The following is a 144,179-nucleotide window of genomic DNA, read 5'->3' on the forward strand; positions in this document are numbered from 1 at the left end:
TTGAAATCTCAGTTTTTAATCATTTTTATTTTATTACAATTTAAAAAAAAAAAAACGCATTTTTATGATGCTTTTTTATTTTGCAAAAGAGAAAAATGATAAAAATTCAATAACTTTTTGACTGTATGAGTTACATGTAAAACCAAATGCACTATGATACAGTTTATAATGGCTACTAACTACAGCAAATATACGTAATCCAGCGTTTAAAAATTCACTGAAGTGATCTAAACCAATTTGCCTATGTGCGGCGCAGTTTCCGGGTCTCTCTTAAAATACATAACGAAAGTGCACTTCACCAAGCCGCCAGTGTGGAAATTAGGACAGGGTCAGGGACACACACGGGTGCACAGGGCGAGTTCCCCTCTGAGGCAGCGGTGCGGCGGGTGAGTGAATCTTACTTACACAGCTTTGACTGGAGTGACACACACACGCCTTCAGCCTTCATCTCTGACTATAATTAAAATTCACATCCTTGTTTAAAATCTGTTACACGTTATCGCAAATGTCAACAACAACAACAATAACAACAACAAGAAAGTGCACGTCTGACAGCCACTTGAGAAAACAGGAGAGTTGTGGCTACATGTGTTTGCGTCTTGTTTCATTTAGTCATCTTCACTGAGACGTGAGAACCTGCTGATAGAGGTAGAAGTTTCATTTAAACCTGCAATTCTGGTTTGTTTTACTATCACAATATTTAATGATAATATTTCTAGTTGGTTTGCTTAAGTTTTGAATGATTTACCCTGAGAATCCGCAGGAGTATAGGTTATTCTGTAACTCAAGTTAGTGCTTTTAACTGAACTTGGCAGTGCAGTTCCAGCCATTAGCAAGAGGAACCCAAGATATGCAAATGTTTCCTGCTAGTGTTATCAGAGGAGACAGAGCATTCAGCCTGTCCTGTGTTGCTCTTGTTTTCTCCTGATGGCTTGCTCAATTGGTGCATGAAGCACTTCAGTGTAAATATGCTGTAGATCAGGGGCTCTCAAACCTTTTGCAGCCATTTTAAACGTAAACTACATTTTTACTCAGTACAGATTCAGGAACGTAATCCATTCATTGATTTGTTAGTGACTGCTTTATTCTGGTCAGCCTCCTGGTAATACTAGACATGAAGTGGGAATATATCCTGAATACTGTAAACTGGCAGTCCATTTCAGGGCACCATGCACACACACACACACACACACACACACACACACACACACACACATTCACACCTAAGGGCAGCTGTGCGTAGCCAATCCACGTACCTGCATGTGTTTGGGAGGTAGAAGGAGGTCTCGGAAAGGAGGAAACCCATGCAGACATGGGGACAAATCTTCACACGGTCGCTCCGGGACCCTGGTGCTGTGGGGCAGCAATGCTACCCTATACTGCACCAGCGCACCAGAGGATTGTCCTAACATAATCCAACCATTCAGATATTTGTCAGTCTGTACAGGATTTTGTGGATTTTGTTTTTGTGATTGCTGTGGCCTTAAATACTTGATTTTGCTGCAGGTTTTTTTGTTTGTTTTTTCTCCCAAAATTTGCTATGTAACTTGCAGAGTTTTTGTGCTTTTTTTGTTGCTGAAAACTACTTGAATTGGCGAAATTGCACTTGCACTAAATAGTTTTGCATGGTCTTTCGCAGCGATGTTTGTTAGTACATGAGACCTTTTAGCTGTTCTCATATTCGACGCACGTGAATCGAAGACGGTATTTTGGCTATGTACTGAAGCCACAGAGGTGTTTTATTTATTTTCTATTCCTGAATTTTCCACTCACTATTAAAATTGGCATTAGATTCAAGTGGATGCTATTTACAGGCTTGTTTGATTGTTGAGGTTTTAATTAAACTCAGTAAATTCCCAGTGACCAGTCCAACAGGCTAAAACATTCAAGAAGTCAGAAATAATGCTAATAACTTGTGGATTGTGATTTCTACCAGTGTAGCTAAATTTGAAAGAAAAATAAAATCCCAGGAGAGCTAAACTTCACGGATGCGCTCTTTAAGAACCACTGTCGTAGATGATGCATATTGCACACTAGTAATATCTAGCCAATAAACGTGATTGTTATGTAATGTATTGTTTGTACAGGGCAAAAATAGAGACATACACATGCTTATCATTTGGGCCCCATCTACCTTGCTTTAATCAGTCCCTCTATGATTTCGCGTTTTTCTGCAATATTCGGAGGAGCTTGCAATTTTTCCAAATTACTGTAGATTTTCCACAGATGTGGGCCAAGTTGCGTCATTTGATGTCATCGCAACGTGCATTCAGCCAAAGCCTTCTTCAATACACGTGTGTCAAACATGAGTACAGATAAAAGGTTTCATTTACCAACAAACATCACTGTGAAGGACTCTATTGTGCAACTGCAATTTCACCAATTCAAGTAGTTTTCTGCAACAAAAAACCCCCCACAAAAATACTCCACAAACTGTATTGCAAAGTTTATTTTAAAATGCCACAGCAAAATCAAGCATTTGTGGCTGCAATAATCACAAAAAAACCCTCCACAAAATCCTGTACAGACTGTTGAATGCTATTTATGTGCTCTCTGTTATATATTAGTTTCCAGTTTTAAAGTTTCACATGGGTGGCACTTTAAATTTGGAATGTATTTGTACATCTGAGTTTCTGATATGTGAATAATCTTTACCCATTTATGGGGGAAGAACAGGTGGTTTCAATGCTTGATGACATGTGATACCTTATTCTTCTTAATAACTTGCATTTGGCTGTCACTGATTAGCCGGATGTGTATTTTTACAATACAGGAAGATATTGGAATAGGTCAGGACAACTAATTTTAATGCAAAGATTGGAAAACAAGACTATCCCAAGAGCATGTGAATGCAGCATGTGGCTACTGCTATTTTGCTTTTATTATGCCCGTATCAGATTTGTATAGACAGTATTGACCTTGTACCAGACACTTACCTACATGTGCTCTACCCTGTCTCTCTCTCTCTCTCTCTCTCTCTCTCTCTCTCTCACACTCACACACACACACACACACACACACACACACACACACACACACACACACAGCCAGCTTACAGATGCAGGATCTCACAAGAAGGTGCTTGCTTGTAGCAACAAGAGACCCAAGTGTGCTCTCTGATAGCACAAAATAGCTTCAATTTTGTTATGATTCTTTAAAGGAACATCTCAAGTGTAAGCTTTGTAGGGGGTTGTTTCTTTATTCACAGAGAGCTTTACATATTCTCCATCAAGAATGTGCATCTATATAGCACATTTACTGCACTTGTGCAATCTCTTTCTAATTGTAGAAGCATGCACTTTGACATCAGCAGTTGCAAGACTTACTAGCAGATCCTGTAATTAAATTTTGGGGTTTTTGGAGACTTCTTTTTGCCTCAGACGGTCTGCTATTGGGCTGAATTTGCTGGGACGGCCAGTCCTGGACAAATTGGCAGTCGTTTGAAATCTGTGCCATTTGTAGATGATTTTCCTTACAGTGGAATGATGTATTTCAAATAATTTGGAGATCATTTTAATCTCTTGCCAGACTAATGGGAAAATTGTTAACTTAAATTGTAAAAAATTACTATAAAATGTCAATTTGATAATGTATCACCTACATTAATAGGCAGTGTTTCAAAGAGGATCAAATGTTTGCTTGTCCATATATATATATATATATATATATATATATATATATATATATATATATATATATATATATATATATATATATATATATATACACACACACACACACACACACACACACACACACACAGCAAACAGTTTATAGTAACCTGTCTTGATCCATATTATGGTTTGCGATTTTTTTCTTTTCTGTAATAGGACATTGCATCGCTTTGATCAGGAGTGCAAGAACGATCAAAGGACAGTGTATTCCATTACCGTCTTCCCCAAATCTCTTAATCCACTAGCTAGCCAATCAGATCATCTTTTTTGTGGAGCACTGAGGCCATGAGCCTCATGAGTGGAGATGTATGGCTGTGCACTACATGTTTCAGCTCTGTCTTGCTATGTGGAGTTCAGGAATGGCACTTAACACTAATAACTGAACAAGTCCCTCCCTTAGATGTTAAAGGCAAGTCTAATGCTAATATATTCCGCAAGACAGGCTTAGTAACAGCAGTTTGCTCTTTAGGGATTTTGCTAATTTACAAAGCTGTGCTATTAGCAGGTTCTTTAGACTGGTTACTAATCTGCCCTAACATTTACATCACTCTGTAACTGGGATGTAGAGCAGTACATGTACAATTCTTTTAACAGCTAGTGTCAGTGCTAAATGAATGAAATGAACTGATCACAGCCCAAAATGTTCAGTTTGAGCTGGGTTTCAGTGAAAGTGGGTTTTGTAGGAAAGAAATGTACTATACTCCGGCGTCACTGCAGTCTCACACATCTTGCAACTTGCAGCGACAAAATAAAAAAACTTCACAACATTTAAATTTCCACACATTATTACTAGTCATCACCAAGTGATTGTGCCAGTTCATGTTCTGATTCTGTTTGATTATTTGGACAAATACTGTCCCTAGGTCACATACACAGTGCCCTCCACTAATATTGGCACCCTTGGTAAATATGAGCAAAGAAGGCTGTGAAAAATTGTCTTTATTGTTTAACCTTTCAATCTTTTGTTAAAACATTCACCTCAAACAATTGCAAACAAATCACAGGTTTATAAAAAAAATCTTTGTTAAATATAGGTGTGCCACAATTATTGGCACCCCTGTGAATTCATATGATGCAGCAGCACGTCTCGTCTTCAGCCAGCCCAAGAGAACCCATGTCACACCCCCTTCATCTCCCTCCACTGGCTTCCTGTAGCCGCCCGCATCAAATTCACGGCCTTGATGTTGACCTACAAGACCTTGTCTGGAACAGCACCTCCTACCTCAACTCTCTCTTACGTTCCCTCACGCAATCTGCGATTAATCAACGACCAACACTTAGCAGTACCTACTCAGCATGGCAAAAGGTCCCTTTCAAGAACCTTCAATCTAACTGTTCCTCAGTGGTGGAGTGAATTTCAACCTCAATCCGGACCGCAGAATCTCTCACCATCTTCAGAAAATAGCTAAAGACCCACCTCTTCCGCGAACACCTAATCAAACCTTATATATATATATATATATATATATATATATATATATATATATATATATATATATATATATATATATATATATTACTCTGGCACTTTCAACTCTACTCTGCGCACTTTGCTTCTTCCGGAACTCAATTAATGGATCTTGTATAGTAGCACTACTTGAATTGTTCTCTGCTTGATATATCGCTTTGCTTGTATTTTCCCATTAGTCGCTTTGGGTAAAAACGTCTGCTAAATGAATAAATGTAAATATAATGTAATATGAAAAAAAATATATTTGAAGTATATTCCCATTGATATTTAAATAATTTTACTACACCTGGGTGACTAGGAAAAAGAAATTGTTCAACAGTGACTTCCTGTTTCTCAGGGGTATACATATGGGGTAACACACAGGCCAAATTCCCATAGTCATTCATAACAATGGGTAAGACCAAGGAATACAGTGCTTCCCACAGGTCTGAAATATACTTGCAGTGGTAGCTGGTGGAAAAAGGCTGCCATTACTCATCAATGGTCTACTACATGTGACGAACAACAAATAATGTCTGACTTAACACAACATTTTGATTTCTTGAATATTTATATTGATTTCACATAAAATATTTCTCAGATCCACCCACCCCAAACCCTAATCTCGTTCTACCCACATGGGAAGAGTAAGACAAAGTTAAAAAAAAAAAACAACAACAAAAAAAAAAACAACTTTTTAGCATGTACAAAGCTGGCACTGTTTGTCAGAGCACTTAATCTTTCTGGGTTTTTCAAAGAAGAGCCTCAATGCCTCTGCATATGGGAACGCCTCTGGTGCTGGTCCATTTATTGATATTCACAGACATGCAGCCAGGTGCTCCCTTTTCAAACTGTTTCTCAAGTCGCTTTTGACCTGAAAAACAGGCACTTGGGTTTAAATGAACTATACAGAAATTAAATGCAAAGTACAGTATCTCACAAAAGTGAGTACACCCCTCACATTTTTGTAAATATTTGATTATAACTTTTCATGTGACAACACTGAAAAAATGACACTTTGCTACAATGTAAAGTAGTGAGTGTACAGCTTGTATAACAGTGTAAATTTGCTGTCCCCTCAAAATAACTCAACACACAGCCATTAATGTCTAAACCGCTGGCAACAAAAGTGAGTACACCCGTAAGTGAAAATACCCAAATTGGGCACAATTAGCCATTTTCCCTCCCCGGTGTCGTGTGACTTGTTAGTGTTACAAGATCTCAGGTGTGAATGTGGAGCAGGTGTGTTAAATTTGGTGTCATCGCTCTCACACTCCCTCATACTGGTCACTGGAAGTTTAACATGGCACCTCATGGCAAAGAACTCTCTGAGGATCTGAAAAAAAGAATTGTTGCTCTATCTAAAGATGGCCTAGGCTATAAGAAGATTGCCAAGACCCTGACACTGAGCTGCAGCACGGTGACCAAGACCATACAGCGGTTTAACAGGACAGGTTCCACTCAGAACACCCCTCACCATGGTCGACCAAAGAAGTTGAGTGCACGTGTTCAGCGTCATATCCAGAGGTTGTCTTTGGGAAATAGATGTATGAGTGCTGCCAGCATTGCTGCAGAGGTTGAAGGGGTGGGGGTCAGCCTGTCACTGCTCAGACCATATGCCGCACACTGCATCAAATTGGTCTGCATGGCTGTTGTCGCAGAAGGAAGCCTCTTCTAAAGATGATGTACAAGAAAGCCCGCAAACAGTTTTATGAAGACAAGCAGACTAAGGACATGGATTACTGGAACCATGTCCTGTGGTCTGATGAGACCAAGATAAACTTATTTGGTTCAGATGGTGTCAAGCGTGTGTGGCGGCAACCAGGTGAGGAGTACAAAGACAAGTGTGTCTTGACTACACTCAAGCATGGTGGTGGGAGTGTCATGGTCTAGGGCTGCATGAGTGCTGCCGGCACTGGGGAGTTACAGTTCATTGAGGGAACCATGAATGCCAAAATGTACTGTGACATACTGAAGCAGAGCATGATCCCCTCCCTTCTGCGACTGGGCCACAGGGCAGTATTCCAGCATGATAACGACCCCAAACACACCTCCAAGTTGACCACTGCCTTGCTAAAGAAGCTGAGGGTGAAGGTGATGGACTAAACCCTATTGAGCATCTGTGGGGCATCCTCAAACGGAAGGTGGAGGAGCACAAGGTCTCTAATATCCACCAGCTCCGTGATGTTCCTCCAGGAGCTTCCACCCCTCCATGGAGGAGTGGAAGAGGACTCCAGTGGCAACCTGTGAAGCTCTGGTGAACTCCATGCCCAAGAGGGTTAAGGCAGTGCTGGAAAATTATGGTGGCCACACAAAATATTGACACTTTGGGCCCAATTTGGACATTTTCACTTAGGGGTGTACTCACTATTGTTGCCAGCTGTTTAGACATTAATGGCTGTGTTGAATTATTTTGAGGGAACAGCAAATTTACACTGTTACACAAGCTGTACACTCACTACTTTACATTGTAACAAAGTGTCATTTCTTCAGTGTTGTCACATGAAAAGATATAATCAAATATTTACAAAAATGTGAGGGGTGTACTCACTTTTGTGAGATACTGTACATTTAGTGCTGAAAGAAAGCTCAAATTTACTTACCCTGTTCATTGTTAAAAAATCTCTCTAACAGTTAACATTGGAGATGGTGTTGACTAGCCCTGCCGACACTAAAAGGCAGAGGTTTGAGTATATTTCTGTCCATTCATTGCTTTCACTGGCTAGCAGCTGCATCACCTGAGCTTGTGTCTTGTCCTTCAGAGAGGGCAAAAGAGCATGAAGTGTAATCGACACATTTACAGATGTCAAAACTAAAAAGTCTAAACACCAAATATACTGTATATATCGTGGCCACGAATTAAGAATTAGTTCCCTCGTTTTTTAATTACTTTGTTCCCTCGTTTAAGTTAATTGTGGCCACGTTGTACTAATTTGTTCCCTTGTTTTACTTAAATCATGGCCATGAATTAAGAATTCATCCCTTGTTTTTGTTTAAGTAAAACGAGGGAACGAATTAATACAACATGGCCACAATCTACTAAAATGAGGGAACAAAATCTTAATTCATTGCCACGATATTTATATCTTTTCCTGCATTTCATGTACAGGTCTCCGTACTACCAACTTTGGTTGAATTTGCTGGGATGGCCAGTACTGGACAAATTGGCGTCGTTTGAAATCTGTGCCATTTGGAGATTATTTTCCTTACAGTGGAATCATGTATTTCAAATAATTTGGAGATCTTACATTTACAAATGAGAGAAAACAAGCAAAGCGATCTATCAAGCAGAGAACAATACAAGTAGTGCTACTATACAAGATCTATTAATTGAGTTCTAGAAGAGAACTCAATTAATCTTCTTAAATCCCTTGCCAGACATATAAGCATCCACAACCTTTTTTTTCTGAAGTCCTTACAAAACTCTTTAGGTCTTGGCCTGATTCTAATTTTATGGAAGGTGTGATAAATGTAAGGGTGTACTTACTTTTTCCATGTGACAAATTTCCATTTTTTTTTGTTTATTTCAATTGTGAAAATTACTACAAGATGTCAGTTTTGTGTCATTTAATACACTCCATCAGCTTCATTAATAGGCACTGTTTCAAAGATGATCAAAAGTTTGCTTGCCCAAATATGTCAAGAAAGCCAACAATTTCTATAGGGTGTACTTATTTTTTCACATGACTGTAGCTGCTGTAACGTAAAGTTTGGTCTTATTCTTTATTAAATAAAAATTGTTCATATTTGCAAATTGCTGTAGTATAAGAGGAATTAAATGCTTCATGGTTATTTCTCTACTTATCTGACTGCCCGTGTCAAATTTGATTAACTGTGCTAAACATATTCACACCCACACACCTCCAAAGTTCAAAACTGTTAAGTCAAAGTCCAACTCCTTCTCCATCTTGGGCTAGTATTCCCTTTGCTGAAAACAAAACTTCCAGATAATACATCTGTATAATTTTTTTGTTCTTGCAGATAAACACAAAATGGATGAGTGTTATTCTGACCTTTTTTCACTGCACTGAGTAATACATGTGTCTTCTTGTTCTCTTTTCAACACAATGCTGAGCCTGGTCAGCAAATTCTTCACATGAGACTGTCACTTCAGGCATCTTATATTCTCCCAAGAGACATTCACTTTGATTAGAACAAAAAAAACATACCCAGTGTCCACAAGATGGATTTGCTGCATTTAAAGTCAATGCTTTGGGACAAGTGAGTTGAGCATTTGATGCTCGGTTACAGTCCAGACCTTAGGAGTTAGAACTAGATGTATGAGTATACCTGCAAACTGTTTTGTCCTCTATCTTTGGGTAATACTGATTTTTATCAGTACTGACTGCACAAGATTGAGTTACTGTTTGATTTAGGATCCAGGCCTCTCTATTCTGAGGAAATATCTGCAGTTTTTAGTTCTACTTGAGAGCTCCGGTCAGGGAACGGTACTAAACCTGTGTCCATTACGAATCTAGTCTCCAGCAGAAAGGACAGGGAGAAAGTCGAAGAAACAAGGTTAATGAAGTAATCTTCAGTCTGTACTCCTTTCCCCTGGAGCTTATCAAAAGTGAGCCGCAGCTGCTACTTCAGCATGCCTTATTTAGAGCTTAATTCAGTACCTATGAGGACTTGTATGCTGCTCACTCATGTGTGTGTACATGTTCCATAACGATCAGCTTGACTCTCCGCTGCTACAGGCTTTGATGATTTTGACAGACTGAAGTATTTGTAATGAATCCAACTTGGCCCATTCTGTTTAATACGTTTCTTAGAAGCCGCTAGCTGAGCACAACACAGCCAATTTCAATGAGCACACTGGAGCTGTTTTTCACCGAGCACCACGATTGTTGGTTTTATAAACACCAACACTTTATTTTCTGGCCAGTAAAAGTTGCAAGCAAAAAACAGTTTAGCTCATTTAGGGTCATGAGAGAGCTCCTCAAATTATGTTAAATGATGTAACTGGAAAACTGGTCATTTTGGAGTGTTATTGTTTTTAGAGTCCATACACTTTTTAATGTGATGCTTTCTGCTTAAATCTCGTTCCTCCCTCATAAAGAGAGCGTGTACGTTTGTTAGTTTTTTGTGTATGGTCTGTACTAGGTCTGCATGGTAATGACTAAATTACTAAATATTTTCATTATTTTCCTCAATACAAAATATTTAGATTATTTTCCTCAAGGTCAAAATCACGATCACTGTTCAGTCAGTTTATTGGATGATTTATTATTGGCTTATATTGGATTATGTCTTCAATTGTATAGCCTAAATATTTGAATCAATGTAAGACTACTCAGTCACATCGAAAGATAAAAATGAACATATATATATATATATAATATAATGTATGTATATGTATGTATGTATGTATGTATGTATATATGTATATAAAATGTATGTATATATGTATATGTGTAGGAATATCTAGCAAGTACTGGTCACACTCTGCCTGTGGCAACAATCGTATTCTTCACATTCCTGGTGCTATGGGGTAGGCTGGCTAGATGAAAACCCTTCATCATGAAAAAAACATCTAAGCCAATCTAATTCACCCCACACCATGTGTTATGGTCTGATGAGACCAAGGTAGAATGTTTTGGGCATAATTCTTAAAGATATGTTTGGTGACAAAAAATAAGACTGCTTATCAGCCAAAGAATACCATACCCATGGTGAAACATGATGGTGGCAGCATCTTTCTATGAGGCTGCTTCTCTTGAGCTGGGGCTTTAGTCAAGATAGAGGGAATCATAAATAGCTCCACATACCAATTTTGGCACAAAACCTGCAGGCTTCTGTTAAGACAGCTGAAGACGGCCCAGTCAGAGTCCAGATAAATCCTATCGAAAACCTGTGGCATGGCTTGAAGAGGGCTGTGCACTGGAGATTCCGTCGCAATTTGCCTGATCTGTCAAATGTTTGCAAGAAAGAGTGGAATAAATGAGCCAAAATAAAGATGTCCTATTGGTAGACTTTTACCCCAAAAAAGACTGAGTGCTGTAGCAAAGTGACATTTAAGGGGTGTACATACTTGCACGACCAGTTATTGTAAAGTTTAAAATTTTTCCCCCCTAAAACTTTTCTATTTGTTTTCACTTGAATTTTATTGGTTGCTATATCGCATCAAGTGGAAAAAGATTGAACATGATTTTTCCCCCCCAAAACCTGCAATGTTAACAGGGGTGTGTAGAATCTTTATATTCAATGTATATGTGTGTGTGTGTGTGTGTGTGTGTGTGTGTGTGTGTGTGTGTGTGTGGCCTCACAGCAATACTAATTATCACAGATTTGCCTTGTCTATAACTGCGTCAAGATACTTAATTATTTTGACACAAGTGGTCTTTCTGAGAGCACCACATGATTGTGTCTGACACACATAATACTGTTTACGTTGAGTAACAGCACACTTTAAAATCTGTTAAATGTGCATTGCTACTAAATCTGCTTTTAAAATGTAAATATAGTGACTGTTCTTTGGATAGTCTAAGATTATTGTTGGTTTGTAGGGTTTCCTTAAACGGAACAAAACATGTGTGTGTACTGTATATAACCCGTGCATATATATTTTGGGGTATGAAGATCTTTGTTTTTTCCAGTGGTGATGGATGACGAAAGGATTTTATGGGTGTGTAGCCTCATATTTATACATCCAGGAAAATTATATGGTTAAAGGTAACAGCAGAGTTTCTGGGAGAGCAGATGAAAAATAATAGAAACTGGTTTGAAAATAGTTTTGGGGGAAAAAAGTTTTTTCAAGTACTTTTGAGGGGAAAAAAACTATTATATAAAAATATTTTGAATTATGTTTATTTTATTAATTATTATTAATAATAAACCCATTGTTTATTATTATTATTATTATTATTATTATTATTATTATTATTATTATTATCAGTTTATTATAGCACCTCCCATTCCCTGTATATTTGGATGCTTGCCCTGGTTTATATCTTCTCATGATGCATCCTGCAGGATGTTGTTCGTTCCTTTCTCTGTCTCTTTTATTGTCTTCGCTTCCTCTGTCTAGGACAAATGGCCAAAGCATATGAATTTAACTGGAAGAGGCCGGTGCCTCACTTCATGCAAGAAGGGGAATATTTTGATAGATTTGATGAGGTAAGGAAATTATTTGCTTTCCTTTTTGGATCATGCTGATTTGTTTTGACAATGTTTAAGTTTAATTTACACAGGTTTTTACTGCATGCTGCTTATTTTCTAAAATCACATGTCCACAATGTCTCTGCAAGAATGCTCCTAAATGTCAGTTTTAATGATTTAACAGCATTGCTAAAGTAGAATGTAGATGTTTTTTTTGGTGTTGGTTAATTCTCCACAGACATTAATGTTCAGTGTGATTATGCTATAACAGCAGTTTTTGTTTTTTACACATTGACTCACTCACACATTGACTCTGAGAATCCATGCATTGAGAAATTAAGGCATATATCATGGCCCTTAGTCTGAAGCAGTCATTCATGGATTCTACATCTTCAAAGTCATCTTTTGCTGAGGACATCTGCATTCTCAAAAGTCCTTTGAGAATTCCTGGCCAGTTCATGCTAGTTTATCTTGGACTGAATATTTTTGGAAGGCTGTTATTCTCACGTACAGCGTGTGAGTGACCGGACTAAAGCTGTCAAAGCCAAGCATGGATTTCCCATGAGGTCCATAAAGTACTTTGGGAGTTCTTTCTCAACTGATTATAAAAAATGCAATTGAGCGGTATTTGTTTAGTTAGTAAATATCCTCAAAACATCTTCCAAACTGCATTGGTGCAATAGAAGGAACTCTAGGGATAGCTTTTAATCTACTAATTTATATTGTCTTATTTTGTTGTGTTTATTTTCCCTAGACTTGAGAAACTGCCCATTTAAGAGTTTCCCACAGTACCTCAGAAACAAGGTCAAACAAATGTCACTGGAACCAGTACAAATTCCCAATAAGATGCAATTTGGCATGTGTCAGTGATACATTTTTATGGATCCATATCAAAGTTTCATATCTCACTTTAGTATTAAACAAGGAACAATTATTAAACATTTTATAAATGTTCTCCTCTGACTGTCCTATTGGAAAACAAATTAAACAAACTTGGCAGGCATCGGGACAGCATTCAGGATTATCCTACATCATAACTTCTAGCACACTGTTTGTGTTTTTTACTCTTAACCACTCACTAGCTTCTCAGGTCAGGGATTTTTTTAACAGCAGTAGCTTTTATATCAAATAATGAGCTAAATCACTTACAAATTGCATACACTGTCTCTCATGTAGCATTATATTAGTTAATTAAAACACCAGAATGATTACTGATAAAACAGAAACACAAAACATGACTGTTAATTGATGTTAATGAAGATATGGAAGAAAATGTTATCTATGACAAAGGCCGGTACACTTGTAAGCATGGTTCCTCCTCCTTGGAGGGGTTGGAAACATTTTTGTTCAGGTTTTAAGATTTGCAGGGAGCTCTTGTCTCGTGAGTAGAATATTAAGGTTGCAGTGAAGGATACATGCACAGAGAATTTTATCTTAGAAATGGTGCCATCTTTATTTTTAGACTGATTTTTTTCAGCAGCCGAGAGGTTTAGAATGCAGCAATTAAACTGCTGAAGGTTGTCATTTAAAGCTGAAGGAGGACATTTTGACAAATATGGTCAAACATAAGCAGAAACAAATTAAGAAGTTATTTTTAAGTTATCAGTTTATTTGATTTAAAGACCTTACTGTTTGCTGTTTGTTCACTATATAATTGTTCATATTTACCTTTTTACTGATATACTGTTGTTTTCAGTGTTTAGGTTTGTAGTATTTGTTTGGTTTAGAACACCATATATAGATTAATCACATGTATTAGTTGCCCTTTAGTGTCTGAATAGTGTTTCTGTTCCATATTTGTTTTTCCCCCTCTAGGATCCATTTGTCTTTGAGCCTCACTGCTTTTTTAGAGTGGATGCCTTTGCATTCTTCATCACATGGAAAAGTGAAGGAAAGGTATTAGCACTCCTGTTAGACTAACACAGTACTTCATAGTAACTTCTCTGGACTGCAGAACCACCTAATGTGTGAACTTAATGCTGTTGTGTACTGCTTCTTGCTTTCCCATTATATATTGATGGTTTATTATTTCACCTATAGGAAGGTCAGGTTCTGGAGTGCTCCTTAATCAACAGTATACGGAACACAAATGTACCTAAGGTAAAGTCATTAATGTGTCTGACTATGCACTCAAAAATATAGATTAAATAAAAGTTTCAGCACATTTCTTTTGGTTTGTATTCTGGTATGGCACAGAGTATCTATATTCGTGGTGTCAAACCCATTTTCAGTAACGGGCCACATTACACATAGTCCAATGTTTAATTGACTGGACAAAAAAAGTTTAGTGTCCATTATACAACATTTAGTTGTGGTCCATTTGCAGTTGTGTCCATAAGTATTTGGACAGCAACACAATTTTTGTACTTTTACCTCTGTACACCACCACAGTGGATTTGAAATGAAGCAATCAAGGTGTGATATTGAAGTCCTTACATTTTCATAGGCACAAAAGTAATTGGACAATGGATTAATAAGCAGTTTCATGGCCAGATTTCATGGCTAATTAAGGAGATAAATGTCTGGAGTTGATTCCAAGTGTTGATTTTGCATTTGGTAGCTGTTCATGGGAACTTCCAATATGCAGTCCAAAGAGGTGTCGATGGAAGTGAAGGAGGCTATCATTAGGCTGAAAAACCAAAACAGACCTATCAGAGAGATCGCAGAAACTTTAGGAATGGCCAAATTAACAATTTGGCACATTCTTAAAAAGATGGAATGCACTGGTGAGCTCAGCAACGCTAACGACTATGGAAGATGACTAAAGTGGATGATCACAGAATTCTTTCCTTGATGAAGAAAAACCCCTTCACAACATCTAGCCAAGTCAAGAACACTTGAGCAGGTAGGCGTATCATTGTCAAAGTCTATAATCAAGAGACGCCTTCATAAATGTAAATACAGATGGTTTACCTCAAGATGTAAACCACTGGTATCACTCAATAACAGAAAGGCCAGATTAGACTTTGCTTGAAAACAAGCAAAGTTTTTTGCTTTAAAAAAGCCTGCCCAGTTCTGAAACAAGATTCTTTGGACAGATAAAACCAAGATTAAGTTGTACCAGAATGATGGGAAGAGAAGAGTATGGAGAAGGAAGGAAGGGCTCATGATCCAAAGCATATCATCTGTTGAGCCTGCTGAAGGCAGTATTATGGCATGGGCATATATCACTGCCAATGGAACTGGGTCATTGGTGTTTATTGATATGACTGCTGATAGAAGTAGTATAGTGTATAGAGCTATACTTTCTGCTCAGATTCCGTCAAATACTACAAAACTGAAAGGACATTGCTTCACAGTACAGATGGACAATGACCAAAAACATATCCGAAAAGCAACCCCAGAGCTACTTAAGGCAAAGAAATGGAATGTTCTTAAATAGCCGAGTCAATGACCCGACCTCAACCCAACTGAGCATGCTTTTCACTTGCTGAAGACAAAACTGAAGGCAGAAAGACAAACAAACAAGCAGCAACTGAAGGCAGCTGCAGTAAATGTCTGGCAAAGCATCTCAAGTGAGGAAACTCTGCATTTAATGTCCATGGGTTCCAGACTTCAGGCAGTGACTGACTGCAAAAGATTTGCCTCCAAGTATTAAAAGTTTGTCCGATTACTTTTGAGCCTGTGAAAATGGAGGGCTCTGCAAAAAAATGGCTGTAATTCATAAATATTTAATGCAATATTTTATTAAACATCTGGAATTAAAGCAAAAAGTCTACACTTCAATAACATGTTGATTGTGTCATTTGAAATCCACTGTAGTAGTGTACAGAGGCAAAATTACAGAAATTGTGGCACTGTCCAAATACTTATGGAACCGACTGTTGTATAGCAGCTCTGGTACATTTCACTGTTTGTATCACTCCGCTTGCCTGTGTTCAATTCTAGCAATAGTTCCTTGAATTGAAACTACATTGTTACTAAACTTACTATGGGCTGTCAGTCAGTCTGTGTGTTGCATGGCAACATGCAATGTTCTATCCAGCTGTGGTTTATTTGGGAACTTTTTTTTTTGCTGGTGGAGCGAACAAAATATTTGAAAATACTGTACCTGAAATGTCAGCTACTCCATATTAATTTCTTGTTTGTAGAACTGTTATATAAAAGCAATATCACACTTACAATTATGTTCTACTGAATATCAGCATGGCTGTAATTATTGCCTGTGGCCTTGTGCTTACAGCTGAATCACATACATGCTGATCTTCATGACTATTACACATCTTGCTCTTGGAGTGATCTTTGTTGGTTGATCACTCCTGGGGAGGGTAACAATGGTCTTAAATTTACTCCATTTGTACACAGTCTGTCTGACTGTGGATTGTTGGAGTCCAAATGCTTTAGAGATAGTTTTATAACCTTTTCTAGCCTGATGAGCATCAACAACTCTTTTACTGGTCCTTAGGTCCTCAGTAATCGCCTTTGTTCTTGCTATGATACACTTCCACAAACATGTGTTGTGAAGATCAGACTTTGTGTGTGTGTGTGTGTATGTTTATATATATATATATATATATATATATATATATATATATATATATATATATATATATATATATATATAATCGTGTGTGTGTGTGCTGGCTCTATTTTGCTCCCTTGTGCGTAGTGGAATAGAGACTAATGGAATAGAGAACAGAGACTCTTTTTGCAATACTTTCGCTTCAGTTAAAGTGCTTTGGGTGCAGAAAAGACATCGGGACAATAGGAAGGCATTGTGTACAAATAATAAATCGACAGAGTTTGACATTCTTCACATATATACAAATCCTACATATTCACAAAAACACAGTCCAAAGACAACCTCACGGAGATATCCAAAGCAAGTAAGAGGTGAGATATGAAATACAATGTATATGAATATGAAGGAATTCTGTCCTGTTATTCATTCATTTGAAGAGGCAAGGCCCTTTGGGAAGTGGCATTGTGGAGTCTGATGGCAGCTGGCACAGATTATAAATGATTAGAACCTTTTTTGAGACTGTAATGGCCTGCAGGATATATGCTTGACATCCCTGATCTAAATCATTATTTTTTTTATTTCATATATTTACTGCATTGTAATTATAAATTTTTCCTTAGCACAGCATGATGTGTGTTCTGCCTTTGTAGGATCCAAAAATTCTGTCAGCAATCGAGACCACAGGGAAGTCTGAGAGTGACTTGGAGGGCAGGATCATCTGCATATGCAGTGGCACCGACTTGGTTAACCTTAGCTTCATGTACATAGTGGCACCTACCATTATCATTGCAAAGGTAACCTAACCACTCACAGAAAGTCATAAAATCCATCCTGAGGTAATCTGTTTACCCCGGTACACTTGAGAATCATTTTCTAGGAAGGAAGAGTACTTGACTGGAGTACCAGTACATTTAAAGACCTCACACTTAAGCACTATAAGAGGCATCATCTCTCTTCTGGTATTTTGAGTAAAAATAGCTTCCTCATGAAACTGTTATTCAGAATGATGAGATGGAGGAAATGGGGGAAGAATGCAAGAAAAAATATCTCGGTCTAGAAATGTTTGTGGCATCATTTATTATATATATCAAAGCAGCCTATCAAGCCTTGAAATATAAATACAATTTTTATAGTTCTCATAAAACTCAAAAAGGAGATCTGAAATGGAAACCTCATCTGCCTGGAATATATATTATTTTTAACTTTCTAATAAACGATATTGAAAATGTAAATCAATAAATAAATAATAAGTGTTCTGTATATTTAAACATCTAGGATATTCTGTGAATTATGTGGCAATTTTGACCCAATATTTCTTTGTGTTTATTTGTCTGCGTGTCTGGTTGGTTGGTTATTTATTTGCGTATTTTCTTGTCTGCCATTTTCACTGCACTATTGCACTTGCTGGAGAAGTTTTCTCTTGCCATACGCTAATTTTAGCTATATATTTCCACTCTGCCTCTGTTCACAGCAATGGACTGACAGCTTACGGTTACTGATCCACAACACCCGTGCAAACAATGTGTGCCCGATGACCTGTCTCAAGAAACAGTGAGTACCAGACTGCCACTGGCAAACATAGCAAACAAAGTAATTAAGTCACCAAAACAATTTTTGAGATTGAAATGTATTGTATGATGTAATTATAATTTTATAAATCTGCAACGCATTTAAAGTTATGATTTCACACTCAGCTCTGTATCAAACATTATCACATGTGATTCTGACACTTCTAATTATTTGCTCACATGGTTTTTGGATTGTTATTTAATGACTTTGTTCTCACGGTAGCTGGATGAAGCTGTCATCTTTGACCAATGTGAGCGGTAAAATCCCAGTGAGAAGGTACACACGCACAACTATTTGATTATGTGATTTCTGCTTCAAATAAATGAGTCATGCGTAGCGAGCGTCCTGCTGCTTGTGAAGTGGTCATACTGAGAAGCGTCAGTGTGATTTGTCCAGAGTTGTGCTTATTTGAACGTCCAGCAAAGTTATTTTCAGATGTAATAGCACTTTTTTTTCCCCCTCTACAGCATAACAAGAACTTTTGCTTCTGGCAAAACTGAGAAGGTTATATTCCAGGCGCTAAAAGACCTTGGTCTGCCTAGTGGAAAGGTGAAGTGGAAAAATGTTCACTAAAATGCTATTTGCTGGGTTTTTAATCATGATCTACTCAGACTGATTTTCAGACAGCATTAATTAACATGAAACCTGTTATCACTAGATCAGTATAACCTATTTTACGAGTCCAGACCAAACTAGACATGTGTGTGTGTGTGTGTGTGTGTATATATATATATATATATATATATATATATATATATATATATATATATATATATATATATATAAGCTTCTACCTTTTTTTTTCTTGATGTTTTCTTACAGAATGATGAAATTGAGCCTGATATTTTCACCTTTGACAAGTTTTACTCCCTCACTCAGAAGATTTGCCCCAGAACTGACATTGAAGCACTGTTTAAGAAACTGTGAGTAGGCCAAAATTTAAAGTCCACTCAAATGAGCTGTACTGTAGTCCGAACATATTTGCAATTCATGTTACTTAAAGAACAGGCTTCAGTTTCCATATGTTTTTAATTAATCAAAGGGGCAATGTAGATAACCAAATGCCTTTTATTGTTACAAAAATCTTCAATAACTCACATCACATTCTCTGTCTCAAGAGTTTTAAATATTAACTTGTAACAATTAAACAAAACGTTGGGGGGGGGGGGGGGGGAAGTGTGTTAAGGCAAGGGTTTTGAGGTGTTTTTTTTTTTCTTTTCATATTCATAAGCAGGAATGATGTTAGTGTTTTATTGTGTAATATATTGTCTCTGATATCTTTTCAGCTGTGGAGATATGAGCGATTATTTAAACATAGACCAGTTAGTCAGCTTTTTGAATGAAGTAAGAGGCTTTCACACATTAACTTACTCCCACCTTGGCTTCCTTTTTCATAAGTTGTTAAATCACACTCTTCCACTTTGCTTCCTTCTTTAAAATAAATAAATAAATGCTGCTATTCTGACACAAATGTACCCTTTTCACACTGTTGACTGATTTCTGAACATTTTCTCTGACACATTCTTACAATTTTTAAAGCACATTCTGTACATATAAAGCATACCTTTTTATTTTATCTTTCATGTGGTGTGATTGATGTGGTTCCATTTTAAAATGGCATTATTATAGATATTCACAGCCAGCCTGAATCTCTGTAGCCACTCCAGTAAAAACAAAAACCCTTATTTCCACACAGAACCAACGGGACCCTCGACTTAATGAGATACTTTTTCCATTTTATGACCCCGAACGTGCAAGGCAAATCATAGAAACTTACGAGACTGACAAGAAGCTTAGAATGAAAGGTAAAGGATGATATAAATCATGTACAGTAAGTACATGCGAGGCTTTTTTCTAGCTTAATAATTAATCTTTGGTATTATTGAGTGTAACTTGATAACTGAGTTCCAGATAGTGGTTGAGCAAACATTTTTATCTCTTCCCTTGTGAAGTTCATTAGCACTCATTAAACAGTAGACCACTGTTGAGTAGATCTCCCTTGATATTTCTTTATCTCATTATCCTAGTAACGTTTTTGGTACACACAAACTAAACTGTCTGGTCTTTAGGAGTGATGTCTTGTGATGGGTTTTGTCGGTACCTGATGTCTGATGAGAACGCACCAGTGTTTCTTGACCGACTGGAGCTCTATCAGGAGATGGACCACCCACTTTCACACTACTTCATCAGCTCCTCCCACAACACGTACCTGACTGGCAGGCAGTTTGGAGGGAAATCTTCTGTGGAGATGTACCGGCAGGTCCTGCTCTCCGGCTGCAGGTGCACGATCACATATGAAATTCACTGTCTGCCTCCGAAACTAGGGCTGGGCGATGTGCCAAAAATATCATATAACATATCATATAAGATATTTTTTTGATACACAATTATGTATCTCAATACATAGATTTTCTAACAGCCAGTAAAACAGTAGTGTTGCATTAAAAAATATTTATAACTGTATTTTTCTTTTGTAATTTTAATGTTTTAAAAATGAGTCTAAAATTTTACCATCAATATCAACTGCTTCAAATCAGTTTATGTAATGTTTGCTAAAATATCATCACAATACAGTACATGCAAGATCATAGAGAAGTGTAATGTATTGCAATTTGTCACAATATTGACATTATTATTATTAGTAGTAGTATTATTATTTAATAATATCTATATTATATTGTCATATTGCTCAGCCCTTTTACAAACATTGAAATTCAGTTTCTGTGCCCTAATATTATATCATTGCACAATTGAGATCAGCAGGGTAATGTTAATGTTTCAATTTATTTTAAATAAACTTTTGTGTCAGATACCTACAGTACATTATCAACTAAAATATTCGAAATAGCCTATGATTCATTTCACGGACAAATTTAAACGGAATAATTGGATTTTAAATAATCCACAAAATTTGTTTTGATTTATTTGAACTTTTCCAAGAGTAGCATGAACAAGTACTGGCTTGTGTAATTCTTCATTCTGAAAGGCTTGTTTTACAGAGAACATTAGGCCTTCAATCTAACGGAAATAAACTGATTTATTTAAAGAAGCTAACCTATTACTTGTAATCACTTGTAAACAACTTCCCTCTGAGTGTTTTTAACCTGTAATAATTCTGGGGTCAGAATGTTTTAGATTTGCCACAGCCAAGTTTGCTTTTTATATCTGAAATAAAATCAACCATTAAATGAAACAGTATAATGGAATGAAAAATGTGCAATGCATGGTCTGTATTGGTCCACCAATGATACAGACCTTTTATAAGACAGCGTTTAGATATTTAATCATTTATTAATTTGGTTGCAGTCATTAAACAGATGTCAGCATTTGGGAGGTACTGCAACTCAAAGGGTGCCAGTGCACATATTGAACTGCTTCTCTTTTCACTGCAGGTGTGTGGAGCTGGACTGCTGGGATGGAAAGGGAGAGGACCAAGAACCCATTATTACTCATGGCAAGGCCATGTGCACAGATGTGCTTTTCAAGGTGAGTAGCTACGTATTCAAGTGATTATTTACGATATTGCCTTTTTTTTTTAATAGTACAGAAAATCGCATAAGCGCTTGTCATAGATTCTTTGAAAGACTATGATTGTCAATTTTGGAACTACGTTCTAATTCAAAACATATGAAATGCTTTTTCCAGGAGGTCATTCAGGCCATCAAAGAAACTGCATTTGTGTCTTCCGAATACTCTGTGATTCTCTCCTTTGAGAACCACTGCTCGTACGTATATGTTTTATGTCTAAAAATAAAGAGATCAGAAAAGCATCTCCGCGGTTCTGCGGACAGAAATGGCCGGTTGATGAGCAAAGTCCAGTTGAGGTGATATTGTAGTCTGAAGCCTCAGAAATAGAACCCAGTTTGGTCTTCTGTTGTGGTAACCCATCTGTCTCAAGGTTCAACCTGTACCTGGATGCTGATCAAGGCAGTTGTAAAGAGTAGTTATATGAGTTACTGTAGCGTTCCTTCAGCTCTGACCTTTCTCATCATTAAGGTGTTTTTGCCCTCAGAATTGCCTCTCACTGGATGTTTTTTTTTTTTTGCACCAGTCTTTGTAAACTCTAGAGACTGTTGTGTGTGAAAATCCCAGAAGATCAGCAATTTCTGAAATACTCAAACCAGCCTGTCTGCCAATGAACATGAGGTCAAAGTCACGGAGATCAAATTTTTCTGCATTTCTACATGATGTTTGAGCATTAACTGAATCTCTTGACCTGCATAATGCATTATATTTTTTTGTTTTGTGTTGCACTACTGCTACATGATTGGCTGATTAGATGATTGCAAGAATAAGCAGTAGTGCAGGAGTGTATATCTCAATGTATTTACATTTAGATAAAGATATTTGTGTATATATTTGTATGTCCACATTCATACCTGAAACTCACTTTTGAAATTTATTTACTATGTTTGATTTATAAAACATTTTTTCATTCATGTTTTATAGGAGGCATCAACAGTATAAGTTGGCCCGATACTGTGAGGACATTTTTGGAGATTTGCTCCTCAAGCAACCTTTAGAAGATTTCCCAGTATGTGTTTTAATGAAGCGTGATGATTTGTAATTATGTTTAATGGCCTTCTTTAGAAGAGGTTTTTTTTTTTTTTTAACCATTTAGATGGTGCCTGGACAGTCTTTGCCTTCACCGAATGTTCTTAAAGGAAAAATCCTCATTAAGAACAGAAGATTAAAACCTGAAGTTGAAAAGAGTATGTGCATATTTTTTGTTGGAAAAATGCACTATATAATGTAATAAATAATAATCAATTATTTATTAACGCACATTCATATTGTAGCTATCCAAAACATTTTTGCATTTTTTTAGCTGATGTTTTGCAATGATCTTTCTAGTGACATAAGTATGATTTGCTGTTTGGTAGAGCAACTGGATCACTTCAGGAAGCATATGGAAGCTGGAGAGACAAACACTATTATGTCAGAGGATGAGAATGAGGAAGATCCTGGCTCTGGTGGGAAAGTGCTGGTTCTCCAGCTGTTTAAATGCATAGCACACACTCTCATTATAAAGTACACTTGGCCATTCCTAGATGCTGTAAGACCATTTGCTTAAATGTAATTTGCTGAAATATAATGGTATGTTAAAATGTTAAGCCTCCCTGTTGGTTTCCTTTGAGAACAAAGAAGCCTCCTGTGTAGTGCTAATGAATAAACGTATTTGATGGCTTCATTTAATGGAGAAAATATTTCTGTTATCTTTTTATGTGTGTAGCAGAGCTTGCGGATGAGGCTCACCCAGAACGGATATGTGGAAGCCTCGTCATTAGCCAGACGAATAATAGTGAAGGAAATATGCTTGGGGCAAGAAAGGTTGTCCTGCATTTCTTTTGTATATGGGTTTTGTTTTGTTTTTTTCAATTTGTGCCAACTTCAATTTTTCATTTGAGTCAACTTATTTTTATTTATTTATTTATTATTATTTTTTTTTTACAAATAATGCCCAAAGTTATTCTATACAGTAAACAGTACTCAAAATAATAAAAAATTTCCACTTGAACATTGAAATTGTCTACTATAATACTTTTGAACTGTCAGTTCAACATCTTTTATCAATGCTAACAAACTGGAAACACTCAGATAAGATCTTGACTCTCTATACTCACTCTGCTTTCAAGCCTGTCTGTTGAAATATCAACATTAATAGGGTTTAATGTGCACTGAAGGCCAAATGCACTTTGTTTGTGTTTCTTGTTTCATTTTCCTTGTTGTGTCAAAGATTAGCATGCTTTTGTTTCATTTTTGACATTTAATTCATTTATGCCTCTTGCTACTGAATCTGAATTCCATTCTCTCCATGCAGGCTGGTGAAACAAATGTGGCTGATGAGCAAGCTTTGATCCAGTCTTACACATATGTTGCAGCAACCACTAATATTCACCCCTATCTGTCCAGCATTATAAACTATGCTCAGGCTGTGAAATTCCTAGGATTTGACGAAGCTGAAGGCAAGTTTTTGCATTATTATATATTATATAGTAGGAATTTATGCCATGTTGTTTTTTCTCTCTCTCTCTCTCTCTCTCTCTCTCTCTCTCTCTCTCTGCATGTGTGTGTGTAATTAGTATTAAATTAGTATTAAATACAATATAGTATTCACATTGTGTCGTGTTGAAACCTGAAATTAAAATTATAACTTAATGTGTCTAACATTTAAAGGTGCAAAACATTATTACCTCCTTTGTGGTCAGCTTTGCATATTTGGATCCTGATATTCCTGCCCATTCATTTAGATTAATTTAGGCAAGTTTGCTGAACACATTCAGATTCTTGGTTCTGAATCATTCTAGAGTAGTTTTGATAGTTTGGTTTGTGTTATTGTCCTGTTAGAAGGTAAACATACGACCCAGTCTCAAGTCTCTTGCTGGACTGGAACAGGTTTTCTTCTAGGACTGCCCTGTATTTGGCTGTATCCATTTGCCCATCAACCCTGACCAGTTTCCTAGTTCCTGTGGATAAAAAGTACTCTTGGAATATTATGCTACTACCACTATGCTTCACAGCGGATGGTGTTCTCAGGGTGATAAGTAGTGTTTCTGCCAACTGTAGCACTTGGTGCCAAGGACAAAAAGTTCAGTTTTCATCTTTTGAGACCAGAGAACCTTTTCCACATATTTTCTAGGTCTCCAGCATGCCTTTTGGCATAGCAGCTAATTTCTTTATATAATTATATAAAGCCCAGCTTCAGAGTTACTCTTGGTTACTTCTCTGACGAATTACAGCTTTACCTATTCACTGATGTTTGAGGAATGGCACAATTATACATTTTTAAAATAATTTTGCTCCTTTTTTTATAGCCAAACCCTGATTGATACTTTTACAGAACATTGCAAAGGACTTGTTTTGATAGCTCTGAGGCTTATCTAGGACAATCTCTGGCATCTGTGTCATGAGCAGGTGTATTTATATTGAGATCACGCAACAATTTAATTGCACACAGTTTTATTTCATTAAACAAATCATATAACTTCTGATGGAAATTAGTATATGTTAATAATATATAATCAATGTTCTAAACATTCAAGATAAATGTAAGTAGTGAAGTTAATATGCAGTAAAGTTAAATATACACATTTATTACAGGTACGTGTATCATTTATCACAAGTATTACAGAAAACAAATAGTTTTTCTTATAATTAAATAGTTTTCCCAAACAAGGAGATTTCATTTAGAACTTAGGAGAACAGCCAAGTGCTCATTTTCAATTTGAAGGGAAGCCTCCTGGTTGAAGCTCCCTCATGAAGCTGGTCTAGAAGATGCCAAAATGTGTGCAAAGCTTCATTAGGAATATTGTTAAGAATAAATTGTTTTTATTTGTTTAACACAGTTATTAGTATTAATATTGTACCCTGAAGCTATACTTGTTCATATCTGTTTCTGCAGAAAAGAACATCCACCACAACATGTCTTCCTTCAACGAGTCAGTAGGATTGGGATACTTACGGACCAACGCTATTGAATTTGTCAAGTATCCTTGCCATTTTTTTCCCCCCAACAACTTGTCCTCAAATGATCGTCATGGAGTAGCAATTTGTGGAAATTGTGGTTTCAAGGGTATAATGAAAACCGTTTTTAATTAAACCTCTTAAGCCAAAATAGACAGTCCCCCACACCACAAGAGTTGGACAACCACTGGTCAGCTGGATGTATTTATTTCAGAACTCACTTTTCTGTTCTGTTTAGCAAGAGACAGCTTTGAGAATATTTCCTAAACATCCTTAATCACACTCTAAAATTTCCCCTGTAAAAAACAGTAAACAACTGGCAGCAGAAGTGTCAAGTGTTTTACTGTTGCCAAAGTCTACAGTACAGACTTGAGGGGGAGATTCCTTTTATTGTAATGATGGCCAATAAGTGCCCTGCTGTGAACTGTGGTATATCTCACATAGACCACTATGGTACTAGATTGATGGCCACAGACATGACAAGAAAACATAATTGAAAATCAATCTTGACTATAATTGGCTCAACAAAAAGTCAGTGAGTCAGTTGTCAGTAGGCTAGTACTTAGAATGATCAGCAGCATGATGAGCTTTTCAGCAACTGATTAATTGAATAATTAAATACAACTGCTACTCACCAAATAAACAGTCAAATTGAGACGGATAACGAAAAAAGGATCCCTCTCACTTGTTCAATTTTGGTCAGGTGTGTTTTTTTCTTCCTTAATGCAGTACATACTGCAAAATACTGTTATTTAAGATATTTGGGTGTTTAATTAGCGTAAATTGTTGCGTTTGAGAAAAACATGATAGTTCTGTTAGACAACCATAATTTGTATGTAATTTAACAGATTTTCTGTTTTATTAACAGTAAAGTTTTGTATTTAAAAACAATGGGTTAATACTGTTGAACTGCTACTGTAAATTTACAGCAAAGATTTACAAAGCACGTTCCATCACATGGATTTGAAATACAGTGGTGTTTGAAAGTTTGTGACCCCTTTTAGAATTTTCTATATATCTGCATAAATATGACCTAAAACATCATCACATCACAAGTCCAATTAAATAAATTAAACAAATTAAACAAATGAGATACAAATATTATACTTGGTCATTTATTTATGGAGGAAAATGATCCGATATTACATATCAGTGAGTGGCAAAAGTTTGTGAACCTTTGCTTTCAGTATCTGGTTTGGCCCCCTTGTGCAGCAATAACTGCAACTAAACATTTTTGGCAGCTGTTGATCAGTCCTGCACATCGTCTTAGAGGAATTTTAGCCCATTCCTCAGTACAGAACAGCTTCAGCTCTGGGATGTTGGTGGATTTCCTCACATGAACTGCTTGATTCACGTCCTTCCACAACATTTCTGTTGGATCAAGGTCAGGACTTTGACTTGGCCATTCCAAAACATTAACTTTATTCTTCATTAACCATTCTTTGGTACTACAACTTGTGTGCTTAGAGTTGTTCTCTTGATGCGTGATTCTTGAAATTCAGTTCATGGACAGATGTCCTGACATTTTCTTTTAGAATTTGCTGGTATAATTCAGAATTCATTGTTCCATCAATGATGGCAAGCTGTCCTGGTTCAGATGCAGCAAAGCATACCCAAACCATAATGAGTCTTTATTGATCACATTTACATATGCACAGTGATACTACCATCACCATGTGTCACAGATAGGATAAGCATCTTGTACTGGAATTCAGTGTTTTCTCCAAATATAACCCTTCTCATTTAAACCAACAAATTTTATTTTGGTCTCATCAATCCACAAAATATTGTTCCAGTAGCCTTCTGGCTTACCCACATGATGTTTATAAAACTGCAGATGGGCAGCAATGATATTTTTGGAGAGCAGTGGCTTTCTCCTTGCAACCCTGCTATGCACACCATAGTTGTTCGGTGTTCTCTTTATGGTAGATCCATGTTGTCTATTTCTTAAAAGACAGTTGTGTATGAATGACTCATGAGTTGGTTTTATGTGAAACTTAAGTTCCCTTTGGAGATGATGAAAACTCAAGGGAGTTCTCTTGTCCTAATATAACTTGGTAGTTTAAATAAAAAATAATCAAAATATTCAGTAAATGATCTTGAATATGGCTGTCTGCATAGGGTTTAGTGTACTGTGAAGAAAATATTCCTTTGGGTTTCCTTTGATTTAAGTCTACACATCTGACTGTTTACGAATTTTGCTTGTGCCTTGAAATATATTATCATATTGCCAAGAGGCAACAGTGCTCAGTGAATAGTAAGTGCTCACTTGTTATATAAATGAGACAACTCATTTACTTCAAGGGTTGTTTGTCTGTCTAAAGCTTTTTAAATTATTGAAGAGGAAATGAAAGACACAATGATTTTTTTTGGTCATTGGAATAGAGAAATATTATAACCGAATAAATGCCCGTCATCCTCTAAAGCGTGTAAGAAAAGCATACAAGAGAATGAAGGACCATTTCTAAACAAGTTCTACTCTAGTTCAAAAATATGGATTTAAAGCGAGGATGCTTGTGGTCTATAAAAACAAGCCTTTAGTGAATGTGCCCTGTGGCATTTACTTTCTTTTTCAAAGTGTTTTGATCTACAAACAATCCACAGATTCTACTTAAATTTTGCAAAACCTTCATGTTTTACCCTGACTGAGATCCACAGTTACAACAAGCGCCAGATGAGTCGGATCTACCCCAAAGGAGGCAGAGTGGACTCTAGTAATTATATGCCTCAGATATTCTGGAATGCCGGCTGCCAGATGGTAGCTCTGAACTTCCAGACCCCAGGTAATGTAAATGGCACCGCTGTAACTTGCTGTAACAACCCCCTCTGTACACATACAGTCAGAGATGTAAAACCACTTCCATTATTTTCCACAGCATGCCAGAATGGGACTGACTGCTGCAATGTTTTGGGCTTACTGCGATTGTACAACATTGTTAAATATGTAGAGTATATAGTGGCAAAGGGATAACAGTCTGGTTAATTTCCAAAAATTTAATTTGGAAAATACATAATTCATTTTTGCATTTCTCTATTTAATCAGCCAAAACCTCTATAGCATCACTTAAATATTGCAGTTATTGTTTTGGTCAAATCTGTGATCCTAGAGTGTTGTTTTCATATACAGTTTATTGTGAACGTGTAATTGCTCTGCCACACATTACTAGTCAGTGACACAGTGGTTTGTGGAGAAGCCATCCTTTTGAATATTCACAAGCGCTCACTCTAGAAACCTTTATGTCATTCCAAGACATCTGGAGCAGTCACATTTGTGAGTTTCTTCAGAAGCCCAGTGCGTAGCTGAAGCCCAGATGAATGTGCTCAGCAATCAGAAACCTGTTTGTACTACTGCAGTGTTCTGAGACCTAATATGTCAGACTGTGTTTGAGAGTCAGGAAGTAATCGGTTTTGGGAAATCACTGGAAATGTCACAAAGTCTGAGTTAAATCAAAATGTGAAACTCTTGAGTTAAAGGAAGCCAATGTCCTATGTCCAAATACATCATGTCACATTACTGTTTTAAAAACATTGTATCAGATTTAAAGAGTTTTATTTGTTTGTATTTGGTACAACATCCTAACAAGCTGGGATATGCAAAGAAAAGAATTTCACTGTACTGTAATGTATATGTGACATTGTACCAAACAAAGGCTTTTCTTCTTCTTACCATCTGCCTTTTTATTTTTTTAGATTTGGCAATGCAGTTGAACCAAGGAAAGTTTGAGTACAATGGGTCATGTGGGTATGTGAACATCGCATTACTGTTAATATTACAACATTTGTTGAATGTAAAGAGAATTATTTTGGAGTTTGAGTAACTCCTGTTTTGCTCTGTTTATATTCAGTGGCCTAAAATATATTTTTACTTTTACTTTGTAATTTCATTAAGTCATGTATACAACAGATTTATTAAATTAAACCCTGTAGATAGAAATGTATGGTTTCTTATCTATTATGAGGTCAGTACTGTACTGTAATTGTAATTGAAATGCAGTCATCAAAAACATACATTGTATTGCCAAAAATATGTAGACACATTATACAGGATGTCCCAAACGTCTCCATATATAGTGGAGTAGGTTTTCCAGCACCACATCGGTCAGTGGATGTTTGTGGACGTCCACTTCTCGGTTGGTCCGCAACACTTCCAGACTTTTTGAATTTGTTAATAAGTTTGGTAACAGTGTTGTGTATAATGTGCTTGCCATGTTTCGTGTTAAAGTCCATCGCACCCTTATGACAGCTTCCCAATCCAGCCATGAGAACGATTTCAACATGGTTTTTCTTTTGTCAAAGGTATTCTTAAAGGCTGTCTATAAAAATAACGTCTAAATTAAGTATGACAAATTTTGGAAGACGTTTAGCTAAAAAGTGTTAATTTTCCCCTATGTATGGAGACTTTTGGGACACCCTGTAGATTTAGTTCCCTGTTGCTTTTATAATAACCTCCAACCGTCAACAGGTTTGGGCCCCTTAGTTCCAGTAAAGGGGAAATATTGGTGGTGAATCTTGATTAATATTTAGGGGTTAGGTTTCAACCAGACAAGTTATGATTAACATGAATGTGTTATTAATGTTCTTGACATGGAATAGTATACATAATACATAAAGCTAGAGGTTTGTATTGAATTTCACATTGTCCTCATTAGGTGAGGGTGATGTACATATTTCTAATATAGAGAGTATACACTGGATAGTAGACAAGCTCCTTAAAAGCACATAATCAATTAGGGTTATTTGCTACGAATTAAATACAAAATAGGATTGCATAAGGTTCACTCTCCTGGTAGTGTAAAATTCTGAACATATTAACACATTTATCAAGGCAACGTAGTATAATATCTGTAAGTGTTTCACATCTGTAAGTGTTATACAATATATTGGATATGAGACTAGGGTGGATTAATTAAAGCGGTCATTGCTTAAAGGGGACTAGAAGTATTGGCTCAATTGGACTATAAAGGAAATAAACTAGCTTTTGACAGCTTGCATAATGTTTTGTCCTTGCAGTTATTTGCTGAAGCCAGATTTCATGCGTCGGCCAGACCGCACGTTTGACCCTTTCTCAGAGACCCCTGTGGATGGAGTGATTGCAGCAACTTGCAGTGTCCAGGTTCATCACTTTTTTATATATGTATTTTGATTTTAAATCTTTGCTTATTCGGGGCAGATTAATAAAATTTCAAAAAAAAGTTTTGACTAGGCAAAACAAGGATGTCTTGTTGGGCTGAATTGCATAGGTTCATGATGACCGAGTTTAGAGAAAAGACATGAAAGTGTCAGATTTTAGAGGAAAGACATGAAAGAGTCAGATTTTAGAGGAAAGGCATGAAAGAGTCAGATTTTAGAGGAAAGAAATGAAAGAGTCAGATTTTCCAGCAAAGACATGAAAGTACCTGCAATCCTCTGCATCCAAGTGTCATATTCTTTTAGCTTCAGTTATAACCGCTGAATTTTTAGCTTCTAGTGTGAAGCCTTAACCAGCTCAATCTTCATCAAATGGCTGAAAATAATTCATTCCTTTTTATCATTTATTTAATGATGTAGGTAATTTCAGGCCAGTTTTTGTCTGACAAGAAGATTGGCACATATGTGGAGGTGGATATGTATGGCCTGCCCACAGACACCATTCGCAAGGAGTTTCGCACAAGGATGGTGATGAACAATGGTCTAAACCCTGTATACAATGAGGAACCGTTTGTTTTTAGAAAGGTAATCTCTGTTGTAGATTTATTGCATAGTAATGCTGTGGGGTTTTTTGGCCATCTCTTATTCACATACTGTAGTCTCAGGCTGGTACTTCTTTATTTTAAATCTTTATGTTATCATTAAACTTAATCTCAGAATGCTTCAAAACTACAGGCAGAAAAGCACCCGTGTGTGTTGGCATGCCACTCTGACTCGCTGTCCTCATATCTTTGCTCCACTGCACGTTGAATTTCTGCTTATCACTGAAATTCCTCATGCGTGCGTGCGTGCGCACACACACACACACACACACACAGTGTGAATAATATACCTTCCACCTACCCAAAGGTAATCCTTCCGGACCTTGCAGTGCTTAGAATAGCGGTGTATGATGACAACAATAAGCTGATTGGTCAGAGGATTCTCCCCTTGGACGGTCTGCAGGCTGGCTACAGACATATCTCCCTACGAAATGAGGGCAACAATCCCCTTTCCTTACCCACCATCTTCTGCAACATCATCCTCAAAACATATGTGCCTGATGGATTTGGAGGTAATTTCAGCTTCACAAATAGTCTTAGAGTGACCATTGCTAACTTTTAAGGAGTTGATTTAAAAATTCAGGAAACAGATTCACCCCGGAACACTTCTTATTGCTAATGTTTAATTAACACTAATCACAGAAACCATGTGTTATTAATTAGCTCTAATAATATATTTTTTATATTTATTTATTTATTTATATTTATATTTATTTATATTTATATTTAAAAAAGTGTCAGGTGTGCAATTTTACAGAGGTTTCTTTTTTTTTTTGTAGCCATTGTGGATGCTCTTTCTGACCCGAAAAAGTTCTTATCCATTTGTGAAAAGAGAACAGACCAAATGAGAGCCATGGGCATTGAGACGGTGAGCATCTCCATGAATACTGCTTCCAGACTTCAGCCATGCTTATTAATTATTACTCTCTATATATGGTGCACTTTTTGATGCTTAACAAAATAAGACCAGTGTCAGTTTTATTTTATTTTTTTTGTACTATAGAGGCAATCAGTGTCAGAATTAATGAAATATCCAAGTGTATTTTTCAAGAATAGAGCGCAGTATTATGTTTTTGCACATATCCACCCTAATCAAGAAGAAATTATTTATTTCTCAGACAGTACACATTGTGCAGTCTCTATATAATTGAGCAATTACAGCATTCTCAATTATAAAATGATACGTTATTTGTTATATTGCCTCAATACTCTAGCACATTGGATTTTAAACGAAACAGTAAGTAGCTGTGATTATATTTAATTCTATATTGGGTGATACTTGTAGGAATTACAGCACTTGTTACCTTTATTTGGAAAATGTACTGTGGACACGACACTCAATGACCTGTCATGTGACCAGCCTGTAAACTGGCTCTAAACATTAAGGCAGCAGTTTGTTGTTGTTAATCTATACACATTCTCTAGATTATCATCCATCCTTTATCTTTTTTTTTGTTTTTTAGGAGTTGCTGAAATTTATTCGATAAAATCTATACACTATCAACTCATCTCTGTACCTTTTGCAATAATAAATTTAGTTCATGTGAACTCTTGATCTATCTTATTCCTTGATTGTAAGCTAGGTATCATTTGATGCCGTTGACAAACGACGGTTCATGACATTATATAGATGGTATGTCAGTCAGTAAAGGATTTCGCTGAGGGTTTTTTTTTTGTGTGATTGTTGTGGTCAAAAATGTTTGATTTTTCTGCAACTTTTTTTGTTGCAGAAAAATAGTTGAATTGGCTAATTCGCAGTCATGTTTGTTGGTAAATGAGACCTTTTAGCTCTACTTATGTCGACGTACGTGAATCAAATAGGGCTCTGGCTGAATCTGCATTGTGATAATGTCACATGACGCATCTTGGCCCAAATCTGCTGTAATTTTAAAAAATTGCAAGCTCCTCTGAATATTGTGGAGTTGCTTGGTTTTGCGTTAATTACTGCAATCGCAAAATCGTGAAATCCTGGAGGGACTGGTTTGTAGAGTGTCTAACATGGACTTGTTACCTCCCATTTTAATCACGGTCCCCCATTTCAGGCACTGTGATACCGCAGATAGAGTTGTGTTCTTCGATCCAGTTGGATTGTGAGAGGATTTATTTGTTTATTTATTTTTTAAAACGTATTCTCCCTGTGTCCATGGGTTCTCTGGGTTCTCTGGTTTACTTCCACCTCCTAAAAAAACATGCCAGTGGGTGGATTGGCTATGCTAAATTGCCTTTAGTTATGAATGAGTGTATAGTTTTGCAATATACTAATGTCCTATCCAAGGTGTTTCCTGCCTTGCATTTATTGTTCCTGAGATAGGCTCCAGGGCCACCGTGACCCTGTCTAGGCTAAAGTTTTCACCAAAGTTTCTTAATATATAAGTAATATGTTTATTCTGTGTGTGGTATTTACCTGTGAATTTGCTGTTGTGACCACAAGAAGAGGTGTTGATGCCTCTAAAGCAGGTCATTATGATGCTGAATCAGACTTCGCTAAATCAATAGCAATTATTATGCAGTTGCATCATTAAGTTAATTACTTCAATAGGTGTATGATTCTCTGAATGTGTAATACTGTAAATAAAACTGTGGATCCGGTATTATTCTCAATGCATATGTAAATAGTCTACAACGCAAAATAAAGCTGATATTTTGCATTTCAACCTCAGTCATTATGCTTCATGTGCAGCGTTTGGCATACAAATACTAAAGACTGTCATTGAGTTCCATTAAAACATACTCTTGAATGAAGTCAGTTTATGATGACGTGATCAGGATTTAAAACTGTCTTTGCTACAAGTGTAATCATTCATGAGACTGTTTCCTGTGTTTGTGTGTGCAGTGGGAGATAGCTGAGGTGCCAAATGACAGCCCAAAGACAACTAAGAGAGGAAAGACAAATCATCCCAAAGCTGTGTCACCTCAGAAAATGTCTGAGCGACACGCTGCATCAGTACAGAATCCGAGCGTTTCCTCAAGAAGTGGTACAATTTCTACATTTCTACTACTGTTTCTACTTTCAGAATTGCATCAGCAGGCATTTACTTGTGTTTCATTGTATGGTGCACAGGGTCTCTGTTCTGTAGGTCCTTAAAGTCTTAATCAAGCCAAAAATACATTTTAACCATTATATGCCTTAATATACAATCACAGGCCACTTTATTGGGAACACCTGTACACATGCTCATTCATGCATTTATGTAGTCAGCCAGTCATCTATCAGCAGTGCAGTGCAACACATAAAATCATTCAGGTACAGGTCAAGAGCTTCAGTAAATGCTCAGTAAATCAAAAATTAGAATAGGCAAAAATGTGATCTCAGTGACTTATATTGGTTTGCATTGTTGTTGGTGCCAGATGGCTGGTTTCAGTATTTCAGAAACTACTGATGTCATGGGACTTTCATGAACAACAGACTCCAGAGTTTACACAGAATGGTATAAAACAAACAAACAAAATAAATAAATAAAACAAAGGTCAGTGAGCCACAGTTCTGCAGGCAGAAATGAGAGAGGTCAGAGGAAAATTACTAGACTGCTCCGAGCTGACAGGAAGGCTATGGTAATGCAAATAAGCACTCTTTACAACTGTGCTGAGCAGAAAACCATCTCAGAATGTACAACACATTGAACTTTGAGGAGGATGAGCAAAAACAGATGAAGACCTCAAGTTCCACTCCTGATAGTCAAGAACACCTAGGTTCATCTAATCTGGACAGTTGTAAATAAGAAAAACTTTGCCTGGTCTTTTTGCAGTCTTCAACTATTTAGTTGTATATGCCTTTTATGAATTGTGCCATTGCAATGTGATTGGATAATTGCGTGAATAAACAGGTATGCACGTGTTCCTATTAAAGTGGCTGGAGTGTGTACATTAAATTGTCATCAATTTAAAGCTTTTAGGTGTTTTGTCTTTTTTTTCTTGTGTTGTTAAATTTGTTTTGAAAACTTTCTGTTTCTTTCTTTTTTCTCTCTCTGTCTTTATCTGCCTCTATCCACTTATTCTCCCTGCTTTTCTAAAACACATACACTTTCTCTTTCTACCTCTAACCTTACTTCAATCTGTATTTTTTGCTTTTGTTCCCTTTGACTTTTTTTTATTTACTTTTTTCTTAATATAATCCATGACCTTACTATTATAGGGGTCTATCCAAGTTAAGGTTGAATGGCAGATTCAACTAATTTAATGTTTTGAAGAAGTTTGACATGACAGCAGATATCCACTGAATAATCCAGGTCACTAACTCAAGGTCAGGGATCCATGTTAAACTGCGGCCAACATTTCAGCTTGCATACACAGAGATGTATTCCTGTGGGAAAATTCAGGCTGAAGAAAAGAGTAAAATGATCTTACTGGTTGAAAGCTGTCTACCTATGATACGGAAGCTTACTGAATATGGAATCTCATTCTCTACTATTTATACACTTTAATGGTGTGTGAATTATGGGCTACATTTCAGGAGGCCTTGAATAATTAATAAATGTATACTAAGTTTATCTGTAGACACCTTAAGTATAGTTTTACATGCACTTAAGTTTTAATTTTTTATTTATGTGTTAACAGTGTCTCCTAAACCATTAAACATGCCTCAAGTTACCATTGATGACCTGAAACAGATGAAGGTACACAAAAATAAATTTTTCTCTAGTGGGACTGACTGCTTGCTTCTAAACCCTTTACTGCATGGTGTTGCCATATGACAACAATTCATTTATCTCCAATTTTTTGATAGGCAATAATACAAAACTATTTTCCTATGTAACTGGAAAAGGGGGGCTTTACAAACATTGGCATAACAAAAAATGCCATTGTCAGATGACCAGGAAGTTGCACTTCCTTTTCTGCAATCACATGGCATGGTGAAGATCATTCTTGGAGGGTGCTCAAAATTTGATCTTTTTTTTTTAAATGATATTTAGGCAAAACTGCTTAAAGGAAAAAAATTTAAACACCATCTGGGAAGTTCACATTTATTTATTGTCATTTAAACAAGTTTAAATATTTTTAGTACTTTGTTAAATGGTAAAATTTAATTGTTGCCATATGGCAACAACATGTGATAATGGAACACTGTTGCACACTGTTGGCATATGGTGACTACCCCTAAATTTTTTATTGTTTTTTATTATTATTATTACTTGAGCTATTTTTTTATTTTAAATGTAATAATTCATGCAGTAGTGGGTTCATTTTGTTTTATTTTATATAAATGCACTGCATTGTTGTTTTTTTCTTTCCTTTTAAATTTCAGGCATATATAAAACTAGTAAAAAAGCAGCTGAAGGATCTTAATGCATTGAAGAAAAAGCATTCAGAGGTGACTAAAGACCTTGAATTCCGCCCCCAACACCTGCCCTCCCCCACACACACACACTTGTGGTAATTGTATTATGGGTGGATTTTGGACACGTTGTGCTTGCTTTGTAATAGAAGCTCACAAGATGTTGTATCAGGAGCATGAGCCAGAGTACAAAAAGTAAATGTTTTAAATATGAAGTTTCTTCTTTTTGCAGGCATACACTGCATTGCAGAGAACTCATTGTACTCAGGTGGACAAGATGGCGACACAGCATGAAAAAGAAAAGCGGGCACTAGAAAAACAATTCGAAAGAAGTAGCAAGAAAGTCAGGTAGATCGATACAAGCAGCATCATCCAGCATAGGACGCACTATCTTAGATGTGTAATGCCTGGGAGACATGATAATACCAAACCAATCTGATTATTAAAACATGCCCTGAAGAGCTTAAAAAATAAAATCATGAATAATGGGACAGTGCTAAATGTATTTTTAATATTGGTTTGTTCGCAAACCAAAATTGAGGTCTTTTTCATTTTTCATGCCTGCTCAGTGAATGTAACTGGGAAACCAGAGGGGAAATGGAGAGGAGGATAAAGACCGTTACCACAGACCACAAAACAAAGGTGCTGAATTCTTTTTGTTCCTTTCTCTACAAAGCAGGTTGCTTTTTGCTTTACATAGCACTTGTTTGCTCAGTGAGCTACTGTTCTGTCCTATCGTGACAGGTGAAGAATATGGTTGCTGCTCAAACAGAGGAATTGGCTGAGATGACAAAGACCCACAATGCTGAGAACCAGGACCTCAGTGACCAGCACGTGCTACAGCAGTGTGAACTGCTCAGAAAGTTGATGCTGATGACACAGGAACAGCAGACACAGCAGCTCACAGACGTTCATGAGCGGTGAGCCGTTAATGTGAATAAGTTTACCTGGATAGTGCGTCCTTCTGCATCCACTCTAAGGGCATTATGGTAACTTTTAACATTTGAGAAAGGTATTAGAAGTTATCTTTTTCTCTCACCGGCATGACTGCTAATGTTTCACGTTCAGATGTGCTGTACGGAAATAAATGTGTAGGATTAGTGAAGTTTCTTGTACAAGCTGAATATCAATGCAGTGAAGAATATGTAACATTCCTCAGTCAATACTAAGTGGTAGGATACTGCAGCATTGCGCATGTACCTCGTGTATGATGTATCCCTGGGTTACTTCATTTATTCACAAACTTGGCAATGGCATCATGCCTCCCTCCAGTTCCAAATAATAGCCTCAGGTCAGCCCCTCTACTTTGGGTTTCTTGTCTCTCTTGCTGTCTGTGTTTTTTTGTTTGTTTGTTTGTTTTTTTCTCCTTTTCTTTTCTTTTTCTTTTTTTTCTCTCTTTTTTTTTTTTTTTACACAAATCAACGCTGTCTTTTGTAAGGCGACTCTGAACCTCAGGATTTTGCTATTCTCACTCCAGGGTTGTAGTTCATTAAAATATCAAAATGCTAAACACTGAAATAGATGGCAGCTCTGATTTGTCATGCTGTATGAATCTTCTTAAGTTGTCTTGCCAATTTTATATATTATGCTTTTATGATCCGTACACCACTTCCCCCCTCACTGCAGACTCGTTTATTATGGGACAGGATAGAAAACATTATCCATAAAACGCAGCATGGAATGTTAATGGAAACTGGATGTCCTACGGCAAGTTGGTATTATATTCTCTTCAGATATTGCTCCTGATCTAACAAATGACTCCATTTGTTGCTTGTTTGTGTTTTCTTTCAGACAGAGTAAGGAGATGAGAGCTAACCAGGCAAAGTCATCAATGGAGAACAGTAAAGCCATCAGTCAGGACAAAAGCATCAAAAACAAGGCTGAGAGAGAACGGTAATGATCCTGTTAATGAGAACGTCCGAGCAGCCACATATAGCCACAAAAAGTTTATTTGTGCCAAGCTCATGATTTAGTGCAATTCAGTGTCCATAAACGGTTAGCAAGCATACTGTCTGCTGCATAAATGTACACTCCTGGGGAAAAAAATGGGCCTAGCCTAAAATAGCAAATTATTAAGCTTTTAATGGTCTTAACGTTTGCAAATCCAGACATGTTGGTTTAAATTTACATAAAACATTTTAATCATGATCATGATTTTACCTTTGCGTACAAGAAGGCTATACAGTGCCATCCACTAATATTGGCACCCTTGGTAAATATGAACAAAGAAGGCTGTGAAAAATTGTCTTTATTGTTTAACCTTTGGATATTTTGTTTTTAAAAAAAAAAATCACAAAAACACTCTGCTCTCATGGATATCAAACAATTGCAAACAGAACATAGGCTTATAAAAAAAATATTTGTTAAATATATGTATACCTTGGCACCCTTATGAAGTCATGTGAGAAAAATATATTTGAAGTATATTCCCATTGATATTTTAAATTGTTTAGTACACCTGGGTGACTAGGAACAGGAAATTGTTCAACCATGACTTCCTGTTTCACAGGTTTATAAATGAGGTAACACATAGGCCAAATTCACTTACTCATTCATAACAATGGGTAAGACCAAGGAATATAGCTGTGATGTGCGACAAAAGGTTATTGAGCTTCACAAAATGGGAAGTGGGTATAAGAAAATAGTACAAGCATCGAAAATGCCCATTTCCACCATCAGGGCAATAATTAAGAAGTTCCAGTCAACTGGAAATGTTGTGAATCAACCTGGATTTGGATGTGTGTATATTTTTGTCAGTAAACACCAGAGGTGGTTTTGGCGCACACAGCGAGGTAGCCATATGGAAAAGTACCTCATGCCCATGGTTAAATATGGTGGTGGCTCTTTAATGTTTTGGGGCTGTTTTTCTGCCAGAGGACCTGAACATTTTGTTAGGATACATGGCATCATGGACTCAATTATCAATGTCAGCAGATATTAAATAAAAACCTGACTGCCTCTGCCAGAAAACTTAAAATGGGCCGTGGTTGGATCTTCCAGCATCCAAAACATGCATCAAAATCAACACAAAAATGGTTTACTGACCACAAAATCAAGGTCTTACCATGGCCATCCCAGTCCCCTGACTGGAAACCCATAGAAAACCTGTGGGGTGAACTGAAGAGGAGAGTCCACCAGCGTGGACCTTGAAATTTGAAGGATCTGGAGAGATTCTGTATGGATGAATGGTCTCAGATCTCTTGCCATGTATTCTCCAACCTCATCAGGCATTATAGGAGAAGACTCAGAGCTGTTATCTTGGCAAAGGGAGGTAGCACAAAGTATTGACTAAAAGGGTGCCAATAATTGTTGCACACCTATATTTAACAAAGATATTTGTTAGGTAAACCTGTGTTGTGTTTGCAATTGTTTGATATCCATGAGACCAGAGTATTTTTTATGATTTTTTTTAACAAAAGATCAAAAGGTTAAACAATAAAGATAATTTTTCACAGCCTTCTTTGCTCATATTTACCAAGGGTGCCAGTATTAGTGGAGGGGACTGTATATGGGAATTTCCCTGTTTCTAGCTATTCCCCAAACAGTTCACTGCAGCAAAAGTAAACGAGCAAAGAGTGGCACAGGAGGTCTCAGGAGTGCATTTGTTTAATTTTTTATAATTTTCTGACCAACGATTGTTTGTTAAGACCAATAAAAGCTTAATGTTTTTGCCATTTTGGGCTTGGACCTTTTTTCTTTTTTTTTTTTGCCCAAGAGTGTATTATATAGTGACAGATTTGATTATTTTCTTATAATAACGTCATTTTATTTTGTGGAACACCTGCATTCCATATTAGTTCCTGTTGTCACTTACATTATAGCAGTTATAAACAGTCATTCCCTCATCATACTGTTTTTTTCCCCCTTTCTTGAATTTCTTTTTCCCGTGGCAGAAAACGTACCTTTACAAAGTGCTGACACTGGAGTCTCTTTTACAGGGTGTCCCAAAAAGTCTTGATACATGAGGGAAATTAACACCTTTTTTTTTTTAAACAAAATGTCTTCCAAAATGTTTCGTACTTAGTTTATATTATATATATTATTTCAGCCTTTATTAATTCCTTTAACAAAAGAAGAACACGTTGAAATCATTCTCATGGCTGGATCGGGAAACTGTCGCAAGGTTGCGATGGACTTTAACAGGAAACATGGCAAGCACATCACACACAACACTGTTACCAAACTTATTAACAATTTCAAAAAGATGAAGTGTTGCGGACTAATCGAGAAGTGGACGTCCACAAACATCCACTGACGAAGCCACAACCAATGTGGTGCTGGCAAACATAATCTCCTATGTATGGAGACTTTTGGGACATCCTGTATAAATGTTAAACAAACATCTTGAAACAGAAAACTTTACAAGATCAACAATGAGACATTTTCTTTGATAAATAAAAACATGTCGTTTATTCTGTTTATTATTAGCAGCCTTAGATTATGTGGATCATCCACCATACAAGCCCTTGTGAATGAGCTGTTACTATAGCAACGATAATGTAATAGAAGGAGCACATTAATATAAATACGTGTTGTGAATTGCATCTGGCACTACAGTCAGAGCTGCTGTTACAGAAAATTAAGCTTCAGTGTGCTTTTGAACTTTCTGATTTTGTTTTGGGGCATTATGTGTCTGCAGGAGAATTCGAGAACTGAACAGCAACAACACAAGAAAATTTCTCATAGAAAGAAAAAAGGTATATATTATGAAAGAAATGGACAAATCTCTTTTAATGCTTTGTTTCAGTTGTTTTAAATAACATTTTATAATGTGTTTCGAAAGCTTGCCTTGGACCAGTCGAAAGAGCTTGATCAGCTCCAGAAAGTCCAGCTTGAACAACTGGAGCAGCTGGATAAATATAACGCTGAGGTAGTGTAGTTCCTATTTTTATCACTCAGAATTATCTGACTATTCTCAACTAATTTGCACTATTATCTATTCACTAAGTCTTTCATTGGTTTTATTACTTCGTTTTCTTTTTCATTCTAGCGCTTGAAGTCACAACTTTCAGCACCTCCGTGCCATGGTAGGAGCTTGCATTCACAAATCAATTTTACAATACCTCTCCTTGCTCATAATTCTTTTATTTCTCTCTATAAAAGTGCAATACATAATGTCTATGAAGTTTTTACTGCATCCCTCACACTCCCTCAGACTGCTGAACCAATCGAGCTGATCAGAGGGAGAAAACTGTTCGCCTGTAAATGTCGTGATTATTGAAGGTGTCAGAAATCATATAATCCATCAGTAAAAGCTGTCAGTGAATATATTGTTTAATGTGCATACCATAAAGGAGTTCAGTAAGGAGGAGAGAATTATGCTGGTTTTGGATATACACAGCATCATACAGTATATATAACATGCTCATTCTAAACCTAAAGTTGCTGCCATTTATGAGTTTCACTTGCATCTTTTAAAGCAAAGACTTATAGGGTTATGTGCACATTTGTTTTTTTTTTTTTGTTTTTTTTGGTGTTAATTCTGCATAATGTTCCCTTTTAGGCTCAAATGACACAGCACACGCATATGGAGAACACAGAAGTGAAATAGTCCCAGTGGTGCCCTAAACTCCGTAACCACATGAGACAACAGCAGATCTGTGAACAAATACGCACACAAACAGCTGCAGATGTGAAAAAAAATCCTTTTCTGCATTCTGGTTGTACGCTCATATGCATGTTTGTTTTTTAATAGTTCAGTCCAAAGGTGGGGCTTTTTCCCTGTAAAACATTTTGTATATATTTTTTCATAACAGTAATTTTATATAAATATGTTTTATAAATTGATATTATCTAAATGTATTTATATATTTGTTGTGTGCCACTATATTACTACATACCCCTTGTCCTTGAAAGGTTGTTTTTGTGATCTGTTATGATCTCAGGGTTAATTTTTGAGGCAAGGGCTGAGATTTTGTGTGTGTGTGTGTATGTTTTTTTGTTTGTTTGTTTGTTTTATTTGAACCTCTCATTTTACTGTTGTTTATAGTACAATTAAAATGTGTCTGCACTGTAATATATTGCTGTAAATTGTACACTAATTTACTGGCAGCTTGGGTTGTAATTGTATGCATTATAATATCTTCATGTATAAAATAATACATAACCCTGTACATTTGTGTGACACAGGATACAAGTAAGCTGAAGGGTCTTGCCCAATCATGATAGCTTGGTGGTGCAGGGACTTGAACACACAGCCTTCTGATCTGTGACTCAAAGCCTTAACCACTGAGCCAAGCTAGTTGTCCTAGTTGTGGTGGCTCAATGGTTAATGTTTCGAGTCAGAGATAAGAAGGTTATGTGTTCAAATCCCTGCACCTCCACATTGCCTTGACTGTGCAAGACTCTTCAGATCTGCTGTATCCTGTATCAAGCAAATGTACTGTTATACACAGTACAGTGATCTACTCCAACATACTCCAAATTATAATTGTACAGACATATTTTAAGAAAATGTATTTTGCATGTATTTAATTAATAATAACCTAAATTTTCAACCTACCCTCTAATATATGAACTTCAGTTTTTCTTTAATAATAGAGACTTTAGAATCCTATTTCCCCAATCTTGCATCTGTCGGGTTTCCATTGTTAGACATGTCATTGTCAATGTCTCATCCTTTAAATACAATGATTCAGTGCGCACATCTGAAAATAAGTGTTTCAAAATGTGTGAATGGGAGGGGGCAGAGCAGAGATTATGAATATTTATGAGACCACTTCAAGTCTTTAAGAGCCCTTGAGAAAAATGTCTTCATGAATACCAAGACTTATAGAAAGAGATTTTGGAGGTACGTTACAGAGATTTTGTGCCTTCTGATGGTTATCGGATTGTTGTGGTCATTTTAAATAGAAGTTTATTGCTGACAAACATCAATTGCTGAAAGATCGACACTGGAGTGTACCTTTGTCAGTAAGGTTTCTTTCAGGCCAGAGCGGTTTGTGCTCATAGATTTTATTGGGGCAGATTGACAATAATAACTACATAGCGGTCAAAATTTTGTTTGAAGCTAAGTGCAATAATAACTCTGTGGGGCAGCGAGTATGCTGCCCTGTGATTATGTAGTATCTAGAAAGGTGAACAAATCAATAGAACACTGGTTTGTATTTACCAAATAGCAAAGAAAAAAATATATTCAGTACATTTACATGAACAACAATAATCCAATATTAACCCGAATTAAGACAATACTCTGATTAAGAAACTACCATGTAAACAGCGATTACTGATTACCGTAATCCGATTAAAGTCGAAGTAAACACAAATCGAATTAAGACATGTGGAGTACTCCTGTTTTAGTCGCATTATCGATGTGCATTACAGACATCTAAACACCTTAATCACACTATTAACATCATGTGGGAGTTTTCACCGCATTTTGCGACAGCACACACACACACACGGCAGTGCTCAACCGTTTGATGGCAAACAAGAGAGCACGACTGCGTCCAAAACCGCGTTCTTACCTACCTACTACATAGTAGGTGAAATACACGTATTTCGGCTACTATATAGTAGGTAAGTACAGGTTTTGGACTTCAAGCAGTCGTCTATTTGCACGTACAGCACGACAAATAATTAACTGCACTTGAAGCTTTCGTAAAATTAAAAATAAAAACACCAAAAACTGTATATGGTACAATAACGAAGACGAACTGTATGTTAATATGTGAAATTCTGGAGGGAACGTCGGATGGCGTGGCACAAGGACGTTAATCGATCTATGATCTATAACGTAAGACGGGAACATGAAAGGAATATTCTAAAAGCAATTCATGTAAACACCTTAATCACAACATAGTCTTATTCAGAATAAGGTCAATAATTAGATTGCTGTCCATGTAAATGTAGTCACTGTCAATATTAATTATCAATATTGGATTTTTCTGCCTATAACATGCTTTGATATCTACACTAAATATATTTCATGAAAATGATTGACATTTTATTTACTGTATAACCATGCCTATGCTTTCAGCCTAACTTGCTAGCCAAGCTTACTTTTGATCATATTCCATAGTGAAATTGGTCAATTTAAGTAGGGCTGGGCGATAAAACGGTCCTTTATCGACCTTTATTGCTAGAAAAAATGTTCGGTATAATGCTGGATAAAATGTAAACAGACATGAAGTTTGTTTGCATGAACAACCCTCAAGCGTGCTCCGTCCCTGGATCATAAACAGTCTATCATATGCCTTGATAAAGGAATGTGCTACGAGTGACAAGCAAACAGCCAATAACAAGTTACGTATCTGTGGGGTTCGGCTGCGTCATCGCCATGTGACATCAGAACATACGAACACATGCCGAAATGAGTTCGGAGCCTGCTGAGGATGTTTGTGAATCAAAAAGGACATGTCAGCTCACCAGTGTGGCAGTTTTTGTGTTTTTTTTTTGGTTTCTTTTTGTCTGACCAACATCAGAACACCGTTGTGTGTAAGCTTTGCAAAAAACCAAAACAAAAAAAAAACATCCCGGCCAAATATAGATACACAACCTGCGAGAGACTTATAGTGCGCATGCGGAGTGCTCCGCACATGTACAGTGCGTGTGACTCTGAACAGCGGGCCGGGAAGAAAGGTGACATTTAGCCGCGTTTGTGTTTCCTGTTTAAAATGTCGGCTCTGGGGAGGACAGTGAGTGTCCTCAGAGCAGGAGCTTGACTCATCAGACACGGACTTCAGCACAGTGTTAAAGTGGAAGTTTTATACGAGGCTAGGCTAACTATGCTAAACGGCTGAGTACAACCCAGAGCACCAGGAGTCCCATTCTGCGCTATAATGTCATGTTGATCTCCCTTAAAGTTTGCCTTTTACATTGCACACATTTTGTAACATTTTACTTATTAAGCTAAAGAGTTTCTTTGACACTTATTTAATCTTCATATAACATATAAGAGAAGATATTTGTTTAAATTATATTTTGTTTTTGACTGTTAAAACTAAAATTATTTGTTGTTTGCCTTAATAAAGTGGGTAAATTAAAAATACAGTGGTTAAATTCAAACCTTTTTTCATCTGGTCTCTGTTAAAAAAAAAAAAAAAATTATCAATAATTATGAACACCGAATGATATGAAATTATTATATTGTGATCATTTTTTTTAGCTGTATTGCCCAGCCCTAGATTTAAGTTTGTAAATGATATTAATGCAAGCGATGAAATTATCCACTTTCATATGTGCAGCTAATGCCAACCAAAAATAGTCTGTGATTAATCAGTTATTACTATTATTTCAGCAGTAAAGTAAGGGCCTGTTCACACCGGGACAATTTTCTCAGCGGTTTTTTTTTTTTTTTTTGGGTGTTCACACCCAGGCGTTAAACGCGGGCGAGACGCTGAATGAAAGTGAGAATTCACTCCCTGACATTGCGAAATGTAAGGTATTTGGTGATTTGGCCACTGCAACAAATACTTATTTGAAGCTAAATCTTTAAAGTTCTAATTTTAAACAATATACTGTTTTTAAATAAGTAGGCCTGATGGTTTGAATTATATTAAAGTCACAGCAATAGCATTCACATACTTATGGGAAGACCCAGATTATGTTTGTTTTTTTTTTAATGTAATTTTGTTTTTGGGAGGGGGTGGGTATAAAGCAACTATTGTTGTAAACCAAAAATGTTAATGTTCCTGCAAACTGATGAAATATTGAATATGAATAGACTTTTTTTGCGGTCAATATGATGATACAATGACACAATAATGAGACACTTAGCTATTTTAATAAGAGTTCAAGGAATACTTGTATACATGCCAGGTTCAAAATAAATACAATGGACTATCAGCGGATTATCATTTGCAGGGAAGAGGCAAAGAAACAAATGATGCTATTTATTGTAGAAAGCAACAGTGAAAGAATTAAATGGATCATTAAAATATATGCTTGCATTTCAGTGTCGTCAAAATAGGCACAACATAATAAATACACTTTAATATATTATTTAGTGTGTAATTTTGAATCTGGTGCTTTCAAATGACGCCTTGTTTATGTGTGTAGGCAGAAGGATTTATTAGCAATGAGCATTTTATTTCGGGTATGTCACTTAAGCATTCACACAAAAATGGTGGGTTCTTGCATCTTCTTCGTCTTCTTTTTTGCCTCGTCTTCCTCGCTAAGACAGTTTTGCGACTTGATGACTTAGCGTCATCAAGTCATACTTTTATGTAACTTTAGTGGCTCCGGACACATTAACAAAAGCGCAAATCTCGTTGATCGGCCAGTTTTTGACGCAACATGTCAAAAAAATAAATAAATAACCCCTCGACGTTAAAAACATTTGCCGTTTTGAAGTCACGCGTTTTATGTCTGGGTGTGAATAGGGCTTAAGAGTAAACCGTGAACAGTCAAATAATAAGACTCAATAGACTGATGTGGATCGTGCTTATGATCAAGACACTAAATCATGTCTGTCAGTGGAACACAGTTTTCTCCCTTTTCACTTTTGAGATGCGTACAAAATATGCATTTCAGTTGAAGAAAATTTGTAATGTAGTTTTCAGAATTGCATATAGTAGAAAATGTCATAATTTCACCATGTAAAGGGTTTTCCCAAGCCACCACTCTTATTACAATGAACATAAGTAATTTTGGTATATTACATAATGATAGCTATACACTTATTCAACTTCAGGTATGTTTAAAATATACCTAATATTTTTAATAAGTTTCTATATAAAAGTATAAGTAATGTACACTGTAATTAGGTGAAACATGGCAACAGTGAATCTGATTATGTAGTGTTGGTACCATCCATACTTTAAAAACCAAAAAATAAAAACGATGCATGTTTCTTCTTGAAAGCTGAGAATAATGAAAATACCAGTGGCAGAGTCTTCTTTTCAGAAGGCTGAAGGGTTTTTATATCTCTCCATGTTAGTCTAGAGTTTAGTACTTCACATGTAATATTTCTATTGAATAAGTAATTAACATGAATTTAAAACCATATTACATTACAGGAAATTAAAAGCATCAAGATGTTGTGAAGAGTGGGGTTTTTTTTTGGACTCAACTTTCTAAAGCTGGTCTAATTAGCCTTCAATCCTCAGGCCATTTTCTTTATTCTAATCAGCTGATTACCTTGAGTTGCATCATTCTTATATATCTGAATATATGCGTTTCTCCTCTTCATGACTCTTTTTTGACATGCCGCTGCTCATTTGTGGAGGCGAATACCCCTTGATCCTTCTGTTGTGTTCCAGTCAAATTTGACTGACTTGCTGTTTTCATCTGATAACGATGGTTTTTCACATCTGACTTATGTATGGCTTAGGCATCTGAACACATACATTTAACGATAACCGGTTTTCCACATCTGTGGTGTTCCAGGGCTGAGACTATAAGATGAAATATAAGAATGGTCTCTCTGTCTCTCTCACACATTTTTTCAATCACCATGTTCCCCCTCCCCCTCAGAATGTTCTCTCTCACTGTATTCTCCCTCAATATATTCTCCCTTACTGTATTCTCCCTTACTGTACTATGTTCTCTCTCACTGTATTTTCCCTCAATATATTCTCCCTTACTGTACCATGTTCTCCCTCACTGTATTCTCCCTAAATATGTTCTTCCTCACTGCATTCTACTTACTGTATTCTCCCTCATCGTATTCCCCTCAATATATTCTCCGTTACTGTATTCTCCCTCACTATAGTTTCACTCACTGTGTTCTCCCTCGCCATGTTCTCCCTCGCCCTTTTTCTCTCTGATTGTGTTCTCCATCACTGTGTTCTCCCTCACCATGTTTTCCTTTATTGCATTCTACCACACATTCTCTCTCACTCTGATCTACTTCACATGTTCTCTCTCACTGTGATCTCCCTCACATGTTCTTTCTCCCTCCGTTTTCTCTCTCAGTGGGTTCTTCCTCAAATGTCTTCTCTTACTATGTTCTACCTCACTGCTTTCCTGGTTATATTTTGCAGCAACATGTAAAATGCAGCAGATAAATTTGCAAATCACATGTCCTTCAGACTGTACATTGTTACTCATGCATGAACATGCATATACACATAAAAAGGACTGACTGAATTGGTTTGGATTATAAATAAGATATTTTACCCTATAATATGAATCTTTGCAGGAGAAGGCCAGTGAAGGTTGGCTTGGCAAAACTAGACCTGTCAGTCTAGCTTATTCATACTCACTCAACAAGACTGTCCTCTGGTCTTGGGTACACAGTGCTCCAAATTAAACATTGTGCTTATTTTACTCAAAAATGAGTGGTGTAGTGTTAAGTTTAAAAAAAAAAAAAAAAAAAAAGCTTATACCCAATAACCCTGCTTTTACCAGCAGTCTGTGAATTCCGGGTATCTTTATGATTAAATAACAAGTCAGGATCTCAATTGTTTACATTTCTCTTAAGAACTTGTGTATGTATGCTCCTTTAACTCCTTTGAACTACATGTTCCACTCATACAGAGAAAACCAAAAAGAGCAGGGATGTAATTCTACTTTACAGGATATCTATAATGCCGAGCTAAACATACTCTGTATAATTGTTAGGCTGTGTGTATAGCTAGGCTTTTAGGAATTACTGGGCTTCTTGCCAGAAATGGTTTCTTCAATATTGAGCAGCGAAGGTTATAGAAGTTTGCTTAGCAGCTATATTGTTATGTGTAGCTTTTGAACGATTGTCTATGCAAAATGCCTGATCTTTCCAGAAAAAAATAATCGGGCAAATGTTTTGATCCTGTACTGTAAAAAATCCTTTTATGTCTATCAAAGTGTGCCACTCCTCAAAAGGAAATCATGCAAGTCTCCCACAGCAATCAATGTTTGTAGTGAATTTCAGGAAGCACAGAATGTTTGTATTTCTTGATCCCATGTGCATTTCACAGACAGGCTGTGATCGGTTGCACCTCCCTCATGGTTTGTCATGAAGATCAAGCATTCCTTAGCCATGGATCATACAGCATTACAAATAAAATTCCAATGATTTTGTCTTCTGGTTGCAGCACAACAAAGTGAGGGTTTTTTTGTTGTTGTTGTTGTTTTGTTTTTTGTTTTTTGTTTTTTTTTGCATAAGAATCAAATAAAATTTGATCTAAAAGACAGTACTGCCCAGAGCTGTTGATCACTTTACAAATCTCCCTGAACTCAAGCTTCATTACTTTCATTAGACCTACAATGCACATGCTAGAGTAAATGTGGGACACCACATTTTATGAGATAATGTTTAATAGGAATGTGACAGGATAATGTGGCATAGAGACAAAGTAAACTTGCTAAATGGCACTAAGGACCTGCAGGAAGGTTTAGCTGACACTGGGGAAGTGTTACACCATTCTACTGGGCAGTAGATTGCTTACAAAACATTATCTGCGTGGAAGAGTCATTAGAAGGAAACCTTGGCTGGAACCTTATCACAAAAGTACATTTTTGATCTGTTCAAAACAATCTCTAGATAAACCATTTTAGAAACAAGGGCTGTGGAGAGATGCAGTAAAAATGTAACTGTTTGGCCACAATCACCAAAGGTGTTTGGAGAAAAAAGGTATTTGATGAAAAGGACATTTGATGAAAGGTATTGATGGAAAGGACACCTTGCCAGCTGTAAAGAAGGGGGGTGGATCTGTTATGGTTTGGGGTCACGTGGTAGCCAATGGCCCAGGAAACGCTGCATGGGTAGATTGAAGAATGGATTCCAGTTAATATCAGCAAATTCTGGAAGTGAATATGATTCAGTCAGGCAAGAAACTGAAGCTGAAAAGAGACTGGCTTCTACAACAAGACAATGATCCAAAACATAACTCAAAATGTGTCATGAACTACAAGAAATGCAAGCTGAAGCACAGCCCCCTGACTTGCAAGATGGCCCAATAATAACAACTCTGAACTAGAATTGTTCTGCAAGGAGGAGTGTTTGCAAGCTGTGATATCTGCCAAAAGAGGGTGTTACTAAATACTGACGTATTAGGTTGTCCAATCTTTTGCACGTGCCCCAACTATTTATTACTTATAAACTTATTTATTTATTTATGTGTTCGTTTGTTTACATTAATCCAATTTCAAGTAACTGTGCATTAATATTTACAGAAAAGTTTTGTTGTTAAAAATGTTTGCTGCAGTGATCATTTGTTTCTGTTTACTTCACAAAAATCAACAAAATGTCTAATCTGTACATTTACATTTGTATTTACTTACTTTCAGTCAGATGTTCCACAAATAGTCCACTCTGTGTATGTGCAAAGGAACAACAGTGGTAGACAAGAGATAATCTCCCCAAACAAAACATTATTTGCATGTGTCCTTTCTTTTTTTAATAGACCTTCCAATGCTAGGGCTAATCCTCTCAGGTAAGAATTCCCAGAGTGTCTTTTTAGGTTTACTCCACTACAGCTGTTGTGTAGTTTATCTAAAGTTTGGGTATGACTCATTCAGTCTTTCACCTTATGTTCCATATAATCCCACAAGTTTTATGAGATTGAGGTCTGGTGATTTTACAGGCCAGCCAATGTGTCCTCGTGTTTCATCATGCTGACTGAATAAGTAACCCACAGCTTTGGCCCTGTGCACCTTACATTTGGGAGTGTCAGGATTCTGCATGGACATGAAATATAAAAGATAACCTCACAATCTGGCCAGCAACCGAGCATCCGCTTTAAAGAGAGCTTATAAAACTGGTAGATATTTGAGTCACCATGTAAACAACAGTCATTGCAGTAATGACTGTAAACTATTGCTTTCATTGTTGAGAAATGCAGAACATTCCTCTACTGCAAACTGAAAGAACTGACAGTTTCTTCTTCCAGCTGTAATATCTGTGAAAACAAAATGTCCTCAATGCAGTATTTTTTCTTTAATTGCTTTAGAGGAAATTGGTTCCTGGCCAGGTGGCACTGTGGCACAGTGGGCAGCATTGCTGCCTCACAGACCAAGGGTCCATGGCCCACTACTGAGCTTGGGTTACTGTCTGTGTAAAGTTTCACATGTTCTCCCCATGTCTTTGTGGTTTTCCTCCCAAAAACATGCCAGTACTGTATGTAGACTGGCTATGCAAAACTGCTTCTGAATATGTGTGTACATTGTGCTGATGTCCCATTGAGGGTGTAGTACCATCTCATGCCCAGTGTTCCTGAGATAGGAACTAGATCCACTATGACTCTGACCAGGACAAAGAGGTTACAGAAGATTAATAAATAAATAGTTGCAGGCCGAGAAGTTGCCATGTTGAAGGTAAATTAATAGCTTTTAACTGACCTCACTGTTAATGAAAATGGTATGCTTGTATGCTATCTAAGTCTGAATTGAAGTAAAGAAAAATATATTATTTTTTTGAAAATTATGGTTTAAACATTGCTTCTCACAACAGTAGAGTAATGAAGGTTTCCTTTTTTATAAATTAGGCAAATAATTACAATATGCACCCTTTTCAGGTTTCACATTTACTTGAAAGGTATTTCCATTTCTCTGTTTTCCTGTTTAATGTACTAGACTAGCTCATTTCTTATTATAATTATTATTTACAATAATGTAACTTCATATTCATGCTGAGGTTTTAAAACTAAAATTCAAACAAATGTAACCATCAGTGGTCCCTCTAAGATTTCTAAATTGACGGTAAAGTAGAGCTACCTCTTTATCCTGATGCTGGAGGACATTCTCCCCTTCACACAGACTGAGGTTCTGAGCAAATTGTTCTATTGATAACTGCCAGAAGGTGAGATGAAATTTGCCAAATTGTACACAAAAAATTTAAACCTTTAGTCCACCCTTAACATGATTTTTTACTCATACAAGTTCACTTGATTATGACAATTGAATATAATACACCAGTATTCTATTCAGCAGTACCTAAGGTCAAGTATGTCACCATGACATACTCTAAGTGCTGCCAATATTTCATAAGCCAGTAATATCATCACTGTAAATAATAAAACGGATGAGGAACAGGAATTCTGTGTGAAGTGTCACTGAGAAGAGAGAGCCTGAGCTCTGAACCATTCGCTTCTTCACTTACTGCTGTTTGAACTGGGATTATGTAGGCAATCAGCAGGGTGAATGGTGGTGGCCTGCTGTCATCCCTTACTCCTCTCTTTCTCTCCCTGTCTCTTATTCTCACGTTGTCCCTCAGATGTATGTGCTGGGAAAAAAGTGAAATAATTTGTCTGGGCAGGATGGTGGGAGAGACAGAACCGAAGAACTAAGGTGCTCTAAAATTACAGCATGTGCACCCCTCACAAGAAGAAGAAACTCGAATTAGGTTCAAAGCACTTCATCATTATTCCTTTTGCCCGGTGATTAAAGTTTGACATTTTAACTCATGCAAACCAGAAGATATATATTCTGCCCGTTCCCTTTGGGGTAGGCGGCAGGCTAATGTGCAATTATCACTTCAGCTATGGCACATTTAAGCGTTAAACCTTTTCTTTTTTTGGTGTGAGATAAATTTGACTTATCTGTAAGTAGAATAAAAAAATTATGTGCTTAAAAATGAAACACTGTTCGTGATGAAAGGAATAAGAAAAGATCACTGCATGATTGTGAATTGCAAAATGTCATAAAGTGCTCTGGTGGGCATTAGGGTGCTTTTGAAGGAATGAGAGTGCTTGTTATAATCATTATTTCAAGAAGATTCTCTAGCGGTGCACCTGTGGCACACTTCTCTAGTGCAGCTTTAAATTGTACTAGAACTTTTAGGTCAAATGACATGATTATCCAGGTTGTATAATTGCCTCAAGCCCAGGGTTCTTGGCATAGACTCCTTATTCACCATGACCATGAACAAGAATAAGCGCTTACAGAAGCTGAATGAGTGACAGAACAAATGATTAAAAGCCTTTAAAAAACTTTCAAAGAACTTTCAAAACAGTGATCTAAACAACCTGCGACATGACACCTTACTTTACATGCACATGTTGCACTAAGTTTATTATACACAGAAATCACATTAAAAATACATATTGTAAAATTGATTCATTCTGTTGTGAATGTCATTCATCAAGTCCAGTAGGGCTGTAGTGCATGTGGAGGTCACGATACATAAACTGATAACTTCTGAATTCTGTTTTCACATAAATAACAACATTCTGATTTTGATGAATGTTGATGATCCATGGTAACAAAGAATCTCCAGTATTATATGAAGAACAGTTCTCTTGTGGTTAATTTTCTACATACTTCTGACCTTAATACAGACCTTGTTTTAAAGATAGTCAGTCAGTTATGATCATGATTGTATACTTGACAAGTTCAGTTTGAGGTTTGAATGTTGAATTATTTCTATGAAGACTGAAGATAATTTGCATTAAAGGTACAATAGTCTTTTTTTCTTACTAGTAGAGATAACAGAAAATATGTAGATGATGATGATGATGATGATGATAAAATAATTGTTTACGCAGTGCCCGGAACACAATTGTATTATGTGTCTGAGAAAAACATTTTGAAAACTATAGTATTATGGGCCGGATTGCTTGTTTGTGTTTATATGGGTTATCGCAGCCAGCTAATTCTCCTGTGAGCAAAAAACAATGCTGTCCTTTGATAAATCTTAACGACAAGAAACACAATAAAACCAGGATAAACACTGGCAGTGATTTTTTCATGATGGAGTAATTTATTATTAAACACTATATGGCCAACTGTATGTGGACACCTAACCTATGATTGTTGAGCATCAAAAGGCAGGGGGCACTGATGTCAGGGAAGGAGGCCTGGTTTGCATTCCGTGTTCATCTCAAGGTGTTCAGTAGGGTTGAGGTCAGGGCTCTGTGCAGGCAACTTGAGTGTTTCCATACCAACCTTGGCAAACCATGTCTCTATGAACCTAGCATTCATACTTGAACATGATTGGGTCCCATACTGTAGTTCCAGTGAAGGGAAATCTTAATGCTACAGCATACTAGACATTCTAGACAATCATGTGCCTCCAACTTTATGGCAAAAGTTTGGGGAACTCCCACATTTGTGGGTTATGCTCAGTTGTCTACATACTTTTTGGTATATAGTATATATGATATTATATTTCTTAAATCAGTATGAATTTCACAAGTTTAAAGTACTATAACTTGACTTTCAAGCAGTTGAAAGTAATGTAATGCTAACTCTAGTTAAACAACCATAGGTTCTGGGGGTGGACTTAATTAGTAAAAAAGAAAAATCATTCAACTCCACCAATTGAACACCTAATTGAGACCTAATTGTGCACATGCAGTTCACCTGCAGTACACCTCAGGGCTTATTGAATGACATTCTCAGTATGTATATTTCAGTATGTCTGTAATATACCTAGACTAACATTTGTAAAGTAAGTTGTTATATGCTGCAGGTTGTTTAGATCATTGCTTTAGAAATATATCCATTGATTCATCTTAATTAGCTGCTTATTTTGGTCAGGGTCATAGAGGATCCAGCAGGATTAGATGCTAGTCTATTACCGGGGGCCATTCAAGCACCCATTCACATGCTAATTTACACCTAGGGGCTACTGTATATACATAGAGTACCTAATTCACCTGCTGACATGGATACAGGGACAACATGCAAAATTCACTCCCCTACAAAGCTACCTTGGGAAAATTTCCTAAAGTTAAATTCCCATTGTTTAATATGTGATTCTAGAACTTCTCTAATATACAGACGCCAGGATGTATATAAACTACATGGATTAAGAGCCTAAAATGTCTCATTGAGGATTTTCTACTCTTTAAAACCTTGTGCTTGTGCTTGTTCAAGAAGCAACAGATCTGCTCTATTTACTATATGAATAGACTGTGATGATTTATGGGTCTTAGTATTGCTTTATTTATTATCATACCTTCTCATTTAGAGGCTTTCACAAGCAATTACTCTTTACAAAGTACACAGAAATCGGAAGAGGTGGGTATTTAGCCATTTTTTGAAGATAGTGACAGATTCTGCTGTCTGGATTGAGGTTGGATGTTCATTCCACCATTGAGGGACAGACAGTTTGAAGATTCCAGAAAGAGACCTCATGCCTCACAGAGTAGGCACTACCAGGCATTGGTCGTTAACTGATCGCAGGTTGCATGAGGGAACATAAACCTCAAGGAGAGTTTTGAGGTAGGGAGATGTACAAAATTTCCAATTTACTAGTCAGATGAGAGGCCTGTAGTTGTACAGAGTATCAGACATGGAATTAGTCCACCTGTAATGCAAGCTTCCACTTTATTCAAGAATCTTAAAAGAAGCTGTCAAACTTTTCCTCAATATCTTGCTTTTATATTATAGTCTCAGAAAGAAAACCACGACAAGATATTTACTTCACCTGTCAGTGGTTTTAATGTTATGGCTGATCAGTGTATACAAAAAGTGATAACATTGATTATCTTGTTACAATGGCACCTGTCAAAGGGTGGGTAATATTAGGAAGCAAGTGAACAGTCAGTTCTCGAAGTTGATGTGATCTGATCAAGCATCTGTGGGATGTGCTGGACAAACAATTCCAATCCATGGAGGCCCCACCTCACAACTTACAGGACTCAAAGGAACTGCTGTTAACATCTTGGTGCCAGATACCACAGCACACCTTCAATGGTCTTGTGGAGTCCATGCCTCACTGGTACAGAGCTGTTTTGGTGGCACAAGGGGGACCTGCACCATATTAGGCAGGTGGTGTTAATGTTATAGCTGATCAGTGTATATGTGTGTTGTGCCTATTTGTCAAACCTGAACCTTTGCATTTTAAAGAGGTTTGTCTTGTGGTAAAGATGTAAATGTAGCCTGTATATCTATGAATATATCCATGCTCATTTTCATCTAGAGATGACAAAAGGCAAAAAAAAAAAAAATTTAGATGGCTTGAGCATGTTCAATCATTCAAGTATAAAACTGGGAATATTCTAAGCAGAATTTTCTTTGCTTTCAAAGAATGAATTTGCTTTCAACAGATGCACTCCTATTCAATTGTTAAGCCTTCCCAAAAAGATGAAATGACTCTATTCACCTCTGTGCTTCTGCTGCAGATTTGCACATATAGGCATAGACCATGTGGGAGAACAAAAAGCAGTTACTCAGGAAGAGAATTTATCCATTTCTAATGAACTGCTGAATTCTAGGGCACTGTATATTGAACAAAAACAGGTGTTTTTAAGTATGCATCACATGTGTTTAGATATTTTACATGTACTTATACAGGATTTTGCTTTGGCTTTTACTCTGGTTGTTGCATGTCCTTTTTCTGACAGCAGCTCTGAGTAAACACAGCTGAGGCATCCTCAGTTCACTGTGATGATGACACCATTGGACAGTCCGATAAACTCCATCATGCATGCCTTTCTGTGCTGTCTAAATCATTTACATCTGCTGAACTGGGGGGGGAAATCACACAAACACCATTTGCCAATTACACTAAACAATTCTAGAGCCTTCTAAAGAGCAATCAGTTTAAGGCAAACACACCTTACATTGCTTAATTTAATTAATTGTACAATCTGTGTTTTTTAATTGTGTGTATTTTGTTTGTTCAGGCAGAATCTTAAAACACATGGCTCAGTCTGCCATCTCTTGAATCATGTAGATCTACATCATTCAGAGAAGAAAATACGATGAACCTATAATATGACTTTGTCTATTTATAAACAATATTCTTTTCTAATTTAATACAATTTAGATGAATTTCAGAATTTCTTAGTATTTGTCACACTTTTGCTTTAATTACAGCATGCACTCGAGCTGGCGTGGATTCTACTAAACCTGATGATCCCTGTTAAATCAAATCCATCAGTTTGGTCTGAACTTGTGCTTCAGTGGAAGGGATAAGACTCAAGGAAGATCTGACTTTTTGTACAAAGGAGTTAACATGGTTAATAGCACAAATTTGCTTACATTTAAATACTGACCTAGAAATAGTGCAGAATCTTTCAAATGTAATATTCAGTATATTGAACATTTCTTTCTTTGGTATAAAAATGTTCAAATTCGCAGTGTGGACTGACTTTTGGACCCCACAGTATTGCTCAAGCTGCATATAAATGACTGATGTGAGAACATCTTCCATGTTATTGTTATGTGTGTATTCCTTCCTCAAGGAATCACTGACATAACAGGATGAAACACCACAGAGTGGAAATACAGAGGAAATTTTAGCTAGAGTATACTAAATGTGGAAGGATAATGACTAACCCTTGAGTTACTACTTTGACAAAGTGAAAAATGTAGTGCCATGATAAAACAGGAAAAAGAACAGAAGGGTTGGGATTTCACCAGCCTAGCAAGTCGAAACACCCCCAAAATGGGATGTCAATTTGTGAAAGCGATGTCAGACTAGGCCAGATTATAGCACAAGTTCTAAATACAACAGGGTGGGGAAACAAGGGCAAACTACAATACCACATTATATACAACTTAATAAAACTACATACAGTTTTGAAGTAGAAGATAAGACCAACATAGTTATATTTAAAATACTGTCAAATATAATAACAAAATTTCAATTAAGAAAGTGGCATACTAGACACATAGGGAAAACATCTGGTCAGAGGCACATTGGATCTGAAGCCTATCCCAGGAACATGGAGCATGAGGCAGGAATACACCCTCAAGGGGACAAAAAAAATACCCCTCAGGAATGAATAATATGTGATGTATATAGGCTTTATGAGATGTATCTGACACTTCAGCTTGCAGCTTTTTAAATTCACTTTAGAGGGCAATAAGAAATTAACCCCTGGTATTTGGGATGACCAGCATAAACAGAATTTTCTTTGCTTTCTGAATTCAACAGATGCACTTCTATTCAACCGTTAAGCCTTCCCAAAAAGACAAAACAACTGAATAGGATGTTGGCAAAAGAGGCTTTTTGAGTGTCATATGCCATGGTATTGGGCCGTATGCCTTTGGATAGTGTAAAGGCAATCACACAAGAGGAAAGAGATATTTTGTCAGTGGAGAGATATGTATGTGTGCCTTCTGTGGCCTGAGGACTGGGAAATGCTGTATGCCATGACATCCATTTCCTCCCTCTCTCTTTTCCCAAGGATATTATCACAGTAGCAGCCTATTACATAGCCTGGTTTCAGAGGTAGATTGAATAAATACTAGAGATGTGGCTTGAGCGTATCATGACCTTTAAGGTCACAGGACCAGCCTAAAGTAAACCTGCCTCTCTTTTCATATCTGGAACTATGGAGAATGACAAGTGCTGCAGTTTGTACAAACAGACTAGGCTGTGATTCAGATCTAGCTCCTCTCACATGCTTTATAGATTCATTTCTGCAAGGTGCTCTAGGCTCTAAATTATAATCTATTCATAGATAACTGTTTATTTACTCATTATAAAGATTAATTTCTCTGTGCAACAAGTGTGAATACGTTCACTGTTCTGGCAGAGCTACATTTCTCTAATGGATCAATATTTGTCATCAGGCAGAACACCAGAGTTGAAAAGATTGCCAGCCCATGAAAAACTCATTTAGAGAGCACACTTGTAATCAAGACGCTCAATAACCATCGAGTGGACGGATTATAGGAATTTGCCGAGGTCATACCTAAAAGCTTTAGACTTTGGTCATCCACAAAGCATCCAACAAATGCATGTGTACAAATACATCATGATATTTTACACATGGTATAATGAATCAGTCGATGCTGGTACGATTCCCAATCTGCCTCTTTTTAGGCTGATGCTTTTTGTCTTGTTCTGTTTCAGAGCTGTCTTGAGAGAGTTCCATTTTAGTTTAATAAATATTTCTCTCTCAGTGTTCAGGATTAACAAACCTCCTCAAACTACAAACAAACTATCACTCAATGTGTTTGATTTGAAATTAACTGCTCATTCTCTATCTCACCTGAGAGTCCACAAGAGCTTTAGCACTGCAAGTTGAAGTCATCCTCTGCAGTTCAGCCAAAAATGTAATTATCTCAGTTATCTCCTTACTGCAAAATGTAATCAATCAGGGCATGTTTGGCTTTTTTTTTTTTTTTCCCCCAAACAACAAGAGTCAATAATAGTCTACATAGTGAGTCAGAAATATAAGTGAGTTTAAAACATTCAACAAAATATATTTAAAATGTTATATATTACCAGGCCTATATTAATCTCCTGTTTATCATTTACTGTCCCTGTTACTATTATTTTTTCAACATTTTGCTTTTCAGCTCAGTGGTTAAGATGTCAGACTACTGATCGGAAGGTCATGAGTTCAAGTCCTAGCACTACCAAGCTGCCACTGCTGGGCCCTTGTACAAGGCCCTTAACCCTCATATGCTCAGTTGTATAAATTACAGAAATGTAAGTCGCTCTGGATAAGGGCGTCTGCCAGATGTAATGTAAATATTTACCCTGCCTGTATCTGATTCATCAAGGTTAATGTGCACAAGTGCTTGTCTACTACTGGATTTTAGTACCACTTCGCCAGTAGATGTTAAAGAGACTATACCTGGTCAGTGTATTTTAGTAAGATTAGTCTCATGTGAGACTTTTCACTGTCAAGAACATAAGCACAGTCACAAATGTTAAAGAAGAGCCAAACATCTATCTATGGTATATTAAGTATATTGCTTTATTAATGCAATTTATAGATTACTTGAATAGTTGATCATGCAGAATCGAGTAATACAGCCATACAAAATAGGTACATTTTGTTTTTTATTTTGTACTGCTATTTCACATAATAGATGTTTACATATAATCCACAACACAAATAAACCAGTTCAAAAGTTCATACACTTGATTCTTAATACTGTGTGTTGTTGCCTGGATGATCAGTGACTGCTTTTATGTTTTGTGATAGTTGTTCATGAGTCCGTTGTTTGTCGTGAGCAGTTAAACTGCCCACTGTTCTTCAGAAAAATTCTCCAGGTCCTGCACATTCTTTGCTTTTCCAGCATCATCTGCATATTTAACCCCTTTGCAACAGTGGCTACATATTAAGATCCATTCACTGATGCTCAAGAAGGCAACACGACACATGAAGAGCCAGGAGGTTTAAACAGGATGATTGGTGTAAATTGTTACTACTTCGTCTCCTGTGAAACATAAATATCTTATGTAGCTTCTGAAGGGCAGTACTAAATGAAAAAAATGTAAAATATTTAAACAAAATAACAAATTACACCAATCATCCTGTTCAAATGTTTACACCCCCCTGGTTCTTAATGTATCATATTGCTGTTTTGAATAAGCTTGAATAGCTTACTCAGGGCAGTACTAAATAAAAAACAAAATGCAATTTTAACGATTCTTCATTAAAATGGGAAATGTAATGATTTTATTTTTATTTGTGATTATGTTTGTATGTGTGTGTAAATGTGTGTGTGTGTATATATATATATTGAATTATATATAAGAGTATATATAAAATATTGTGTATATATATATTATAATATATATAAGAGTATATATAAAATATATTGCAGAGTATATATAAAATATACTCTGCAATAAAAGAAACGTCCTCTCACATTCAACTGCTTTTCTGCTTTGCTTTTATTCCAGCAAATTTCTTAACAAGTGTAAATATTTGTATTAGCATAAAAACTTTCAACAACTGAGACATAAACTGAACAAATTTCACAGACATTTGGTGAACAGAAATGGAATAATGAGTCCCTGAACAAAAAGGGGGTGGGGGGGGGGTCAATTCATGAAAAACAAGCATGAAAAACTTTGTTTAAACCAATTACAATAAAAATCTGTAAAGCTTATTTGGATTTTACAAAATTATCTTTAAAATACAGTCTCCTGAAAAAGGGACGTTTCTTTTTTGCTGAGTATATACAGTACTGTGCAGAAGTCTTAGCCACACAATTTTTTAGGACAAACTTTGTTATAGATTTTTATTTTATGACTTCTGCATTATTGAGTCAGTACAAAAAAACATTTTATATTTCCAAACATTAGATTTCCAGCACAAAATTACAGAAAAATGTTTGTATATCAGTAAAGAAAGCAGCATATTATGTAAGAGACACTTTTCAGACAAAAAACACAATGAAGACTGCTGGGTTTTGCTGCAAAAATAAGAAGCAAGTGCAACAGTCAAAGTCTCCAGAAGAACCGTGTCTGGTTCTGCAAGATGGTCAATAAAACTTACAGCTCATTTCCTTATAAAACTGCACAAATTGTACCAGAGACTACGAATAAATTTTTTAAAGCAAATGGTTGTCACACCAAATATCAACTTTGTTTCATTCATTTCTGTTTACTGCTCTTTATTTCTGTTTACTGCCTCAGCTGTACAGCATTTCTTTGCATGTGCCTAAGACTATTGCACAGTAAATGTTATTTTATATATATATATATATATATATATATATATATATATATATATATATATATATATATATATATATATATATATATATATAATTAAAAAAAAAATTTCCAGAATGCTTTTGAAATCATTTTCATGGCTGGATCGGGAAGCTGTCGCAAGGTTGCAATGGACTTTAACAGGGAACATAGCAAGCACATACATAATACAACATTCCAATTAACAAATTCAAAAAGACTGGAATTATTGTGAACCAACTGAGAAGTGGGCGATATATATATATATATATATATATATATATATATATATATATATATATATATATATATATATATATATATAGTACTATTTTATTTATTGGTTAACATGTACTACCTTTTTCAGGGTCCTCCTTCCAGGCATCCAGGTCCATTGAAGGTATATTTGTGCATGATAGAAAGTGTTCAGGGTACATTTCTACACGGAAGGGGTCAGTGGGGACCTCTGTCAGCCCACTGTTGTCACATAAGACTCGAGACAGTGAGTGTCTCTGTAGCTCTTGTCTCTGCTGCTGGGAAAACACACCTGGCTTTTCCCACCAGAATCTGAAACACATACAGTGTATCTAGACTTAGACTGACACAATAATGTTGTGACTATAGCAAGGCATTATCGAATTCTCTATTTAAATATAAATTAAATTACAGGTCTCTATATTTTGCTATATAAAGAAAAAATAACCTTTTTTCTTTTTTTTTTTAAATCGATCTATAAAATAGTGCACCTCACCCCTGACCACAGTTTTGAGGGGTTTTTCTTTTCCATTATGATTTGACAAGGCTTCCACACTGACATACAATTCACCACTTACAATATCAATGGACTAAGCGAGTTACCTGTCACCTTCTCTGAGCATCTTCATCTGTTTTCCGATCAAGCATGCGAACAGAGGGCCTGTCCTAGTGCCAGGCACTGAATCCTCTACCAGACCTGCCAGCCACACATCAATATTATCAGGATGCCCATACAGTTCCATTATCTTTTCCACCAAAGCCTTGTCATGTATCACATCCTTCAGATCTGCTTTGCTTTGCACTCTGTCATATCCACAAAACACCCTCCAGGCATTATAACCTGAAATGCATTTTAAAGAGTTGATATTATATTTGGCCTTAAGGGTTGCTCTAAGCATGTCTGTACAGTCACAGTCATTTATTTAACAATATAACAGACTGTAATTTACAACGTGTGTAATTCTATTGGCAGTGCAGTCACCTGGCAGGCCGTGATCTCGTCCTCTTTGGAGGTTTAGAGCTGCCAGATCAAGTGCCTCTGGAATAGTGAGCACCATGAGCTTCTCTGTGAGCTCCTCATTCATCAGATGATGTTGGTTTTGTCTGGCAGCTGCTCGGCTTATGAGACCTCGTAATATTGGATCCAATCCTCCTGTAGAGAGGAATCAGCCAGAGAGGCTATACTTCAAGTTTTACACACAGCTATAAAAAATATACGTTTATGGTTAAAGCCCCAAATAGAGTATATCAAACTACTCAAAATACATAGATGATTAGATCTGAAAACAATGGCTGTATTAATAATGCTCTTCCTAATTAAAAAAAATATATATAGCTATATATAGAAATATATTTATAGAACACCATTTTTCTATGTACTGTTTTATAGTCTCTGTAATTGCATGGAAGAGACACAGTGGCACAATGGGAAACATTGCTGGCTCACAGCTCCAGGGACCCTGATTCAATCCTGACCTCAGGATACTATCCATTTTCTGTGCACGTTCTCCCCATGTCTGGATTCCTCCCATTTCCAAAAAAAATTGAGGATGGCACACCCACTGTAGGGTCATTCCAAACTGAAGTGATGATCATTTACTATAAAGGGCCTTTCAAAATGATCATTTTTGAAGGAAAGCCGGACAATTTTTAGAAGATCATTTTCATTTTAAAGCAACTACTGTGGATATAAAAAGTCTACACACTGTTAAAATGGCAGGTTTTTGTGATGGAAAAAAAAATGAAACTAAGTTAAATCATGTCAGAAACTTTTTCACCTTTATTGTGAAATTGCACCATATAAATATCAAGTGACAAACACCCATAAATGTTTTTTTTGGGGGGAAAAAAAGAAAAACAAAAAACTTCCAATACCCAGCTTGCACAAGTGAACACACCCTTTTATAATTGGGAATGTGGCAGTGTTCAGAATCAACCAATAACATTCAAACTCTTGTTAAATAGTAATTAGTATACATCTGCCATCAATTAAAGTGACTTATAAAGTCCCCCCCCCCCCCCCCCAAAGCAATTGGGCAGCAAAGAGCTTACAAAGTAGGTACGGTATCTCATTGTGGAACAGTATCAATCAGGGTTACAAAAAAATTTCCAAGCCATTGGATATACAGTACCATGGAACATGGTAAAGACAATTATCAAGATGTGGAGAAAATATGGTATGACAGTGAAACTACTAAGAACAGGACGTGCCTCAAAAATTGATGAGAACATCAGGAGAATACTGGTCAGGGAGGCTACCAAGAGGCCTACAGCAACATAAAAAGAATTGCAGCAATGTCTGGCAAGTCCTGGTTGCTCCTTACATGTGACAGCAATCTCCTGAATTCTTCATATCTCTGTGGGGGCTATAGGGTAGGGTGGCAAGACGGAAGCCTTTTTTAACAAATAACTAAATAAATACATACATAAATCTCCCCAAACCATGTGGAATAATGTGTTCTGGTCTGATGAGACCAAAGTGTAGAGCCATAATACCAAAAGATATACTTGGCACATCACCAAAAGAACACCATCTCCATGGGGAAGCATGGTGGTGGAAGCATCATACATTGGGGCTCTTTCTTCAGCTGGAACTGGGGCTTTAAACAGGCTGAAGGGAATAATGAATAGCTCCAAATACCAGTCAATTTTGGTGTAAAACCTTAAAGCGTCTGCTAAAGCATTAAAATAAGGAAGAATTTCAACTTTCAGCTTGACAACAACCCGGAGCAAACCTCCAGATCAACAAAGGAATTGCTTCACCAAAACAAGCTCAAGGTTTTAGAATGGCCCAACCAGAGTCCAGACCAAAATCCAATCAAAGATCTGTGGGGTGACCTGAAGATGGCTGTGCACAGCAGATGCCCAGCCAACTTCACAGTTAGAATGCTTTTGCAAGGAAGAATGGCAAAAATATTGCAACGTCAAGATGTGCCAAACTAATCCTTACCCAAAAAGATTGAATGCTCACAGGTGCTTCAATTAAGTATTAGTTTAGGGGTGTGCACACGGGTTCTTGTACATTTTTTTGTTTTTCATTTTTTCCCCCTAAAATGATTTTTTATTGTTTTTCCACTTTAATTAATAGTTTAAAATTTCACAATGAAGGTAGAAAAGGTTCTGACCTGATTTATCTTGGTTTAATTTTTTTACATAACAGAAACCTGCCATTTTAACAAGGTGTGTAGACATTTTATATCCACTGAACTATGTCTTGTAAATGCCATTCAGTCTCTGTAAATTTGCTGGTCATATGCATGACTAACGCTACATAGTTTGATCAGAAGTAAAGTATAATGCAAATGACCAATAATTACCATTTGCTAGAAATTGACTAGCTGTCTAGCCAATTACATTAGCTAATGGAATCAATATTACTCTAACCCATTAATATAAATGAAAATTGGATAACTTAGTTAAATGTTTAATGTTGGCTAATTAGCGAAACTTGCCTCAACGTGTGTTTTTTTTCTTTTTCAAATTAGATGAAAAATTGTTATTTGTAAGGAGTGCTTTGAAAGTCTAAATAAAAATGTAGAGAGTAAAAAGTCAATTTTTCCTTAGAAATGTAATTAAGTACGAATGTAATATTTAATTTTAATAATACTCAAATGAAGTATAAATACGCCAAAATAAAACTTTAATAATGAAGTACAATTACTCAAGAATTTTCCACCCCTGAAATTAGTAATATTAAATTGTAACTTAAATGGAATAAAACAGCTGAAAGCATAGCAAATAGATGTTTTCATCACTACTTTAGCATACAGCCCATAGCTCATGCATTTTTATTTCTTTTCCTCTGTAAATTTCTAAAATCAGGCTACATGAACTGTACCTCCTAAATATTGCATGGTAGCCTGGGGGAGTTTTTGTTGCTTAGTTGGCCTGTTCATTATTAAATTGTGGTATTTGTTAACATAGTCATTCCACTGCATTCCAAATAGCCATTAATTTCATCCCCTACAGAGGGGAAACCTTCAGAGTTCTCACTGTAATATACTGTAATATTTCAAAAATCTGGAAATATTCCTTCTAGATATGGAAGTGAGAAATATGTCTGCTTCTGAAAATGAATCCATGAGTTACAACCAAAGTAGGGACATATCATACAGTACTTCCTCTAATTAGTCTACTAGGACTTGAGGGTTGTCTGCATCTGAGCATGTGAGCGATCACAATTTAACATTAATATATTCAATATTACTGTCTTCTGCCTTATCTGTATGAATCAACATGATAATGAAGGCAGAGAGAGTGGTTCTGCTTCTCATTTTCTTCTTTTCCTTTGAAGTAGATTTGGTTTTCTGAAAATTATAGTGACAGTGAGCTATACTATAGTATCAACAAGCAAAACAAATATGTACCTTCTCTGATTATTCTCCATGGACTGAAGAAGGTTTGATGCAGTTTTAAGGAAGGAAAGTGTTCATGCTCCTGGAAGCTCTCATTCAGCCTCCTGATGTGTGTCGAGATGGTGGCATGACCAAAGCGGAATGCGGCGGTGGCAAACACATTCGAGACAGAAGGATTTATAGTATCATCATAATCCTCATAAGGTCCAATGATTTGATCAAACGCTTCTTCTCCTATGATTTTTGGAATATAATCCCTCATGGTGATGATCTGTAAAGAGAGCACACAGCCTTAGATTCTTATCTAAGGTTTATTTTGGGGAAGTTGAGGGAAAATGCTAATACACTTTATCCCGATAAGACCTAAGTCTTCCCGGGTTTAAAAATGTATAGGTGTTCCAAGTGAGATAAATGGTGGGAAAAAAGCCAGAAGTTCCAGATGACCTAAGGGTGATACATTTGAGCAGTGCAGGTCCAGGTTTGCTCACTTAAGTCTACATAATGTTTTGCTACTGTTCTCAACTAGATATCTGTGTGTTAGATAGCAATTTGGGACATGCTGAAGTGTGAGATTAGATAAGATTGTATGTTTCTTTCCCCCTGTGCCATCCCACTGAAATTCATCTGGCCTTATCAACTTCATGTAAGTTAACTTTAAAAAAAGAAAGAAAGAAAAAGAAAATAGCTAAGCTGAACAAAATCCTTGCTGTAGTGTAGATGTTTCAGTGGACCCTACAATGTATGTTTGACTGAAAATGTTACCTTCACTGTTTCCTTTGCAGCTGGGTTTTGTATATTGAAACTCACTGTTCTTAAAGCTATAATGTAACCACCTCACCACCAGGCACTGGAAACCATTTTTTATTGCTTTTTTGTGAAGTCAGTCCCTCTGGGACTTTGTTAAAACAGTGCACACTCTGCTTGACGCATCTCATCTACTTCTGTCTCATAGCACTTCAGAGTCTCTTTCTCTGCCACTTTAATTTAAGGGGCATGAGCTGCATTCAACCTTATAGATCCTGTTTTTGGCAATGAAATGTTTCTTTGATCCAGCACAGACTGCTCAAAGAGGATAGACATTAGTTTTGTGGCTGACAGCCTTTAATCCATAAATGTATTCTCTTCTGAGTTTAGTGAATCACCTTTCTGTTTGCTAGTGAAGACTGGTCATGATATTAGATGTAAGCTAAAATCTAATATCTGTCAATGGCTTGACAACAAAACAATTAGGGTTGGCCAGTTATGTCATGAGGTCTCCTTGATGGCATAATAAGTATAATGTGGGACAAACTATTACACACACATGCACATACACACAAACTCGATTTTTTAAATGTTCCAAGTCCGTAGTGCCCTACTAGTTTCATGCAGTTCATACTCTAACCTTATTGTTCATACCAAAAATGCTGTCGCTGTCATCTGTCCTTTTGTGTAATTTTGCTCAATGTCTGCATAGGCCATCTATTTTTGTTTCTCCACCAAATGCATTTTGTGGAAAAAGGATGTTATTGCTATAAATAAATAAATAATCCCCCTCATTCGCACTGATTACACCCATATTTTATATGTGCCTTCTCAATCACTACTGATGACGTGCTACAAATGTGTCGGCGAAGCCAGTCAAATTAGCCCAACTAGAGATCAAATCTAGGGGGTGTTTTACTTTGTGTAATCACCTGACATGATCACTGGTATGCTGCATGCATCTATATTCTGGGCTAGAAAGAAGTCAGCGCCAGTCTTATTTCTTTATACCATTCTGTGTTCTTATGGCCATTGGTGGTGCTGTTGAGCTTGGTTCCAAAAAAGATCCAAAATAATACGCCTTAAGGTATAATAGCAAATACTCTGATGTGGATGCCAAAAATGAACCATTAAAGTGATGTCTTTTTATCTTTGAAAGAGAGGGGCAGGGCTTAGCTCTGTTAGTCCATTTATACCAGCTGCCCCTGCTATTTGAACTCTGCAGCATTAGAAATTCTGAAATGGTCTAAATGGAACAATACATTCAAAAAGGAAAAATAGCTTCAGCATCCATTATGGAAATGATTTTGCTAATTATATGGTAGTTAATTTTCCTGGGTACTGTTAATAATACATATAAAAGAATCAGCACACTGGCAGCATAGAAGCAGCATATTGCAGTTTCAGTATGGGTTACAGAGCATGTGAGCACTGCTCTATGTTGAAACCTCTGGAGAAGGATTTGAAGCTGCATAAGCAATGATGAAACTATTTTCCTCCTACACTGTTCTCAATAAAGCTGGCCAACTGTCTAGCTTCAGATTTTCTACTATATTCATGTATCAGCTTGTGTAAAATTATAGCTATAAACGAGCCATTGCTTCTAAATGTTCTCGAAACTGAAAATCCTCGGCTGGAAAGAAGGGCATGATGCATTACCCAAATGCACATATTGTAGGAGGATTTGTTTATTATACTTAATGTTTGAGTGATATGGGTAATGTTCCAGGGAAATGTATGTAATGCACAGTTTCCCTACATTCTCTTTTTCTGTAAAGCTGAGGCGTGTACTTTTATGCAGTTTAGAGAATAGGACCCAAATATGCAGAGCTTCATCATTAGTAATCACCCTTAGAGGTCAAGTTTGTGAAGCATAAGTAATTTATGGAATGTATTTTACATAAATTAACTTGAGAAGTCATGTTTCATTGCAGTCATTGTTCAACTTCAGCAGTGAGATAATTTTGATTTAATTACACCCCAGGGCTTTTCCAGTTCTGAGCAATAGTGCTTAAACTTCATCCCAATCTTAAATTATTACTCAATCAGTCTTAAATTGATATTAATGTTTGAGTTTTGTGGTGATTTCTGCTACAATTAATGTATAATAAGAGTTCCAGCTTTACCATATGAACAGGAAGTTTCTCCCGACACATGGCACGACGGCCATGATGCAGAGATGATCGATTGTTTCCAAACACTAGTCAAGCTGTTTGTCCCTCTGATATGAGTAGAAGATAGCGCTGTAGATTTCTCATACCTGATGCAAAGCTCCGACGATTTTCCGGCTCTCCTGATAGATCGTCTTGGAGCTCCAGTGGCTATTCAGTTGTTTCAATCGTGCGGCAATGCGATTGTGCTCCCTCACCCAGAGCGTGTGAAGAGCAATCAGAGGCAGAATCTCGTTCACCCTGCTATCTCCAGCGAGAAAACACTCCAGGCGTTTTCTCGGGCCTGTACCTGACTCTTGGAAGCATGCAGACGTGGGGTTATTGACAAACGGCAGGTAAGCACGGCCTGCAGCATCAGTGTGTTCACTGTTAACTGCGAGCAAACCCTCAGAGCTCGAGAAGTTTCTGAGCATTTTCTGTAATTCTACAGAGTGTCCGTAGACAGTAGATGCGTCGAGGAAGGACGTGATTGAATTCATCTGCTGTCTCTGCAGCATCTGTTGTGGGTGCAGAGTGTGTGTCGGGCCATTTAGGCAGGCTGGTGCCGAGCGGAAAAATGGGAGACAGCTCTTACTTCCAAACAGTTTATCATGCAGAGGAATCTGTGACACACACATAAATACAGGGACACAGAGAGTACATTATGTTTTCAAAGATTATGTTTTTTTCCATCTTAATGTCTAATTGTCTCCTCTCTAAACAACTGTCCATGTTAGCCCTTCAGCCCTGTACACACTGCCTCATCTAATTCTCTATGATCCTACAGAGTGAATTAAATTGGCATTAAAGTTGAAATATCCTTTGTGTGATATCTGCACTTGGTTAATGAGGCAGCTAAATATTGTATCTTAAGCACATCATTAGAATATTTTTAATTTGGCATTTAAATAAATAAATAAATAAATAAATAAGTATTTGCAAAGGTTATAATAGGATTCAGGTGTAGTGTAGCTTGACCAGAAATAAATAAATGTAATGAAAAGCACAGCAGTAGTGTTTTAGCGCCATTTTCAAGCAAAGTATTATTGTGTGTTGACAGTATCAGCTCCTTAAATGTAATTTTCCGTAAAGCTCTTTATTTATTCTTATAAAATGTTTAATCCTCTCTGGTTTCAGAGCTGAAGATTCTTTAAATGAGCTCCCAACCCACAGCTAAGTTAGCATAACTCCAGCCTAGAGGTTTAGGGCAACGCTTCTGACAAAGGTCCATTTTCAGTCAGAGATTACTGGCCAGTCACATTTGTTTCATTTCGGTCTATAGTTTGTTTGCTGTGAAGTCTTTCTCTGGAACATAGCTTGCACGTTCCTAAAATAGCTCTGCTGCTCAGGGCCAGTTCTCAGTGCTGCAGGCTAGCACGCTGAAGATGCGCTTGGTTTTGATCTAACAGTATGCTCAGAGCAATACATATATCACTGTGTACGATGGGTTTTATGATGAATATCTTTAAAAAATTATTCAATGTAGACCGAATTATTCGTTTTGAGCTGTGCCATGGATTTCGTAGCTTGTATATTCTGCAACATTTGGAAGGCAGTTTTTTAAGCCCAGCAGGAGACTTACATCCTACTGTGCCCTTCGCTACCATATGTGTCAGCAATGTGTTTTTATTTGTTTCTTATTGATCATTTATCCTGATGAATATCATAATATTGGTATTTAGAGTCTGGTGTGTGCTCAAGGTCATCATAAATGAGAATAAATTCCACTGTTCTGTGTATCTATGGTGCTTGCCTTCTTGCCTCTAGCTGGGGATACTGAGATTAGTTACAAAACAACACTGCTCTGTAATTTCCCACTGTATTTTCATGAGCAGTCATTGCCCCGAAGGAGTCTGAAACGTATCTCTGTCAAGAGAGAGTCACACTAGCAACTTGCTATTTTCACCAGTATTTGAGGTTTGACAGCGATAAAGAAGCAATCAATGAGATATACACTTTTTAATTTTAGGCTCCTGTCACAGATACTGATTATCCTCCTACTAAGCCCGTCTCTAACCCATATTTAAAATGACCTTTCCTGAACTGTGGCATATACATTCACACCTTACAATAGGAGGCTGGCCGTATCAAAAACATTACTCTACATTTGGAGACATTGAAATGATAAGGTTCTGCCTGACATTTCTATGATTTCAGGATGCTGAACTGTAAAATGTTGACCCTCCATATTGACCCCCCTTCTATGACACTTTTTTAAAAATATGTTTTTATATTTTAAAAAAAAAATCATCATCATCATCCACGAACCCCCTCAGTACAGATTTATTTTATGAAGCATTAAAATAACAGGCTCATTATTTAAATGTCTGCAGCAATATTCTGGCCAGGTTAGTTCCAAGTTGGCATTATTTATAGGCTTGACTTGTTTTTCAGTTATTGAAGTTAGGATTAAACCTATTCAATTCAACTGACCACTTAATTAGAGTAATAACACCAGTAACACAAAACTATTTATAGCAACTTTGATAACAGTGGACAATGATTTCTACCACTGTAAGAAAATAATAATAATAATAATAAAATCATGGATCCCATGGTTATACTTCACAGACTACTTTGAGAACCACTGCTCCAAAGAACATTTTTTGGCACCTTTAGTTTTGACAGGTGGGTGCTGGATTTGCCATATACACAAGGCCATTTAAAAAAAAAAAAATGCTATTCAAACCATCTTGTGGCATTTTTGCTGACATTTGTGTGTAAATGTTACCTGAATCGGAAAGCAAGGATTGGAATTTCCACACATGTGTTGGCAGTTGAATCCCTCCAAAAAGGCAGCTTTGCTTGTGCTTTGAGGAGTGAAGGAGATGTCATGGTCTATATACTGACCCCAGTCCACCAGCATCTGGGAATACGCCTCATCTTCTAAGCAGCACTGGCTGGAGATTTGCATAATTTTGTTGCTGACTTCCCGAACCTTAAAATATGATTGATGTGATGTTTAAATCAGAAAAGACTAATGTGATTAATGTGCTCAGCTCCTAGACCAAAAATGCTTTCGTAATTTTATGTGTTGTTTTTCTAGCCTCTCTCTTCAGCTGTCAGGCCTCTGCTCAGTTCTAAATAAATAATTCTCCCTGTCTCATACATTTTAATGTGGACTAAGTCTTCCATTTACTTAAGAGATGACCAAGAAAGGCTACTGAGATTGTTTTAGCGGCTGAAACACTTCAGATGTATGACTGTGAGGAAGATTGAATCTGTTGTAATCCTAAATGTCTGCTATATTCAACAGGATTGAGGCAAAACCCTGGGTCTTAGGGTTTACTCCTGTAAAAAAAAAAATAAATAAATAAATAATAAGTGACATCAACCTCCACTTTCAGCTTTTCTTTGGTTTCGTGTCAGAAATACTCCCACTTTGTATGTGATCAAAGTGGTTGTTTTTCCGGAACATTTGTGGAAACAGGCACATGCTATTATAGCAGATCTCAAGAAGTCCTCATACTCATTCAACTGACCTGTTTTGATTTTACCCTCATTAAAGACTATACAAAAATATTACTTCTCAATCTCACATCACAATAAAAAATGCAGCAATTTTTCACTTCCTGAGTCATCCATTTCAGATATACTCCCACACTTATCTATTATAAACATAACATCTTTTTTATGCACAATTAATCTTCCAAACCTATATATAGCACAAGTTCTGGGCAAGTCTCGATCTCGCAGAGTTCTGAGCAAATCTTGTTCTGAATATTTCTGTTTCTATTTATTTATGATCACCTTGTCTAAGAAATGTCTAATTAACAGCTATAAAGACATGGGTATGAATTTTTACTGCCTGGAAATGTAGTAAAAATGGACCCAGTGGGATATATTTTTGGAACAAATAAATAAATAAAAAATACAGGGTGAACCTCCTGTGGACACATTATACAAAACTGATGGCAGACGCCAGGTGCCAAAAGTGAAAGAACAGCTGGTTTTGGAAACTTTAAGGATAAAGTGTCAGAACATCCAGAATTGAACAAAATGCCTGTGTTCATAATTGGGTGCAAAAGAAGTGATAAGAAAGTAAAGCAGAGTTAAATAGTGGGGCTTAAAATGACAGTTAATTACCAGCTCTTATAAATAGCTTGTTAAATTGATTTTAATTGTGATATTTTTAAACTTGTGCACTCCAATACTCTTGTTTTTCATGATTAAGTGGGCATGAGTGTCTGTAGCTTACTGGGGGGAGACGGAAGCCACTGTACTGGTACCCAATGTTCCAGCCTTTTGGTTGGCTTTCTCCATCCTCATACTCTGCTGGGAGCCATCTGGCCAAGACCGTACTGGCTGCTCCCCAAAGAGGTTTATTTCTGAATAACAAAGTGCATTTGTATGTTGTTTCAGAAACATTTCATGACATGTAGAACCACATTTTTTGAGGAAAACAAAAGTATTTGCATATTGTTCTGCAAACAGAGACGCTGTCAGTCATGTAATATTTACATATGAGCAGAGTGGCATAAAACATACATACATACTGACTTACATACACTACTGGTGAAAAGTTTGGACACACTCATTCTTTCCCCCCCCCCCCCCCACATTTTATAATAATAATAAAGTCATCAAAACTCTGGAATAACACAAATGGATCTATGGGAATTATGTTGTGATAAAAAAAAAAAATCCAAATAAATAAAAATTATTAAATATTTTAGCATCTTCAAAGTAGACACCCTTTTTGCCTAGAATTTCCAGAAATGTATTCTTGGCATTTTCTCAACCGATTTCTTGATGAATCCCCCTGAGATGCTTTTTAAACAGTATTAAAGGAGTTTCCACCTACGCTGGACACTTATTGGGCTGCTTTTCAGAATAATTCGCTCCAAGTCATCCATTTAAAAAAATATTTTTTTGTAAATAAAATGTTAGTTTTCTAATGAAAGAAATTAATATGTTGGCACAATTATATTTTTGTCTACAACACCGATTTCAAACAATTAATCATACACCTTCAGATCAAAAGATTTTTAAGATCATGAGAAACATTTCAGTCAAGTGAATCCAGACTTAGTAGTAGTGTATATACATGATGCCCTTTAAAGCATTTTCATGAAAACAGTTCAATATTTACATGTAGAAGTCCACTTCTACGATTATGTATAATCACAGTTTCAGAATGGAAAGAATAAATAATAATCACATAAAGAGTAATTATTATATTTGTAGGGCTAATTTTGAGCTTTTAGTAGAAATAGCAATTATAATCATACATACAACTATGTGATTACAGCTGGACCACTGTGCTATCTCATAAATAATTCCAATCAAGTGAAGAAAAGGAAAGATGCCATACTTTCTCTAATAAACCTAGATTTTAAATAATGCTCCAGTGCACGAATGAAATGATTGTGTTCCGTGTTATAGAGAAGCTCAGCCTGAACCCTGTAATGCCACACACCAAAGAAGTAGCTTTAAATATTGATTTCAAGCATATCTCTGTGTGCTGGACACATTTGATGCAATAATACATGATTCTCACACTGCTTGGTGCTTTTCCTTAGCTGCTCTCACATTCATGCTGCAAATAGAATACCCTCTATCTGCTCCACAAGCCCTGACCTATCCTATCTGTCATAGCTCATCTTATCAACTTGGCCTTGTTGCTTCAGCAAAATGCCAGGGTCCGGTTAGCATGAGAGCAAGCACAGGGCTGATTAATATGGTTTCAAAACAGCCTGAAAGATGGGCATTGTGCAGTGTGTTATGAATGAATTATTAAGAGAGTAGCCAGATACCTGTTATTGCACACTCCAGAGATGGTGCGGTATTTCTCTGAATCTCCTCCTATAGGACAGCTGGCTGGCTGTAGGGGTGGAGGACACCCAGACAGATTTGCTATCAGCTCCATTTCCTCCAGGGAAAGAAGCTCTAAAGAAATTAACTAATTAATCGACTCATTTAAATTCAATTTCTTTTGAGTAAATGGTCTTTTTTTTTTTTTTTTTTGTTAAAACAACATGCATTACTGGGATTAATGTAACACCTTTATAACCAAGTCTGCATTCAATCAATCTGACATTTCACTCCTGCTAAATGCTGCTACTACAACAGTTATGCTATGCTACACTTATACACCAGTGCTGTTACATTCCAAAATCTGATTGGTCAGTGGGGGTTGAGTAATTTTTCTTAACAGCATAGCTCTGACAAATAGTGTTGGCTGGATTTCAAATCACAGGTTTATATTAATGTGCTTGTTTTAAGACATTAGAATTTCTGCAGCTCATTGACAGAGACTTGTATGGCAGACTCTCCACATAATCTAAACGTAATAAGAAACATACTTTAAAAAACTAGAGGTTATCTCATAAAGAAAACCATCTAATTATTGATATGGTCATGTGTTCTGTAAGGACATGTTTATTTAACATCTATAGAAGGAGTCTCCAGTGTCAGTAGGTTTTCTGCCACGGGGAAGGACTTTCAGGACAGAGGACTCCGGTTTCACAGTAACATGACAACCTGCTTTTTTGTCTTATTAACCTCAAAAGATAGAATAGCTGTTATAATAGAAACAATAGCAGGAAGTAATTAGCCTCACATAACATTAAATATAACTACAAACTGTCCATCATTAACAAATTAAAACTTGTATTCACTGGCAAATTGCTGTAGTATAAGAGGAATCAAATGCTTCAGGAGATGTTATTGGACAATAATAAATTTCAGGATGGTAACAGGAACTTCCCTTCGCATCAGGCTGTATAACACCACACCATCATTGATTGTTTTCCTAAACCAGCATGCCCTGTCATGTTTTATTCCTTATTTAAGGACTACATTATGGAAATTTTGGAATAATATAGTGATCACCAACCTGGAGATCTGCCTTCCTACTGAATTGATTTCCAGTCCTAATCCAACACACCTGCTCCAGATAATCTGTCCTCTTGATTAGCCAGAACAGGTCTGTTAGAATAGCAGCAGGAACTGTTTTGTTGGAAGGTAGATCTCCAGGATCCAGAAATGCCAGTACCAAACAAAGTAGAATTGGTTTTCTAAAATACTACATAGGTTTACACAAATGTATAATGTCATAGGATACTGACAGATAATTCTCCAAAGATAAAAATGAATAAGTCTCCTGTAATATCGGATTTTAGCCTACAGTATAAATGAAAGTATGATTTTAATTTTCTTGAAACAGAATCTTACCTGAAACAGAGACAGATCTTTTCTGCCTCTTACTCTCCTTTTTCTTTAGAACTAGCAGAGTGGTTTGAAAGACCTCTGCTGCATTTGATATTTCATAACTTCCTGCTGCTGCTTGCCTGGAGAAAGCAAACATCTGCATGTAGGATGGCTGAGACTGATTCCTGCTATTCAGAAAGAAAGGTACTGTAAATCTATTTATTTCATTCATTTAAGATAATTATTATATAATGATATAATAAGATAAGATAATAATTATATAATGTGATAGCCTGTCATAATTAGCAATTTATGCAAAAGAAAATATCTTGTTTACCCTTTTGCTGTCTGATGAATTGCATTGTTGACCATCTGAAGACTCTCTTGTATTGAAGAAATTATCAAAGTTTCTGAGAAACGCAAAGACGACATGTTTTATGGGACTTATACTGTAGAAGTTAAAAATCCACACTGTGACATACAATGAAGGGGCAAATGGCTCAGTTATTATGGTTAGCTATTACTGTATGATGCACCTAAAGTCTGAATAGTATTCACTTTTATTATTATAGTTTTTATATAATAATAATAGACTACTGTTAAATAATAAGGGTGTCCAAAAAAACCCCATACACAGGGGAAGGTAACACTTTTTAGCAAAATGTAACTTTATCTACAAAGCATCCTCTATATGATTGCCATTTCTTTGTAAACACACACAGAGTCGTCTCTCCCACTCATGATGAACTGTTGTTAACACATTTGGTGTCGTGCATGCAATTGCACTTCGCATGTATTCCTTTAAATTATCTTTGTGCTGTATCTTTTCCTGGTACACCAATGCATTCTTATTTTGTCAAAGGCAATCTTAAAGACTATCTGAAAAAATATATAATATAAACCATGTATGAAAAAATTGAAAGAAATTTGGCTAAAAAGTGTTCATTTCTCCTATGTATGGAGACTTTTGGGACACCCTGTAGTTAAAGTTTGATCACTGAAAGAAGTAAAGCTTCCTAAATTTCACCTCAACCACAGACATTTATACTTAATATACTTATACTTATCATATACTTATATACGTCTATATATCCTAAGCTCTCCAAAAAAAGAACACAGCAGCAAACTTTACGAATCAGAAATGCTCTATAAATGCCTTAAATCAGATATTAGTATGTGTATATATATATATATATATATATATATATATATATATATATATATATATATATATATATATATATATATATATATATATATATATATATATATGTGTGTATATGTATGTGTAGATATATATACACACACATACATACACACACATGAACCATCCTCTTCACAGAACAGTGCATTATATAGACACGCATTCTCTTCCGGGTTGATTCATAACATTTCCAGAACTTCTTAATTGTTGCCCTGATGGTGGAAATGGGCATTTTCAATGCATTTGCTATTTTCTTATAGTAACTTCCCATTTTGTTAAGCTCAACAACCTTTTGCCACACATCACAGCTATATTCCTTGGTGTTACCCATGAATGACTAAAGGAATTTGGCCTAGCTGTTACCTTATATTTATATGTCTGTGAAATATGAAGTCATGGTTGAACAATTTCCTGTTCCTGGTCACCCAGGTGTACTAAAAAAAAAATAAAAATATCAATGGGAATATACTTCAAATATCTTTTTCTCATATGAATTCATAGGGGTGCCAATAATTGTTGCACACCGATATTTAACAATATTAATATTTTTTTTTTATGGATAAACCTTTTAAACAAAAGATCAAAAGGTTACAAGGCAGTTTTTACCGAGTGTGCCAATATTAGTGGAGGGCACTTGGATGGATGACTTGGAGCGAAATATTCTGAAAAGCAACCAATAAGAGTCCAGCATTGGTGGGACCTCCTTTAATACTGTTTAAAAAGCATCTTAGGGGGATTCCTCAAGATATTGAGAAAATGCCAAGAATACATTTCTAGAAATTCTAGGTAAAAAGGGTGTCTACTTTGAAGATGCTAAAATACAAAATTATTTTGATTTATTTTGGATTTTTCATCACAACATAATTCCCATAGATCCATTTGTGTTACTCCACAGTTTTGATGACTTTATTATTCTCAAATGTGCGGGTAAAATAAAAACATAGAATAAGTCTGTCTAAACTTTTGACCGTTGGTGTATATTCGGCTTATTTTCAAGATATGTTCAATACAATAACAATTATCAATACAGTGATCCTGCCTGTTCCAGTATATATTCAGTTGCAAGCAGTTGCAAAATTATTATTTTAGTTTATTTCAGTTGCAAAATTATTCAACCCGTACTGAAAATCAGGTTTATTGTCAAAATTTACAGACAAATCAAACAAAAGCAACTGAAATAGTTCAACACAATGAATGCTTTAAGTGGTTTCTCCAAATTCAACTGTAGCTAAGTTAAGAATATCTTACAGATAAATTCTAACTAATTTCCTTATGAATGTGAATGTGCAAAGGCTGAATAATCTATAATACGTCTGCTGGGTGATGAATAATGACCTCAGCTAATTACCACAAACAGTCACAAAAGCACATCTTATCACCCAGGTTACAGAGAATTTGATTTAAAACTCTGTGTACCCCATGTGATTATTTATTATACTGCTTTTGCACTATGCTATTAGCTGAAGTGCTAATATGCAAAATAAAGTAAGATGTATAATGGAGATAAATCAGGTACATTCTACGTGATGAATAAAACATGACCTACGTTCAGGTGGAGTTTTATCTGCAGATGTGTATGAAAGCAAAATACAGCAAAGTAGCAGCCTGGGTGTAGAGTTCAACATTGTTACAGAGCTAAAACAAAAAAAAAAGAAATAAATATATAGTCTGTGAGCATTTTACCATTATTGCTACAATTCTACTATTGTTTTTCCAACTCACAGAGGACAAACTACAGTTATTCAAAAATTTTAAACGTTATAAATATATATGCTATAGTTGTGTCTGCATCACATGCTAATATATACATCAGCAAGGGAAATCTAACACAGAATATTTTACCACCCAAACCATTTTATGAATAAGCAATAATTAGGCTCCTCTAAATAATATCTGAATGTAAATTTTCTTACTGCATGTCTCTCGGTGCGGTATCGTGCTCTCGATGTGTACTCACATATGTCTCTGTTCTGGAGTTTTCTCCTTCTGAGAGGACACAGTCATACTCTGCTGACCCCACACAAAAGCCACTTGATTTTGTAGTCTTTTCTGCTGTTCTTCAAGTGCACAGCTTACGTAGGTAGAAACCTCAAAAATATACACACTAGACTGCCATGTACGTCAAAGTTATCACTCAGTGAAAAAATTAAGTTAATGTTGTATTTTCATGTGAAAAGTAACTTTTATTACTTATCTAAAACCGTTAGAAGATGTAGTGGTTAGCATATTTGCCTCACACCTCTGGGGTTGGAAGTATGGAAAATGGATGGATGTTAGAAGATGATTCTCATTTTAAAAGTAACTATGCCCTTTTTGCCTGAAAACATTATTTGATCTCTATACTCTGTAATAATCTGGTTATATGCATACTATGTTTGATAAGGAATTTATCAGAAGAAACACTCTATCCTGTAAATAACTCATGTTTACCATTAGCTAGAATTTGACTTGCTGCCTAACCAGTTACTGTACATTAACTACTAGAATCGATGCTAGTCTAACTTGGCATTAGTGAAGAAAACAGGCTAAGCTAGTTAAATAAAACCAGTTAATTTTAGCATATATTAGCAAAACTTACCTCAACATGCTTTTTCAAATTAGATGCCATTCATGCCTTCTAGGGAGGCAAGGACATACCTCACTTTATACAAGCCTTTGCTTACAATAGCATATTGAAAAATTTTACTGAGAGTAAGGTAAGGCTACGGGTGTTCATCTTCAAGGTCAACACCACAGCTTGGATATTTTTTTTTTTTTCTACACTGATGAACTTAATTGGATGCTAAACTGAAATGACTGAATATTAAACTGAGACCATTTGACTAATGTATTGCATAGTCAGAGTATTGCTTGATGCAAGAAGAAGATACCTATATGACTTGTAATTAGTACTTTAAAGTACTGTAAAGTACTGAATTATTTTTCCAGCCCTGCATAAATCTGTCCAACCTCACACACACCTAACATTTAAGACCTTGAAGGGATTTAAGAAATCCAAGTGTTCACATCCGTTTTTATCTGTTGAAGGTAACTGGAACTGTGATTATTCTGCATCAGTACGTGCACATTAACCTCACATAGCTTGCATCATATGACACAAAGCCTGAGCACTGAATTACAAGCCTCTTCAGTCAGGAACTTTTCCTGTGTGAAGGTGTGTGCATAATTTAACAGTAAGAGACTGTGTCGAAGTGCTCCACCTAGCAAGATCTTGTCATCTCTTTTGAGGTTGTAATGCAAATTAAAAATGCTGTTTTATTTTAACAGAGCTCATTTAAGCCTTCCTCTATTCAGAAATGTTCAGTTTCAAGTAGTTGTCTTCCTTTTGCCCAGTAGTCTGCAGGAATTTTTTGAATAGAACTGAGTGCTGCTACCGTAGAATTCACTCTCTGAAGGGTTTTGCTTCACACTAAAGTGCTTCAGATGATCCTTTTGTTCTGAGCTTGTAATGTCAACTAAATCCAAGAAATAGGATCAATTAAACAATTTTTTTTAATGATGTACATTATTTTTTTTACTGAAATTCAGAGTCAGTTCAAGAAGCAGTTCAGAGGCAGAACAATTAATGTAGCCTAGTTTTAATTTCACTTTGCATGGTACATTAGTGTTTATCTTCTGTAATTGCACTAATTGTCAGCATAGCAATGAACAATGAGCAGAGACAGTACAAAGAGTCCTGTCAGTTTTAAACATCCCAAAGTGTTATCAGTACTCTGGTCACAAAAGAGATCTGGGCACAAAAGAGATCATACACCTTTTTGTCAACAGTTAATTAACTGCTCCTTTATTTGGAAAGGTACTGAATAACACCATACAGAACAATGTGGCAAATTATGGGCCTTCAATTTGATCACAGATTAGAAAGAGAAAGAAACTTCTGTATGAAGGTAGTTGGTCGACCTTACGTGATCTAATTACTATTTAATCAAACAACTATACTACAAATCTGTGAAATGTGTTACTGTTAAGGAATTTTAGATTGAAAAGATGATAATCATGGACACTTCAATACAAAATTATGCCACTTTCAGTTCATGCTAAAAGTTGCTAAAAGTTGAGGCTTTGTTGCAGTTACTGTGCAGCAGTTTGATAAAACAAGATCAACGTATAATAATGGAGATTGCAATCGTGAAAAATATATTTTAACAGTTGAACCTGTACATTGATTTAGGGATAATCATAATCATCGGTCAATGACTTTAGATAAAGACACAAGGACAGAAGTTCATATTAGAGTATTAACTTCTTCCAAGGTTCACCCGTAATGGTCTGTAAAGTGTTAAATGCAATGCATGCATTTACAAACCCATAATGCCATGTACTACATGTGAACATTTGCTTTGCTACATGATCAACATGAATTCATTTTAAGCAGACCAGTGAAGATAGGATAATCAAGTACCAAACCATTAATCAGTGCATGTCAAAATATCATCTAATCCAAAAGTTCTTTTTCTTTAACATTTTAGTTTAGAAGAGTCATACAAAAATAACAAGAACTAGATATATTCATAGATATTGTGCATAAAATAGTAGATGAAACCACAGACAAGATGGTACATGTTCCCTACAACACTTGTGTTTCTAGCTGTTGTACATGTACTTTCGTGTGATGCTTTGATTGTTGACAAAGAGTGGATCCACTGAGGCCACTTTGGCAGCTATGAAGGAGTGGATACAGTGAAGAACAGCTGTCAGGTTAGCAAACTCCAGCTCCTGATTGTGTCAATGAAAAAAGACAAAGTCACCAGATCTCCAAAAATACAATTTTATGTATTAAATCAAGGTTTATTTTCCAGGATCAATTGCAATGGGATGCATGTGATGTAATGCAGATTGAGGTCATTTTTAGTAAATATTTTAATTATATCCAATATTCCTTATATGTATATGTGCAACATGTCTGGTGAAGTGTGAAAAAAAAAAAACATTTTGCAAAGTACTAATGCTATCTAATTTAAAATGACAGAAATTTGAAAATGTGTAAAACACGTATCTAACATTAAAGGGTGTGAAAACCAAAATATGAAAAAATGAGCAAGATTATTGTAGCTATTTTATCATTACTTGGAAATGGAGAGGGTATGAACAACCTGAAAAGCTCTGTGATAGCAGTACCATTATAGCAATAAAGCTCACTTCATAGATATTTATATGAAAGCAGATACTGAGCCTCATCAGAGCCTGAAGTATCAGTGACACCAAAATTGGACTGTCACTACAGAAGCAGGGTTCCATCTTTTTCATTGTGTTAGTTAAACTGAATGTACCTCAGGATTAAACTCTGATGCTACAAAACTGTTGTGTTTGGTTGTTATTGCTCAGGACCAGCAGAGGTTTGACTCTAAACCTCTACACATAGTGCTTGAACATTATAGAGCTCTTAAGACACTGATAATGTTCTTCATCAGCAGTTTATGATAATAAAGTTCTTGTTTCAGCCGCAGGTTTAGTGTTGCACAGCTGTAACGTCTGCCACAAACTGCACATGCTAAGCTTGTGCAATATTGATTTTTCCCTGCTTGCAGTTTACCATTAAAAAAATCACAATAAGCAATTTAATTGTCTAGATGTTTAGTGTCTAATGCATAAAAAAATCCAGTAAAAAAGTCCACATGCCCAACATTTACTGTTCTCCAATTACTAGCAAGAGCGAACCATGAAAACATGTGAGATGGGAAACAAGTGTTTACCAAGCCATCTAATTCTCATCTGCTAAAGAATGAGTAATCATACTTCATTCTTAACCAGACATTTTGCACATGTTTTAAAAGTCATTTGAGATTCTACAAGTCTGATGGCATGGATTGCATTAATGTACTGAATATACACAACTTACCTTCATTTCTATCTGTTGGTTTTCTGAATTTTTAAATAAAAGTTTTACTCTTGTCTTTCCATCATCTGAGGAACCCTTCAGTTGGGAAAATTTATATCTCCAAATGACTTTCTGTGGATGACAAGACCAGAATAAATCAAATAAAGCAGTCAGGTCGCAACACTAAAGCTAAGTTAAAGTTGACAAATGGCTTGGAATTTGTGTGCAGGATATTGAATTGCCGTTGTATTTCTGAGACTGCTAATGTCAGAAAGGCTTCCGTACCCCCGGTCCTCAACAAATCTATCTCTGACTGTGTGGGATTGTATATTCAGTTCTAAGCCAAGAGTGGAAGCCATTAATAAAGAACAGAAGAACAGCTGAAAAGGATAAAGGTGATGTTTGTTTACTCTTCAGAGAGTAATATGACAATGTCATATGCTAAATAAATATGTAGTTATGATTGCATCAGCTGGTACTGCACGCTTACTGTATTCGTGGCCATTTTTCACTCCACATCCTTGCTTTATTATTCAAAATGGATTGTATTAATTGCCTGGCTCATATAGAAGGACTTTACAAATGGACTGATGTACCAGCCCATGAGCATAGAGCTCTTCTAAGTCCTAAACAAAGATGGACAGCTGGAGTCTGTAGTGAAAGCAGCTCATTAAGAGCTGCTGAAAAGCCTGATCGGGCCTCGTTTGCATATTCGTCAGCGCCAGTTATTGTGGCCGCCTTATAGAGCAAAACCAATCAGCTAACACACACTCACTCCTATGCAAATTAGTTTCAAACCTTTAACAATGCAGGCCAGATTTAGAACAGCCTGTCAGCCTTGTATAGGCCAATAATATTCAGACTGGTCTATAAGTCAAGCTTATAATAATCCAGATCTAATAATGAGTCATTTTATCTAGCCATGTTTTGATAATAAGGGGAAAGTTGCCTGGAAATGTACTTTAATTAGACATTACTCACAGCGCAAGCTGATGAATATGAAAGTTTTGAAGGCTCTGAACTATCCTTCCTTTTGGCCCAAAATTAGCACATGTTAAACCCTCCAGTGGCACACAGGCCTGTGTCACCAAGAGTAAAGATGGAGTCAAGACCAACATATTTTTAGTCCTTATTACCTTTGAAATGCTCTCAGAGCAGGAGAAGCCGGATTCAAAGTCGACTGTAAAGCACAGTATTTTCCCTTGGCTACTGCACATGTAGGTTTTTGACTATGAAGTAAGGAAAAAAAGTTAGCAGTTAATGTGAAGCATGAGAAATTAAAATTAGAAACACAACATATCAAACAGGCACTTCAGTGCACTAGGTCAGTACTGCCTGCCCATATTATCGAACTATTTCATTCATGCTGATGTAAATAGGTGAATATTTGTCACTTTCCCCAGGAAAAGGACAGGTAGACTTCAGTCTCTATGGCAACAGCTGCCCAGCACTTGTCTTTTTAGCAGAGAGGAGAATGAGAAAAATCAACGGGTTTGAAATCTAATGAATATATTATGAAGTCAATACAGAACAATTTAGTTATTGTTCTTACTGAACAATTTAGTTATAATCTGTCTTAGAGGACACGCTGCCAGAGGGCGTTATCTTATTCGAGCCATTTCTCTTGCTTTCTAGCAAAACCATGAGCGATGTGCTAATGGGAATAAAAAGAAACGGACTAAAGATAGCCGTGAAAACCTTGATAACCATGTTTCTTTTTCTTTTGTTGACTAATAACATCTCACTCCATAATTACTGTAGTCAGAGAAATGGGCATTTGTGTTTAGCCAAAATAATTACTATTCACCATATACAATATTGCTGTACTGTAGCTGTGCTGCTACTGGGTTACTGCTGACTTCGGTTTCTAAATGACCATCACATCCTCCACTGAGAGGCAACATTTTTATGCATGAAATTTGTGACTATGGAGTTAGTGGCCAGGTTAAATCAATTAGACATCAGCTGGGGAGATTTTATGGTCACTCAGTGATCTGGTCAACCTGTAACAAAAACAAATCTGTTGTATTTAAAGTGAAGCCATTAAAATTTACAAGCCATGACTTCTTGGTGTTGCTTCATATCATTGACTAATATGGAAAATATGTCCACTCATGCTGGCTTTATCACACATTCTCCTGGGCCCCTGTTACTATTCATTTTATAGCCATAAAGCATATGTCACACAGCCTATAGGTTTATAAATTCTAGAAAAGCTGCAGTTCTCTGAAAGCATTTGTCCAGAACAGAAACCTTTTCTTCGGCTCTTTGTAGCTCTCTGCTGCTGTATATTTGACAATCGCCACTACAATGGTTTTATTCCCTTGCAAATTGAAAGCAATCATCCAGAATTTCAGAACTATTCTACATTTCTAACAGTACAGCATCCTTAGAATCCATGTTAGCATCCTTAAATCTGGTATCTTAAAATGCATGCCAGATTTTGCCGCACTTTATTTCCACGTTTCCTTTTGCACAAGGGTGGACTGCTAATGGCCTTGATCACAGTGCCTGTCAGCAAAATGTGACACGTGCTTCGTTCCCAGACACACTGCCATGACTTACGAGGCAAGAGACATTCATCTGACAGGAAAAGCCTGATGTCGCCTTGTGTGAGCACTGTCTGTGACATGCAAAGTATAGACTATACAGAGCTAATTGGAGAGTTTCCTCTGGGAATTCAATAAACACATAGTGAAGAGTGCTTTAGGATTTACCCATCAGCTTGACTGAAGCTTAAATCTGATCTGTCTTCTTAATGCTGAAATCCATGCATGTTTGTTGCCGCACTAACCACAGAGTACCAGAACTTCATCTCACTTCAGCTGGTGACAACAACAATACCACTGTGCACCTTTGGCACAAAGTGCTGACCTTATAATCATCAAGCGAGTCATGTTTAAATGAACTGGACAAAAAAACAAAAGAAAGGTCTTTTATTTTCTTGCTGGTCATGTTTATTTTACACTGTACCTTTTTGAATTGCAGCCTAAGCTTTAACTGCTGAGCACTTATTACAGACCACAGGAGGTTTGACTAATTGGCTGGAGAACAGAGGATAACCCACTAATTGAAATTCTCCATCACATTCACTAGCCCCACATAGAACAATGACTCAAGTTTACAACAATAAGGCTGGGTGCTTTTTTCCTCCTTCGGCTGTTTCCATTTTGTGTAAAGCACTGACAAAGCCACATGCAAGCCTTCTCTGCAAAATGCCTAGGGATAATCTTCACACTGGGCATGCTCACACATGCAGAATAAACTCATCAACAACTCAAGTAGCTCTGATGACTGGAAGAAACCAAGCCACATGGAGTTTAACTTTGGTCTTTAAGTCAGCCATGAAATCAAGCATTAAAATCCTAATTAATTACACCCAATAAACATGTTTCTGACACGATGAAAGTGGTAGGTTTACAAACCAGCCTCACACGTTGTTTAATGGAGTCCTTAACCATATTTATATCCAAATAAGGACACTACATGCAGCTGAACCACTGAAGACTCCAGTTTTGCATACTGATAACAGGGATTTTACTGGTTGGATTAAGGGCACCAAGTCTTTAATCTCAATTAATACATTCTGAAAGAGGAGCTTCTTCCTCGTTCTACTTTTAAATCTAATGTGAACTTTTCAACTGTTTCACTTAGGAGCTTGGCTTGGGAGCTATTCACATAGTTAAAGGGGAAAGAAAAAGAACTTGGAGGAATCATGCTCCTGAACTCCCCATGACTTCGCCACTTGAAAAGCCCACAGAACATAATATGATTATTATATCTGTCATGCTCTTTCACAAACCTCTAGTACTGCCGTCTTACAGACCTACCAAGCTGGGGAAAAAAAACACCATTTTACAGAGAAGGATGCAGACAATCTCTTGGGGTTTGTAAAGAACCTCGGTGCAGAACCACAGTGAGGAATACGGAAGGGTTTACACATGCTGTATTTGTGTTTCTGCTGTATTATATGGATTTTAATCTTTTCTGACAGCTTCTTTCCTTTGTATTATTTATAAATGTCTCTAGTTAAGGGTACCGAGCATCACAGCCCTCAGGCTTTGAGCTGCCTTTTCTCAACCTCTATTTCTATTCTGAGAATAAGGAATATTATATCAAGCACTGCTGGCCATTTTTTAAATCCTTGACCTGACATCTGAAGATGTTCTTTAATAAGCATGCCTGGATGAATTCGGATGAAAACAAACCATGATAGTATGCAGCTTGGTTGACTAGTTTGAAATAATTTTCGATTTATGTTCTCATTACACATTAAGATGTTAATATTTTCTAAGCACTATGTGCTGGTTTGCTAGACAGCTTAAGTGGCTATCAGCTAAAGCCTGGGAAAAGAAAAGACCATTCATTATTGTCCATTTAAGCTCTCAGTAAAAGACTAGCTTTTATTTAGTCCAACCTTGTAGTTCTGTATACCCAGTTATTCACGTCTTGTAGAATGATATGATGTGAAAGAAATGCCAAGTGTGGAATGTTTACCATAATCATTTAATTTATACATGCATTCTATGCTTTAGAGCTGAAGAAAGTTATGTGTTTGACCTTCCCTGGCCCTAAAGAGCAACGTTCTTAATGACTGATTAAGGATTACATCCTTCACCTCCTGAACTTAAGGCAGCTCACACTTTACAAAAGTTATCCTACTGGAGTTTGTCACTAAACCAATGATGCCGCCAGCCACTGCTTTGTGCAGCAGAGGCAATTTAACGGCTCAGTGAGGGTAAGTCTTACAAAACAGTTTCTTTAGTGAAATTTAATTAAAGCAATAATAATGTTCAAAAAGGAACAAATCACAGGGGGGAAGTAGGCTTGCCTCCAGTTTCACATTTCTGTTCTGGACTGCCAGGATAATTAAAAGCAATGGTTCACTTGTACATGAAAAACTGTATCATTTATTCAGAATGACTGTGTTGTGGACTGGTAATACACATGTTTTCATGTTAAGAGGTCACTGTACCTAAAATAGTATGATATACCATATAAATTAGAAGAAAAAATCCTTAAGATGTAATTATTGGCTGGGTTCATCAGTGAATTACTAAGTCATACTATAATTATATCTGTAACAATTCTGACAGACATTTACATCAACATAAACAGACATTTATCAACATCCAAGTAAATTAGATTTCTGTCTGCCTTTCATTGTAAAGAGAAGACATCACAGATAATAACATCAATATATAAATTATTACCAACACACACAAACAGGTTACAAAATAATAAACACATGTCTACTGCAAAAGTTTAGTTTTCTTTCTTCATGCAAATGTATAAAATTTAGCAATTTGGATAAATTACAACTGAAGTAGTTATTATACTGTGTTACTTGATAAAATGGTTCTTAGATTAAAATATAATGGTGAACTGATTTGATATCAAGAAATTGAGAATGAATGTATTTAATGACCATATACAGTATATTTATATGGAAACTTATTTTGTAGTAATTAATCATAATAAATTCTACAGGGAGTCACAAAAGCCTCCATACATAGATGAAATTAACACTTTTTAGCAATATATATACGTTTTTGCTCTGTAGATCTTGGCATGATGACACCACACACCTCAATAGTAAAGGGAACACCAGACACTAGATATGAAAGAGGTATAAATAAGACAGGTTCCACCTGCACTCCCTAAGCAGGTTCTAATCACTGGCACCCAATCTTGAACACCTGATTCTAATTTTATGGATTTGAAGGTGTGATAAATGTAGGGGTGTACTTACTTTTTCCATATTACTGATTTGTTTTTTGTTCATTTAAATTGTGAAAATGACCACAAAATATTTTATGTCATTTGTTTCAAAGAGGATCAAATGTTTGCTTGTCCAAAAAAAACCAAACAAACAAAAAAAAAAACATTTCAGGTCAATATTTTAATATTCAGTATTGAATCATATAATTAACAGATGTACAATCTCTCTCTCTCTCTATCTTTCACTCTCACGCTATTTATTATAATTCATTGAAATAAATGTAATCTTATTGCACTACTTTATCTCTGTGTATGATTTAGAGTGGGCAGAATTCTAGATCTAACAACTATATATAAAACAGCTAACAAAAATGAAACATTATTTTTATCCTTTCAGTCACATTTTAAACTGCAAACATCAATGACAGCTTTAACTAGTCAATGCTGGCAAGTGACCATGGTATAAGCGGGATAATCCACAGCTAGGTGTGCAGTACACGTATTTTAATACTCTCCGCTGAGGTTCTTTACCTCATCTTGTCATGCATTAAAATCATGTAATGCACACCTAACTGTGGTTTAAAATAAATAAATAAATAAATATATATATATATAAGTCTATTTAATAATGCCAACTTTGTTTGTTTCAGATATTCTAATCTTTATAAAGTCCCAAAGCATCTATACATAATACATATCATGAAACACCAGCTTGAGATTTCTTTCCACAGAATCCATTGCACTCACCCCTGTTCTCTGCACCTCCATGAACACAGCTTTCTGGAAGGCTTTTTCCCAGAGTGCCAGCTCTGTACCCAGCTCCACACTGAAGCAGTAGCTCTGCCCGTGACCCACCAGCACACTAAAGCTGAACCCTTCACTGTCCCGCAGCTCACAGTCCTGCTGCAGGCCCACGCACAGCTTCGGTTGAATCCAACAGTCCTCAGCTATCCACAGCTATACAGAGAAACATGGCCAACTCATTATACACTACATGATCATTTATGGTGACCCTGTTGCACATGAGCAGAACAGCTATTAGCACATACTGCTGCTGGCATAAAAAGCTAATAATAAACATAGAACTTTACCTTATGAACCTTAAAGAGAACCTCACAGAGGTTAAATGTGGACTCAGCTTGAGCCCATTCTGACGCACCAGCCTGGGGGGTGGAAAGCAACATTGCACTGAGTGTTCTTATACAACATTCATAGTACAGTGAAAGAAAACTCTGCACTGTGGTGCTTAGCAGTTTCAGTTTTTAGAAGATTTTTGATATTGTGTGAAACTGTAGCTCAGCAAATTTTATCTGCAAATTTGCATATCTGTTCAATATCCTTCTGCGTGACCCAAAGAGCTGAAACATTTATATAACAATTTATTCTGAGTGTGTACCACAAGCTGAGCTGACACAGATATACTGATTTATCATTGAACTTAATAAATAAATTGTTTTTCATAATCCAGATGTTTATCATCTATGCCACTGACAATACAACCCCATCTCCAAAAAAGTGTGTGTAAAACATAAATAAATGTAAATAAAAACAATGCAGTGATTTGCAAATCTCATAAACCCATATGTTATTCACAATAGAACATAGAAAACATATCAAATGTTTAAACTGAGTAAATGTACCATTTTAAGGAAAAAATAAGGCAATTTTGAATCTCATGGCCACAACACATCTCAAAAAAGTTGGCACAGGGGCAACAAAAGGCTGGAAAATAAGTGTTACTAAAAAGAAACAGCTGGAAATTAATTGGCAACAGGTCAGTAACATGATTGGGTATAAAAAGAGTCTTTCAAAAGTAAAGATGGGCAGAGATTCAATCTCCAAAAAAAATTTCAGAATAATGTTCCTCAATGTAAAAAAGCTCATCATCTAGAGTACATAACATCATCAAAAGATTCCAAGAATCTGGAGAAATCTCTGTGCACAAGGGACAAGGGTGAAAATCAATATTACATGCCCGTGATCTTCGGGCCCTCAGGCAGCACTGCATTAAAAACAGGCATGATTCTGTAATGGAAATCACTTCATGGGCTCAGAAACACCTCCAGAACTCATTGTCTGTGAACACAGTTCTCCATGCCATCCACAAATGCTGGTTAAAGCTCTATCATGCAAAGAAGAAACCATATGTGAACATGATCCAGAAACGTCACTGTCTTCTCTGTGCCAAAGCTCATTTAAAATGGACTGAGGCAACGTGGAAAACTGTTCTGTGGTCAGACGAATCGAAATTTTAAATTCTTTTTGGAAACCATGGACGCCACGTCCCCTAAAGTAAAGAGGACTAAGAGGAGAGGGACCATTCGGCTTTTTATCAGCACTCAGTTCAAAAGCCTGCATCTCTGATGGTATGGGATGCATTAGTGCCTATGGAATGGGCAGCTTTCACATCTGGAAAGGCACCATCAATGCTGAAAGGTATGCACAGGTCTTAGAGCAACATATGCTTCCATCCAGATTCCATCCCATCTTTACTTCTGAGAGACTCTGCCTCTCTAAGATACTCTTTTTATGCCCATTCATGTTACTGACCTGTTGCCAATTAACCTAATTAGTTGCAAAATTTTCCTCCAGCTGTTTCTTTTTAGTAGCACTTACTTTTCCAGCCTTTTGTTGCCCCTGTCCCAACGTTTCTGAGACGTGTTACGGCCATCAAATTCAAAATGACCTTTTTTTTTCCTTAAAATGGTACATTTACTCAGTTTAAACATTTGATATGTTTTCTATGTTCTATTGTGAATAACATATGGGATTATGCGATTTGCAAATCATTGCATTGTTTTTATTTAGATTTATTTAGATTTTACACAGCATCCCAACTTTTTTTGGAATTGGGCTTGTAATAAATCTAAAACATAATTATTTACTAAGCCAAAGTTTTGTCACTGTATTACTGAAGTAGAAGAGTTTTAGAACTCAAATGAATACAAAAGCAATGCTAGGCTGCATTTCAGTGGAAGAAATGAAATGATAAAACATTTGTCACAAATAACTTATGTCCTATTATGAGTGCTGGTAATAGCTTTTCTTCTATACAATCCATTAAAACTAATGGACTCATTATATATGACTATGAAGGATGCGCTGACATCCGCAAAGAACCAGAGCTGCCTAAAAGATGTTTATGGAAGGAACACAGCCAAACACAAGATTGACTGCCCTATCCCCTTGGCTTAAAAGTGTCCTTGGGTGGGGTTGTACTCTTTATGATTTATAATTGGTGCAGAAAGTGTTTGGGCTTTTACTTCACAGAGTTATGGACTTACAGGAGGGCCCCTGAGAATGTAGAGAGAGGAGCCTTTCAATGCCAAGAACTTGTAGCTTTGAACCTGGTTGGCATTGCTCCTGTGAAGGTGCTCGCACACCCAACCCATATGAATGATCTGCACAGAGAAACATTGGCGGGCTGAAAATCGATTTCCCACAATCTGCAGAGAGTTTCACACATCGAGCACTGTACACACACTCCACCACCTTCCATTGACTTCTAGTGTATATAAAAGGTTTGGGTTTTTTTTTTATAACCAACTGCAAATAATCTTATATTCATAGATGCCTATGTAACTGTAACAATACTACTGAAATTCACATAATAACTGAATATAGAATAGAAGAGACAAAGTTGATCAGCCTTTTTCACCCTTGATGATATAGGTCAGAATGATTTCATTTTTTCATTTCAATTCTATGAATCATATTTTACACACAAAAATCATACACAGGTATATTATATCATCCCACTCTTTCTTCCCTGTTCTCTCAAAGTTGCTCACAAGAACAAATTACAGATTAGGAGAGACAATTCTAAAGAGCAAAACTGTTAATCAGAATAATGGTGTACATTACTGTTCTTACATCATAGATTTTAATGCTTGAAAGCATTTTTATGAATGCTAGGGGTGATATAGTGCAAAATGAACACTTTTCTTCTCTTTGACCCACATGTAGAACACTATGAATATGTAGAGAATAAGTAGGAACACACTGTAATAAAGGCATACCTGCTCATCAGGAGGATAGTATTTGTTTGCACTTTTTATCTGGAAAAAAAGGGAAACATTTTTATAGTTCATCTCATTATTATGAAGCTATAATTATGAATCTAAGCTTAAACTCTGATCTCATTACACAGTTATTCAACTTAATACATACAAATCAGTAACTACCATGAAATATTCATTAACTAAAATAAAAATAACAGGAAGGATGATGTAGTTACAATGAATCCTTAAAGTTTAATGAGTTAAATGATACCATTAGCAAAAGAAAATGTTGTTATTTTATTCACAAGTTTGGCCCTGTTTTTTTTGTCATATGATTTTATCATTTGATGCATAGAGATATGTACACAGTTACTCAAGTCATCCCGTATCAGGGAAATCAGCCCTTAATGATTCTTTGAATTGAAGTGCAGTCAAAGAAAGAGTTTTCTCAGAGAAGACAGCAAATGAACCTTCTCCATATACCTCCAATCTTTATACTACTTTCAGATTCTCTCTTTATACCACAGCAGTGTTGAATTCTCAAATCTGATAGGTCAGAAGGTGATGATGATTCTTTGAGTCTGTGATTTTCTACAGCAGGAGCTCGGACAATAATGCCAGCTGTAATTAACATCATAGGTTTATATTAATGTATTTGTTCTAATATATTATGAGCTAAAAAGTAACAGATTATTCACAGGGACTTGTAGGTAGATGCCCCGTATGATCTAAGGCTAATAATAAATGGAGGCTGATGAGGGAACAACTATAACATAAGTAATAACAGGAACTAAAGTGTCTCACAGAGATTCCACAACAATAAATGTATCTAAAATTTAACAGAAACCATGACATATCATTCCTTAATGAAGTCAAAATTGTAATCATTAGCAAACTGCATTGGTGCAAGTGGAATAAAACACTTTGGTGCATGCCTTTTTCAGAAAATAATCTTTGAAGTGGTTACCAGAACTCTATTTTGCATCTTGCTGCATCAAATCGCTTATTGTTGATTATTCCTTATTAAATAGGCTTGTGATATGCAATACATTTGGTGCCCAATTGTTCAGATGATCTATTACAGAAAAGGTCAGCTTTAAGCTATCTGTTTTGTAGAAAATAGCATATACTGCAATCAAATAATTTTGGCAGGGAGTTAGCTTATACAAAAATAAAAATGGACAAAGCGCATAATTGTTCTAGTTTCATACAATCTTGTACACTATTCAACTGAAAACTTTTGCAACTCTAAAATCTGTCCGATTCACCCCATTCCATCCTTTGTTAATGAGTAACTGTGTTCAAAAATAATTGTCAAAAGCTCACAAACAAAGACAAAGGTAATTTCTCATGCAATAACCTCAGCAACATTGAACTGCTGGGCAGGACCTGTTAGTAACCTCTTTCTAACCTCTTTCCACAAAGCCACAAGTGACAAGCCAAGATTCATGCAATCTATTTATGGGTTATAGGTCACCACAATAAAAGTCAGAGTTCCGTTTCCCACTCACACATACAATCATCACTTAATTGAACATTTAGCAATCAGTGTCTGGATCCATAATTAGCTGACGTAAGGGCAGTAATTGCATGTAAGCCAGGCAGCTGTGTGGCAGTAAATCAGAACATGTTTGAGCTCAGCTATAGAAAAGGCCCACTAGATCATCAGTGCTCTAATTAACACGCTACACAGGAAATGAGATCATTAGGAAACATTCTTGTAGGATTTTAGTTCTTGGTTTTGAACACTGCAACAGGGGAATTCGGCACAAGCACACAAGATTATGAAAAACAAGGCAGAAAATAAAGTTTATATGCAATGGAGCTGAGTATTATTTGTGGGAATGTGGGCATTTCTGCTGTCTAGTTACACTAAAAGAGTACCACACATAACTGACCGTGTTGTTGAAATTTTACCCTTTCAATGTTATAGCTCACTTCCTGTGTCTAAGGTTCAGTACAAACAGAATAATGGGCTGCTTTTACCTGTTCTGTCTGCTATAATCAACAATTTATCTCATCACCAGCCTCTATCCCATGTTAGTGGGTGGGGGAAAAAAAAGAATTAGCTGTAATTGTCTTGTGTGTGTGTGTTATATGCATCTATCTGAGCTTCCAATTTCTAATACTAATATTTTCAGGGGCTTTTGCTATCCAGTAAGCATACTCATCAGTGTTCTGCATGCTACACAATACTCACACACTCCTGGGTCAGATCATTAATATTGGTTGATATTGCTTGAAGCCAATCTGTACTTTCTGCTGCAGTGCAAAACTGTAGAACATTGGTACATGCTCCATCTAATGCAAATACTTCGAAACTGTTTGACCTGGATGGAAAAGAGAGAGAGAGAGAGAAGGGGTGGGGGGGGGGGGGGTTGTTTGAATAGAGTGGAATTGAATATATTTGCTAATATAAAGCACAGAAAATTCCACGGGCCTCAGCTGAGCAGGTCTTTGTAGCAAATTGAGTTACAGCCATACATAGGCAAATGATAATGTGTCATGTAAGATGAGCACAGATGCCACAGAAATGAAATTTTTTAAGGCAATTAAGACAACTAAATAAAATGTTATGCCATGTGTATAAATAAATAGTTATAGTAATTAGTAGAATGCAGATCATTTCTTAAGAATGAAATGCTCTCAGAGGTATAGAAGGGTCATGTTTATTTACAGTCTTACATTTTTTGAGCAAATAGTCATTATGAATGAAATACGTTCAGATATAGCAGTTTCTTTCTATTTTTGTATAATTCTTCTTCTGAAGTTTTATTGAACTGTTCATAAAAAAAAATACATGGTAGCCTTGTCATCAATTGCATCTAATGTGATGGCTTTGACATTTCATTTATATATGTGTTTGCGACCTGGTGTAGATGAATTACTTTTTGATTTGGTGGACCGACTACTTAATGACAGCTGTCAGTTGTGTTCAACAGAAAGTAAAGTGACTGTGAGTTTAGTTTCAAAACGCATTTGTATGATGGTTGAGCAATTGTGTTTATCAGGGTCTTCAAGAGATGAGAGAATGAACTCTCAAAAGTAGGAAATGTATTTTTAATAATATAACCTAAGATCGCCAACAAAATTCAGAAGATTCAGAAATAATGACCAAAAGCGCGCTTCCTGCTTGCTTAGCTGGATTCTACTCTAAACAGCATTTGTAGGAATGTAGGTTTGTTAAATAGAAATTATATACAATTATCAAATATTTCTCAGGGTTCTCTGGTTTCCTCTCACCTCCCCATGCCAGTACTGGTGACTCAAAATTGCCCCTAGGTGTAAACGAGTGTATGAATGTACAGTACACCACAGTGACACTGATCAGTATAAAACAGTTACTAAGGAAGTAACTATCAGTTGCAGTTCATCTTAATGTATGGATTTTTCCACACATTTTACTGTTATGGCCCATTTTTACATGGATTAATGTATTACACAATCCCCCACAAAACATGGTACAACAAAGCTGTATACTGAAAGTCACAGAGAAATAATCTGTAAATTTATAAAAAATTAATAACAGAAATGATTATCCATTGCAGTATCAGCACTGGTTGTGCGCAACAATGAGTACACCCCATTGCTTAGCAGCTCAAAATCACTAATGCTGTCTCAATTTCAAAGACTTCTCACCTTTGAACTCGCCTCCAAAGTTCTGGCATTAGTCAGACTAGTATTCATGTAATGAAGTGTTAGAAAGACAAAATAAATATTGTCAATATGTATTTGAATTTATGGGAATAGCTAATAGAGTAATAAGTAGATTAGAGAACTTTATTGTCAGTCCAAGTCATACAAGTATATGGTAGCATTCTCCAAAGCCCTGGTGTAATATATTATCTAATAGAGACCGTAGTGTGGCACAAGATAATCACCAGGAATTAGAAATGTTACAGTGCAATGACTGTGTAATCTATACTCTATAGTAAACCTTGACAATAAAAGTTGCTGCCAACATTCAGTGCTCATTATTACAACATACTAATGTCTATATCCAAAAATAACAGGAATACAGCTCATGGTCATTCAGAAATAAGAGCTGCACATCATTAGAGCTGCCTGCTATGAGAATGATTTGCATATTGTTCTTTTTGTTTAGAACACTGAGCAATTTAGATAAAGTTTTGGATGAACAACACAAACAAGCTATTCATTTTCAGTATTTGTTCCTCAGGGAATCAAAGGAATTAAGAAGAACGACTGAGTTTAATGCTTCACATTTATACTGTACAGTTTTAAATGGTTTAATCTAAGTGTTGTTTGGTACTGCACAATTAAAGTATTTTCATTGTTCATTGTTCATGAAATTGAAGTGACATCACATAATACCATGATATATACAAATACAAATAACATTATTTAAACTTTATCTACATTTTTGGAAATAATGCATACTCCCACAGCCAAATGCCATAATGTGTCACAAAATTAGACTCATATACTCATATTTTCTTCTAAAAAGTGCCATAATTTAAATTAATACAGGTCATGCGTACAGTAGAACGATACTCTGCTTGGTCTGGTTCTGATAGAAATTGCCTGGAGAATGTAATGTTCTGCTTGAACTAGCAGGAGGCTGCAGTCAAGTCCTCTGAAACCAAGAAACTGTCTGTGTGAGTGACAGAACACAATAAAAAATCCATTAGTCAGGAGAAGTGCATTTTTATTGGGCTTTGCCATGCATTGTGAAAGGGCTCTAACAGAGGAATGAACGACAGAATGAGTGGAAACAAATAGGATGGGAATGGGTGTGGGAAGGCATAAGAATTTAGGTCTAAAAAAGGGGGGTGATGCAAACTCTCCAGGGAGCCTCAAAAAGGAGTTTTGAAATGATAAAAATCAATGAATCTCTCTTTCTGGGGATATGACACTGTTTGGAAATGAAAGTGTGAAGAGAATTTGAAGCAAACTAATAAATCTATTTGTGGCTTCCTTGACGAATAGTAATGGAGAGAATCTGCATGGATATTAGAATTTAAGCCAAAGCTAGCTAGGGTATAGAAAGAAAAAAAAAAAACAGAATAAGATCCATTATATCCATTATATAGCCTGGGGCAGTGATCACCAACCTAATCCAACAGACCTGATCCATGTAATTGAGTAGCCTGATTATGTGGAGCAGGTGTGTTAGATTTGGATTCTGTAGAAAAGTAGATTTCCAAAACAGGGTTGCTGATTAGTATCCAATGTTCATGAAGGGAAAAATGTCCTCCTATAAGAAATAATAACACATAATAATGGAAAGCATCGAGCTTTATCCGCTAATGCAAATCTATATATAAATAATTGAACATGATAATATAAGCTTGTATATATTCATGTCTATGAAGCCCACACGTCACTTTAATTTCAAGCTAACAACTTGGTGTCAAACAGTAGAAACGTAGGCGTCCAATTCACCAAATGCTTGGAGCAAAGCAATAATAATAAGAGATTACTTTTGGAGTGAGTGGAGTCTAAATATAATTACTTCCTGCTAACAATATAAATACACTCAAAGGCATCAGTCCTAATTATAAATGGAGACTCTATTTCATATAGTGACATTATGTGCTTAAAACTTTAATGCAATCATTTTAAATATTTATTTTTCTACTTAAGTTGGTTGGGAGTTCTACTTCAGTAGAAATATAGTGTTGTTTTCCTACAATCCAACAGCAGTCTATCAAAGTTAGAGCTACTTCTTATAAACCTCAGTGCCCCTCTATCTGTGATCTGCATCAGTGACCTTTTCAGACACAGCATGATGCTGCATAGATATTGGACTTAACACTCACTCACTTAGATGAAAAATGCTTGCAAAACCAACAAACCGGCCAGGTTGTGCCACGCTTTGGATCTAGAATTGCATCACGACGGATTACCGCACCTCAATTTATCGCTTCCAGCTTTGTGTTTAGAGACTCGAGCCATGGACAGGGGGAGGGAGACGGCATCCAGCCAGCGCTTCTCGTACTTTGGTTCATTAGCCGAGGGTGAGGAGGGTGAAGACGGTGCCTAGATAGAATAAATGAGAGAAAAAAGAAGTGGAAAGACAGGCAAAAGCATGAACATGAGAGGAGGGGCAGTTCATCTTAGCCCCTCTTCAGTGCACTTTGATCAGTGCAAAACAACAACTGGGTTGCACGCTTCAGTAGCATCACTGAAGCCGCATGCCGCCTCTAGATAATAAACCTCGTCTTCTTTTCGTACCACCATCCTAGAGTATTTACTAAATGAGAACATTTTGACACTTTGAAAAGCAGGGCAATGCTTTATATATTTACTGCAAATATGCAAATAGCATCAGACCTCTGAAGCATTTCAGGATAAATAAGAGAAGAAAGACTGAAACAAATTAGCCTGTGCTGGCTATTCATATTCCCCATTATAACAGCTTTCAGCTATAAAACAGCTTCATGATAAAAGTTAAAAGTTTGTAATATACATATCATTGCATATACGTGTGGTGCTAATTTGCATGCTTTGGATGGAAATCTCCCTGCCTCGTTTACCTCCATGAAAAAAAAAATCTGTGTTTGTTTTAGACATCGGTAATATCTTTCTTAAGACCACCAATAAATTGTGGCTCTCTGCAGTCCTCTAGCACTTTAACTTGACTCAAAAGCGGAGATTGTCTAGTCCTCAAATTATTACTTCCACAGAGCACAATTCTCTACTTCCACACTAAATCACAGTGGAGAAAAGAGGATTGAAAGGCTGTTCTCAGGCTGAAGTACTCTTACTTCAGAAAGCATACATTCAGAAATCATATTCTACAAGGGAAGAAAACAAATTTAGATGCTTAAAATACTGGATTAGTATGTCGTAACATTATTCAGAACTACAGTGGAATTAATGCAGAATGGTATAGTACTGTGTAAACAGAATAAGTAAAGTCTGTAATGCTAACATGTTTATGGAAATGAAAAGTTTCTAAATTTAAAAATGTACTGTGAAGTAAGGTAAACTGTAAAAAAAAAAAAAATACAAAAAAAAAACACCCTTTTCAACTGCATCAGTTCTCTTGGGTACAATGTGGTACAGTTTTTGCTGTTAGGTTTTTTTTTCCAAGCATCTTGGAGAACCTGCCACAGTTCTTCTGCAGGTGTTGGCTGTCACACTTGCTTCTGGTCTCAGACAACCTTGGTGAGTTTTTTCTTTTGCACAGTACTGCATATAATGAGGAATGTGAGTCAGGGGCTCTGATCGGTTCTGGAAGTTTAAAGGGTTAAAAAAACATCTGCTAGACAGCTCTACACTCTATTGTCATGAATTGCAAGTTCTGCTCTTGACTTATGTATAGAGCATGGTTACAGTGATAAGCTGTGATAGAACAAGATGTCATTCTGTTGTGTGGGAAAATACTCCAGCATAGTAGATAAATCTTATTAGTTTTCACTAGATTTCAAATTACTAATGAGTCATACAGTATGAGTGTACTTTAAATTAAACCATACCATGAAATGACGTATTATACATTACAGACTGCACTTCCACTAGATCCAAATATAAACATGTTAATAAGGAAATTAGATTATATGCAGTTGAATACACATGTAACATGTTTGCAGCTATTTCAACACATTATATTTATGAGGGCTGTCCAAGTGAATTCTGACACTGGTAATCAAATCAAAAGTTTGGTGCTGTAGCCAATTAGGCATACGTCTTAGACACTTTCTCGAGTGAAATACACTCTTGATGCACACCAAGGCTGGATAATTAAACCTGATTTGACTTTCATGTCGCGCTGTGCTAAAGTCCGAGATGACAAGGAATAAAATATAGTCACCATGTCAAGATGAATTATGGTGACAAAGTGCCTGCTCTCTAGCAAGGACCAAATCCCAGCACCACTGACATTGTTGTCCTTCATATCAGGTTCCCTGCCATACCACAAGATATTTCTGAGGTAACGAGAGATGCAACACTAATTATTGGAAGGCATGTAAATGAATCAGTGCTCATCCCCAGGTGCTGTGAAAGCAAAACAGTGTCAATCAACTCAATGTCGGAGGAGCATACAGGGAATGACAAGCTCTGCGAATTCTAATCACCTGCAGGGAAGGAAGCATCAAGAGTAAAGCAGGATTAACAAAAACCCTCATTTAGAAAACACTTTTGTTGACTCAGCAATTAGACAACCACAGCTCATATTTTAATACAATCTTTCCTTGAACACAAAACTCGAGAAAACAAGAGAGAGAAAAAGAGTCAGTGTCAATAGAAGAAATGTGGATAAAGAATCTTTATCCACTATGTTTGCTACCTGGATACAGTGACAGTTTAATAATGGAGTGGCCCAGCTGGGCAGGTTTTTTAAGCATTTGTCTTCTATGAAAAGAGAAACAAGAAACAAGCCTGCCATCCATTCATTCTTCTTCATCTGTCATGCCGAGCATATTTCATCCAGACGGCTTCATTAAAGCACACACCCTCATGCTCTCAAAGGATGCACATGCAGTACCTCTAAAAGAACAGAGCTGATAACCGAGCTGATTAATGCATATTCAACATGTTCATTAATGTGTTTCTACTCATGTGAATGAATCTCTTGGGGCTTTGAGGCACTGAGTCATGAAAGTCATGGCATGTTCACCTTCACATGACACTCTCTGTTTGATAATAAGCTGCCTGATAAGCTGTCACCTACCTGCCCTGCCCTATAGGAACGCCAGCACAGCAATCTCTATGGCCTGCTGTTTATTTATGTCTTACTACGTAGGGTCTTGTCTAATTCCATTTACTAAACAAAGATGAAATGAACTCACATGGTTAGGGCACTGAGATTTACATAACATTAGTACGTGACTAATATGTGATGGATGAGGTGTCTGGTCCCACAGCTAGCGCCTCGTGGAGCTGGTAGATTATAGTCTACTGAGATACTGTACACGTGCTCATTCTTTTCACATCTCAGCAAGCCATCATATTCACACCTCTGTGAACAATGGAAAAAGATTCAAGCATGGAATGCTGGCCAATAACACCTCATGATTTTCACTATTATTTACTAAAGTCATTAAAAAAAAGTCTCATGGGTATAAATAGAACATGCCAAAATGGCAGTGGTGATCATTCTTATTGACTAATCTGACTGTACATGAAATATACGATATGTTTAGTAATTCTGGTGGTAATTTGTTGGTTGGTGCTGTCCAGCAGTGCAGTTACAATGATATTTAATAGAAGGAAATATTTAAATGATCTCAAACATAAGGCATAATGATCAGTTTTACTTGTTAGCTCCAGGAACTTTCAGTGTCATATTAATAATAAATTCGGTTATGAACTGCAGCTATAGCATGCAGTCGCATGGATTTATGGCAGAGACTTGGCTCAGATAGTTAGTGATCTACAAAATGGCAAGCACAGTGGCACTGAGAGCAGTATTAGAATGCAAGTTAAAGCTTTGGAACCTGTGCAGATTGTACAGATGAGGGCAGGACAGACTAAAAGACTACAGCACTGCTGCATCGTTCACTTTAGTTAGAGATGAAGCAAAAGCTAATTCCCACTGGCACCACTATCAACAGCTCAGACTAAAGATGATATGATAATTCTAGGTTAATATGCAAGTTGGTCAGGGTGGATTTTTATTTTAATGTCGTCTTTACAACCTGTCATTCAAGCAACTTTCCACTGTTTTGAATTGGATCGTTTGTATAGGACTGACTGACAGAATACTGTACGCAGAGATGCACTTACCGTGTTGCTTAAATTCCCATTTAAATGTAAACCACTGTCAAAAAGTGGCGAGGATGCTCTGCTACTCTGATCACTGGATGGTCCTGGAGAGCCTGAAGAAGAAAATATCCCAGACTGTTTACGATTCAATATATAACCACACTGCTAGTATGCTGTATGATCTGGATTTACTACTGTAATCAGTTGTGATTAGTAAAACCAGCAACTGAAACAGTAAATCTAAACAAATGGAGCCTTTTTCTACAAAGCATAAGCAATAAAACCAGTCTCGCATTTGCTCATTTTGGCATTTTAAACAGCTCTGAAAAGACCCATTAATACAGACTGTAGATGAACACAGTTTGATGTGGCAGCCAAATCCAGTTGCAGCACTACATTTCCTTTAAAGGTCTTAGCTCTACAGCAGCTTAGAGCTGTTGTAACCCCCTGCAGAGCTTGTGAATGCTCGTGAAGGTGCGCAGTGCAAACTCACCTAATGGGAGCTTTAAAAAGGCTGGTGCCTCCCTGAGGTACCTCACAGTGATTGTAACTTCATCTCCAGCAGTTCGCAAGAGATGAACCTGACCAGGAAACAAAAGAAAGTGAGAGACAAGGAGAGAAGAGAGGCAGTGAGAGCGCTGTGGGAGACGGATAGGGAGAATAATATCCTCTTAACACTGCAGGACGGTCGACATGATAAAAAGCTAACATTGGTGAAGGAAATGTATAAAATGAGAATGGCACATTGAACTGACTTTAAAAGGTCTTCAACATTAGAATGAATTCATTTATTAAAATCAAAATGCAAGCTCATGATGGATCAATACGACTTCTTTGAATAATTACAGAGTTCTGTACCCTCTGCTAAGCTTTCGTGTGATCTAAGAGGCGAGTTAACTGCTGCTCAGAAACGTAATTATCCCGGCAGTCTCTGGTAGCTTCATATTGCATCATCTGCAATGCATATGATTTAAAACTACTGTCCAAATATATGAAAAGCCTGTGTTCAAGTAATTCGCACTACCCCCTTTTATCTAAACAGCCGCCTAATGGTTTTCAGAATGTGCCAATACATTTTGTCTTCTTTAAAGAATCTTCTAAAAGTCTTTGATCAAAACCATAACCAGAGGACTTACTCAATCTAGTCAAGTCAATTTGTTCAGTCTATGATTAATAAGAAGTGGTTTGTCAAGAATTTCTATAAAGGGCTTACCCCAAATCACGCTGACTATAAAGTCATGCTTTTGACATTTAAAGCCCTTAATGACATTGATATGGCATATCTTGCTGATCTCTCGACGCATTATAGCAGCGCCCCACCACTTTGAACAGCTGATGCAGGTTTACTGCTAATCCGTAGGATCACATACAACCTGCTAGAAGGGCTTTTTTTCTTGTATAGGTCCTAAACTCCGCAGCAGTATTTTAGAGAATATTAGGAATCCAAGCTCTCTTTGAGTTTTTGTTCAATAAATGTTTAAACAGGCCAACGCTTAGTGTACCCTCAGGTTTACACTCACTCTGTTGATATGTTTGTCACTTTCATTTCATCCTTCAGTTCAATGTTCACAAATTATCATTTATTATTAAATCCAATTGGATGCTTTGCCAGAAACTTATAGCAAAGCCTCTTAGAGCATAGCCTCTTTACCTCGTTTGAAACTACATATGGCCCTTTTAAGGTCTTGCTTATAAAAGGATCATGAATCTAATTAATACACGATGACTGAACATGGGTTTGATTTCATGCTTTGAATTTACTAGAATTAAAACTACTCTGTTAACATTTATTGCTGTAAAGAGGTTCTTTTTAGTATAGTCCTTTAATTTTTAAATGTATTTATTTATTTTTTTATTTTTTTACAAATGACTACGGTTCGTTCAGCTCTGACTGCTCTCTAAATCCAGACCTGTTATAAAAAGTTAATTTTTTGTACTTTCATATCACTTTTTAATCACCTCGGGATAAGTCAGGGACACTGCACAGTGGGTATTACATTCACCCGTCTGTAATTTGTAATCTTTGTCTTTTAAGCATTCTGAGAATATTTGATATATAATCTCTAATATCATCCTGTGACAAATATTAGGCTACTGCACTGCAAAATTCTTCAAATAATATTCTTATTATGCCATGATATTAAGAGACTTCATATTGTTTAAGTAAGAACTCTAACCTCTCACAACACTTCATTTAGCTTCCTGTTTTCCTATCTGTTGTGCCTGGTTCCTGCTCCCTTGTCAGTGTCAGCAATTGTGTCTAGTTTGTTTTGACTGTCCTTCCAAAATCACATGCAGTTACACTGCCATTCTAAGCCATGACTCTTGTACTCCTTGTTTGTTAGCTGTTTTCTAGTTCTACTTTCTCCAAGATGTGTTTCTGCTGTCATCAGGTTTTCCACTCTGGGCTGTCTGCCTGTATTAAGATATATGGATTTGCTTGTGTTTTGACTCTGGCTATGGAATTGTATCCAGGTTTCTGCACTTTGCACTTACTTACATCATCTTGGACTTTCCTTTTACATAATCATTGTGTTGAAAAGAAATGTGAAAATTGAGAGCAATTTGGCTATATTTTTCTATAAATTGACAACTGCTGAACCAAACCATACCAGACTACCCTTAACCTTAACCATCCTTTAGTTCTCATTTACGAATTGTTAAGAACTACTAACTGAGGTAGTGCTGTACTTTTTTTTAATGATGATGATTTTTTTTAATGATGGCCAAAAGTATGTGGACAACTGACTATCAGACCCATATGTGCTTTTTGAACATCCCATTCCATATTTAGTCCCCTCCTTAGTCCCTAGGTTTTAGAGCGCGGCTGTGGGGATTTGCGCATTCAGCCACAAGAGCATTAGTGAAGTCAGCCACTGATGTCAGGCGAAAAGCCCTGGCACACAGTCAGCATTCAAACTCATCCCAAAGCTGGTCAGGGCTCTGTGCAGGACACACAAGTTCTTCCACACCAACCTTAGCAAACCATGTCTTCATGGAGCTTGCTTTGTACACTGTCATGCTGGAACAGGTTTAGGCCCCTTTCCAGTAAAGAGAAATCTTAAAGCTACAGCATGTGCTTCCAACTTTGCGGCAACAGACTGGGGAAGGCCCACATATGGGTGTGAAGGTCAGGTGTCCACAAACTTTTGGCCAATTGCGTATATACAGACAGGAAAATAACTATATAATAATTCGACATAAACTGTAAGGGGTTGGGCCACTGTCACGTAATGGCAGTTGAGATGGATCCAAGTGCAGTTAAGAGCTTTACTGAAGAGAGGCAGGCAGACAAATCCAAAAAACGTGAATCAAAAGTGTGGTCCAAAACAGGCAATGGGTCAGGCGATCAGCAAACAGAATAAACCAGGCTAAGACAGGAATCGTGAACCGAGGACGAGAACAGGATCAAAACCATGAAACCATGAAAAGACCGAGGATCAAAGGCTTGGTACGTTACGGATACGCAAACAATACTTCGCCCCGAACATGGACACATGAGGGGTTTAAATAACAAACGTAATCATGGGTGAACACAAAACAGCTGAGACTAATGATAACACATGAGAGATACATGGTAAATGGTCTTCACTTATATAGCGCTTTTACCTAAAGCACTTTACACTGTGTCTCATTCACCGATTCACACACCAATGGTAGCAGAGCTGCCATGCAAGGTGCTAGCTTGCCATTGGGAGCAACTTGGGGTTCAGTGTCTTGCCCAAGGACACGTGGGAGTCATGTGGGCCGGGAATCGAACCGCCAACCCTATGATTAGTGGACAACCCGCTCTACCACCTGAGCCACAGCCGCCCCATCCGATAACATACAATGCTGGAGACAGGACATAAACCATAACAAACACGTGCGAGACGTAAACAAAATCCATGTCACTGAACAACCCGGAAGCGGACGCTCGCACTTCGAGTTCGTGCTTCAGGTTTCAAAGCGCGCTGCGAGCTCCAGCGCTTTGCGCGAGGGGAAATCGTGACAGCCACCACAAGTTTCAACAAGACTCAGGAAATGTACTGTAGAGGTGACAGCATTTTTCCAAAAAGATATTCCCTTGATTGATGTTTTGATGATGGTGGTGGAGAGCACTGTCTAACAGGTCAGTCCAAAATCTCCCACAGGTGTTCAAAGGGGATAAGATCTGGTGACTATGAAGGCCATAGCATGTTTTACATCCCTTTCATCCTTATCAAACCTATCAGTGACTTCTCATGCCCTGTGGATGGAGGTGGAGTTATCCTGGAAGAGACTACTTGCATCAGGATAGAAATGTTTCATCATAGGATAAAGGTGATCAGTCAGAATATCTTTGTAGTCTCTCTACCCTCTATGCAGACAAGTGGACCCAAACCATGACAGCAAAATACCACCCACAGAATAACAGAGCCACCATTTTTAACTTCAATTTGTCGCCTGTCTGTACATCTGAGTGACAAGTAATTTATTTACAACACAAGACCATCTTTTATTATGGCAATCATGGATTCCCTCAAGCTTAGTATATTCACAGCTTAGTATCTGACACTGTCTATTCTTTACCATATGACTACACATAATAATCAAATCGTAATCCTTCAAATATCAGTGGTCAATCTGTGACAAAGAGATTGTTAGAGCTGAAACAGCTTGTCATTGTTAGCTTTTGGTTTCTGAGAGTAAGATCATTAATCATCTCTCTTGACTTCCTTAATGTGAAAGGAGAGACCAGCTGTTTGGAGTGAGAACACAGAGAGAGAGAGAGAGAGAGAGAGAGAGAGAGAGAGAAGGAGAGAGAGGGAGAGGGAGAGAGAGAGCGAGAGAAAGAGAGATTATGGTATTATATACTTGTAGATTATACTTGTATTATGGTGTAGCAACGGAATGAAAAAGATAAATATTTCTTATATAATAAAAGATTGCACATGGATCAGTCAGGCACCTCTGATCAATGCTCCATCACTGTCATTTCAACACCACAGGCAGGAATAATGACACAACTGATGAGTGAATACTTACAACTTCTTCATGTGTGCACTTCTCCACATTGATGCCATTGATCTGCATGAGACAAACATTTTCATTAAAAACACATTTGATCATTTTTTATTCAATCTTATACGAAAATAATTTTTTTGCAGTCATAGTCATACTTTTATAGTCAACGCTCGAAACGGTGCAACAAATTGGAGTCGACTCCATAGTGTACCATACTGTGAAGTTCCAGATGTACATCCATCCTTCTAGCAGTTAGTCCATAAATGTTTAACATTATGTTTTGTTTACTTTACATTTTTCATTTAAGGGCTGATTTATACTTCTGTGACCACACATCTGCATCGAGCAGATCAAGACAGCAAGCACAGATGCTTGCATTGGTGTCCACATTCATACTTGCATATAATGTACAGTAGGGGGCCATGGCCCACAAACCCAACTAAAATTTACAGAAAAGGGAAAAGCAAAAAAGAGCAAAAAAGAAATCTTGCGTTCTCGATTATAAACCAAACCAATTCTTATCCAAAGCATTTCTGAAGTGTTTTCACTTATCAACAGTATTGGTTCATGAATACATGAAATACTTAGACTACTGTTCAAATCCACCGTTCTAGCAATCACAGCATGATAGATGCTTTAGAATGTTTCAAAATGGAGTTTCTATGCTATGTGCTACGTCTTTACTTAGAAGAAAACAGAAAGTAAAGTGTGTAGTCCTGCAGGATGAAATTGTCTCACACTTTATATTTGAATATGCTACAATATCATGATTGTAGTTAAAGATAAATATATCAATTATACAATAATGTAATCATATCACCAGGTGACACAAACACAGGGGAATAAATCTGATATGTTTCACTCTCGCTGTTAATTTATAGCTGTCCAGTGTGAGAGCTTTATCATAGAGGAGACATTTTGTTAGATTCCAACCTAATAAACTAACAGTGTGAATAAAAAAGCGTTTTCCATTAGTTTCTGTCAAGAGCTGTTATCTATAAGGTTTTTTATTTCAAAAAGGGATTGAGGAGCACAAGTACACCTCTAGCCTATAGAAGTCTTTCTAAAAGCCTTTACACTTTATTGTTTGCAATTTTGTTGTTTACACTTCAGATGTATTTGTTCATCTAAAACACTTGATAAAATCCATGGAAGAAGGGTCACAACCTCTCGTCACAATGTTTGCAACCAAACACACCTCCCCGTCAACCAATCAGCATTTGCCTAATAGACACACACTGTGTTTCTATACTGTGGTCTAGTAGCTTCTTGGAGGATAGTGTGTCTCTGCATGCCACACTTACCTATAAACCCCCTCTCTGCATTGAGAAGCAAAAATGCAAATGTGCATCAATGCAGAAGTATAAATCAGCTTTTAAAGTCTGCTGTCTACATTAATTTACTTTAATTTTTATTTACTATTTTCAGAATAATAATCTCTCATTCAATCATTTTCTTTTAGCCTCTAACTGATCTGTATGTCAAATATGTAATTCATTTCATGCTCAAAACCCATAAGTAACTAACAGCTAGAGTAATGCAAAACTTTGTCTACACTGAATTTAATCTTTTTGTTAAATAAATGTGCCATAAATGTGCCAGCGCATAATACAGGGATTTGAGTGTGCATAATTTCAGAATGATGACAAATCACACTCAAATGTCATCTATGTGTCTAGGCCTCCCTTCACTGACAGTAGATTGGAAAGCTTAAATCACTGTTGAATGTAGAGAGTTCTGTATATCACATCTACCAACAGAACACAGCTCAATAAGATTACCATAGAGCATAATAGGACATGGCTACAAATTAAAAATAAATAAATAAATAAATAAAATTGTATAGCATTTCATTAAATCACATCTTTTCTATTTCAGGTTGTGTTAGTAAGGGGGCACTTTAAAAAAAAAAAAAAAAAAGTCTCATTTCTTTTATTCCTCAGATTCATATAATGAGATCAAAGGTTAAACCTGCAGTTGACCTTGAGAAAATGAATCAGAGGGAAACATCATTAGGATGCAGAGAGCACCTTGCTCTGACATGCACCTATGGCCCTGGGCATTGTGGAGAATAAGAGTAAGCTAACGCTCGCTTCACTAACCTGTAACACAGCGTCGCCGATAAACAGCATCCCTGTCTGATCAGCTGCAGGCCAGACACAAGGTGCCAAAGGTTAATGGAGACATTAGGATACAATTAGTCATTTCATATGTGCTAATGTGATGGAAATGGCAATCAGCCCCGGTGACTGAGAAGTCTGCCAATACAGCCCTTAGCAGAGTGCTAGACAAAAGTGGCTTTAATCCAAAATTCATACAACTCTGAAATTTAGCTCATTTGTCATCACGAATAACAAATACATCTGAGTTTCATTAGCTTTCTGAAATTAAACACATGGCAGCAAAAGCTCGACTATGTTCCTCCTGGTTATATCATCTTAACAAAAGTCATTAAGTTCAAGTCATTAAGGAGTAGGTTTCAAAAATCCTCATCAAGACTTTGAGTTAGGTTTTCAAATGTGACTAAATAATAGCATATTTGTAATACCGCAACTCTGCATATGGTGTCATGCTGATCTGATGCTATGGGTAATTGTTTCACTCATTGCTTTATATTCTTTCTTTTGACTGAGTCTGTACAGCTCACTCAGTCACTCTACGGGGGTCTTCTTGTGAGGCACAGAAAACATACATGATACATGATATAGACCAATATGCAATCTAATATTAAGGCACAAAGAAATTTCGAAGATATTGATTCAGCGTATGAGAGAGATCTGAGTCAGGGAATTAATAACTGGAAAAACAAGACATGAACAATATCATTTCAGGGTTGAGATAACTAATGTAGCAGTTCACTGATGTTGCATACTTATATATGAGGCATTCCAATTCATGGCTCAGAGATCATATTGTCCACATACATCAGTATACTAGGAACAAGCATATGGCCTCTAATTACACACTTATTAAACAGTCTGCCTCAAGTGATTAAGCAGGTTTTGGCTCTAGACTTCAAACTCAGACTACAAACTGTAAATTACGTACTTGAAAAGAGATAATCAGTGTTGATAGTGGGAGGGTAACATACAGTAATCACTTGAGCCTTAACTAATTTAGCTGTACAATAATTGGAAGGAAAGCGCAATAGTACCTTACCTACTTGATCTTTGAAAATCTTCGAAATGACCACAGGCACTTTATGCTCAGCTCCTCCCTGAAATAAATAAACTCCCTCCAGGTTATTTAGTAAACCTACCACCCACCGATTATACAAGATACACTTCATAACCTAGCGAATCAATCAACACTATTCACTCATCCAAGTTACTTCTGGGTGGCAAAATGAATTTTAATCTCTACTATAGTATTCTCTTTGATCTCCAAAAGAGATCCATGCACATACTGTATAATAACATGTGTCTGGTATGTGACTACTGATTATTTCTATTATACTAAACAATGCATTTATGTCACACATTAAATAACCAGTGTACAATCACTTAGAACTTATAAATCTATAACAATTATTAAGGCAAAATTTAAATCAAGTATATTTAAAAAGATTTATCCTAAAACTAAGAACAGACCAAGTTAAACATATGCTTCTAATCTTAATTTAAGAAGAAAAAAAAACATACATACACATAAGGCTGTATTCAGAGTTGGAAACTTAAGACAGCATTAAAGATGCTCCAATATTTACTTTGGGAAAGTATGAAATGGCCTGCATGTACTTCATGCCTCAAAGGCTGCCAGATTTTTCTTGAGTAGGAATGTCCAAAGTCATGTTTTTCAATAATGTCTAAACCACCATCTTTAAAGACTAACACACTCTCTTTAAGCCCAAAAAATGGGGGATAGAAAGCATTGACTGAAGAAACATAGCACATTTTTTCTTTCAGCTGCACTACATGTAACAATTTTAAAAATAGATAAATTAAAAGAAAGACTAATACGCTGATATACAAATGAGAAGATGGCAAGCATTCAAATAAACATATAACAGGAGTTTCATATACAGTATTGCTGCACAAACAGTTGTAATGATCAAATTAATCACTGCAAATTTGTCTTAATTTAACAATATGACTTGCACCCTTGTTATTGCACCCTCAACTTATAAAATAGCACTTGATCCAGTGCATCCTATTTTTTACACAGTGAACTAGAACAGGGACGTCTTCTGTCTTTTTGGTAGAACACAAACAAACATAACTTATAGCTGTTCTGAAATTGTATCCAAACAGTGACTACAGTAGGGCTGCAACTAACTATCATTTTTATAATCGATTGATCGGCTGATTATTTTTTCGATTAATCAGTTGACCTGATTGAACATCAGATCGCGTCGCATTACATGTGTTTGACATCATGTGCCATCGACTGGGAAACGTCGTATACTTCCGGTATACGCTAATGTTCCATTTGAGATGATACTACCCTTCTAAAATTCATACACTAGAAGGTAGAGTACACAATGCATAGTGTAAGTTTATATTACGTCATTTGGGGCACAACTTTAGTATTTACTCTCCGATGCGTGTTTTCGGAACAGAAGTAACGTAATGAGTAAATGTACCCTGTGCCGCACACAGACCAACTAATCGATAATGAGATTCGTTGACAATTATTTTCATAATCGATTATTATTTATCGATTAGTTGTTGTAGCTCTAGATTAAAGCGAGGGAGAACACACACACACACACACACACACATACACACAGGTGCTTCAAAGTTTGTGAATTGTAGAATTTTCTACATTTCTGCATAAATATGACCTAAAATATCATCAGATTTTCACACAAGTCCTAAAAGTAGATAAAGAGAACCCAATTAAACAAAGGAGACAAAAATATTATACTTGGTCATTTATTTATTGAGGAAAATGATCCAATATTTCAGAAGTGTGAGAGGCAAAACTATGAAAGTGCTTTCAGTATCTGGTGTGACCCCCTTGAGCAACAATAATTGCAAATAAATGTTTCTGGTAACTGTTGATCAGTCCTGCACATCGGCTTAGAGGAATTTTAGCCCATTCCTCAGTACATAACAGCTTAAACTCTGGAATGTTGGTGGGTTTCCTCAATGAACTGCTTGCTTCAGGTCCATCCACAACATTTCTATTGGATTAAGGTCAGGACTTTGACTTGGCAATTCCAAAACATTAACTTTATTCTTCTTTACCCATCCTTTGGTAGAACGACTTGTGTACTTAGGGTTGTTGTCTTGCTGCATGACCCACTTTTTCTTGGGATTCAGTTCATGAACAGATGTCCTGACATTTTCCTTTAGAATTCGCTGGTATAACTGAGAATTCATTGTTTCATCATTGATGGTAAGTCGTCCCAGCTCAGACAGGCCCAAACTATGATACTACCACCACCATGTTTTACAAAGGGTATAAGGTTCTTATGCTTGAATTCAGTGTTTTCTTTTCTCCAAACATAGCACTTTTCATTTAAACCAAAAATTCTGTTTTGGTCTCATCTATCCACAAAACATTTTTCCAGTAGCGTTCTAGCTTATCCGTGTGATCTTTAGCAAATTGCAGAGGGGCAGCAATCTCCTTTATTCATGCCATGATACACACCCCCAAACATGTATTGTGAGGATCAGACTCCGATAGACCCCTGTTCTTTAAATAAAGCAGGGTGCTCACTCACACCCGATTGTCATCCCATTGATTGAAAACACCTGACTCTAATTTCACCTTCAAATTAACAGCTAATCCTAGAGGTTCACATACTTTTGCCACTCAGAGATATGTAATCTTGGATCATTTTCCTAAATAAATAAATGACCAAGTGTAATATTTTTGTCTCATTTGTTTAATTGGGTTCTCTTTGTCTACTTTTAGGACTTGTGTGAAAATATGATGATGTTTTAGGTCATATTTATGCAGATATATAGAAAATTCTAAAGGCTTCACAAACTTTTAAGCACCACTTTATATACATAGATGTCTCATTGGCAACATTTTTTAATAACGCAATTTGTGGCCATTTGCATATTGAATGGTCAAGATCTGCCAGTTAATGCATGAGTGAATTGCGTAGAACAGGATCAAGAGTCTTTTCACAAGATTTAGTTTATCATCGACTGTTGCATCTATATTAAACAGATTTAATATAGCCTTTAAGATAGTCAGAATGTCATGTACCTTCCTCACATACGCAACTGTTCAAGTAACTTACACATCTGAGTTCTTAATACTGCTGTGCACAATTTCAGTATGAACTCCACACTATGTGTTTGCAACTCTGAATACAGCCCATAGTAATAATATTTTGAAATAACCATATTTTATGAATAACCATATTATTATTATTTCAAAAAGCAGACAAAATGAACCTACTTTGATACTTAGACCAAGACCTCCAGTTGCCTGTCTCCGGAGTACAACAGTTCTGTGCTTTAAAAAAGGGGAATTTAGTTGGTAGGATTATAAAGGCAACATGATTATCAGAATGTCACGTTTAACAAAGGCAACATTAACTGTAACAGGATATGCATATCCTGAACACACACTCAGCCTGATAATACGTTTCAAGTATATTGTTGTCATCCCATCCAAATACAAGTCTACAACGAAAATAAATATTGTACCTCTAGGTCCCTAGTGCAATATCCAAGACAACACAGAGGCACTACTAGTAGGACTACATACTATGCAGTGTGTAACTAATGTAAGACAGATGTGTACAATAAATTTATTAAAAATGCAGCACATAACAATACATACACAGTACATCAGTCCACACTAACTACACAGCACAACAACAGCGTTGTAAGGGTGGCAAGTCTAGAAAACTGTAGTTCTGAGTTCAGGAAAACCAGACAGATTATGGCATCACAAACCATCATAAGTGGTAGAAAATATTGTTCTAGAAACATAGAAAGAAAGTAGAACAATAATGATTGTTAGTACAGATCACTAAATAATACAGTGCTGATGCAATTAGTGGTGATGAATATTTGTGACTAACTCAGTATACGTACAGCATATTACAACCCTCATTCCGAAAAAGTTGGGATGCAGTGTAAAATGTAAATAAAAACAGAATGCAATGACTTGAAAATCTCATAAACCCATACATTGTTATTCACAATAGAACATAGAAAACATATCAAATGTTTAAACAGAGGAAATGCATAATTTTAAGTAAAAAAAAACTAAGGTAATTTTGAATTTGATGGCTGCAACACATCTCAGCAAAGTTGGGACGGGGGCAACAAAATGCTGGAAAAGTAAGAGTTACTAAAAAGGAACAACTGGAGGAACCTTTTGCAACTAATTAGGTTGATTGGCAACAGGTCAGTAACATGGCTGGGTATAAAAAGAGTATCTTAGAGAGGCAGAGTCTCTCAGAAGTAAAGATGGGATGGAATCTTGATGGAAGCAAATGTTGCTCTAAGACCAGTATATACCTTTCAGCATTGATGGTGCCTTTCCAGATGTGAAAGCTGCCCATTCCATAGGCCCTAATGCACCCCAATACCATCAGACAGGCAGGCTTTTGACCTGAGTGCTGATAAAAAGCCGGATGGTCCCTCTCATCTTTAGTCCGCTTTAGTTTAGAGGATGCAGCATCCATGGTTTGCAAAAATAATTTAAATTTTTGATTTGTCTGACCACAGAACAGTTTTCCATTTTAAATGAGCTTTGGCACAGAGAAGAAAGCGGAGTTTCTGGATCACGTTCACATATGGTTTCTTCTTTGCATGATAGAGCTATAACCAGCATTTGTGGATGGCACGGTGAACTGTGTTCACAGATATTGAGTTCTGGAGGTGTTTCTGAGCCCATGAAGTGATTTCCATTACAGAATCTTGCCTGATTTTAATGCAGTGCCACCTGAGGGCCTGACGATCATAAGCATGTAATATTGATTTTCACCCTTGTCCCTTGTGCACAGAGATTTCTCCAGATTCTCAGATTCTTTTGATGATATTATGTACTCTAGATGATGAGATATTCATAGTCTTCGCAATTTTACGTTGAAGAACATTATTGGGAAAGTGTTCCACAAATTGTTTACACAGTTTTTCGCAGATTGGTGAACATCTGCCCATCTTTTCTTCTGAAAGACTCTGCCTCTCTAAGATACTTTTTTTATACCCAATCATCTTACTGACCTGTTGCCAATTAACCTCCAGCTGTTTCTTTTAGTAACACTTATTTTTCCAGCCTTTTGTTTGCCTGTCCCAACTTTTTTGAGACGTGTTGCAGCCATCAAATTCAAAATTACCTTATTTTTTTCTTAAAATGGTACATTTACTCGGTTTAAACATTTGATATGTTTTCTATGTTCTATTGTGAATAACATATGGGTTTATGAGATGCAAATCATTGGAAATCATTGCATCCTGTTTTTATTTACATTTTACACTGCATCCCAACTTTTTCAGAATCGGGGTTGTACATTGTTTTTCTGTCAGTTTACATAAACGGCACTACAGCGCAGAGAATAAGCCAACTGGTGTGTGATGTGAAAGACGGTGTGAGCCATGCTTACAAAAGTACACATTAGAATATGCCACTTGACTGGGATGCTAAAAAAAATTCTAATGCCTCTCCTTCTGCTGATCCTCTGTAATCTGTCAGTAACACAACGATCCTCCTATTACACCGCACTGGTCCTGCAGACAGTGTTAAAAAAGCTGAAAATGCGGCATGTTTGGCTCTTAGAAATCCACTAAAGCAGCTCAAGCATCTGTGAAATTAAATCTTTCTGCGCATTTCAAGGCCTCAGTACTTACATTTAAGTGATGTGCTCCACCACCTATGCAGACCACATCCTGTTTCTGTATGATCAATATCTCCTTAGTCAACTTTAAACGGATGTCATAGGTATTACTGGTGTTTTCATCATACAAAAGGGCGAGTCCAGTTTTTGTCTGTAAACAGAACGGAAAATTCAATGTTAGTTGAATGATTTTACACAAGTCAGTGTGTATAACATTAAAAAGAGGGCTTTTTTTCATTATTTGCAACATTGTAATTGTATTATTCTCCATAGCTGCTGATCCAACATGTTGTAGTAGCAGTATTTCTTTTCTTTCAAATGCAAACAAAGGATATTCAACAGCTGAAACGTCTCAGTCAACTCTGAAATACATCTTAATTTAGCAAGAATGACATTTGTAAATAAGGAAATCTTCCATGGAACAAACATGTTTACAAGTTTTGACTCTGGAAAAGTTCCAGCCTGAAGACTGATTTTAGGTTTCTGATGAGAGACAACTCTTTCAATGGATTAACTGAATATATACTAAATAAAACATGCTTTCTGTTCTGTACCTCTGAAAAGAAAAAATAAGGTGCTAAGGACAGATAGCATAAAGCTTTCCAGTTAATTTAGTTAGACTCAGAAATTAATCCCAAGCTCACATTCCTGTAGCTGGTAAATTGAAAAATATTCCTCAATACGTGAGCAAAATATAAACAGGTCTGTACCGAACAGGTCTCTACTGGTCAGGAAAGTAGATTTTTATTCGTGAATCTATAATATTCCTTGGGGTGAATTTAGTGAGTACAGTGTCGAAAACAAAGGGACTCTCATATATAGAGAATTTTAGCCTATCGTTGAGTTCCTCCTCTTCTTTACTGACCTTGCTGTAAAAAATACAATAAAAAACACCTGAGTTATTGAAAAGTAAAGTGTGTTAAGTATACAGTAAGGGATTTACTACTAGCTGACACATTGTGTGTATATTTTCTGACCCATGTGAGGGTGACATTAATTGGTGTAGACCTATAGTTACATTGTCCTGGCCTATTTCTCTGCCTGGCACCAGGGCCGTTTCTCCCAAGAGACACATACATTTAGGTCGAGTGCCTTCACCTTTAACTCCAGAGGGACAAGATAATTAATCAAAGTTTTGAATCATAGTCTGACTCTATGAGAACGATGATATATTATGCGCTTTGGGATCTGCAACAGACTGCATCAGCCTCCAGAGATGTACACTGCATGGCTAGCATAACTAAGCCAGGAGTACAATACTGCATGATTCGCTGATGAAGAACTCAAGTACCCTTCCGCCCAACTGACCCATGTGTGCATAAAACAAATAACGAATGTGCTCTAATTATCAGGCTATATTTATCACGTTAGTAATGCTCTCAGCATATTTGTCAAGCAGCGAATGCAGTTTGTGGATGGAACATCTTGCGGCACTTGTCTGGTTTGATATATATCCTGTTTCACTTTAAAGTTTATAAAGATGGGTAAAAAATGCAGAATCATAGCCCAAGAGAAAAGGTCATGCTGCATTCTCTGCGCTGATGCATAGCATGCACACTATTCTCCATTACTTCACATTTCAATAGTTGTGAAATGCAGCATGGGAAGCATGGGAGCTGATGAGTGGTGGATGTGGTAAAATCAACCAAGAAGTAAATGCGTGCATCTATTGACATTTCCAGCTCGGCTTTTATCTCTGTAGTCCTGCCTGAGGGGTTCCTGATTTCACTACTAAAAAGTAGGCGGTCTGACCTGCTTCAAAAAAAAATAAATCAAAGAAAACAACACACAGCCCTTTGACTATTGCAGGAAAGTTTGTTTCAGGTTTGTCAAAAAATTGTTCCCTGAGAATCTGATGGCAGGGTTGCCTCAATTAAAACATTACTGCGAAGGAGACTGGAGGTCAGCTGCTGACTGGAGATCAGCCCTGATAATTTTCTACTCCTCCAAGCCTGCTTCTCACAGATCCTTAGCCAAGAATATTGCCTTTCTCCACAGCAGAGACAGGTGATAAATAGTCAATATAACACGCAGATGAAGATTAAAAACCTTCCTTCTAATCCATAAAGTCGCTGATAGAGAACGGTAGTCACAGCTTGAAGTGCATCACACCTACTGCACCTTAAAAAACGTGATTTTATTTTTTATTTTTTACAAATCAAAGATGTACAGTCACTTGAAACTGCAAGGTGTAAATCAGTTCAGCCTCTGCTGTAAATCTGTGCTCTGATTTTCCAAGTTGCTAATCGCAAAATGGAGAGAAATCATATAGAGTTTGGAATTAAGTGATGGATTTTCTAAGAAACCTGAAATAGGGATTTTTCAAAGTGATGTGGAAAGAAATTAACCAATCTCAACTGTTCCCATAACGGTCCAGTTCTAAGAGGATGTTTGCCCAGGATCTTCATTTACAACCTAAAACTTTAGGAAATCGTTGGGCCAAATGCTATTTGGAGCACAGTAAGCACCTGAATGACGTTGGAAAATTGAAACAAAGATTGACAATATAACAAGCTCAAATGTACAAGATTTCCCAAAAGCATAGTCTTAATGTGATTTTAATACAACTGTCTTTTAAGACATGCTACAGTGATTTGCAAAATAAAACCCAGCTTTAGCTTAGCAGAGTTGTCAGAGTTGATATATACGTAATTAGTACTGAAGCAGTTTGGAAATGAATGCTAACAAGAAACTTTCTTAATTCAATATATTTAAGACACCAGAAAACCATCTAGCGTTCCTGCCTCATGTGCATAACCTAATCATCCAGCCCTCTGTGGTATCCAAATGATATCCTGATAAAGACAAATGATATGCATACTTCGCATAATTAAATGGCATCATCACCATTTTAATAATATCGACCTCTGAAATATAACAAATAAATGTCATCTTAATCACCAACATTCTTCCCTTTTACTATTGTTCTTCTTTACTTAAAAAGGTGCCATGTCTCTAGTAAAAACATTTCCAAGAGGCATGGCACAATAAAGCTTAAAATGTATCAGCACATTAAAATTTCAAACTGTCTAGCTTCACAGTAGAATAAAATAACAATACTGAGGTGGAGAAAAATAATGAAGGAGTGGAGCCCTTTCACTTGGTCAGAAAACCGCATTAATACAGCTGATCTCAGGAATAAGTGGAGAATCATTAGCAAGCTTAGAAAGCACTGTGGCATGTCTGCATCTGAAATAGTGAAATTAAAAGTCACTGAAGACGGTTCGGGTAAGCCAGCGAAACAGCACACCTAATTAAATTGAGCATGTGCTAATAATCACTTATACAATATATTATTATAGTGTGCCCTGTGATGGGCTAGCCCCCTGTCCAGGATGTCCCCTGCCTCATGTCCTAAGTTCCCTGAAATAGGCTCCAGACTCTCAGTGATGCTGTGTAGGATAAGTAGTACAGAAAATGGATGGATGGATGGATGGATTATTATGATGAACATTACCAAATATCATTACTGTTTGACATTCAATAATATGTGTATGTAGAGCTGGGTAGTGTTGCCACCAAAGAGCTCCAGGGTCCCTAGTTTTATACTGAGCTTGGGTTACTGTTTGAGTGGAGTTTTGCATGTTTTCCCAGTGTTTGCATGAGATTCCTCTGAGGTTTCCTCACACCTCTGAAAATCAGGTATATTAACTATGCCCTAGCTGTGAATGAGCGTGTGAATGTGTGTGTGCATGGTGTCCTGTGATGGAGTGGCATCACATTCAAGTTGTATTCCGTCTAATCATAGTATATAAGGAGCCTCTAAAAAAGGCCTAGTCCTTCAAGAGCAGGGATGGGTCAAGGTTCGCCAGTCTGCCAACAGATGCACCAGCGAATAATCCAACACTTTGAGAACAACATTCCCCAAAGACAAATCGGTAGGATTTTGGGCCTTTCAGCTTCTACAGTGCACAATGTAATTAAAAGATTCAAGGAATCCAGTCAAATCTTGGTGTGTAAAGGCACTTCTGAATGCGCATGATCACTGATCCCTCAGACTTCATTGTCTTAAAAACAGTCATGGTCTGTAATGGATATCCTGATATGGACTTGGGAATACTTTGGTAAACCTTTGTAAGTCAACGCCATTTACCGCTGCATCTACAGATGCAAGTTAAGGCTTTACTATGCAAAGAAGAAGCCATACATCAACACTGTCCACTGCCAACTTCTCTGGGCTCGGTCTCATCTGAGATGGACAGTAGCACATTGGAATCGGGTTTTGTGCTCTGACATTTCAAATTTTTCAATATTTCAAATTTTTGGACAAAACAGCCGTCGTGTTCTCCAAGCCAAAGAGGAAAATAACCATCCAAGCTGTTATCAGCGTCAGTTCCAAAATCCAGCGTCTGTCATGGTATGGGGGTGTGTCAGTGCTCATGGCATGAGTAACTTGCGCATCTGTGAGTGCACCATTAATGCAGAAAGATATGTACACATTTTAGAGCAACATATGCTGCCATCCAAAGCAGGACAATGCCAAATCACATTCTGCCCGAATTACAAGCGCATGGGTGCGTAAGCAGAGAATGCGGGTGCTAGCATGGCCTGCCTGTAGTCCTGACCTGTCTCTGATTGAGCATGTGTGGTGCATTATGAAGCGCAAAATAAGGCATTGAAGGCCCCGTACAGTTGTGCAGCTGAAGAAATGCATATTGGATGAATGGGGGAAAATTCCGCTTGCTAAATTTAACCAACTGGTGTCTTCAGTTCCCAAACGCTTCATAAGTGTTATTAAAAGAAAAGGTTACACAGTGGTAAACATCCGACTGTCCCAACTTTTTTGGAGTATGTTGCAGTCATCAGATTTGAAATAAATGTATATTTTCAAAAGTAAATGAAATTCTCAAAGTAAAACATCAAATAATGACTTAACAATGTGTTTTTAATATACGACTGGGTGAATTATATTTTCAAATGACTCTTTTTGTTTGTTTTTTGCATTTTCCATACTGTCCCAACTTTTTCAGAATTGGGGTTATAAAAGCAACAATATTAACATGTTTTTGATTTTGTTTTAACTGGTAAAGAAATGTTATGTTGGTGTTTGAATTGAAGAATTTTCTGCTCTGCTTGTCTCTGCTCAGAGCAAACCGATTAATTTTTTATATTGTTTCTTAGCCCTGTCCCTGGGTAAGTGTTCACTGAATTTATTGTTGTAAAGTTGTTATCAATCAGCATGGGGCACTTCAGGAAACTCCCAAATTCCCAAAGACAAACTCAAAGAAAAACTGAATAATTTGGAACAACGCATAATTTTATTATGCACTGCCCGTTGGCTAGTAAAAAGGAAATTAATATATTTTCTTGTAGGCAAAGATATGCACAAGATTTCTTTTATAACTCCTCATGATAGTCAAAACTTACAGCCCATGCATCTGCTGATTCAAATGAGTCATGCATACTAATTCTAGATCAGGACGAAATGTATCTTCCTTGGCCATTTCACTGAGCAGGGTGTCTGCAAGTATTACAACCGAAATGTAATGTTTTTAAGACATTTCTATGCCACTTTAAATGTTAATTTGCAGTGGTGATATACAGATACAGAAATACAGAGCTACTACATCTTATGTAGAAGTCACACCACTGAAGTGTGTTTACAAAATAAATAAATTAATAAAGGCATAGTATTCAGTGAGCTTCAGACACAAGTTTTAATCGGGGAGATAATTTGCTGGTATCCAAGACTTTGGGTAGAATTTCACTATATCATTATGTCTCTAGGTATGCTAATACAACAGCAGACAGCTAATATTAGCTACAAGTATACCACAGCATTGTTTAATTCTCAATTCCGATTGGTCAGAAGGTTTTGATTAATTTTCTATATTAGCACGGGTCTGACAATAGTGCCAGCTGCAAGGCAAATCACAGGTTCATATTAACGCACTTGTTCAAATACAAGTAACAGCTAATTCACAGGACCTTGTATTGTGGACACTCCACATAATCTAAAGCTAATACACAGATTTTTTTTCTGTAAGTGGCCAAAATAAATTGCCTCTAGGTGTGAATGAGTGTATGAATGTGTGTGTGCCTGGTGCCCTGTGATAGACTGCCACCAATGCTGTTATAGGGAAATAATCAACTCTGAGCAGGTAAAAGCACAACACCCTGTCAATGATTATTACTTAATATACAATCCTGCCTCTATTTTATGCAACATGTGCATGGGTGAGACACATTCTAAGACTAAGACTCTAATCAAGGTCATTTAATACTTGATTTTGATTTATAAAATGTCATTTCAGACCAATTAAGACTTTCAGGACACGCAGACTAAGGTCATGATTAAATATTAGTCAGTATTTGAAATAGTGAAAAGACAGCTGTGTTCAAATTATGATAAATATAACATATTGAGAAATGATCCCATGTTTCATTTGCTGAAACATTGACTACTGTCATGGTGATAAATGTGAATTTCAAATATAGATTAATGCATTGCACAATCTTCCCTACCATTTATTATGAAAGTCAGGGAAGTAATATTAACTAATAAAACATAAAGAAAAAATGTTTTTTTAATACTTATACTTAAACCTTATATTTGCTTGAGACAGAGAGTGCTCTGTTCTACTTTACGCAGTACCAGCAAATGCTTCGCACGTTATACAATCCAGCGTATTGTAAAATAGGTAAATGCTAAAACAGGGAGAAACAGTTTCGAACAGAAGTCCTACATCAGCTGTGCAAGCAAAGTGCTTCTGACACTACAGGAGGTAAACCCGGTTGATGTATTTTTTTTTCTTGCCAGTGCTATGATTCATCAAACTGCTCAGAGAAAACTTTTCTGGAAGCTCTGAGATTAGGTTACAATGCTCACAGAACACAATCAAAAATGATGGTTTGTTTGTGTGCCCTTTTGCATATTACAGGCTGTTGCAGTATCAGTACTGCAAAGGCCAATATTGCAAAAATATAATGTGCAAACTATACTGGTTGTTCTTCTAGTGAATGTTATACTTTGCAGAAATCCTGTCATGCGTCTGTCTTTGTATACCTACAGTATATGTACATCACAACTTGCATGGCATAATAAGAATTGTGTTGAAACAAGTATGTACTGTTTGCACAATTTAAAAGGCAAACTAATACAGGGCACGAGAATATTGCAATGACTTTTATTGCCTCAATTAGCTCAGCTGGATCTTGTAGAAACGGGAAAATGGGTAAAGACGCCTTAGAGTAAAAACAGTTCAAATAAATTACATTTAAATTACAAATATTTAGAACAGATTTACTTGGTTCTAATGATGTCATCATATGATCAATATCTGAAAATATAAATGTGCTCTCTGGGAATAAGTGGACAGATGCATCATAGAAAGATGACTCCTGATGTGTTAGCACACACTACTGCCCATCACACAAATGTTTGTGTTTGTGTTTTATACAGCATGGCCAAAAAAAGAAACAGAAAAAAGAAGACATGCTACCAAATCACAAAACACAAATCTAAATACTCAGGTGCACAGAATTTTTTTTTTCTTTCTTATGGAATGTTGACTAATCTTATGTGTTGCTGTCTTGCAATACCTTGCTGTTTCAGACAAAAAACTGACAGTCATCCTTCACACTAAAACTGTAGCTCAGATTTAAAAACTATAATAATATTACAGAAGTCCCTTACTCATAGCCTCTTAGTATTACAGACACGTTATATCATATCTATTATATACTAAATAGCTATTTATAGAAACGTCTGTAGGCTCAACCAGTATACATCACTTAAAACTAGTGATGGTTTATAGAGAAATGCCATCTTGGGAAATGTATCTAATTAGCAAGTTTAATATGAACGATTGCTACTGTACATTAACATGACCTGAAAGCAACACATTTCTAAGTATTGGCACTTCAATCTGAGTTTTTCTTTGGCACCATGAGCAAATAAATAAATTCATGAGTCTGTATTTTAATTCATGAACTTCTCAATGTTTTAAGAAAGCATATATGAGATAGGCTTTACACAGTTGCAATCAAAATTATTCAACCCCCATTGCAAATCAGGTTTATTGTCAAAATGTACAGACGTTCAGCTGTTTGCAATGAACAAATCAAACAAAATCAATTGAAATAGTTAAACACAACGAATGCTTCAAGTGGTTTCCCCAAATTCAACTGAAAATGCAACTAATAATGTTTTCTCCAGTCTCAAAATTATTGAGCTCCCTGAATAGGGTTAGGTTTACAACAGCACAAATATGCAAAACAAGTGTTGTCTCAAGCACACCCGATGCAACTAATCAAGGGCTTCATTAGTTTTAATAGGTGTGCTTCAGCTGGAACACATGAAATACCTGAACTGGCTAGGGGTTTGTTGAGTGTACATTACCTGTATGGGGCAGAAATAAGGAAGCTATCAACAGCTGCAACCAGATTTCTGAGAAGGTAGGCTGTGAAAAAGTGCAAAAGACCTGCAGCAAGACTTGGTGGCAACAGGCACAGATGTTTCAGTGAGCACAGTAAGGCACGTACTAAATGCAGAAGGTTTCCATGCCAGAACTCCAAGACATACGCCACTACTGACCCAAAATCACAAGAAAAGTTGGCTCAAAATCATATAAATAAGCCACAGAAGTTTTGGGATTCTGTTCTGTGGAGTGATGAAACAAAACTGGAACTAGTCGGCAGGATGGATCAGCAGTATGTCTGGAGGAAGAAGAATGAAGAAAGAACACTCTATCCACAGTCAAGTATGGTGGTGGCTCGGTGATGCTCTGGGGCTGCTTTGCATCCTCTGGCAGTGGAAACCTGCAGCGTGTGGAAGGCAAGATGGATTCACTGAAGTATCAGGAAATCCTAGGAGAAAAAGTCATGCTGTCTGTGAGGAAGCTGAAGCTTTGGTGTCTTTGGACCTTCTAACAGGACAATGATCTCAAGCACACCTCAAATTCAACCAATGCTTGTTTGCAGAAGAAGTCCTGGAAGATTCTACAGGGCCATCACAGTCACCTGACTTGAACCCTATAGAAAATCTCTGGTGGGATTTGAAGAAGGCGGTTACAGCACACAAACCCAAGAATATTACTGAACTGGAGGCCATTGCTCATGAGGAATGGGCTAAGATTCCTCAGGAACACTGCCAGCTGGTGTCTGGCTATGCATCTCGTTTGCAGCAGGTCATAACAGCAAAACTGTGCTCTACTAAGTATTAAATATGCTTGCCATAAAGTTGTTGAATAATTTTTAAACTGGAGAAGTTATTTTCAGTTGAATTTGGGGAAACCACTTGAAGCATTCGTTGTGTTTAACTATTTCAATTGCTTTTGTTTGATTTGTTCATTGCAAACAGCTGACAGTCTGTAAATTTTGACAATAAACCTGATTTGCAATGGGGGTTGAATAATTTTGATTGCAACTATAGATAGAGTTTACACTTAGTATGACATTTGAATGCATTTATGGTGTTTGCCCTTCCCGCATTAAAGCCTTTCATGTTCTCTTCTTAAATCTCTTGTTAAATCCAATCACATGTTTACACCTTGGCAACGTCTCACCTCCCTTCCATGTACAGCTGTCAGGAGAAATGTATGAAAGCCTCCTTACAGTTATGGTTCATGAGGAATTAGCTGCCTTGACTTTTGTGGAGTTTCTGACATTTAAATGTTAAAGCTCAGAGCTTATTATCACCACTGTCAAATGCATTATTATACTGTACTGTGTCCCCAATGTGAATGAGACTTGTTTCTGGCATGTTTGTTCTTACTTACTCTGTCAATGCAAATTCATTTGAGTTCATTCACTGTACTCAACACTAACAGCATTCCTATTCACAGAAAAAGCATCCCTAACAATGCATACAGACCCTCAGTGCTATTAATAGTAAGCCGATTGTTAGTATGTGGTTTCCTGTTTTATGGAGAAAATTCATCATTACTACAACTGTTATGCAAGCACAGCTTCAACAAAGCAAATCTATGAGATGACTTTAAGACTTGGGAAAGCAGAAACAGTCAATTCACTGTCACATCTTATCTCTACGAAAGAGGAAAATGAAAACCAAAGCAATCCCACACAAACTGCTCTGCTCTGCTCTGCAAGGATACAGAGGTGTAAAATTACCTACCCACATCATTTACCTGATAATAAGTTTTATATATATATATATATATATATATATATATATATATATATATATATGTGTGTGTGTGTGTGTGTGTGTGTGTGTGTATATATATATATATATATATATATATATATATATATATATATGTGTGTGTGTGTGTGTGTGTGTGTGTGTGTGTGTGTGTGTGTAATATTATCAGATATATGATACAAGGAATCCTGTGGATCATCATGAAACACCCACAGTATTAGCTGCAGATGTAAATGCCAGGTTGATCGAACAACAAAGAAATAACAGTACACCAGTCCCAAGGAATTATACTGTCTAACAAATATTAATATTGTGCAGTCGTTACCTCAAACACTTTTTTCTTACAGGGTGGAACTTTAAAAATACATACTGCCATACACGTAATTCCAAATAAATGCATTACATGTATAAACCAAGAACTGAATTAAGCTATATGTTGCTTTCAGCACAAAAGATACTCAAATGCTTTTGCATGATGCTTCCTGTAATGCTTGTAAAGCGAGATTCTCGCTCACGTGCTCATCGTGTTTAAATTTCACGTTTAACTTCATTTATTAAAGCGTATCAGTTCTCTATGCACTACAAAGTTGCGTTAGGTGTTTCTATAGGACCTGGAAATATAGGAAATAGCAATCCGAGTTCTCTCCTGTTTACCCAGCCTTTACATCAGCCTAATAAACCAAACATGCTCAGTGACCAGTGATGCATTTCCAGCGTGTGTTTGAAAGAAGAGAGCCCGGGTTTCCTCACCCATGTGGGGAGCCAGAGGGTTCCGGGGCGCTCGAGCGGATCGGCTCGATGTTTGCCGGCCGCGTTCATTTCCCGCGCAGCCGCTGCTTCGAGCCGGACGCACGTCGCTCGCACATTTATCCGGTAACAGCGAGAAAGCGAGAGAGACAGAGAGAGGGAGATAGGGAGAGGAAGCAGGCTTCGGGGTCGCTCACTTTCCCGGGAGCCGAATATCGCGCGCACATAAACGGAAGAGTCTCGGAACGTCCAAGTTGGCACAGGTAGCGAAATATCCTTTCAGAGCGCGGCTTGAACAGCTCCAGCTCCTTTTGCGCAACCCGCCAGAAGTAGGGACATAGCATGCACACGAATAAGAACTTCCGCCTTTAAAAAGCCGGGTAAGACAGGAAGTTTGAGACGAGTTACTGATGGATATGGCAGCTCGCGACAGCACCGACAGACGTTGCGACTCTTAGCGCGCGCTCATGCTGTAACGTCATGATGTGGGACTGCCGTGTGTCCGGGTAGTAAGTCGTGGGACGTGTAATATTTCCCTGGATGCATTAACGAGCAACGAACTTGGTTTGTAGCCTATATTGTATACAGAGCTTTTCGTAACCAGATCCTCGTTATAGTCGAAGCAATTCGTTGCGTCGTCTGTTTGGTATTTGGACAAGCCCCGAATGGTTTCTGAGGTGGTGCATCAGGTCTCGTGACGCAAAGCCCTGAAAGGCAGTGAATGAGCGAGGAGAATGACGGGTACTGCTAGAGGACACCAGCAATCTCTGTACTGGACAGTTATCAGATGAGATGCGTTCAAACGCACGGAGTATATAATGAAGCAGCACAATACATAAGTATTTAGCTTTTCACAACTAATAACTCAGAGGGACGCTGCGCGTAAATGAGCTGTCCAAGATTTATTGAGCACTTTGAGCATCCTGAAAAATTCCAGATGTTCCTCGTAACTGTTTCTGTGGATGTTCGGATGAATTATGACACTGACCTTAAACATGATGATAATTACAAATAATAAATAATGTAAGCCAACCCGTAAGCACATCTCATTAAAGGTAGCAATACTGCTAGGTATATCGCAACAGCAATTTATAGCTTCCAGTGAAGCTGTTATTTTTGTTATTCAGATTATTACTTTTAATAAGGGCTGCACAACTGATGGACTGTTTTTACACTTTATAGTTGGCAGAATCTCCATGTAGCCTAGATGATGATGAATTAGTAAGATTTCGTAAACAGAGATACCTACCTCAAGCTTGTCCTAAGGCTTAATCTAATTTCAGCATAATTTGATTACTGCTTTGTCTAATATAAATAATATGGGTGATAGAGTTTCACTTTTGTTTATCCCATGATGATCAAAACATGCCATACACCTCATTTCTCCAAAGAGGTTTAACAAGTGTCAAACGTTGCAACCTACATTTCAAGTGGTAAAACTGCATTTCAGTGTCTTCCCCATGTGATGTGATGTGGGATGTAAAGCGTGGCTGGGAACAGAGCCAAAGGCAGATCCAGCGGCCCTGGCTCCAGAAAGAGCCGGTCACTGCTGCTTAGACAGCCTGGCTGATAAACATTCATTTCACATGGGTTGTCTAACAGAAGGGCCTCTGCACACCACACAGGCTCAACTTTGGCAAGGGCAAAGGAGGCAGCAGGGTCCAAAATTGCACCACGCTCATCCTGATATGCTCGGTGGAATGCAGCATGACAGAGCAGTTAACCGAGATGGTGGGAGACACCTTCACTTGAGCCTGTGAGGCAGCTTTGTTCACCTCCTCCGCAATGGTTGTTATTCCTTGCATGTCAGGATGCAAGTCACCCTGGGGAAGATATTTCACATTTTCAGGGAACGCAGCATCAACAGTTTAGCATGAAAGCATAATTTTTTTCTCCCTCCCCCCCTGCCTCTTGCTCCCAACTCATTTAAACTGATAAAAAACACTTGACTTGCATAAAAAAAATCCTCCCGGAGAGATGGATTCTTCAACAAATGGACATCAATAGAATATTTATGCATCCTTAACAGCAGTCAAAATATCAAGCAACATTGCAGTGCTCCAAAAGACTCCATAAAAGTACATTTATTTAAGATGGCATATACCAATTTAAGTATTCAATAAATAAAATTGAATATTTGGCTTTTTTATATATACAAAATGAGATGAATACATTGATATTTTTAGACATCTGTTTGTTTTTTTATTAGTAGTGAGCAGGACATATCATAAATCTAACCTCAACTGAAAGGTTTACCAGTGACAACTAGTACTTCTTTCTTAAATGTGCATCAGTTCACTTGGAGAGAGTATTCTTGCTTTCACACTCTCCTGTCGATCTTTGTAGAGTTTGCAATATACCCCTGAGGTTAAGGCTTGTGAAATGCAACAGAGAAACTTAATACTCTTTTCACGTTTTCTTCAGATGCTGATTTTTTTCCATCCCTCTGGCCTCATTGTTGTCTTTTATATATTGTGCTCATTTCAAGCAATATAGATGTGGCTTGGTGGGGATTCAGAGCAGCCTTTCAAAACCGGGGGCTGTGGGATGTAACCTGGGCTTCGCCAGGCGAGTTCTCATTTACACTGTCAGCGGGGTTCTGTTTGTGAAAGACCACCCATTTCGTCTGGGATCACAATATTGTTGCTTTGGGAGGAAGGGTGTGTGCATCTAATATTTAGCAGACTATGGGTCTTGTTTTGGTTCCTTGAGAATAAAGGAGAAATGTTGCCAGGAGCATTCCTCATTAAAGAAGAAAAAAAAACTGTGAAAACATGTTCTCAAGTAATTTATCTGTCTGTTGTTTATGATAAGTGGGGTTTACCTGACAATTAGGAATATTTTTACAAATAACATCTCACAGTCTAAAGAAGTTTTATTCATCACATTTCATTAGGGTCATAAGATACAGCCTTGGTTGGCTTAGTGTTGTGCTAATCAGCAATCACTTGACAGATTAATGAAATACTAAGTTATACCCTTTAAAGAGTGACTATTAAATATTAAATGTAAAGTAAAGCAATGGCTTGATCAGCATGCCAAAGAGGTACTAAAGGAGTTAGCCATACTTAATGATGTTCATTCGAGTATGTTCAGTACACAAGTTGGGCGGCTGTGACTCAGGTGGAAGAGTGGGTTGTCGACTAATCATAGGGTTGGCAGTTCGATTCCCTGCCCACATGACTCCACATGCCGAAGTGTCCTTGGCCAAGACACTGAAACCCAAGTTGATCCCAATGGCAAGTTAGCACCTTGCATGGAAGCTCTGCTACCATTGGTTTGTGAGTATGTGTGAATGGTTGAATGAGACACAGTGTAAAGCGCTTTAGAACTGCTAAGGTTAAAAAAGCGCTATATAAGTGCAGACCATTTACTGTTCCTCTGTCTGGCTACTTCATTTTCTTCATTTTCAAAGTAGATCGCAACGAAGGTGGCGGCAGATACGTTTTTCTTGGAGTAGAGGTGAATTCCTCTCTCTCATAGCTAGCAGAAAATAAGTGCAATTTACCACACTGACCATAGCAAAATAAACACAAAAAAACAACATAGGAAACTTGATACCTAGCTGAATCAAGTGAACGCGTGTGCTAATGTTAGTTAGCTACCTATTAAGCCACTGAAATGTCTTACCTGTTCAACAGAAAAGCGCAGTCTCTCCTTTAATCTTTGATCCCTTCAGATTTCGGAGTTTTCGCCATCTCTCAAAAGCCATGCCGATATTTAATCTCATTTTAGCACGGGCTCTGTCACTTTCCCCTTTTGACTGCAGGCTCTCTGCAGTTCGAGGTTTCTTGGTTTCGACAACAGCTGATTCCCCAAATGTCAACGATGATTGTGTTTAGAACAATCCAGATTAAAGCAGCCATCTAGATGACAAGTTTAAATTCTAAATAACTGTTGTAAAAACAAGCTACAAACACTCCACCATCCTCAGCACTCACACACGCAATATAATAGCCGGCTCTTCTTTCTTTTTTTACGAACGTGATGTAACCACGCAAAGACGAATGACGTCAAACTGACGTTTCCCACGACCCGATCCGACCCAAAAGCTCAAATTATAAATCATTATTTTAATTTTACTGTTGCGAATCGGGGTAAGGTATGGAGACAGTTTTGAACACTGATTTTTATGTTTTATGTACTTGCTCAATAATTGATTTTTTTTTTCATTTTTAACCAAAAAAAGGTTCCCTACTGCAGCTTTAAGTAGGTACATACAGTGAAGGAAAAAAGTATTTGATCCCTTGCTGATTTTGTACGTTTGCCCACTGACAAAGAAATGATCAGTCTATAATTTTAATGGTAGATTTATTGAACAGTGAGAGACAGAATAACAACAAAAAAATCCAGAAAAACGCATGTCAAAAATGTTATAAATTGATTTGCATTTTAATGAGGGAAATATGTATTTGACCCCTCTGCAAAACATGACTTAGTACTTGGTGGTAAAACCCTTGTTGGCAATCACAGAGGTCAGACGTTTCTTGTAGTTGGCCACCAGGTTTGCACACATCTCAGAAGGGATTTTGTCCTACTCCTCTTTGCAGATCTTCTCCAAGTCATTAACGTTTCGAGGCTGACATTTGGCAACTCGAACCTTCAGCTCCCTCCACAGATTTTCTATGGAATTAAGGTCTGGAGACTGGCTAGGCCACTCCAGGACCTTAATGTGCTTCTTCTTGAGCCACTCCTTTGTTGCCTTGGCCGTGTGTTTTGGGTCATTGTCATGCTGGAATACCCATCCACGACCCATTTTCAATGCCCTGGCTGAGGGAAGGAGGTTCTCACCCAAGATTTGACAGTACATGGCCCCGTCCATCGTCCCTTTGATGTGGTGAAGTTGTCCTGTCCCCTTAGCAGAAAAACACCCCCAAAGCATAATGTTTCCACCTCCATGTTTGACGGTGGGGATGGTGTTCTTGGGGTCATAGGCAGCATTCCTCCTCCTCCAAACACGGCGAGTTGAGTTGATGGCAAAGAGCTACATTTTGGTGTCATCTGACCACAACACTTTCACCCAGTTGTCCTCTGAATCATTCAGATGTTCATTGGCAAACTTCAGACGGGCATGTATATGTGCTTTCTTGAGCAGGGGGACCTTGCGGGCGCTGCAGGATTTCAGTCCTTCATGGCATAGTGTGTTACCAATTGTTTTCTTGGTGACTATGGTCCCAGCTGCCTTGAGATCATTGACAAGATCCTCCCATGTAGTTCTGGGCTGATTCCTCACTGTTCTCATGATCATTGCAACTCCACGAGGTGAGATCTTGCATGGTGCCCCAGGCCGAGGGAGATTGACAGTTCTTTTGTGTTTCTTCCATTTGCGAATAATCGCACCAACTGTTGTCGCCTTCTCACCAAGCTGCTTGGCAATGGTCTTGTAGCCCATTCCAGACTTGTGTAGGTCTACAGTCTTGTCCCTGACATCCTTGGAGAGCTCTTTGGTCTTGGCCATGGTGGAGAGTTTGGAATCTGATTGATTGATTGCTTCTGTGGACAGGTGTCTTTTATACAGGTAACAAGCTGAGATTAGGAGCACTCCATTTAAGAGTGTGCTCCTAATCTCAGCTCGTTACCTGTATAAAAGACACCTGGGAGCCAGAAATCTTTCTGATTGTGAGGGGGTCAAATACTTATTTCCCTCATTAAAATGCAAATCAATTTATAACATTTTTGACATGCGTTTTTCTGGATTTTTTTGTTGTTATTCTGTCTCTCACTGTTCAAATAAACCTACCATTAAAATTATAGACTTATCATTTCTTTGTCAAATGTACAAAATCAGCAGGGGATCAAATACTTTTTTCCCTCACTGTACCTTTGTGTACATTTTATATATTAAAAACTAGAAAAGCCCTCCTCCTTTTAAGGAGTGAATGATATAAATAGAGTTTTGGCCAGTGACTTAAAATTAAGACAGCAAACCTGTCATCTTCACAATGCTGTGAATTAATTAAACCAGTGCCCTTGTACTTTCTGTAATCTGCATAGCCTCAATAGAGTAAGGAGAGTGCATTATGTTTTTTTTTCACTGTGTGTTGTGAGCATGAAATCTCCTGATGTATGCATGAGAATGTGAGAATGTATAATGAGCAAATAGAAACTTCATAAACAGCTTTTGTGTACATGCACATTGCTCTCTTAATTAAATAACCTCTATAACCTTAATGTCATGCTCATATAAAGTGTCGGTGTTTGCCGAAGCATTTAAATCAGTTTGTCTTATGAGTCTATTAAGGTGTCTATTCTGATAATTAAAGAAGGTTTTTTTGAAAGCAGTACTAATAAGAGACATGAAAGTAATGTGTAAGCGAAACAACAGAATTCTGTAATTGTTCCTTGTTTATTCATGCAACTTATTCTTCTTCATTAAATTAGTCCTTGTTAGTACAGACATTTTGTACTAAAAGCTATCACTGTAGATCTCAGGGATTACAGAGCAGGAAATAAAGTCTCTTATTTAATGATAGAATCAAAATTCATTATAAATTGCGTGGATGTGCCTAGGCTGCATTCCTCCCACTAAAAAAACAAGAACTTCAGAAAGTGACAAGCGGCAGCGAGACTAAATAAGTACACCTCTGCAGCCATAAAAAAAAAATTTCAAAATTGTCATAGCATGCTGATGAATAGCAGAGCAAGCAGACTTGTTTAAACCCTTTGAGAGAGCATGTCTTCCTTTTACACACTGTTAAACAATACCACATCAATGTTGTGAGAGTTTATTGAGCAGGGAAAACACAGAGTGGTGGAATACAGCGAGATGGAGGTCGTCTCTGGCTTTAAGGTTTAGAGATCATTACTGGAAATGCCGCTGTGATCCTGCACTGTCATTCATACTCCAGAGACATATCTGGGGCTGTCATGGCAGACAAAGAAAGATGCAAAAGTCGACACTGCTGGATAAATAATGCTTCTGTCTATAGTCAGATACAGAAGGATATTGTGGTGCATCCTTTCTATTGTGGTGCATCAGTGTCTGTCAGACACAAACTTGTACATTTATTTATCTACAAGTATGAACTGTAAGAAAGAATCTTTGAGAACATATAGTGTATTTTGGCATGGTGTTTTTCCTCCAAGTGTAAAAAATGAAGGACTGCAAAGGATTTGAATGTATATATGTATCATAACATGCTAATATATCTATTGAACGATTATCATCTCTCTAATCTTCAAATGTAAAGAATTATAGCCAATAATTTAGTTTTCATCTTTATCCACTTAAAACTGTAAAGCAGAACATGGTCGCTCAGCTATTTAAGGTTGATTGATTGAAAAGAATATCTGAAAGATGTATGTGCAAGGATTGCTCTGCTGTATCGTAACAGCATGGCTTTCATAGTAGTTCTGGCTACAAGGCAAAGCACAGGTTTATATTATTGTGCTCATTCTAATATGTTATTGTTTCTATAGTAACAATTTACTGAATATGGCAGACATTCCACATTGTTTATTTAGTGTATTTTTGAAGGAGTCTCCACTGTCAGCACTTTGAAACAATTAGGAGGTGAAACAATTTTTTCTTAGACAGTAAAACCCTAACTAACCCTAACCCATCAACATGACAAGCTGATTTTTTGTCAGTAATTTCAAGAGAGAGAAAAAAAACAGGATGGTGAAAGAACAATTGTTTATAGCTACTATATTATATAATAACAGGATCTAACTTGTTTCGTAGATGTTCCAGAACATTAAATGTAACTAAAAACAAATAAAAACATATATATATATACAGTGTAGCTACCCAGGGCTGCGCTGCGGCAGGGTTGAACACAGGCACACTGGAGGCAGACGTGGGGAAAAGTGCTCTTTTATTTTCAATGAGTGAAAGGGTTTGAGAGATGAGAAGGTGACTGCAAGTGTAGAGCACGATCTTCCTGGCGTTGGAAGTGGCGTTTGGGCTGCAACAGCATCGAGACGGTGCCCAGGGCGTGAGAGGCCAAGAGTGGGCGACTGCAGAGAGTGCTGTGCGGCCAGGGAGTGTTGTCTTCGGTGTGATGGCCTCTGTGTGAAAGAGAGCGAGAGAGACGCCAGACGAAGCATTAGAGAACTTGCTCACCTCTGTATGTTGGATGCACCCTTTAATACCTTCCTGGCTTCTACAGGAGGTTGAAGAGTGGCTGCCCCACTCATTGGCTGCCAGCCGTGTGTTTCTTGTAGCCATGCACTTCTGTGTTGTCCAAAACAATTTGGGTGATGAAATGGCGCTGTCCATTCAGCACCCTGCCGGCAGTTGTGCAAGGAGCGCGTTGGCTTTGGTGTGCGTGGGCTGCAGGCCCACCATCACAATAGTAATACTGTATAAGCTCTTGCTTGTATTTATGTTCCAAGTGAAACTGCTGTGAACATTTTTTCATGTCAGGCATTTCTGCAAGTTTTATATATTTACTCAGGCCAACATTTCTCTATTGTGGTGAATTATTTTTATCATCTTAAGTCTTTCCATGCTTTCAATTCTCTGTCTGTCTCTCCTGGCTGATCACAGTGTGGAACTTTCTTTGAATTATGAAAGACTGGTTATCTTTGAAATAAAAAAGATATACTGTAAGTCAGTGCTTGTTATGTTTTTCCTGTTTTGTTGGATTAAAACCTGGAATTAAAATGGATTTTTATTTGGATTTTATTTAATGGACCTAACAAAATGGTCCAAATGGTTGAAGGGGAATGAAAAAAAATTACTTGTTTAAAATAAAATAAAATAAAAACTGAAAAGTTGTAAGTACATATGTATTCATTCCCTTTGCTGTGAACCCCCTAAATAATATCTGGTCCAATCAACTGGACCAGAAAAAAACTATTGCTTGAAGAAAAAATAAGAAAACACATTATGAGTTTACCAAACAGCATGTAGCAGACTACCCGAACACATGGAAGAAGGTTCTCTGGTCAGATGAGACCAAACTTTTTGGCCATCATGGGAAACACTATTTGTGGTTCAAATCTAACAATTCCGATCACCCCATGTGAACACCATTTCCACAGTGAAGCATGGTGGTGAGACTGGGATGGACGTGTACATTCCAGCAGGACAATGACCCTAAACGTACTGCTAAAGCCACACTGGAGTGGTTTAAAGGGAAACATTTAAATGTCTTGGAATGGCCTAGTCCAAGTCCAAACTTCAATCCAATTGAGAATTTGTGGCATGGCAATCCCAGTGGCTAGGTGTGTTAAGCTCATATAGACATACCCCAAGAGACTTGCAGCTGTAATTGCAGCAAAATGTGGCTCTACAAAGTATTGACTTTTGGGTGAAATATATAGTAGTAGCAAAACTATGCAAGGTTTTATTTCAATTATATACCAAGCTATGTGTGCTCTAAGATGCCATTTTAGTGCCACATAAAAAAAATTTTAAAAATTAAGATTGCAAGAATAAAGTTGTAATGTTTTGAGAATAAAGTCAAAATTACACCGCAGTAAAGTTAGTTTTATATTGGACATTCACAGATTTGAGATTTGCTCTTCTATTTCTCCAGAAATAAACACACAAAAAGGACAAAATGTGTATTAAAAATATATTCAGATGTACCTTGTTTTCTGTCCACTCCAGAGCAAGAAAATACACATTTTGTCATTTTTGTGTGTTTATTTCTGGAGAAATAGAAGAGCAAATCTCAAATGTGCGCCGAATGTCCAATCCAACCATGGTTGTCCACCGTTAAACTAATCTAAGTTCACTGGCACAGACCTGCTTGTACACTCCATCACTTCAAACACATTCACGTCAAAATTTCGACTTTATTCTCAAAATTCTAAGCCTTTATTCTCATATTACTACAAGTTTATTCTCATAATTTTGACATTATTCTCAAAATATTACGACTTTAATCTCATATTACTATGACTTTATTCTCAAAGTATTACGACTTTATTCTTGTAATCTTTTTTTTTTTTTTGCTGCCATCTTAGTGTTCAGACCCTTGAGAAAGACACCATTAAAATACTGCATATTTGATGTATAATTTATCTTAATTATTTATCTCTTAATTATAACCGGCATACCACAGCGGTATTGAAATCTCAAATCTGACTGGTTAGAAGGTGCTGATTAATTTTTCTATAAGAGCATCTCTGACAGTAGTTCTGGCTGTAATTAAAATAACAGATTCATATTAATGTGCTTATATTAATCCGTTATTGTTTCTATAATAGCAGCTCAATGACAGGGACCTGCATGGTGCATGGACACACTACACAATCTAATTTAGGTTAATAAACAGATTTTTGTTTTTAAATAGTAGTTCTATCTGTAATTCAATTGAGAGGTTTATATGAAAGTGCTTGTTTTAATACATTAGAGTAATAACAGCTCATTCACAGGGACAATACATAATCTCACTGTACAAATAAGGCTAATAATAAATAGATCAAACGCATGTTATGTAACAAAGAAAGACTGAAAGCAGACATTTATTCAATATTTATATAAAGAGTCTTCTGTGTCAATGTTCCAGTCAGTAAGTTTTTCTAAAGGTAGAGGACTTTCTCAGTAACATGACAAAGTGTGGTGTTTTTGTCTTATTACTTCCAGAGAGAAAAAAGAAAGCCTGGAGAGGTAATGACTGTTTAAAGCTGCTTTAATGTAAGTGATAACAGGAACTAACATGTCTTGTGGATGTTTCACAATATTAAAAGTAATCATAAGTGGTTCAAACTATGACATATTTCATTAATAAACTTTATGTAAAAATTGGCAAATTGCTGTAGTATAAGTGGAATAAAACAGTTCTGTATGTGCTGTTATTTTAAAATATCTGAAACATTTCCTACAGCACATCGGTAGAGAAAAAGAAACTAATAATCTATTTTGTTTGTCTAAAATTCACACATAAACTTAGAAATACCCAAAACACCACTCATATTGACATATTGTAGATATTGTAGAGTTCTTGCAAAGGATCAAAATAATTACCCAACATTATAAGTATTTATACTTCCATTAATGCCAACCACTTTACAGCAAAACATAGTGTTTTAAGTCTGTGTTCTTTAAGAATAAGAATAAAAATAGGAGACTGCACACATTAATATTTCCAATAAGCAGCTACAAACTGATTATATTCCAGTAGAGGACTTTTCAAAGAATAGTTGTTACCTCTGAGAGTGCAGAAAGAATAAAGGCAAATGCAAATTCCCAAGCAACAACTGTTTAATGAATACACCTTGCTGATAATGAAGCCTTCTCCTCTGAAGCTTGTTCTTCGGTCTATGGTGGTAACACCTTGTACATATGTAGCATCAAACAGCAGTGAGTGGGGTAAAGAGAAATGCCTTTCAAAATGCAGGAGCTTAGATCCTGAACTTATTTATTATGGATGAAGGAAACCACACATCTATACAGCCATGGGAAATCATTGTGCATTAGGCTAACATTTGCTGCCATTGTAGCGTTAGTCAGGGTATCCACTGTGAAATTCAATTCACTGAATGTTAGAAAATATTAGCTCAAAGGATCTGACCCTAAAGAGCTGAATTAAAATCAGTCCAAATTCTCCTATGGGGGGCTTGTGGGGGGGTTGAACAGACTGTATTATTGCCTGAAACATAATATCTGAATGTACACAGAACCCAGTATGCTCTGTTTAGCTCTTCTGTTCCTGCTCTACATGCCCTTAATGTGACAGGTCACAAATGGCTAGCCTTTCTGAAAGAGCTTTTGCAGTATAAAGCAACACCTATGCTGGCATATGGAGTAGGACATTTCAAAGACTAAAAATAAGCTTCTTTTTTTTCAGACAGGACTAATTTATTCTACTTTTGTGCCTTATTCCTGTCCAAAATGGGGACAGACTACATTATACTCATTACACTTTTTTAAAAAGTCTCCCTACTTACAGATCACAAACATTTTTAGAGCTTTATATTATTATAAAGCATGAAGCTTGTGCAGTTGTTCGAGCACTATAGAAAATTCTATCATTAATAGAGCTGTTATTATGGTTTTTTTCAGGCTTTTGTGAGTAGGTCTATAAACTATGCAGGTGTACTTTTTTTTTCACTAAATGTGGTTTTATTTTCTGTGCTATTCCAAATGAATGCCTTGGTAAGATCAGTATGCACCACATGACTGGCTTACGGCAGTCATTAAAATATAGTTCAACATACAGTATGCTTTAAAAGAAATAAACATCTACCAGAGGGTAACACTGCTGCATCACAGCTCCAGGATCTCTGGTTCAATCCAGAGCTTGTGTTTCTGTTTGTGTTTCTCATGTTCTCCCCATGTCTTCCAGGTTCTCTGGTTTCCTCCCACCTCCTAAAAACATGCCAGTAGGTGGATTGGCTAAGATGAATTGCCTCTAGGTGTGGATGCGTGTGTGTATGTGTGTGAGCACTTTGCCCTGTTATGGAGAGGTAGCCTGTCCAGGGTGTAGTCCCATCTGAAGCCCAGTGTTAATGGGATAGGATACATCGTGACTCTGACCAGGATAAAGCAATTCAGTGGTCCATAGATCTAGTTCTGAAGCTACTTATCAACCTGTTGTGAGCTGCATATGGTGTGGTGGGAGGAAAGAAAACTGTGTAAGACAGTGGGTCAGCAGGGAAGGAAGGCTGCCCTTAAATGTCATTTTTAATTACTTGCTTTCATTATTGAGAGCATTTTTATGTTCACTTCTCTTACTAACACTGGGGTGTCCAATTTTTTTTCAAAGAGGGCTATATTAGACCCCATCAATTTTAATTTGAGGATATTTACACCCAAACCGAGGGAACAGTGTACAAGTTAGAGCACTTTTTATATTATAGGCATTACAAAAAATAGCTTTAGAAACAAATATATTATTTTATTTGATTCAACATAGAATTTATTACACTTTTAGGTTGTATCGGAGGATGTAATTCGAAATCCTTCAATCAACCCCCTTACACCATATTAACAGGCCTATAGTCAACAGAAATCTACAGAAACCCTAAGTGGCCATGCAGTATTATTTTTTTTTCTTGTTTTCTCGTGAACACAACTTAATTTCCTCATGATCTTGACATAACAAAAGTTGTTTTCTCACGACATAATTTTATCACAAGAAAATATTGCGCCTTGTAAATGGGAATGGTGTTACATGCATGTTGGCTTCTTTGCCATCGCCATCACAAATTTAATTTAATTGCCTGCTGTAGAGATGGACTTTATCTCCACATAAAGAGAGAGGGGTGTCCCCTTCTCGAATGTCGGACACTAATGTGGAAGATGTCAGTCACTGATGAACACAGAGATATTTCAACTTGAGTGAGTACTTGATCAAAGTAAAATAAGTTCATCCATGATGCTGCGGGATTGCGCTAAGCTTTTGCTGCCTCCAGAACAATTAAAAATAGTTGTTATGTTTAGTACACACTAAAAATTAAGTCATGATCACAAAAAACAACTTTTGTTATGTCGTGATCACGAGAAAACAAAAAAGTCTTTTGTAGCAATACATTTTGCTATTGCATTTGTTAGTTTTTCCAATGTAGACTTAGTAATTCTGTGCTGCCTGCTCTTGGTCAGTGTGGTTTGGCGGAGCATGTTTACTGTATCACCCGGGGTTGTGCTAATTGTAGAGCTCGTTAAAACATGTTTGAGTTCAGGTGGTATTTCAGGCAAGAATTTCTTTGATGGTATGCAAATTCCTTATTGCAGATAGTGCAAAAGACTTTCGTCTTATCAGTGTTTCCATCTGGATGCATTTTGAATTTAAAATTTCCCTTTAGAGGGCCAAGCAGAGTTTGGTCGTCGCCTTGCATCATGCTCGCCACTAGGCAACTGCATGCAGTGTAAGGTGGTGTACAGGTGCGAGCGGGGTGTGTTAATTGTGTTAATCATTTTAACACGTAATTTTTTTTTCATAATTAATCGCACTAAATGACTATATAATATATATGTGTGTGTATATATATATATATATATATATATATATATATATATATATATATATATATATAGGGGAGTGTTGTTCAGAGCACGTACAAAAGAAGGGACAAAACTTTTGCCAAAGCCTATTCTCTGGTACAGACAAGTCGTTTAACTGGAGCCAAAAAGAGGAGGCCAAAGTAAGTGTAGCTATTGGGATATTTATAATAACATGGGCTTGTCTTGTTATCGCTACAAAAATGAAGTCAGATGAATTGGTTAGTAGGAAGAACATCACCATCAATGGCTGTAAGTGAATATTAGGGGCTTATTTGGATGTCAAGAAAAAAGTATTTTGAACAAACAAATAATTCAATATAATAAGACTAGCTGAATGAATCCAGTACAGGATGAGGAGGTGTGTTGATGCAAACAGTTTTTTTTTTTTTTTAGCTTACATATACCTATAGCATTTTTGGCAGGGTGTTTTGACTGCTATAGCATTGATTGAAAATGACTTTAATTTACGGTGTGATGGCAAAGTATTTTAAAGTATTGAATACCAGACAATCAATGAGACCAAGACCATGCCTATTGTTGCCAATGGGATGAAAAATGTCACAAAACACTAACACATAAAAAGGTTCATCCCTTCCTCTCACCAAATCTATTACATGTAATGTTTATAATATGTTAAGTTATTACAGCTCACTCTTACAATGGGCTAATTTGGAAAATTGCAGTTTTGTCTTAGAATAATCCTAACACCTTTAGAAATGATCCTAAATACATACTGAAATGTATTTTACCATTTAAAAAGAAGAAATTGCCACTGTTTGGTGAAATCATCATAATTTCCCATTGGAATGAACTGGGGGGTAACAGTCTTGCATTCCTTGCATCAAAGACATGTGACCTGTTCAAGAAAGGTGATTTTATTTGGCGGCTCTAATCTTTCCTTCTCTGTCTCTACTTTCTCTCCATAAATGAGCGTTGAACAGGAAGCATACTGTAGTATTGTGAAATTGCTGATGAATGGTCCATCTATTTAAAGTACGATGATTTCTTCATTTGTATGTGTGTGTGTGTGTGTGTATATATATATATATATATATATATATATATATATATATATATATATATATATATATATATATATATATATATACAAGGAACACAGCTCTGCGGTGCTCCGATACTGGAGATAAATGTGTGAGCCAGTGGATTATTAATTTTACTACTGCTATGAATATATAACATCAGGTCACAGTGTCATCTGTGTCTTTATTTATGAATTGATTGAAAAACTATTGTGATCCAAGTATGAAAACAATAATAAACAGGAAGTTTCTCCAGAAAGTTCATGATGTTTATGGTAAGGGCTACAGGCTAATAGTTAAACAGTTCAAATCAGTGGAATTTCTTTGCAACATACATGATAATGGATGTTTTTCATTAAACTGCAATTGTTGCAGACTAACCAGCTGAAGAAGACAAGGTGAAGGATGAGTGAAAGCTTCTGGGCACAAGTTTTTAGCACCCAATCGGGGATCCTGTCCAACAGTGCTGCCCTGTTTGGCTTGCACCTCAGCAGCTGTAAATAGCAGCAGTCCTTCCTGGTTAGGAGAGTGTTCAAACAGAGGCTGGGGAGTCCAAGAGAATCTCACACTCTGGTGAGAAATCTGAGGTGTCAAAATGCATAAAGGTTGTTGAGATCTTGGGCAAGGGTGATGGGTTCTAATACATTAATGGTAGCTGTGAGACCAACTGTACCTTAAACATGGAGCGCCATTGGGTCCAAAATAAAGCATATGGTTTTGAGGTCATGGAAGCATTATAATTATAATGTAATTATAATTAATATGTGCATTAATAGAAAGTGATGTGAAGGAGTCAGGGCTGTACATATGGCCCATTTATCACATACTGTATTTGAAAGTATGCATTTTAGAAAATTCATGTTCCATGAGTAATCAAAAGCTTCACCTACACAGAGTTAACATGTCATACAGCTCAAATTTGTCCTATAATGACAATTTTGTTTGTGTCATTGTATATAAGAGAACTTCATGCATATTATGGCATTTAAATAAGTATTCTGCCTGGATAAGAAGACGTATTGCTTTAATTTAAATGTATTACACAATACAGAAGACATATTTGACAATATATAACCAGCAAGGTCCCCCAAATCCTAGTACTCTCTGTAAATTTCAAGTAAACATTTTGGAAGCTATTTCACAACACCTCCTCTTGTGAACAATGATTGATCAACACAGCACAAAAGCTCTTAGTTCTATTATTCATTTCATGATGCTTGTGACTCTCTGGATTATTGGCAGAAAAATTATAGTCTGAGATAATTCCAATGTTAAAATGTGGTGGGATATTTTATAACAATTGTTGTGGCATATAAGACTTGTGGCTAATGCTAATATTCAGTTAGCTCATTAAGAAGCTCCTAAATCAGATCTTGTTACAGATCTTCCCCAGGTCATCTTCCTTCTACAAACCCTCATTAAGTCAACTGTGTTAGAAGCACTAATAGAACAAAAGAGCAAACACTGGGGATTCCTGGAATACTGGTTTGGAATTAATTCACTCCATCATTCAAAACATAAATTAATGGTGATTAAAAGACTGTAAATAAATACCACTAAGGAATCATGTAATTACTTTTTGCCAAGCATCATATTAATTTCCAACATCACCAAGACAGTTTTTTTTTACCCTTAAAATTCCAAGATATTTTCCTCCT

The 144,179-nt window shown here is 36.9% G+C and overlaps 3 protein-coding genes across 6 annotated transcripts; 1 reads left to right on the forward strand and 2 right to left on the reverse strand.

Moving 5' to 3' along the window:
- The first annotated feature begins 222 nt into the window (after positions 1-222).
- LOC128612234 (1-phosphatidylinositol 4,5-bisphosphate phosphodiesterase beta-4) lies at positions 223-45,748 on the forward strand. Of its 4 annotated transcripts, XM_053632172.1 has the most exons (37): positions 223-648; positions 12,155-12,243; positions 14,041-14,121; positions 14,266-14,325; positions 17,338-17,481; positions 18,159-18,238; positions 18,479-18,532; positions 18,724-18,805; positions 19,079-19,179; positions 19,543-19,600; positions 19,953-20,061; positions 20,326-20,536; positions 21,649-21,742; positions 21,902-21,981; positions 22,706-22,790; positions 22,878-22,968; positions 23,140-23,229; positions 23,490-23,587; positions 24,078-24,222; positions 25,659-25,743; positions 28,379-28,503; positions 29,411-29,462; positions 30,731-30,833; positions 31,268-31,432; positions 31,757-31,961; positions 32,229-32,317; positions 34,283-34,424; positions 36,004-36,062; positions 36,692-36,757; positions 36,954-37,069; positions 37,291-37,363; positions 37,466-37,641; positions 38,513-38,614; positions 41,361-41,418; positions 41,505-41,591; positions 41,712-41,748; positions 42,225-45,748. In XM_053632172.1, the coding sequence occupies exons 2-37, from the start codon at positions 12,160-12,162 to the stop codon at positions 42,287-42,289; spliced, it is 3,552 nt and encodes a 1,183-aa protein (XP_053488147.1). In that variant the 5' UTR covers positions 223-648; positions 12,155-12,159; the 3' UTR covers positions 42,290-45,748. The 4 variants fall into 4 exon arrangements, 3 of the variants coding, with proteins under 3 accessions (XP_053488147.1, XP_053488146.1, XP_053488148.1); XM_053632171.1 differs by lacking the exon at positions 223-648 and having other exon boundaries at positions 12,067-12,243; XR_008386706.1 differs by lacking the exons at positions 223-648; positions 41,505-41,591; positions 41,712-41,748; positions 42,225-45,748 and having other exon boundaries at positions 12,067-12,243; positions 38,517-38,614; positions 41,361-41,401.
- Positions 45,749-62,260: 16,512 nt separating this feature from the next.
- Positions 62,261-76,944, reverse strand: tpo (thyroid peroxidase). Its single transcript, XM_053632876.1, has 10 exons — positions 76,910-76,944; positions 76,597-76,757; positions 75,177-75,309; positions 73,619-73,748; positions 72,152-72,358; positions 69,531-70,043; positions 66,539-66,797; positions 63,154-63,324; positions 62,775-63,012; positions 62,261-62,483 (listed from the first exon to the last, which is right to left on the reverse strand). Exons 1-10 carry the CDS (start codon positions 76,942-76,944, stop codon positions 62,261-62,263), a joined length of 2,070 nt encoding a protein of 689 aa, XP_053488851.1.
- A 5,348-nt stretch (positions 76,945-82,292) lies between these two features.
- Positions 82,293-117,221, reverse strand: sntg2 (syntrophin, gamma 2). Its single transcript, XM_053633243.1, has 16 exons — positions 116,743-117,221; positions 114,338-114,394; positions 111,137-111,194; positions 110,080-110,123; positions 107,999-108,040; positions 103,485-103,572; positions 103,013-103,104; positions 99,192-99,319; positions 95,517-95,646; positions 93,335-93,373; positions 92,600-92,716; positions 90,407-90,478; positions 90,063-90,272; positions 84,731-84,823; positions 83,616-83,726; positions 82,293-82,492 (listed from the first exon to the last, which is right to left on the reverse strand). The coding sequence occupies exons 1-16, from the start codon at positions 116,998-117,000 to the stop codon at positions 82,361-82,363; spliced, it is 1,671 nt and encodes a 556-aa protein (XP_053489218.1). The 5' UTR covers positions 117,001-117,221; the 3' UTR covers positions 82,293-82,360.
- Between the last annotated feature and the right edge of the window lie 26,958 nt (positions 117,222-144,179).

Source organism: Ictalurus furcatus, chromosome 9, assembly GCF_023375685.1.
Source record: "Ictalurus furcatus strain D&B chromosome 9, Billie_1.0, whole genome shotgun sequence".
NCBI classification, from domain to species: domain Eukaryota; kingdom Metazoa; phylum Chordata; class Actinopteri; order Siluriformes; family Ictaluridae; genus Ictalurus; species Ictalurus furcatus.

Bases quoted from the DNA above. Each gene is read 5' to 3' on its own strand.
- LOC128612234 (XM_053632172.1), top strand. From the start codon at position 12,160: ATGGCCAAAGCATATGAATTTAACTGGAAGAGGCCGGTGCCTCACTTC. The intron at 14,326-17,337 runs GTAAAGTCATTA...CTGCCTTTGTAG, and splicing joins GGAACACAAATGTACCTAAG to GATCCAAAAATTCTGTCAGC. The intron at 18,533-18,723 runs GTACACACGCAC...CCCCCTCTACAG, and splicing joins GGTAAAATCCCAGTGAGAAG to CATAACAAGAACTTTTGCTT.
- tpo (XM_053632876.1), bottom strand. From the start codon at position 76,944: ATGGTCAACAATGCAATTCATCAGACAGCAAAAGG. The intron at 75,310-76,596 runs GTAAGATTCTGT...TAATTTCTTTAG, and splicing joins AAGATCTGTCTCTGTTTCAG to AGCTTCTTTCCCTGGAGGAA. The intron at 62,484-62,774 runs GTAACTCGCTTA...TATGTGTTTCAG, and splicing joins ATGCTCAGAGAAGGTGACAG to ATTCTGGTGGGAAAAGCCAG.
- sntg2 (XM_053633243.1), bottom strand. From the start codon at position 117,000: ATGGAGAATAATACAATTACAATGTTGCAAATAATGAAAAAAAGCCCT. The intron at 103,105-103,484 runs GTGAGTTTGCAC...TTTCTTCTTCAG, and splicing joins CTTTTTAAAGCTCCCATTAG to GCTCTCCAGGACCATCCAGT. The intron at 99,320-103,012 runs GTAAGTGCATCT...TATTCTATCTAG, and splicing joins ATGGGAATTTAAGCAACACG to GCACCGTCTTCACCCTCCTC.